Source organism: Mesoplodon bidens, assembly GCF_964165515.1.
Source record: "Mesoplodon bidens genome assembly, chromosome: 5".
NCBI classification, from domain to species: Eukaryota; Metazoa; Chordata; class Mammalia; order Artiodactyla; family Ziphiidae; genus Mesoplodon; species Mesoplodon bidens.
Window position 1 is genome coordinate 62,403,264 of NC_138161.1, and position 144,179 is coordinate 62,547,442.

Genomic DNA, 144,179 nt, shown 5'->3' on the forward strand with positions numbered 1-144,179 from the left:
AGGTGCACCCAAGTCCACAGTGATTTCTCTCCTATTCTGAATTCTTAAAACACACATTTGACATTGAATTCTGTTTTGTTCAAAAGGCACTTGTTTTACTTTTCACATGTGTGTATGTCCTTGAGATGTTTTTGCAACATAGAAAATGTTGGATAAGTGAATGAAGTCAGAAAGTACTAGTAGAGAACACAGGTGTTATGGGCTGAATTGTCTCCTCAAAAGTCACATGTTGAAGCCCTAACCCCCAGTACCTCAGAACGTGACTGTATGTGGAGCCAGGGCCATTTAAGAGGTAAGTAAGGTTAAATAAGTTCATATGGGTAAGCTCTAATCCAATTGGCCTGATGTCCTTTAAAAAGAGGAAATTTGGATACAGAGAGACACCAGGGGTGCAGAGGTGCCCCTGGTGTACAGAGGGACCACCAGGGGAAGAGGCAGCGAGAGGGCAGCCATCTGCAAGCCAAGGACAGGAGGACTGGAACAGACCCTTCCCTTATGGCCCTCAGGGGAAACCAACCCTGCTAGCACTTTGATCTTGGTCTTCCAGCCTCCAGAACTGTGATCAAATAAATTTCTGTTGTTTAAGCCACCTAATCTGTGGTATTTTGTTATGGCAGTCATACCATGCTAATACAGCAGGCGAAAGGCTAAGACTAAAAGTTAAAAAATAAATAAATAAATTTCTGCAAGAGGGAGAGAAAAGATGAACATATTCTCTACCTGATTGGATGACACTCTTTTCTCAAGTACCAGTCATAAAATGGCAGGTTATGTGACAGAACCATTTGTAAAGCCTAGCAACTTATGGGTTTGTTATGAAAAGCAGCATCACTTTAGTATGAAATTCAAAGAGCTCTGAGAATGGAACTGGGACTTGGCCTTCACCTCTCTTCACCTTCTTCTAGAATGATGTTATTACCTAACCTATAGTCAGGAAGTTACCTGATGTTCTCATGAATTAATCATTAATCTAAAATTCTTTAAGGGTGTAAATTTAGGCATTTTCTGGGATTAGTTATAAGGCTATACAGGTTAGTGAATCCATTGAAGAGTTAGCTGGTGGGGATCAGGGCAATACTGGTTATTTAATTTATTTTTATTTTATATATATATTTTTGGCCAAGATCATATCAGTGTGTGCTTTTTTTCTTCCTCATGCTTTTGCCATCCTATAACCTCCAGTGCTCAGAGGAAAAATAATATATTAGAATTTATTCCATGTTATTCAAACTAAATTTGGAATCTTGAGCTCCCTTCTGAGAAGCAGTTTTTAGAGGCTCATTGACAGAATGTAGTATGTCCAGAGGGAAGCATCCAAAATTGTGAGGACTCTAAACACTGAGGCACCTGAGGGTGGTTGAAGTAGCTAATGTTTGGTCAGAAATATATATACAAAGGGCTCACTATTGGATGCAGGTACCAGCGTATTCTTCATGGCTCTTGAGGGCAAGGGCTGGGCCTAATAGGTGGACCTTTCAGAATGCTGATTTCGTTTCAACATGAAAACTTCCACTGCAGAGTCTAAACTCTTAAGGACCGAAGTAATGAGGTGTAAAGCCTGTTGAGTGTCAATGTATTTTAGTAGTTAACAGGGTTTGGAGTTGTGACTTTACCTCTTATTAGCTGTGTGTCCCAGTCTAAGTACTTAATTTACTTAGCTTTTGTATTCCCAAAATGAAATTATTCCCAAAATGAATTATTTTCATTGCATCAAAATGAAAATAATGATTGCACCTATCTCATTTTGAATATTAGGTGAAATAATATATGTAAAGTGCTGAGGAAACTGATGTTAACAGGGGTGGTTTAACATGTTAAGTCACAAAGTTCATCCAGGCCTATGCCTGGTTTTGAGCTCTAGACTCTGATTTAATTATGCCACATTGTTTCCAAGTTTCCTCCCAACAAATAAAGGGGTAAAGAAGATATAAATGGGGGCTGAGGGGAGTGCATTGAAAGGGAAATGAGTTGGCCCCTTTCCATAGCCAGCTATGTTCCTTAAGTTAGGCCACAGAGTTGATGAAGTGACCTTATCTATGAATCTGTTTAAATACCCAAATAAGCAATTTTTTTCTCTCTTGCTCCCAGTTCTCATCCCCTCTGTTTCCTCTCTTGATCCCTCTCCAGCCCCCAGCAGGCTAGGTAGGAGGATCCTAATCCACAGCAGGAATGGCTCTGAGGAAGATATTTCTTACCCATTCTTTGCCCTCTTCTATCGCTTAAGTACATAGACGGCTGTTTTTGAAAGCTTGGCTCGGACTGGGCTCATTACAACATTAAAAAAATATTAAACTCAGAACTTAATTCTTTTTTTTATCATTAAATATGAAAACTAAGAAGCAAGCCGAGAGGAGTAAAAGACAGAGTAAGGCTGGATCTGAAGCAGTTCATGCTTAGGAAGGCCTTGGGGGATAATTTATAACCCATTTCCCCCTGGGTATCTCTCTGAGATAGTCCATTCTGAGGTAAGTGTACCTTGAATTTTGTCAAAATGTATAGAGCACCTATTAAGCTCAGTGACCTTGATAATAAGTATGATAATAAGCAGTCTGGTTGACAGGTATTAAACAGGCTCATATCTGGGATGGACTAGAAAGAATATGTGCTATTTAATTGGGGATGCTTGTCATCACTAATGAACAACAAGACAATGTTTGAAAAGTTCTTTGAGATATTTACTTGAAAATACCAACAAGGGCTTTCCTGGTGGCACAGTGGTTGAGAGTCTGCCTGCCGATGCAGGGGACACGGGTTCGTGTCCCGGTCCAGGAAGATCCCACGTGCTGTGGAGCGGCTGGGCCCGTGAGCCATGGCCGCTGAGCCTGCGCGTCCGGAGCCTGTGCTCTGCAACGGGAGAGTCCACAACAGTGAGAGGCCCACGTAGCACCAAAAAAAAAAAAAAGAGAGAGAGAAAATTCCACCAAAATTTCAGATAAGTACAGTATCTTAGGTAAAGCTACCATGTACTGAGAATGATTTCATTGTGCTTTGAATGCATACATTATATTGTTTGGGCCTCACAACATGTTGGCAAGGTTGACATTATTATCCCTATTTTACAGATTAGAAAACTAGGTGCAGAGAGATTCAGTAACAGTCTCAAGATCACACAGTACTATAAATCTAAAAATTATGTTATGTACACTTTTTTTTTTTTTTTTTTTTTTGCAGTACGGGGGCCTCTCACTGTTGTGGCCTCTCCCATTGCGGAGCACAGGCTCCGGATGCGCAGGCTTAGTGGCCATGGCTCACGGGCCCAGCTGCTCCGTGGCATGTGGGATTTTCCCGGACAGGGGCACGAACCCGTGTCCCCTGCATCGGCAGGCGGACTCTCAACCACTGCACCACCAGGGAAGCCCTATGTACACTTTTTTTAAAGTCACATTTCCCTGTACCCAAATTATGAAGAACCATAGAAGGAATTGAAGAAATAGGATACATGATATATTTTTTCTTCTCATAACAGGTGAATTTACTTTATTCTTCTTGCCCAAGCTGTGAAATATCACGTTGGGCATGCCAACTAAAGAAATGTCACTAGCCATCCAGCTCTGTGAGGATTACATCATTAGCCACTGCAGTCGCTGAACTTTAATACACCCTGAAAGGAGTTCAGGGTGGAAAACAGGAATGAGGCACTCTGTGCTCTGGGAAAACTGGCAGGACAGGCCTTCAGATAGATATTTTCAGGAGAAATTTTTAAAGAACTTGGATTCTTGCATCTTCCCATACCTAGAAAAGCACTAAAACCATTAACCAAGATATTTGCTCCTTGTCACTAGCAGTAATCTTCTACCAAGGGCGTAAGTGCTGGTTGCACTCACCCCCTTCTCCAAAATCACATATGTGCAGACCTCCCCCCTTACCTCTTTGGAGCAGTTCCTCGGAGCTATCTGGGAGGACGTCTCCAGGCTATAGTCCCCAGTAAGTCCCCAAGTAAAACTGAAACTCAGAGCTCTCACACTGTACGTTTTTATTTCAGTCAACTGGCACCAACAATTTATATTACACAGACTTATTGTTCAAATATGCTCAGCTTTTTCAGTAAAATTAGAAGAAACTCCAATTTTCAAACAGGTGTATGTGCATTAAGAAAACAACTACCATGTGATTTTAGATATGGATGCTAATTCCTAAACATTAGTTATTATTTCTGCACCCAAGTGCTTAGAATGTTTAAAATGCAGTATATTCGTGTGGATTTTTCAAGTATTTTGGAGCATATATGAGACATGTTTGTGCATATCTAAGTCTTATACATATGTATTTATTTTAAGTTATATGAGTACTGAGTACATACAGGATATGATATTCACATGATCTTTCATTTTTTGAGAGAACTTAACCCTCACAATGATTAACTGTGCATAAAATCTAAATAGCAGATATAACATATTGTATAGGTCTGACTACTCATTCAGAATAGCTGTCCTTTGCTTTTATGATATTGGGAAGAGAAAAGAGTTAGTAAAGAAATAGAAGCATTCCTCAAGCCCCTCTTCTCTAAAACATATTCCATATACTCTCCTGAACGGTCTGGAATATCCTTCTCTGCAGCTACCCCAAAGCCCTCTCAATGCAGTGGGAAAGTCGGTGGGTAATTGGGTCCAGATTGGAGATGTTTAAATATTCATGAGGCTGGCAGGGGACTGGAAGGGGGTGACTGTCTAGAATGGGGGTGGGGCCGGGGGAAGTGATTAGTCATTGAAAGCTAGTGAACAATTCTGAGAAAGAGATCGAGAGACAGGGACGAAAAAGAGGGATAGGCAGTGAGTGGGTGGAGAGAGAGAAAAGAGGAAGAGAGGGAAGAGGAGAGAGAGAGAGAGAGCATGTGCGGTGAGCAATAGCTGTGGACCTTACAGTTGCTGCTAACTGCCCTGGTGTGTGTGAGGGAGAGAGAGAGAGAGAGAGAGAGAGAGAGGGAGGGAGAGGGAGGGAGAGAGAGTGCGCTAGCGCGAGAGAGCGAGTGAGCAAGCGAGCAGAAAAGAGGTGGAGAGGGGGGGAATAAGAAAGAGAGGAGGAAAGGAGAGAAGGCAGGAAGAAGGCAAGGGACGATACGACCATGCTGTGCTGTATGAGAAGAACCAAACAGGTAGACCTAAAGATTTTTACTTCTTGCTGTTGTGAAATTACCAGAGTGCAATATTTCCCTGGAAAGGTAGAAAAAATATTTGAACCGCTTCTGCTCTGGCCATGGTGCTTGTGTTTCCTTAGCATATGGTAACTGATGCTTGCATCCCAGCTTTTATTCTATTCTTTCACAGTCTGCTTTTGGAATGCTGCTACTAATTAGGATGAGGTTAGAAAAAATACGCCTGTTTGGCTAGAAAAAAAAAGATTTTTTTGGCTATTAGTAAATGTTCAGCGTTTTAGGTTTCTGGTTTTGCGGATGTGGATATGGAAATGGGTGTGGAGGAGAAGACGTGGGCTCTACCTACAAGATGGGGAGGCAATCCTTTATATTATTTGCAAAAAGCAGGGTTGAAAGAATATTCAGCTATGAGTATTGCTTGTTCTATCGTACAATTTTTTTCACATGTGCTGCGGAAGAAGCCTTATTTCCTACATGCATGAGCTTCACATGGGTGCAGGTATTAATGGAAACACATGTGAAGGTTTAATTAATTAATTTATTTTTCAACGAATGAATGAAACTGTAATTTGGGAGATTTTTCTTTTTTTTTAAGAGAATCTAGAGACAACTGGGGCTGGGGGGAGAAACTGGCCGAGTAGAAGGGGAAAACCCCCTTCCCAAGACCAGCAGCCGATTGTGCACCAGCTGGTCCGAGGAGAGGGTGGACCACGCCCCTAGGAGATTCGAGCTCCGATGGGATGGGAAAGACGAGCCGCGTATTACCTGTTGGAAATCAGGTCTCTTCGGCCCTTCCTTTGCATCCTTCCTGGAATTGTAGTGACCAAAGACGGACTAACATTCCGGATAATAAGCATGGTGACTCATTTTCTTCAGGAAGAAGGACACAAACAAGATAAGCAAGAATCAGAGTCCCCTCCCTCTCTCCCCCACTGCTCAGGTTTTTCTTCCATTTCAAATTGCTCACTTATTTCTTGAAAGACATTTTAGAAACTTGATTGGGGTGAGGGTGGGGAAGAACGACCAGTAAGGTATTTTGCAGCAACCGACAGTGCCGCGGCATTCTGCAAAGGGGGCTTTCAAACATTGACCGGAACGCGTTTGAGTGATATTGGCGAAGGTTAAGGAGAAAAATGGGTGTGAGATTTGGGCGAGTGTGTGCTTGTACGTGTGTGTGCGTCTCCCTGCGAGGCGAGGCGCTCTTGGTCAAAAAAGACCTTTGCACGTTGATTGCCTTCGGGGTGGGGTGCAAGAGATAGGATTTGGGCATTATTCCTGTGCAGGTATTGCATAGGGGGCAATTTGTAATACACTCGCTGAATTCGAAGGGGGTGGAGGGAGAAGTGGAGAAGAAACAGGCTGCCAGCTTTGCACATTTAGCCAGCGCCCTGGAAGGGGGGCTGGGGGTGGAGGGCAGGGGGCGGGGTAGTGGGGATGAAGAAGGAAGAGGAAGGGGAAGGGAGACAGAAGCAGAATCTCAGAGCAGTGAGTGGAGAGGGTGGAGAGGCAGGGCAAAAATAAATAGACAGATAGATGATAGATAGATAGGGAGATAGATAGATAGATAGATAAAGTATCAGGCACCTGGGGTTTTGTGAGTGGTTTGTGTAAGGGTGTTTGGGGAAGAGCCTGAGAGTCTTACATGTAGCACTTCCCTAAACTGCTATATGATTCCGGAGATTGATGCTTCCACTGGCTCATTTTTCAAACCAGGACATTTCCTCTCCTTGCTTTCCTTCATTCTAATGCATAAATGCAGTAGATACAGGTGGCTGGGTTAAGCACACTGTCAAGGAAATGTTCTGAGGTTGCCCACCTGGTGAGCTGCAGAAATAAAATTTAGGAAGGTGGAGCCCTAAGGAAGACAATGCTATTCATTAAAAAAGCTTTAATTTGGGGGAAGAAAAAAAATGCTGGTTTACAACTTTTTGCCACCCTATGTATACATATACATGTATACACATGCCCCCTCTGACAAAGGAAACCAAGCATGATTTTTCGAAAGGGAATTGAGGCTAAAGAAATTCCCTTCCCCAAAAGCGGACAGCTGCCTTCATTTGGGTCCTCTTACTGACAGCCCCAAATATTCACTAGGATATGTGCAAAGTGATGAAGCCGAAATTGTGTGTTTAGGGAGTTGGAGAATTTCACATGTAAATGTGTACAGTATCCACATACTTTACGTACAACAGTCATGTGTGTACTCTGTGTGGTTTCCATATGCCGGCATGTGTTTCTGCATAATTCATATTCAAGACAGAAAATTGAAAGGTATAGAAATAATCCGATTTTGCCATAAATTTTATACATGTGTACTTCTGTGTGAAATGGTCATGTCCCCTACTGACCACTGCTGTGTATCATTCACATAAGTCAGTATTTAGGATGCCATTAAGTCAGACTAAAGGAAATGGTGTATTCAGGGCGTGGGCTCACACTACACTGACTGGCATTTCTATAGCCTGAGTACTTAGGTCTCACACAGGTTTTGTGCTTGTGGGTGAAATGATCCTATATCATTCATGGCAGAATCCGATTGCGTTTATCTTTTTTCTGCCATCTATTCATCACCCTAGCCCTTAATAGGGAATAAAACCAGGGCAAAAACCTGCAAAGGTCTAAACTCTGCCACACCCATGAAATCCAGCAGAAACGTGGGAGGGGGCTGGAGGGATTGCACTTCCTTCCTCTTCCACTTGAGCTGCATAAAGAAGCCATCCTGGATTTCCAAGTTGTAATACATTGCTAATGGCTGAGAAGAAAGCATAAATGATCTTTATTAGCCATTAATTACCACTATAGATTATTATAGCAGAAAGAAGAGAATGGGAGTGGGGTGGAGAGGAGAAGATGGTAAAGGAGTGGTCAAAGGAGGAATAAGATAAAAGAATCCCTGACATTTAATTGGCTTCTGATTTTTCAAATGTCTTGGGGCTAACTTTAAATAGCTTAATTACCATGCATTTTACAGATGATGAAAAACTTGAAAGATCTGTGTCCACAAAGCAAGAAAACTGTGAGGTGTTTCTTTTGTTTAAAAATAAAGACTTTAATTTGTAATCGAAGTAAAAAACACCAGCGCAAGCAAGAAGCCCTTCTAGCCCTCATGCCTTCAACCCCCATCAACATCTGCATTTTTCCACATACAACAAACGATTCTCATCTTAGCGGGATCTGTGGTTCAGAATTCCAACCTGGCTGCGCTTTTCCCTTGCAGTGCTGGAAAGGTGTGGAAGGATGCTGGCTTGCTGCTTGGTGCGGATTCCTCCTAGTGATAAATTGGATTCCTCCTAAATTTCACCGAGCCACACCCAGTGTCACCCAGGGACTAAGTGAATTAATTAAATGGAAGCATCGTACTTAATATAATTGAAACTGTTCTCTTTTTTTTTTCTTATTTAAGTGGTGATTTCTACCACACATTTCCAAATTTAAACAGAAGGAGGAATCATTTAAAGGGCATTTTTTTCCTGCCAAATTATCTAGACTCGCAGAGGATCTTAGAGAAGTAATGCTGAATCTAGAAATGCATTAATATCTGGTGACTCTATAATGCCTTCTAACCCATGCCAAGGTGCATACACGATGATCCCTTCTCTCTCATGCTGACAGTCTGTCACTTTGCTCCCCACCTATGCTGAGGCAATTGGGATAAGAAAATATAGGGTTAACTTTCTCTCTTGCTGAGCTGGCAAAACTACAGAAAACCATTCATGCTTTATGCTAAAGGGAGCACTCCTGCTCACTGAGAGGAAGAGTAGCTTAGGGTCTCCTTCGCCTCCATCATAGTGAAACTGGGGCTGATGAATCTACATACTTCAGTTTTACCTGCCTCCATAAGGAAAAGGGGGGGGTGTCTTTGAGGCAATGGTAGGTGTATATATTAACCAAATGTTTCCCTTGCTCATATTGATAAAGTAAGACAAGTCTGAAATCTTCCTCTAATATTAAATGGACATTTCAAAGGATGCACATACTCAGGTCATCAAAAGAGAAGATACAGCATTTACCTAATCATTTCCCTATTAGCGGTCGTAGAGGCATTTAGGCAACCAGTCATGTCTGTTGTCAATCAAAGAAGTGATTGTGGGCAGGAATTCTCCCTTCTGAATTTCTGAAGTGTGGTCTGGTTGCCCCTGCACCATTGTGTTGATCTTCAGAACATTCTCTGTGGTATTGGGAAGAGCACTGTGCTGAGAGTCCTTAGTTTATACCACTTACTGATTCTGTGATCCTTGACTGAATCACATAATCTAGGGCTTCAATTTCCCTATAGTATGGAGACTAAAAAAAAAAAAAGAAAAAAAATGAACAAACAAAAAACCCACTATGCTTACCTTAAAGGTTTTGGTAGGGACCAAACAAAATTGATATGAAAACAAAGGTCAGTACAAATGTAAGAAAATTTTCTCTCTGAGGTTTGCAGTATGAGTCTTGGCTTAGAAATTGCCAGTCTTTCAGGACTGTCAAGTGCCTACTACACTTCCTTTTCCTGTTAGAGAGTAATTCCTTCTGCTCGTCATTGATTCCTCCTCTTCATCACTCCCCATTCACTATACCATTTACTTTAATAAGGCTTCTGTTCCCATAATTCTGTTGAAACATATTCTGGAAAAGACACCATATCCAGTGACTCTCTAGTTCACATCTCATTTGTTATGTCTTTAGTATTTTGTATTGTTGCCCATTCCTCTTCCTGAAACTGTCTCCTCCTTTGGCCCCATCATAGTTCTCTCTTTCTCCTCCCTCTCAGATAAGTCCTTCTCCATTCTTCTTTGCTGGCTTCTTTCACTCTCTCCCTCCCCAAATATCAATTATCTCCTGGTTATTTATCCTGACGCCTTTCTCTTCTTATTCAACGCTCTAATTCTAGGTGATCTCATCCACCTCCAGAGTTTGTAACCACCTGTGTGATTTCCAAATCTGTAGACTGGATCTCTCCCCTGAGTTCTGATCCATAGATATCTCTGTCTAGATATTTCAGAGACACCTATGCTCCTTATAAACAAAGTCAAACTCAGTGTCTCCCATTTTGTACCACTTAGTCTTCCTCCAAATTCCCACCCTTATTGCTGTAACAGCACCTATACAGCTTCCAAACTCTAGGAAAATGGGAGTGATCCTAAAAGTATTCTTTTCTTTCAGTCTCCAAATCTAGTTATGAAATCCTTTGATTCTAGTTTAAAAGATTTTGAATTCATCCTCTGCTTTTTCATCTCCACCACAAATAAGCTGATTCTGACTTTCATTACCTCCCATCTGGACAAAGACAATAGCTTCTTACGTGGACTCCCTACCTCCATCTTGCTCTCCTTCCGTTCTTGCAAATAGCATTGCTCTTATCTTTACCTAACACAAGTCTGATCAGATTATTTCCCTCCTGACAATCTTCTAACGATTCCCTGTTAACAGTAAGCTAAATACAAACTCCTCAGCATGGATTGCATGATCTAGTTTTCCTTTTTTTTTTTTTTTTTTTTCTTTAATTTGGCCGTGCTGCGAGGCATGAGGGATCTTAGTTCCCTGACCAGGGATTGAACCCGTGCCCCCTGCAGTGGAAGCATGGAGTCCTAACAACTGGACGGCCAGGGATTTCTGGCATGATCTAGTCTTGACTATCTTTCCAGTGCCATCTTCAAGGACCTCTTCTCTCAACGACACTACATCAGTATTTCAGGCCTGCCTTGATGTCTTTGCTCTATGCCTAGAAAATATCATTTCCCTCTCAGAATAGAAAATTGCCACTCCCCCAGTAAGAGTTAGCTCTTTTAAGCCATTCTTGTCCTCCCTGATGTTACGTTTTCTTCTGCCTTCTTTGTGACCACACTGTAGTTTGTACAATCACTATTATATCACTTGTTACACTATACAACATTTGTTTTTTTCACATACTGGTGTCCATACTGTGAGCTGCTTAAGGGAAAGGGTGAAATCTTGATTATTTTTCTATCGCCAGTGCCTACCACAATGCTTGGCACATAAAGTAACGGATTTTAACTGTGGATATTCTGTTTGCTAAATGAATACAGAACTAGGTTTACAGTCTTTCCATAAGTTGTGGCATGTCTAAATGGATGGAGCACTACTAGATATTTTTTTAATCTATTGGCATCAAATTGTGAAGTGGAGCTAATCATCATTGATTCTTGTTATTGACCTATAGACATGAAAACCATCAGTTTTGTTTTTAATTGGGGTATAGTTGTTTCACAATGTTGTGTTAGTTTCTACTGTACAGCGAAGTGGAGTTCCCTGTGCTATACAGCAGGAAAACCATCAGTTTTTAATGAAAGCAGACAGAAAATGCAAAATGAGCCCAAGTATACTGTGTTGCTCCAAACTAGTATAACTGGTACTATATGAAAACCTCCCTTTGATGTCCACCAACCAGTGTACCAGCCCCACGCTCTGAGGGTAGGAGAGTCCCAGGTTAGACACACGGTTATCATCGTCTTGGATCTTCTCGTGCCCTTCCTTTCAGGCCCCAAGTGCTTACACCTATTGCTTTGTTGCACAGCTATTCCAAATATTCCCTGACTCAATCCCTCACTACTCTTAGTTATTTCATTGATCACACAAACTTTAAAAAATGTTTGTAGTGTTGGCCTGTGCTCAGGGGCCCACGTCCAAGGATTAATTTCAGTTTCATTTGGGTATCTTTTCTGCCCACTGAACTAGCCACATAATAATATTCCACAAAGAGAAATCTTGCATGAAGGTAAAGGGAGGTTGAATGGTAAGTAGTCCCTCAAATGTCTGTTAAATGAATGAGAATCAGGTCAAGTTTATCTTTCTTAGGTTTGAATTGGCTGAAGGAATTTGGATTCTGAGGTAGGCCTCTTGTGGCCAATATGGGGCACACTGTGGCTACAGCTTTACCTGAAAATACTCGTTGCCAGACCCTAAGTGGTGGATTTTCTCTGACTAAATTGGCATGGCCTTGAGAACAGTAAGACAAAATGATCTATTGGTGAAGTTGAATAGTGTTTCGCAGTCTCCACACCCTTATTTTATATCTTGCTCATGGCTCTCAATCTCTTTCAATCTCTTTCTTTGAGTTGTCCTATTTTTTTTCTCCTCCCCTCAGGTCCAAGTAGAGTTTGTCTAATTAAGTAATGCCAGCTCATTCTAGTGTTTAGTGGGCAAGACCATAACAGGAGACTTTTAAGAAAAAGTGTGTCCCTTCCAACTTTCCAAATAGGTATCTTAGACAAAACAGGTACATTAAGGTATGTCTGACACATAGTGTCCTCTCAACAAAAAATACTTATTGAGGGAATAAATGTAGGAAGGGAGGGATCATCATGATGGGCCATTAGGGGATATGTTTTGGTACAGAAGATCATAGCTATGTACCTGTTGAGAGGTGGCTCTCTGCAAATGCACACTCAGCTCTGTTGGTCCTCCTCTCAAGGTAGTGGTGGTCAAAGTTACAATTCCAGCTCCTGTCTGCTTAGAACAGAGTGATACCCTTGCAGTGAGTTCAGGTTGTAGAATGGGAGTGTGACCCTCCAGATTCCCAATCCTTAATTATTTACAGATCTTATTTTCTTAGATGTTGTTTGTTTAATGTCCTGTTTCATGTCTTTGTAGTGGAATAAACCCTACCCTGGGTTCTAGACCCGGCTCTGCCAATTGCTTGTCGTGTGACCTTGGGTAAGTAACATCATCTTTCTGAGCCTCAGTTTATTCATCTATATAAGTGGGCACATAAAAAGAATATACTCCAGGGCTTCCCTGGTGGTGCAGTGGTTGAGAGTCTGCCTGCCGATGCAGGGGACACGGGTTCATGCCCCAGTACGGGAAGATCCCACATGCCGCAGAGCGGCTAGGCCCGTGAGCCATGGCCGCTGAGCCTGCGTGTCCGGATCCTGTGCTCTGCAACGGGAGAGGCCACAACAGTGAGAGGCCTGCATACCGCAAAAAAAAAAAAAAAAAAAAAAAAAAAAAAAAAAGAATATACTCCAGATCCAGACTTGCCTTTTCTACTAGGTTGGTGTGAGGCTCACATAAAGTGGTAAAAATAAAAGTGTTTTGCAAATGATGTGTTTTTCAAGTGTAAAGTATTATTAGCTGAGGAATTCCACATATTAAAACCTAAAGTACTCACAGTTCTATGCCAAAAAGTACCCTTGCTCTCTGTATAGAATATACATACATTTCCCATTCCTACCCCTCCTCTCCTATTCTCTACAGAGTAAATATTAACCATACTAATGGATGGGAGCATAGCATATGTTTATTTCCTTTGAAAACTTCAGTGACAGAACTTAAATAAGCAAATATTCAAATTGTCATGCGACCCCAACGATCAGGTCAAAGGCATTAGAAATATGCACTATTTTTCTTTTTATATTTTTCTGTTTTAGTCTGTTTTGCACATTTAGATTTCTCTTTCCACTTGCTAAATTGGCTGCTTCTCCCCTATTCCCATCCTCCTCACCACCACCTCACTTCCAAACTGGGTTCTCAGCACTAAGATTACCAGACATGCTGTGCTCACATCAATCACATGAGAACCCAGTCAGGCAGAATAGTAGAGGGGGAATGTGGGGCTGATTGGGAGATTGAAAATGGGGATGGAGCCTGGTTGGGGAAAGCACTGTTCAAAGATGATCACCTGAGCACAATTTTCATACAACCTCAGGGTTTCTCATTGCATCAGGAATTAACCTTGATCAGAAGTGGTATACAGTCCTGAGCCTTTTCCAACTCAACTCTAATACCAGAAATAATCTAAACTTTCAGGATCTCTACAAAGGACATTTCAGTTCTCCTGCCTCCCTGGTTAATTGGGATGTTATCTATTTAATAATACAAAATTTATCCAATTCTCATACAAGCAATAAATTCTTGCAACCCAAAAGATCTGATTTCTTAATGTATGGATAATATTTGAAAATATTTTTAAGCATAACAATGGGATCAAGTTTGTCTAAGAGATTTGCTTTTCCTAGAAGCCAGAAGTTTAACACAGAAAAATTAATATCATGGATATTTTGAAAAATACTTTTATAAAGGGGGCTTATATAGAGTTTGATAGAAAGATACATTAACTAGAAATTTGCAAATATGCAGGTGTCCAGAGACAAGCAATTATTTTTTGGATTATATTTACAGTTGGTTAATGATCACCTTTAATCTTTCACTCTAACCACCTCTCTGTCTCGCTCTGTCTCTGTCTCTGTGTGTGTGTCTGTCTGTCTGTCTCTCTCCACACACACACACACACACACACACACACACACACACACACATGTACTTGTCTTATTTATGTCTCCTTTTGTTGGGTACAAGTAACAGACACCACTTTTAATGGTCTAGAAAAGAGATCTATTGAAAGGAAACTAGATATCACATGAAATTAAGAAGTTGAACAGCCAAGCTTACGGGAACCAGAGTAGATCTGGGAACCTCAACATAAGGAATTCATAGACTTTCTTTCTGGAGCCCTGCATTTCAAAGACTCAGTTACTAATAACCCCAGCTTCTCTGGCTCTCAGTTAGGAATTCTAGCTAAGAAAGAGAAATGTATCTATGTACATACACATATACAGAGAGAGAGAAAAAGAGAGAGGGAATATGAGAGAAAGAATGAGACTGAATGAATCTGACTGGTCCTCCTCAGTTCAGCTAGTTACCAATAGAACAATCATCTCTAACTGGATGAAGGGCCAGATCACGTGATTTAGACAATTTCTGGAAACTCACACCTGTGAATCTAGGGAGAGAGTAAACTGGCTGAGAAAGAGTCTCCTGTATGTCCATAATAAGGAAGCTTACCGGATTAGGAGAGATTTACCTCAAATGTAGTAGATCACTATTTTCCCTTTGGTTGTTTTCATTTAGCCTGTATTATATATTCTTATTGTTGGTAGGGTTATCACCACTGATGACTCTGAAAGGAAGCAGTAACCACACAGATAACTGATCTCATGAGCTTTTATACCTAAAATAGAAAAGTTAGGGCAAACTCCACAGCTAGAGTTGACAAGCATTGTTTTCACTTTTTTCCAGAAGCTGAACTCTGGCAGGTTCCACCTGACTAAGAGGAATATCAGCTACCATATGCTCTTGCTAATTTGGCATGGTATAACTTTGATCTAACTTCACCTTTTTGGTTTGTGGGATTCATTTCTGCAAAAGGATTGGGCAATAATGGGTGTAAAACATCTCCCTAGAATTTATATCAGAGAAATGCTACTCCTTGATATTAGTCATCTCATGTTGAATGCCCTTAAATTAATTCCAGCAGTAATCATATTTATCTATTTTTAGCAAATTGGCACTTTCTAAAACATTGAGCTGTTGTCTCCATATGCACCAGTTTGCTCTAAATGTAGAATTTTGGTAATTAGCTTTACATCCATTATTTGTAATCCCAGTTCCAGTAACTATTCAAAATGTTATTTTTAAATGAAAATTTGAAAGACCCTAATGTCTTCCCATTAATGACTATATAAAAGAGCTAGATGAAGTAAAGAAAAAGTAAATGAAATAATCTCCAAAGGTTAAGCAAACTCAGGAATTGGCTGCTTTTCTAAGTGGCTTCAGAACCTCTTAATCAGCACAACCAGCCTAGGAACTAGCCTAGACTAGGGGCTGTTAAAATGCAAATCCTCTTCCCACTCCTACTTGCTTTTTGGTTCAGAAACCACTTTACCAGTTTGGAGTATAAACGGAGAAGTAAAAGCTCTTCTTAACAGCCAAACTAGATCCTCAACAGCTAGTCTAAAAGATGCATTGCACAGTTCTACTCAAACCCCAGTAGAGGCAATTGTCTCTGATATTTACACACAACACACACACAAATCAAGGCAGGATTTCTTTAAAGAGAAATTATTGGTTTCTAAATACCTAACTTGCAATTAGATTTCTAGATCCATATTGTATTGAGGGCAGCCCCACTCTGGCTATCCAGACTCTTTGTGGGGTTCTAACGGGGGAAGGGAAATAAGCATTGAGTATATTTAGGGTGGACATTGCCTTTCAAAGTCTTTTTCTTTAAATCTTTATTTGAGAGATGTAAAGGAATAATGAGACTTTAAAAGTTATGCACCTTAAACATCCCCCATTTCATCTTCAGCTAGACATTTGGAGAATTTTTCTTCCAAAGTTTTACTGGATTAATATTTCTAAAAATTTCTGAGATTTTCAAAAGGAAAGAGAGAATATTATCTCACTTAAAAAATATTGGCTCTTTCTTTAGGTGGATCTGATCTGGGGGTTTGATTTATTCAGTTTTGGTAATTTACTTAGTTTTTTCTGAAGAGTAAGCACCATTTGTAATCTTCCCTTAACCATTGCATTTCAAGGACTTATTTACTCCAATGAAAAAGAAGGCGATTCTGTTTTCTTTATTGCCTTGGAAAGCTACTCTGGAGAAATCAGGTTGGTATTTAGTATTCATTTGAATAAATCTTTCATGCTAATCTAAATTCAGTGCTCTTCATGTCTTTGATTGCCTTTGACTGAGAATATGGAGTGATAGCTTTAGATAACTCAGCAGATTTGTGTTCCATACTGACGGACAGTTAACTGGAGAGCTGTATAGAAAACATCAACAAGATCTAGTTTCTTGCATACTTTCTTTCATCTTGAACTTCATACCTTACCCCTTTGGAGTGAAACCAGTATAGAAGAGGAAATGAAGAGGACTATTCTTGAAAAGGAAGGAGGAGTTATAAAATAAAATTACTGTTTGGAATTGGGCCATTGCTCTCCAGTGAAAACTGTCATGGGAACGTAAGGCCACAGATGGCTCAGACTTCACTTCTGAACATCATCTGGAAGATACAGTAAGCCCACGAATAAGAGTATTTAGGAAAGAATCCAAGAAGTTTGGGCACTAGTCTACTTAAGTATACTTAAGCATACTTAGGACCCAATTCAGTTTTTATCCTCACTTAAGTGAAAAGAAACTTGATTCTTGGTGAAAAAAAAGACTATGTATCTTTCAGTAATTATGGGTTTTCCTGTAGCCTCTATAATTCTATGTTCTCATTCTAGTGTCACTGGAAATTGATTGGCTCATGTATAAACTGAAGTTTATTTTATTAAGTAATGTCTTATCAAAATTGCTATTTTTACTGAACTTAGGTATATTGTAAAAACCCATCCATAAAGGACCAAACTATGAGAACCACAGGAAAACCAATAGAAAAATTAACTGTCCCATAATCCGAGATTTCCAGATATTAAAAACATTATTATTTTTTCTTTTATTTTTTTGTTACCACCTCAGAAAGTGTCATGTTAAGCTAATTATCTTCTCCTTAAAGTAGACCTCTGACTCCCCTACTCTTGACAATATCTTTTTGGAGACACCAGGCATTCCCAGTTATGCAGCTTATAATATGGAAATAATTACTCTATCTTCCCTCATGAAAGCCATACTATCGGTTACCAAATTCTATTTGCAATGTCTTTTATGTCTTTTTCCTTCTTCTGCCAGCCTTTCCTAACCAGCATTCTAGAATAGAACCAAGCCCTAAGACCCTAAGGCCCTAAAGCCCATAATTGTAGGTAATGAATTAATCTCTTTCCTGTACATCTAGACCAGTACTAGTTACACACCATACTTTGCAGAATGGAGGAAACACTCAAATCACTTTTTAAGTGTTCTGTGGTTCACATGAGAAACCCCAGGTAAGAAAGGCTGGATAGCCACCAAAATTCCCTGCTTTCTTGGCATCATCTTTGCACACTGCCTGCTGGTTAATCTTACTTTTCAATCCCCTTTTTCTCAAAATTTCAATGGTTTTTCTTTGTTTAGAGCATCAATTCTAATTTATTTATTTATAATTGTTTTTCAAGGTTTATCAGAATCTGGTACCAATCTCCTATTCTTGCCTTACCTCCTACTGGCTCTGCCATTGACTAGACTTGTGAATTTAAACAAATTTAATCTCTCTGAGCTATCATTTCCCTCTATATAAAATAAAAGTATTGAACTAAATTGTCTCTAAGGCTTTCCAACTTATAGAATAGCATGTTCTATAGCAAAGCTCCTCCTCCACTGTGGCACTTTGTCTTAGCCACACTTAGCATGAATTTAAGTATTAGTGTCCCTATACTTTCGTTTATTGTCATTTCCACTACTTGGAAAGTCCCCTTGGTGCTGAGTTCAATTTCACCCACACTCTGGGGCCTGAATCATGAGTTATCTCATTTGTGAAGGCTTACCTGATGGCCAGTGACTTCTTCCCCTCTTAGATCTTCAGTATCACATGCTACCGGTCCTGTTTATTCAGCCTTCACTAAACAGAGCCCTACTTGATTATCCATTGGTATTTGTATGTACATGATCTTCCTGAACTAGTTTGCAAACTCTTTGAAGCTAAGGTATCGAGTTCAGAGCCTGGCTCAAGAAACGCGTTTGATTGTCTCTGAGGGAGTGTACAGGACAAATAGATGGATCTGTAAACTCTCAGAAAGACAAGTGGAGCTATCTTGCATGACCTCTCTGGGATATTTGAAACCATGAAACATGCCTTCTCCTTACTTTCTTGGCTCCGTTAACACCTATTTCTACTGTTTTTTCTCTTCTCTATCCTTGGTTTCACATTCTTTTTTTTCTCCCTTGGCTCCTCTTTCTCTCTCTGCCCCTGAAAAGTTGTTGTTATGCAGGCTTTTGTCCTTATTCTTGCATGTTCTTAGTCAACAAAAGTTCCAAGACTAATCTAATCCGTGCCCACAACTCCTACATGACGAATGGGTCTCAAATTCTCCAGGCTCTCTAGCCAAGTCTACTTCCTGGGCTCTAGAGCTTTGTATCTAACTGTCCACTAAAAATCTTGTCCTGATGACCCACAGGAGCCCAATCTCCACATGTCCTAAAAATAAGTCTTCATCTCTTTTTCCCAAATCTCTTCCCCATTCGCATCCAGTCATCTAAATGGAAATGGAACCCTGATTAATTCCCCCAGTCTTCCTTTTATTGTTAGATGCTACTACTTTTTCTAGTTTCTATAAGTAGAAAACAAACAAAATAGCCATTGGTTCTTCCTTTGCCATCACCCTCTACTTCAAAAATACATCATCTCTGTCCCTTTTTCTTCATCTCCACTATCATCTCTAACCCAGTTGTCTCTCATGGAGACTGACACAACAGCCTTCCCATTTAATCTCCTGTCTTTCACCCTCAACCTTTTATAATCATTCTCCCCTCAGTAGAAAGAGCTTTAAAAAAGTTTTTAAAAGTTTCTATCAGATCATGTGTTTCCACTATTTAAAAACCTTTGATAGCTTCCTATTCCACATAGAACCAAAACCAAACTCATTGCTGCTAAGGCCTATAAAAGTCTACATAATCCAGGACTCGCCCCCTCCTCTGAATTTTTCTTATAATCAAACCCTTCTTGCTCCCCAAATCTATTGGTCTCCTTTTAGTTTTTAAAACACACCAAACACATGCCCTCTTCAAAGCCTTTGCGTGTATTACTCTCTCTACCCAGAATGCTCTTTCTCTTACTCTTTACTTGAGAGGCCTTCTGTTACAAATCCATCTGAGTGGGGTCCAGGTTACTTTCTAATACATCACCCCGCTTCTTTTGTTTTCTTTAAGAATTGTTCTCAATCTGATTTTTAAAAAATTTACTTGCTAATTTTCTGATCCCTGCCTATCTCTTCAAACTTCAAAATCCACCCCTCTTCACATCCCACACTCCACTGTAATTGTACAATTTCATGGAACAACCCATGTTACTTCATCCTTTCCCCCTTTCTAAACACTATTCCTTTTGCCTGGAATACCTTCCTTTCCCTTCTTTTCTACATAACACCTTTCTAATGTATTTCCACAATGTGGCTGGAGTTGTTTTTTTCTTTGTGGAGACTCCCTGATCCTCCAAGCAGATATGTTGATCTTTCCTTTGTGCCATCATTGTGTCTAGTACATGCCTATACTACAATATTCCACAGACTTTATTATAAATATTAATTTACATGTCTGTCTCTTTTGCTATTCTAAAATCTCCCTTCGTGTAGGAATCATGTTTCATTTATTGTCTTATGTATATAGCCTTAGTTCAATGCTTTGCACATAATAGGCTCCCATTAAATAGAAGTTGAGTAAATGAAGCCTACACATATGACCAAATATCAGTGTCTAATGAGTTGTATGTGATGGCAAAATTTGGTTAAGTCTAAGGCAAACATTGCCCAATTCCCACCAATTAATCATGGAACCTGCCCACTCTGGCACACTTTATAATTAGGCACCTGATAGATATCTCACACAGAGCTAAGACTGCACAGACTTGGATTTCACCCAAGTGGTGCCAGCTGGTTGCTTCAGCAAATAACAGTCCCCATTTTGTAGAGAGATACTTCAACATGGAAAGATAGCCATACTTGACACTATAAACTTCTTATGATTTGGGCTAAGGATGAATAGCAGTTTAAAGTTATATATTTTTAACCCATTAATATGTCTTCCAAGCTAGGTGCTAAACATTCAAACTTTTCATAATATCTAAAACTGGTGACTTCTGAAACCCCTCCCAGAGGAATCCTGGTGAAGTTTCACACCCTTCCTCTTTGTTAATGATATGACTTGTAGTTGCATGTACACACTCTCTTACTCCTTTTACTCTCTTTAATTTCAAATTAGAAAAAAAATATGCACTATGATAAAAAACTGTTGTTTTTTCTGGTGACTGTCTATGTGCTATGGAAGCATCCACCTGTCTGATGTTGTTTATCCCCAAACTGATAAACAAAAGGAAAGATTTTCCTACAGGGGAATGAAGAAACAAATGGCCAGGTAATCACTGACTTAACAACATCTAGCATATGTCTCTTACAAAAATATGATTCCTTCTGGGGAGTGGAACTGAGGAGGAATGGATTCCCCCTTGAAATTCTGGAGAGGGAGAAATAATCTTCAGTGTAGTCTGTTTCTTTTTAAAGAATATATATGAGAATCAAGAAAACAGAAGAATGTTTCATGGTCATTAGGTAGCTAGGTCCCTTTGAACTAAAGCTATATAACATAGAGATTAAAAGTACTTTTTTTGGTCTGGCTGGAAACTTAAACACTCTTTTAGATTTCTTTCTTCAGGAAATGATATTCTAAGTTTCAAGCTGCTAACTTGCAAAACAAACTTTGGAAACAAATCTCATTTATAAGTTGGGGTAATGCTCACTCCAAAATCAAATTTGTAAAGGACCAAAAGAATATAATTTTCCAGTTTAGGGAATGGATGAGCATAAGGAAGGCAAGCTGAAGCAGACTTCAGCTGAAAAAATGAGTCACTTTTCTCAGTTGTACATTTTTTATTTCAGTAATTACAGGGGAGGTGGAGAAGATGCATGAGTAGTTTGGGCTGCTGAGAAAGTAGATGAGAGAAGCAAGTATTCAATGTTGGAGAAGTTGGATTGGTGGAACCCTTGGAACCATTTCTTCTGTCCTAGTGGAACCCTTGGAACCATTTCTAGAAGACGTAAATTTTAAGTTGCCAATGACCTTATCATACTCCAGGAATAGCCAACAAATCTGGGTTGTTCTGATTAAACAAAATTTCAGCCTAATTCTCTGGAACTAAGAAGGGAGTTTTCCTTGGATTCCAGTGGGTGGTCAACAGGTCAGGCCTAAGTTGGTACAAAAAGATTAGAGAATAGACTTAATAGACTAGAGGATAACAAAATCTACTAGACACTCTCTATACCTATAAGTTTTTAATGCCTCCTAACATTAAGTGGTGCTATCTTCACCACCTGAAATGCTTTCTTTCCTCCATCTGCCAAACTATGTTCTGCCTCCAAAAATTCTGTTGAAAAATCATCTCTTTTATAAAATCATTCCAGACCTTTCCTCATTCTCCGTCTGGATCCATGCTACAATCACTATAATAACCTCCCTAGTAAGTCTTCTCCCCCCATATAGTTTATGTGTGTGTGTATATGTTGCACATATATATATGTATACACACAGAGAGAGAGAGATAGAGAGAGAAAAGAGAGAAGAGAAAGAGCATTTATATGTTTTGTACTTATTGTCCTTTTCTGTTTCCCCTAGACACTGCTTAAGTTTAATTCCTGGGTTCGTCACTGTTCCAGATTTCACAAGGCACTGTTCAAGGCTTCCTACTAACTACCTTTTTATTTAATCTCCCAGGGAAAAGTTGTCATTCTCTTTCACTATATACCTGGTGGAAATAATTATCATTGATTAGTAGAGCTAAAGGGATCTTAGAGATTATCTAGTTGTTTTTTTTTAAACTTCTTTTGAGACACAGAACTTTTGATCCCAGATATTTCTCAGACTCCAAGTACATAAAATAGATAAAAGGCGCCATTTGGCCAGAGCAGAGTTTGGTGGCCCAGACTTCTGTCCTGTCAGTCCCCTCCTCTTTGCTCTGAGGAAGCCTAAGGAGCAGAATTTGGGAAACACTGATCTATGTCCAATCCTTCATGGTGCGGATGTTGGGAAGTTAAGGTATTCGGCTCAGAAAGGGCTGAGCTGGAATTTCTTCCTATGTCAGTGCCACTTCTTTCAGAGGGGTAAAAGAGGATCATGCTTTCAATTTCTGGATGTATATATCCCTAAGTATTATAAATTTGTGAAGTCAACATTTATGTGGTTCATAAATGGACAGGGTTCTTTCACAAATGAAGACTAGAAGTTTTTGTGTTTTCCACATTTTGACTCATTTATCTTATTTTTCAATTAGCCTTTTTTTTTATCAGGACTAACTTTGTGAGACAATATTTTCCTCAAATGTTATATGAAAGTCACTTATTCATTCAATAAACATTTATTAACCATCTACTAAGTCAGAAATTATGCAGAGTACTGGAAATATAGGAATAATTTTCTTAAAAAAAGAAACACTCTCTACGCTCAAGTAGCTCACAGTATAGTGTGGTAGACCTCTCTATGTCTATTTCAAAGTATGTATTCTACAGTGTGCTCATGGATAATTTTATTAATCTCAGGTGTATTTTCCTAATTGTTCAGGGATGTTTTCCACTGCAGGAATGCACTAGTGTTTCTTCTCGTGTAGATGTGAATATCCAATCTGCCTTGGAGAACTGGAGGGTGAGTTTTGTGAATAAGAGAACATTCATAGGTATTAAGACTTAAATACTGCAAAGCCAGAGGATTTTTAAGGATTAAATGTGTTAATATATGTAAAATACTTAGAACTATACTTGGCATATAGTGAGCACTAATGTTAGCTATTGCTTGTTATTGTTGATGTTGTTGATGATGATGATTTGGGGTCTACGTTAAAGGAATCATGTCAAGTATTTTTTGGTAGGAATTTTTCAAGGGCTAGTTTCTGGGTTTTGGGTGTGTGTGTGTGTGTGTGTGTGTGTGTGTGTGTACATGTCTAAGGTTTAAGAAACTTACAATTGGTTAATTGAGAAATGAGATATTAATATCGCTGATTTAAATTTTGCCCAGCCTGGGCTCTCAATAGTTTTTAGGACTAATATATATGGGTTCTTGGAGTCTGGAACTCAGAGATATAATTAGCCTATCTTACAGATGTGGTCAATAAAATAAGAATAGAAGTTTAAGCTTCCTTCACACTTAGAAGGTACAGAGGCTTATCGCTTCCAGGCAACTGGAATGTGAGCATCTCAAGACCTAGACTCAGCCACTCTGAATCTTCAAGGAATGATGTAAAGATGCAATGGCAATGATAAATTATCCTCAGAGATGGTGGCATTTGGGTCTGGTGTCTGTGGTACCCACAAACTGATGTCCTAACCAGCCAGGGGTCTCACCTTGACTCTGTTTCTTGGATCCAGCTTGCTTTCCTTGGTTCCTGCCTATTTTTTGAGCCTTGTTCTCTGGCCTTCCCATCAATAATGTGAGCTCTGATATTATCTGAATCCAGTCTAGTTTCTATGCTTGCACGTAAGAATCTGGCTGGTACAATTCTATACTCAAGAAATCAGACCAAAGCTACTAATATTTTTCACTGTGTTATGGCAGCAACCTCAGGGCTTTTGCTCTTGCTGTTCCTTCTGCCTGAAATGCTTTGTTCACACTTATTCTCGTGATTTGCTCCCTTACTTCCTCAGGGCTCTGCCCAAATCTCACCTGTGTAGATCTCATCAAGGAGGCCTTCTCTCATCATCCTATATAAAGCAGACCCCACCCTACACTTCCTTTCTCTCCTTTTTTATTCTCTTTCATTATACCACTACAAAAATGCTTATTTATCTCTCCTTTTACATTTTAATTGTTTAAGTATTTGGGGAGGATTTTCCTGCTGTGGTAAATTTATACTCATTAAATTGTCAAATATGATGGTATTATTTATTTATTTGATGCAGGCGCCATAAGGGGAAATGCTTGCTTTTGCCACTGGCACCATCTGGCTTTGACTGATTATTGTATTTTACCTGATAGTCTTTGGACAGGACTATCAGCGTGATGAATGGGTGAGAGTGGGAGGAGTTCAAACACTGGTTGAGAAAGGATAACAAACCTGTAGCAATAAGTCAGACACCAGGAGGCATTCTAAACACTGAATAAGATAGAACATCCATCGCATGTCTTATTTGCATTCCAGGTTAAACTTCAAAGAGTCAACGTGGCAAAAACATTCCAAGATAAAACTAGCAAGATGTTCTAGAAAAGATTTAAGTTGCCAGGCAAAAAGAAAAATCCTTTGTGGTTACTGAGGGTGCTGTGATTCCACATGGTTGTAGTTGCAGCTAGAATTCTGCATCTACATTTTCTCAGCATCAGTAAATTATAATCTGATGGATATTTAAATAAAAATGAAAATTTTAAGGCATTCCAACATTCTGAGACAACAATTGATTTGTGGGAATTAAAGAATAGAATGCAGAATAGCAAATGGTGGCACAATGGCCAGGCACTGGGTTCTGAGGTTATAACCTGATCTTGAACCAAAACCTAATCCCCTGTCATTCTCAAAGCCTGATCTTCATCAGAGGCTTCATTCCAGGACAGAAGTGAGGTGGTAACTTTGCTAATGTGGGGCATCCTCAGCATGCCTGGATCCCTCTGACATTCTCGTTGAGGCAGAGAGCCTAAAAAAGCTACCATTCAATCTTTCTTCTTTCCCCAAAGAGACATCTTTAAGGTGCATGTATGGCTGGCCCCTATATTATTTTGGTTTATCAATAGATCACCTATCACTTTCATATTATCTTCAAGTTAGAAGCGATTTTAGAAGTCATCTTGTCTATGAAATCATTGATTTATTCATTAGGAAACATTTATTAAGTGTCTACTATAAATTAAAGGATGTAGACTGAAAAAATGAATCACATATGCTTGTCCCCTCTATAGGATGCATGAATTCTTCTCCATGACATCATGATGAGGTTGGAGTTCAGCCTTCACTGGAATATCTCCAACATTTTGGGTGTTGTTACTATTCATTTATAGCACTCCTCAATAGAGAGAAAGCAGGTTAACCTCACTTAAAAGGGTAGCAGGGCCCAACCAAAACTTTGTTTACCCCCCATCATTCAAAAGGTCAGATGCAGAATCCTTGAAGTCAAAGTCGAATACGTGAAGCTCTGGACAGTTAATTTAGTGAACTCTTTCACCTTTGTCTTCTTTGTCTTGATCCCTGACAAACTTCACTGTGCCTCGCCATTCTTCATGCTCATCCAGAGATGGGAGCTAAATACCAAATTTGGATATTTGTAACCAATGAGTTCTATTCTCTTGTTGCCACAAAAAAATATCTCCAAACCTCTTTTTTTTTGCCACACGGCATGCAGGATCCTAGTTCCCTGACCTGGGATCAAACCCACACCCCCTGCAGTGGCAGTGTGGAGCCCTAGCCACTGGACCACCAGGGAAGTCCCCTGTTGTGTCCCCAGACCTCTTAATGTATTTCAGAGCACTTTTGCTTCTTAATGAATAAAGCTTCATCAGCTCAGTTTAGTTTTGTTTGCACAGAAAAATCAAGCTTTGGAATAAATCTAGAGTGTTAAAATGAAATTCCTACAGTTGTCAAATGCTTTGAAATATCTCAAGAAAAACACTTATTGAAGCTTTTCAGCATTTGGCCTTGGCAAGAATTTAGGTATTAAGAGTTCCCATGAAATGAAAAATAAAATGGCATGCAAATATATACACATATACACAAAACCCAGACTATGGACTTTTAGGAATTTTTGAGATTTCTAGTTTGGGCCTAAGGTAATGATCAACTGTCATTTGTCAGAACCTTTGTTTAATAACAATTTTAAGAAATTGAACAGTGGACTAACTTAAAGTTTTTTAAATGTGTTACTAAAACCAAAATATATTAGATTATGCTTCTTGATACGATTATTCTTAAACCATGACTTAAGATTCTTCTAATATTCCCTCACTGTCAGGGTCCAGAAACTCAGGGCCAAGGGTAAGTCAGCCTTAGATAAACAGATTGTATGGCCTAGGCCACCAATCTGTCCAGCATTTGTGACCTATAAAGATTCTTCCTGCGAGCGTCTCTGCTTATGCCAACTGTTTATATGCACAGAGGCAACTTCCAAAGCTGTCATTCCCAGGTTTGCTTTGCTTATACAACTAGCTGTTACTGTGCTGGGACTTTCTTTCTTTGTTTCTTTCTTTTTTCTTTCTTTCTTTCTCTCTCCCTTTCTTCCTCCCTCCCTCCCTCCCTCCCTTCTTTCCTTCCTTCCTTCTTTTTTCCTTTCTTTGCCAAGAAAGGCTCAATTAACCCATGAGTTTGGTCAAGAATAGAAGTTGAAGGGCAAGACCTGAAAATTACAGCATTTAATTTTGCACAGTGTCTTGATGATGGAGCAAGGACTCAGGGATGGTGACTATAGGTGGAGATTCAGAAAAAGTCTAATGAAAGAGCATGAGGGGGCGATCACACATATGCTTCAAATCATTCTGAAGAAATGGAAGAAAATAGAAATAACCTAAGACAAAAGAGGGGAAGCTCTTCAGCTATTCTGAATTAAGCACATACCCTCAGAAATATTTGCAGTGCCCTAAATTAGTAGATTGCCACTTCTTATAGGGAAGATATAATCAGGAAAGATCTCAACCACAAGAGACCCCTCCACTGAGAACTATTTGCAATTTGGTGCCATATTGTGTGTCAGAAAGCCTTTTCTCATCCTGTTTTATATGTTATGTATCTCTTTCCAGGAAAATAAACAACCAACTCATATGTCCTGAACCCCGACTATGGGCCTAACTCTGTTACTAATATGTACTATGGGACATATTGTGATGGGGTGGGGAATATAAACCCCACCATCAAGAAGGGGAAAGAAGGCTGATGTTTAAGAACTATGTACAAACTAAAGAATAATACTCTTGAAAATAGCAAAACAAGGCAGTCTGCAATTAAAGGAAATGGGTGTTGTGAGAGATCAGTGAGGGGTCGTTGGAGGAGGCAGAGGAACATGAAGGCTTTAAGGGTGGGGAGAGTGTTCAAGATGAGGGAGAAGAGACAGTATTCCAGCTAAGTGGGCTGGCACAGCTGCTTCTTCTGGAGCCTTGAGGAGACGGTTCTGAAGAATGTGAAGACTGTTTGATGGTAAGGGTTAGGAGGTGAAATAGGAGTGGAGATGAGGCTTAGCTAAAAAAGGAAAACAAAAATGGCCTGCTGTGGTAAGAAATTTGTGCCATGAGCAGCTTTTGACTAAGGGAGTGACATGATGAAAGAGATATTTATGGTACATAGGCATGCAGGATTGCATGGGGAGACCGGAAACAGGAAAGCAAGTTACAAGGTTATTTTTAAAGAAAATAAGAATGAGCAAAAGAAGCCTTGAACTAGGGTGTTCACGACTGGAATTGAAATGTAAAACTAATTGCAGACCTTTTGAGAAAAATGGACCGTTTTCAGTTCCTATGGGACATGAAGAAATGTCTCTGTCAATACATGTGGTCTGTGACCCTTCTAATTTTTCTGATCAAGTGGCATGTGGTATAGGCAGTATGACAAGGCACATCGCAGAAGTAGTCCCTGTTTTAGGCAATTACTATGGGCCCTTCTGCAGACCTATTCGCTTTTCACTTTCATTTCCTTAGTTCTTGGATTGCTAACTCTATATCCCACCTTTATTTTCTGCTTCTGACCCCTTCAGGTAGACCCTATCAAATATTCCTTCTGGGCCTCTGAGATTGGGGATCCCCTGGACACTGGACTCTCAATCCTACTCTCTTCTCTAGTCTTGGACACCATCTTTAGCATGGAACTCCATCACCCCATTTCAAACCCACTGAACTCTAGAAGCCAGGCCAATTCCCCCCAATTTGCCCTGTGATAGGTAGAGAAATAAAATATGATTGTAAGATTTCCAGCTTAGATAGTGGAGTGGAAATACTCTGGGCAGAATTCATACACTTGAAAGGAAGAGCTGGTTTGTCAGGAAGATGATGGTTTTAAGTTCCAGCATGATCAGTATAAATGAGGCATCCAGAAATGACCAGCTGAAGATTCAGAAGTGGACGGAGAGATAACAGGTGCAAGTGACTCAAAGGGAGATTGAAAGCTTATTCATCTTCATGGGCTTCAGTCAAGGGAGAGTTAGAAAGAGAAGAGCAGAGGGAAGAGCCTAGTCTCCCTTCAATGGCAGAAGATACTTCATTAAAAGAAAGAAAAATCAGTAAAAGAACTAACATAATCAGAATCAGAGAAGGCAGTAAGGAAAAAGCTTCAAGTAGAAGGGTGAACACTATGAAATCAGAGTGATGCACGAGGATGAGAATGGAGAATAGACCACTGAATGTAGGATGACTATTAATAACCTCTGGGTGGACAATTTAGTAGAGTGGTGAGGATGAAAGTCAGAGAGCAGGGGCTTCGGAGGGATAGAGATGGAAGAAATGCAGACAACTGGCAGAGACCACGCATTTTAAAATTTTGGCACTGAAGAGAGGAAGAGAAATGAGATTGTAGGAAAAGGGTGGTTTTTCAAGCTAGGGAGAGACCTGTGTTAAAAGGAGGAAAGCACAGAGAAGGGTAGACTGAAAGGCTGAAGGAGGAAATAAATGTCACATCAATGAAGGGATGGGTTCAAATTCTTAGATTTCAGGAGAGTTCCCTGTGGAAAAATGATACCCCTTTGAAATAGAAAGGAAACAGAAGTGGATGAGAGGTTTGTTGAATTGGGGTGGTGTAGATGCAGGAGATGCTGCCAAAATTCTGAACCCCCTCCCATTTTTTCCTAGGCGAAGAACTTTGATCAGATGCTCAGAGTAAAAATGGGGACGGAAACACTTTCAGGGGAGTTTACTAAGCAACACTAAGCAGCATGTTCCCAAGTGGTTTATGGATCGCCTGACTGTGTATCACCTAGAGAGCCTTTTAAAAAGAAAGGTTCCTGGAGGAGAGACTTCATTTACAAGCTCCTCTGATGATTCTTTTGCATGTAAATTTGGGAGCCAGTGCCTTGTTGGGAGGTGGAGCTATCGTGAAAACACTGTCTAATTTAGGAAGCTAGCAAGAAGCTCCAACGTCTCTCATCCTGTGGCCATTTTAATCTTCACATCCCTCACAATGCTCCTTTCACTAGGTGTATTTCCATGGGAAAGAGGATAAAACTCACACCAGCATAAACCTGCATGAGTTCTTGGTTAGGTCCACAATAAATGGGAAAGCATTAAGGTATATCTATAACCAAAAAGAAAACCTCAATACTGATCCTGTGCACACATGGAATTTAGATGATATAAACCACTTATTTTTTCCACTGAATTTCCATTCAGTCCATTAAGAGCTTACTTCAGGTAGGCATCTGGGTGTCCCCATCTCTCTCTGGGCTCCCTTTCTTTTCTCTTTCCCCCAACCCACATTTTCTACTTTTATGTCCCCCCTCCTCCCCTACCTCTCTAGACTTCAGATGGGACATTAGATCTTTATGGTTCTGTGCATTGTGCCATGTTCTGTCCTAGAGGGTCAGCATGAGAAGCTTCAGACGTTTGGTCCCTAGAGATTTAAAAGCTGCACGTGGAGAAGATTAACTGACATCTGCTTGCTAAACTTGACTACCTCTTGTACCATAACATTGATATATTGCTATGTATCAAAAAGTCATAGTTTCTTAATCTAGCTTCACTCCTCATAAAGAATAAAGGGGAAATAAAAAGTGTGGAAGAGAGTAAAATCCAATTCTGTTACACTGCGGTACCTTTTATTATTTGGGACTCATATGTCAGGAGGCCCACAACAGGGAAGCATAGGCATAAGTGATGGAGTTCTGTAAATTTAACATTAGGTTTCCTGCTAAGTGAAGTTTCAGTTTCTCTCTCTCTGTCTCACACACACACACACATACACACTCATACACACAAAAGAGCTGCTGTTTCTTTTTATTTTTTTTGAAAAGTTAGGCTTGGTGTTGAAAATTATCTCATTAAATTTTTGTTTGTTTGTTCGTTTGATTGGTTTTTTTGTTTGTTTGGAAAAAAAAAATTACTACGAGTTGCCTAGGGTGAGAAGGGGTGACTATTGAATGCCACAACATTAAATTGGACCCTGTCAACAAGAGTAAGCATACCCTAAGCTCATTTCATATGTAAATTGTATTTTTTCTTTCCTTTCTCTACATTTTATTCACCAAAGCAGAAATGGGAGGTTTTAGTTTCTCTATTTCTTTCTTCTAGTATACTGATATATTCAAAAGAGTATAGTAATTTTCTCCATTTTTACCCCAGCCATGCTTTTCTTAAGCACTTCTCCTTGGTCCTCCCTGCTCCCACACCTCCCCCCCCCCCACCTCCCCCGCCCACTGTTCTAAAATTGCTCCCTCTGAGGTCCCTAGTGGCCTCTTCATTTCCATTTCCAAAGTCCTTTTCTTGGCGTTCACTTAACATTTTCACCCAACTGGACTCTGCTGGACACCACTTCCTGGCATTGATTCTCTCTTCTCTTGGCTTCTATGCTGGCCCTTTTCAATTCTTACTCTCCTTGTCTAGGCTGGCTTTCACTAGATCAACTTTCCATTTTCGTCTTCTAAATGCAGATATTCCCCAGAACAAGACCTTAGTCTTTCTGACCTTTTACCTCTAATTTTCATCAGAAATCCCATCCACCTTTATAGCTTCAACTATCATCTCTCCATAAATATATCTCCCAGGTTTGTATTTCCTATACTCAAATGCTTCTTACATATCTAGTTGGATTCCCCCTTCCAAATGTTTGTAATTGAAACTGAGTCCATCACCTTTCTCCAAAATCCATCTTCCCCTTTGAATTCTCCCCTTTCTGTTAATTCTTCCAGTCTCAGTGATGATTTTCTCATCTTAATTTCTAAAGCACGTATTAGCTGTACCGCTCGTTTAACTCTGAATTTATGCTACTTTGTTATTTATTTAATTCTTTAATTTTATTTCTTGTTACCATACATAAATCATAAATATTTTGAGGGCAAGAGTTGCATTTTTTACATCTCTATATTTCTGCTTGCTACCCAGTATTCAATAAATGATTTTTATTGTTAAGATGTCTCAACTAAGTTGCTAATATTTTGCATATACCTCTCTTATTGTGGTCATTTTTGAAAGAGTTGACAGATTTTGATGAAAATCAGTAGATATGAAGATGTAATTGTGGTTCAGACCACCATCTTGAGACAAAATGGCAGCTAATAAATTTACTGATAAGAGATTTTCTCTAGCATTGTTAACAGTGGGTTCTGTATAATTTTATATATGTTTGCACTGAATGTGTCCTGCTATTCAGAACCTCTGATAGAGCAAGCTACCAGTCAAAAAAATTTTGACTTAAATGGAAGAATCTAGAGTTAGGTTAGGTTATGCAGATACCCAAATGAGAGGTAAGGCTAAGCTAAACATCAAAAACTGGATGTTGACACCTCATTTGGGAGAATACTGACAGCAGGGAATATGCATTTTCTTAATTTTTATTGACCAAAACATAAGGAAGTTTTTTTCAGTGTTAAAGGTTAGAAAAAGACTTGAGGAATAGTTTCTGCTCTCACTTTGTGTTTTAGGCCATTAGTTTACCAAGGGTAACCTCTACTTAAACTTTTGTATCTCCCAGGACTAGGTTTACAGATTCTCAGAATTAACGAGCTGGAAAGAACTAGACCATCTAGTTCAAACCTCTTGTTTAGAGATATGCGACTTGCTTCCTCTGGGCCTTATCCTTGAAGCCCCGAATTTGTACTGGCCCTAGAGTTTGGGTAATTCTATCCAAATGGAAATGTTGCTATTATATTATAAAATAACATTTTTTGCCCTGTCCATATTTAATAAATTTTCCCATGAAAAACGATTTACTTTCCACTTTGTAGATACTTTCCCATGAAAAAATAGATTGATTTCTCACTTTTCAAACATTAAACATTTGAAATTTAAAAATTGGTCCTAAAGAAGAGTTTTCAGAATATATAGAACAATAGTAAGGAGAAAATATCACTCTCCATCTCTCCCTGTCCATTCCTCCCTCTACCCCAAATCCACTGTATATAAGAATGTATGCATTGCTTCTGCAGTGATTCTGCCATTCTTAAGGCTGGAAAACTTGCTTCAGTTGCCTCTCATTAGCTTGAAGTGATTTTCTCTTATGTAAAATAGTCTATATTTCATGTATTCCATGGTTTTAGTTTAATTTATCAGTTGGCCACCATAGGTACAAAACAGAATTGGTGCTCAGAACAAAGTACAAAGTTTTTCAAACACTGACTATTATACTCATTTTTAGTATGGCCCTAAGCAATTCCCCTACTTGTCCACTTATCCACCTACAGAGGATGAAACAGCAAATTACAAGAGTTTATCTGAAAAGTTCTTCTCTGGAGAAAGAGACTTAGGAAATATAAACTCTCCTTACTGAAGAGCCCAGCTCTTCCCAGGACGCTCTGAGAAAATGATGGGCAAACCCAATACTACTTCAGCACACCTCTCTCACAGTCTTTTTTTAAAAGCCCTATTTTATTTGATCACTTCGTTCCTAAGTCAAAAGAGCGCTTCAGCAAAATCTGCCTTCCTGGGGGCAAAAGCAATCTCAACAGTGTCACACTCTCAGAAAGGCAGATACTGCTGAATGTTGACTGGACAAAAGATGGTTTTCTTTTTCCTCCAGCAATAATTGCTCCCATTACTTGAGAAAGAGACACAATATGATGTTGATTCCTGTTTACAGATGTTTAACCAGTGCCCCTTCAGAGGGTCATGTGTCTACAAACAGCAACATGGTAATTATATCCATTGATGTAAAGAACAGATGTGGAAATTGGTGGTTTCTTGGGGGAAAATAATGCCAAGTCCACTTTCCAGAAATGTACACAGTGCAATGCAGCTGTAACATTCTGTGCGGAGGTCTCTTTAGTGTCTGTAACTGCATGTGCTTACATTCAAAAATATGGGATTTCTGTGCGACACCTAGCAGAAAAGTCCAGGGGCACCTAGAAAATGATGCAGATCATTTGATGCATTTAAAAATCCCTAGTGATACTGGACACATCTCCATAGCCCAAGAAGGTCTTTGATTCTAAAGTTTTCTTCCGGGCAAGTGATAGGTATTGAGAAGAGAATCGAATGAGAAAAACTCTGATGCTCCACACACCCTTGAGATCTCTGCATCCTACCTATAACAAGACTTCAGTGAGGCCAGATTGCATCAAGGTATCATACTTTGACCTGTGAACACCAAAATATTCTTAAACTCACCACGGCAGGCTCTGGCAGGGATCAGGGGTCACTGATCCTCTCCTGAAAACTAGAATTCAATGGTTCCTTATTTTAAATGCCAATGTTACCTTGGATGTAACAAGAAAGATTAGATGAAATCTAATCTATGTCATATATTGTGTGCAGAACATTATACAGAGATCCAGTGTATGCCTAAAGGATGAGATTTCTCCTGAACCAAGGCTATCTGTGCCTTCACATGTACCAAAATTTTCAGAAGACAATATGTATCCTATAAATCGGTAATCGTGATGAAACATTGGAAGTTAATTTGCATTTACATTGTTTACAATAATATGCCATGACATTATGCCTAACTTTGGAATTTTGCCTCTGGGGCAAAAAAAGTGTAATCTTCTTTTTCCAGGCTGTGCTTTTCTGCTTTTCATGATACCATACAAACTACCCAGTAGCACCAAACTGGGTGTCTATGATTGAAATGTAACAGAGGAGCAATCTAGTCTGCTAATCTGAATCTTTCAGGCCCAGAATGGACTGATAATAAAGAGACCTGCCAAGTGCCTTAGGCTAAAGTGTGCCTTTTGACACTAATGATCTAATTCAGCTATCTACTTTGTCCCAATTTCAGCCTTCCCTTTCTCTGTGGCCCTAGGGACTCAAAGGAAAACACAGGAGGTGAGGAGGCCTAGCATCAGCTCTATCACTGGTTGTATCACTCTCTCTCTAGGCCTTGGTTTCCATGGTTATGAAAGAACATGGTTTGATGATTTCTCCTAGGTCTCACATGTTGGGCTAAGTGAGTCTATGCATGTTGGAATTTAAGACAGGAATTCTTGGTCATATGTGTGGGATAGCTCCAACTGTCTCTAAAAGCAGGAGGCAATGCGGTAGGAATAGAAAATTCTGACTGATGCTTGATATAAACATTTTCAGTAAAATCAAGGAAACTATTCCCAAACAGGAATGTGGCTCAGCTTATCATCCTCATTGTGGTCTAAGCCCACTAGGGTACTTATTAAAATGCATTTCAGGCCCTCTGTAGTGCTACGCCAGACTTCTTCAGTCAGCGTCATGGAATCTGCTTTACACAAGAACACTGGTGGTAAAATATACAAGCTGAAGTTGGAAATCCTTCGTCTAGGTGAATGAGCACTTTTTCTGCTCATCTGTAATTTGGTTGGGAGACAGTCATTAGTCTACCCTAAACTTCAGTTTTATAATAATGGAAACATTATCCATCTTTCCTGTTTCCCAGTAAGTGTTAGTACGTTAGTAGGACAGCCTCTTAGAAAACAGCTTCTTAGAAGAGCAAGCAATTTCTTAGTTACGAATGGCTTGTTTTTCAAAAATAAATAAACTTGAAACTTAAGACACTTTTGCCACGGAAATAACATAAAATTGTGTTAATGGTGTTAATGTTTCCAGACCTGTCTATAAAATTCAGGTTGATCCCAAATGTAGCTGGAATTCTGTACACTGGCAGTGAAAACATAGGAGAAAACAATAATGTTATCGGGTTTGGGAATGTAATAGAACCAGTTCTTTATATCTAATTTCACACACACACACCCTTAAAACACTTCACTTTTCTGATCTGTAGGTGTTATGCTAGCCTCATTCAACAGTAGCCAGAATGGAAATTACAGCAAAACTATTGTTTATTAGGTAACTTTGTATCGTTTTGGGATTCTCAAGAGGAATGAGAAGAGGCATGAATAAAAAGGAAATTTCCCATGCCCATTGGGCAAACGGAGAAGTACCATTGTGGGGAGGTGAACTCAGGGCAGGGGGTGGACTGAGAAAAAGGACATTAAAGAGGAAATGAGTGGTTTGTGTGAGCAGGTGAAGACCTGAGTGGAAGTGTAGGAGAGGTGAGTTGCTTAGGTCTAAGGAGAAGAACTTGTTGGATGTATGGTCGCCCCTCCCCCATCCCCACCCCTACCCCAGGCAGAAGAAAGGAACAGTGGGTAAGAGATTTTGTCAGTTCGATAGTTACCACCAGATGGCGAAATTGACCCCAGGCCTCTTGCTACTGGTCAGTTGATTGAGAAAAAGGGAGAAGAATATGTGCATCGCTTGGTAATTCATTCATTTATTCCACAAATATTTACCGAGTGCCCACTGTCCCATGAACTACGTCAGGAACTGATGTTGACATGGCCAACCCAACAAAGTCCCTGCCCTCAGTGAACTTACGACTGGGGCGGGGGGGAAGCTAAACTGGCACAAGAATGTCCCTAGAGTATTAGTTAATATTCTTCTTATGTAGTGAAGGACAGGCTTTCTCCTCTGGTGACTTGCCTCAACGTCAGCCCAGACAAAACCAAAGATACACGAAGCCAGTACTTCTTTTTCTCCACGAACCTGCCCACACCTGGAAGACTGCCTCCCAGCTTTCCCTCCAACCCGCCCCTTGGTCTTTCATGATCCAGGCTTCAGCCTTTCCTCAAATAAAATAGTACTAGCCTTTGGCCTCCTGCCTTCAAAATGTTTATCCTGTCTAGATGATGGGTATTAATCGGATTAACCTAGAGAGGAGGTGTTACAGAATTCCTCACCTCTGATATCATCTGCATTTTAGGTAAGCTTGTTGGGTTTTTGGTGTTTGTGTTTTGTTTGTTTGTTTGTTTTGTTTTTTTCCTTTTCCACAGTGCTTCCAAAGCCTAGCAACATCTAACCTTTTTTGGGTATTGGATACCTCTGACATTCTTAGAAAACCTGTGGACATTCAACAGCAAAATAATCATGTAAACAAAGTACAAGGCATATTACTTCAGATTCAGGGACACCTTGAAGCCCATTCTTAGACCATCTCAGACTTAATATCTATCATCTATCTATGCATCATCTATGTATCATCTATCTATGTATCATCTATCTATGTATCATCTATGTATCATCTATCTATCATCCATCTATCATCTATCTATCATCTATGTATCTATGTATCATTTTTCTATCTTATCATCTATCTATCATCTATCTATTATCTATCTATCTATCTATTATCTATCTATCTATCTATCTCATTCACAGAACTGACACAAATCATGGGAGCTTGTGGCACAGCATTCTGGGAAGCAGCGGAAAGGGTTTAAGCAAACTTACTTATTTACCCTAAGCAGCACAGGTTCTGATTCGTGTCTCCCCGTTTTCTGTCAAGCGCGGACAGCTGACGACTGACAGCTAGGTCTCTCCTCCGCAAGCCGCTCAGCCTTTGTCTCCCGGCCCCTCCCCCTGCATTTTGACTCCAGTTTCCGTCCCACAGTCTCTCTTCGCGACTCATTTTCTGCCTCCTTTAGGCGTTCCCTCCGGCCTCTCTTTAGGGTGACCTCATCCCTTTGTTTCACCCGTCAGCCCCTCCCTACGCCCTCATCCCTGGCTGCGGCTGTGGCCCGGCCGCTGGGACCCGGGGGACCGCAAGGCGTGGCTCCGACCCGCCGCCCCGAGAGCCGCCCTGGGAGCCCCTCCTGCGACGATCCAAATCTCAGGGGAGAATTCCTGCGCCCCCGGAACACGGGGAGTTTTGTTTTATCTTAACGAACATTCACAAACTCTCGTTGAGAGATAATTGCTTCTTTCAGCGACTCGGACAACAAAAGCATCAGCCGGCGCCCCGGGCCTGTAGGTGGCAGAGCAGCGGCGGGGGCGGGGGGGCGGGTGATGCGCGGGCTCCCTCCTTCGCCTTCATCCGTCCGCGGGCGTCACCTCCCGCCGGCAGCAGCACAGCCGCAGAGCTTCCAGGGACCGAGCCCCCTGTCACCTCAAGGTTACACAGCGGGTGGGAAGGCAGAGGAGAGAAAGCTGGGTCAATTGCAAGTCGCACGCCTGTCCCTCCCAGTTTTCCCTTGCTTGGGGGCTACAAAAAGCACGTTAGCTTTGCTCTGGCTGTTGGCACCTGTTTCTCTAGGACAGGCGGTGGGGAGACGCGGAGCAGCGGGCAAGAAGATTTCTGTGTATCGTCAGGAAAAGACCTTTGGAAACTAAACAGGAATACCTTGTCTTTAGCGTACAACAAAGGCGAGAAAATCAGCTAAGGTCAGCGCCAGGGACAATGATCCTTCATCACTGAAAAAAAAAAGATAAGCAGGCCTCCTCATTTGAGCTTTCCATTTACCACGATGAAATACAGGCTCCACGGACAATTGCAAATGAGTTACTTTTGGGTGGCGTGGGGCGAAGGAGGGTAAAAGGAGCAGATGGGAAGTGAGATGACCTGTGTAGGTGTGGCCAAATTTACCCCGCAGTGAGCTTTTTTGCTTAGCCTGGAAACATGGCACCAGCATGTATTTTCCGTTCATTCAGTAATATTGTTTAAAAATGGTAAAAGAAGACAGTACAGGTGAGACAAGCAAACTTTATTCAACACTTCATGAAGCCAGCAGTCCCTGGTCTCAAGGGCCCTGACACCTGCAAAACGGGGCTGAAGGCAGGATGCTTTTATAGGATAAAGAATAAGGAACAAAGAAGTAAATATAGAGCCCAGATTGGCTGACTGGTTACACTGTTTCTGGTCAAACGCATCATTTGCAAGGACACGAAAATTTTCTAAATTTCTGTTTGTTGACCTAGCACCCTGGGCAAGATTGGCTCTATCTTGACCTGGGAGAACTTAGGAGATGCAGAGGAAGGAAGATCCACCCCATTTGCAAGCAATAAGGGTAGGGAGTTGATGGGAGTTAGAGCTTTCTCTCCCTGTGTTCTGACCTCTTTTTCTTGTTTAAATAGGTTGAAGCCAACTGTGGCATGGGATGAGTGATTTGCATATTTTATTTATTTATTTTTAGCAGTCTTGGTTGTTTTTTTTTCTCCCCAACTAGGACAGTAGATTTTATTCAGATTTTCCATACAGACGGACAAGTTGGCTTTAAAAATTGTCAAGTAAGGCATTCCTTTAGAAGACTTTCCTCTCTCATACAAAGGCTTTGGGGAAGGTGTGCAGCTTTTTGCTAATGGATAAATGATGTGCTCTTGCATTCTGCGAGGGTTGGAATTAGGTGCTTAAAGGAAGATGGTGTCTGCTTTCCTAATAAGGTGGGTCATTTGCTAGTTCGCAGAGCATACAAGTAAAGGCATTTTGAACTATACAGAATCAAGAGTCTTGGTACATAGGATTCTGGCCAGCAGACAAATTCTGTGCTCACTCACTTTGGTGATTCTCTCTGGGGACTGGCACATTTGAGAAAGATCTTAGTCTCATGATATGTTCAATGCACTATATAACTAATTTTAAAAGGTAAGTGACAGTAGAGGTTAAAGTGTATGGGGGAGACCCTGTCCATACCAGAGTAGGATTAGGTCACAGTCAACTTCTCTGATGCTTTCTTTTTTTAGGGAAATAGAAAAATGGAACATATATACATTTGCACAAAATTAGGACTTTGATACTTTGAATGTCTGCGTCTTGCATGATACTTTGAATGTCTGAGTCTTGAATCTCCTAGTCAACTCCCTCAGTGTACAGACACAGAAACTGAGGCCCAGAGAAGCGAAAAGACTTCCATGAGGTTGCAGTTGGGATAGGACCTGTCGGATTTACAACCTTAGTCTCCTGATTGCAAATTCAGGGCTTTGGCTAGTTTACCTGCCACTTCTTATTTCTCTGAATTTCATAATAGAGGCACCTCTGAAATCATACTTTCTTTTTTTTTTTTTTTTTACATCTTTTTTGGAGTATAACTGCTTTACAATGGTGTGTTAGTTTCTGCTTTATAACAAAGTGAATCAGTTATACATATACATATGTGCCCATATCTCTTCCCTCTTGCATCTCCCTCCCTCTCACCCTCCCTATCCCACCCCTCTAGGTGGTCACAAAGCACCAAGCTGATCTCCCTGTGCTATGCGGCTGCTTCCCACTAGCTATCTGTTTTACGTTTGGTAATGTATATATGTCCATGCCTCTCTCTCGCTTTGTCACAGCTTACCCTTCCCCCTCCCCATATCCTCAAGTCCATTCTCTAGTAGGTCTGTGTCTTTATTCTTATCTTACCCCTAGGTTCTTCATGACATTTTTTTTTCTTAAATTCCATATATATGTGTTAGCATACGGTATTTGTCTTTCTCTTTCTGACTTACTTCACTCTGCATGACAGACTCTAGGTCCATCCACCTCACTACAAATAACTCAATTTCATTTCTTCTTATGGCTGAGTAATATTCCATTGTATAAATGTGCCACATCTTCTTTATCCATTCATCCGATGATGGACACTTAGGTTGTTTCCATCTCTGGGCTATTGTAAATAGAGCTGCAATGAACATTTTGGTACATGACTCTTTTTGAATTATGGTTTTCTCAGGGTATATGCCCAGTAGTGGGATTGCTGGGTCATATGGTAGTTCTATTTGTAGTTTTTTAAGGAACCTCCATACTGTTCTCCATAGTGGCTGTACCAATTCACATTCCCACCAGCAGTGCAAGAGTGTTCCCTTTTCTCCACAGCCTCTCCAGCATTTATTGTTTCTAGATTTTTTGATGATGACCATTCTGACTAGTGTGAGATGATATCTCATTGTAGTTTTGATTTTCATTTCTCTAATGATTAATGATGTTGAGCATTCTTTCATGTGTTTGTTAGCAGTCTGTATATCTTCTTTGGAGAAATGTCTATTTAGGTCTTCTGCCCATTTTTGGATTGGGTTGTTTGTTTTTTTGATACTGAGCTGCATGAGCTATTTGTAAATTTTGGAGATTAATCCTTTGTCAGTTGCTTCATTTGCAAATATTTTCTCCCATTCTGAGGGTTGTCTTTTGGTCTTCTTTATGGTTTCCTTTGCTGTGCAAAAGCTTTTAAGTTTCATTAGGTCCCCTTTGTTTATCTTTGTTTTTATTTCCATTTCTCTAGGAGGTGGGTCAAAAATGATCTTGCTGTGATTTATGTCATAGTGTTCTGCCTATGTTTTCCTCTAAGAGTTTGATAGTTTCTGGCCTTACATTTAGGTCTTTAATCCATTTTGAGCTTATTTTTGTGTATCGTGTTAGGGAGTGATCAAGACAGTATGGTAGTGGCACAAAAACAGAAAGATAGATCAATGGAACAGGATAGAAAGCCCAGAGATAAACCCACGCACATATGGTCACCTTATCTTTGATAAAGGAGGCAGGAATGTACAGTGGAGAAAGGACAGCCTATTCAATAAGTGGTGCTGGGAAAACTGGACCGGGACATGTAAGAGTATGAGATTAGATCATACTTTCTTTTGAAGAGATATTCAAAAGGAACTGTGGACCTTCCAGGACAGGTGTGTTTAGTCTGAGCATCGTAGGACAGCACATTTCACACGGTGACGTGCAAAAGATTTGTGAAAATGCAGATCCTGATGATCAGGGGCAGGGTGAGAGCACATTGCAGTCCAGCTCTTGGAGGTACGGACGCAGCCACTCCATAAGTGTTGAGCGACAAAACTGTGGCCAGCATCTTTCCTCCTTGCCTTTCCTTTCTCACTGATAGAACAGCCCTGGGGATTTCAGGAGCCCTTGTTTTTCGTGTTCCCAGGTCACTGTGCTCCCTCAGCTAATCTGGATGTCTTTCACTGCTTTGTGCTCACCCAGACCTGAGACTGTTAGAAACAGTCCCTAGAGACAGGCATCTTGAGCTGGAGGGTGTGATCCTTTGTCTAGTGACTTAGCACCATTTAACTTGCTTCCAACGAAACCTTTCACACATAAGCCACTTGCTCAAATCTGATGGTTAAAAAAGTCTTTTTTTTTTCTCTCGCACAAGTGGCCTCCCAGCTGCAGCTCATTTCTCTCCTTCTGGGAGTGCAGCTGGCATGCTGCATGCTCACAACCATGGCCCTGCCCCTGGGGCTCAGCAGGTCTCTTTGTGCATTTCCCCACGGGTTGCTTCTGTCCTGCACTTCTTCTCCAGCTACGTGTGATACCGGGATTCAGGTCTGAATGCCTCTCCACACTCTGAGTTGAGCAAACAGCTGAGCAACGACAGGGAAAGACCCTTCGAAGGCAGGCAAGCTTCAGTGGCACCCACTTCTCACTTCTCTTATGCTTGCCTGCCTCCGAGGTGCTCTGTTGTGGCTCTTTAAGTTGCTCTGTGAGCTTTTTTTTCAATCTTTCTTACTATCAGCTTCAGCTGTTCTCAGGAGAGAAACGATTTAATCCAAAATATAACACACATTCACCAGACATTTATTAAGGCCTTACTGTGTGAAACAGGGGAAGGGGGTCTGTAGAGTGGTAGAGAAGGTGAGCTCTGGGGTCTGACTGCCTAAATAATTAAATCATAGCTCTACACTTATTAAATATGGAACCTCCCCAAGTATTTGTTTTATCATCTGTAAAAATAATAATAACACTTATACATTATAACAATCATAATACCTACCTCATGCGTATGTTATGAGATTTTACACACAAAACATTTAGCTCAGTGCCTTAGCAAAGTGATCAATAAATGTTAGCCTCTAAATTTAGGGTCCTGAACCCAATTCCAACATGGCGGGGTGGTGGGGAGGTGTCCCACATCACCAGCCATTCTCCAGACACCAGCTGGGTGTCCTACAATTCAACTCAGTTCCACCACTATCTACACAGAGATAGCAGATTCCACGAGTAAAGTGCTCAGTCTCGCAAGACACTCTCCACTTCAGACACCAGTCACAAGCCCTGGTTGCTCCCTGTGTTTCTAACTGATTGGCTACAAATTGGAGGTTCCAATGACCCCCTCCAATTCAGGATGCTAATTGCAAGTCCATGTTATTACCTGTACCTCTGACAGACTGGCTATAAATCAGAGGCTCCCATGACCCCCTCCTTGGATTTGATTAATTTGCTAGAGCAGCTCACAGGACTCAGGAAGCCCATTTACTCACTAGTTCACTGGTTTATTATAACAGGATATAACTCAAGAACAGCCAGATGGAAGAGAGGCTTAGGGCAAGGTATGGGGAAAGGGTGAGGAGCTTCCACGCTCCCTCTGAGCGTGACTTTCTCCCCAAATCTCCACATGTTCACCAACCTGGAAGCTCTCCAAACCCTGCTTTGGGTTTTGTATGGAGGCTTCATTACACAGGCATGATTGATGAAACCACTGGCCACTGGTTATTGATTCAACCTCCAGCCCTTCTCTTCTCCCAGGAGGTCAGAAGGTGGGACTGAAAGTTCCAACACTCTAATCACATGGTAGGTTTTCCCACCCAGTCACCTCATTAATATAACAAAAGACACCTTTATTGCTCTCATTACAGGAAATTCCAAGGGCTTTAGGGGCTCTGTGTCAAAAATAAGGATGAAGATCAATATATTTTTTTATTATAAATCACAATACCACAGCCTCTATTAAGATGACAATATTCCTGTCCTCAGAGAGTTTACAGAGTAACGGAAAGTTTGAAGAATAAGTACATCAATTACTACAATGCAAAAATAGATGATAGATAGATAGATAGATAGATAGATGACAGATAGACAGATAGATAGATATGCAGAGGGAAATGTTTGAGACAGACAGATGTTTGAGGAGGGCCAAATTGTAAGTGAAGTCACAGAACTCAGGAAGTGAAAAGCAGTTTTTAGTGAGCCGCCTGAGGAGTTTAACATAAAGGTAAACCCTGCCCCAGAAATTGGTAAAGTACACCTTCAGGCTAAGAATGGCTCTTACATTTTTTAATGGTGGACAGAAAATCAAGAGTAATGATATTTCATGATCCCTTACAATTATGTAAAATTTAAATTTCCCTGTCCATAAATAAAGTTTTATTGGAACACAGCCATGTTCATTCATTTAGGTAGCAGCTATAGCTTATTTCTGCCACAGTGACAGAGTTGAGTGGTTGTGACCAAAACCTTATGGCACAGAAAGCCAAAAATATTTACTACCTGGCCGTTTGCAGAAAAAGTTTGCTGACCTCTGGACTGCCCATTTAGGAAGATGCAAGAAAACTCTCCAGCCAACGAGGTAAGGATTGGTGAGACTTTGCTTACCTAGTTTCAAAAACAGAGTGATGAAGGGTGTGTGGCGTTTCAGCAGAAATGCAAGAAGGAAAGATGTCTGTGGAGGGCCGAATTGTAAGTGAGGTCACAGACTTTTGGAGTGAGGAGTGTGTTCAGTGAGCTGCGTGTGGATCTACTTGGCTAAAGTGACGGGTGTGCTCATGAGAGAAGCTGGAAGGGCAGGCTGGGTCCCTTCCATGAATTTCTCAAAGGCTGAAGCAATGTATATCTTCTTAGCTTGCTAAACAATGGGAATATTTAAAGATTTTTTAGGGGGAGGGGGAGACCCCATTATGATGAAACCATAACTCTGTTTTAGCTTAGTCTCATACAATATGTAGCATAGAGTGGAAGACAGACCAATTAAGAGAGCTTCTATGCTGTTAGCTTTCAGTGTCTGTTTTAAACCTTAAAATAAGGGAATAATGTTCCAAGGTGGAATTTCAGGCATTTGGTAAAAGGAGAATCTTTGTCTACGTCTTTCCTGTACACCCACTCTGCTACTGCCACCAGCTATACCGTTCTTACCTTGATTCTCCACAGTGATTTAAACCATCTGTTGTATGTTTCTGGGGTGCACAACCAGGCTGATGTGCACCCACTTACTAGAGGCTGCAGAGGTACCAGGCAAGTACCAGGGTTTGCTATGACTTTTGCTATGACTTCAGCTCTGGGAGAAGCTAGGGGATTATTCTAACCTAGAGCCATCAAGTTGCCCCAACCAAAGGGAGAGATAGCTATTGAATAGCCCTGGGAATCTTTAATCCTAGTCTTGGGTCCAGTCCTGAGCTGACACAGGAGTATCATTGATTTCCGATGAGTAAATCAGAATTGTGGGAAGAGTGGTTGCATCATCCTACCTTCCTGGAACTCTGGAGTTCAGGACAGGGCTTTCCCATGTTACTACATGTCTGTAAAGCGCCCCGTTTTTTGGAGTTTCACAGTGCTGGGCACGAACTTGGTGTTCTGTGTGGCTCTTTGGGTCATATCAGAGGGTTATGGCACATCTCATAGTTGTCTCTGCATCAAGAAGAAAGGAAAGGAATTTTCATTGACTTTAAGACCTAAGAATCAGACTTAATACCTCCTTAATTTTACCCAATTACCCAGCCTAATTGTTCTGGCTCAAAGATCAGGTTATCATAAATCCTTGGAAGGTAAATTCATCTGGATTAATCCAGAAGTTGGAGAATTTGCTTACCTAGTTTCAAAAACAGATAAGAGGGAATTTTCTCTCTTTGATGGCTTCAAAGGGTGCAACGTTTTCCCCCTGCAGAACTACAAAGCTGGTTCTTTGTGCCACGATGAACACTGTCACTAAACTCCTGCAAGGAGCTGTGTGGCATAAATAGTATGATATTTTTTGAGAATATAGTCAGAGCAACAAGTGTGACGTCCATGGAACAGTTCTAGATAGATTTCCCTATCTGCCTCAGTACAATTGTGAGTCAAGTAACAGGGATACTTGGTTTAAGAAAAAGGCAATGTTTAATTCAGGGACTCTGGCTGGATTTAAATCCTCAGCCTCAGGAAGAAATCTTTACCACCTGCTCAGCCCCTTCCCTCTGATAAGCATAAGAGTGACTCCAGTTTATTCATCTGCTTTTCTCATTTAATTAAATAGTCGTGATTCCTGACCTGAGGCCCTCCCCCCACACTTCCCCCAGTATTGCTTTCTCGGCTCTCTTATATTTTCTTGCTCCTGCTTTCAGAATTAATAGCAAACCTGGTCTCTAGGCTGTTCTCAACGTCTCAAGTGTGAATCTTCCCTGTCAAGATCTTCACAAGGAAAATGAGTCACAGCATCGCCTGGGTGATGAGGTCATGATACCACAGTCCCTGCTTTGAAAATGTATTTGTACTTTTCTACTGTAAAGAGATTTTGACAGGGGAAGATGAAATTGGGGTGACAGCTCTGAAGCCTCTTCTTTTAGACACTGGTAACTAGCTCAGCCTTGGCAGGCACTGGCAGTGACAAAGCCATGCTCTGGATTCTCCCAGCCTGCACTCCACTTTTCACCCTGCCTGGGAGCCTGGAGAAAATGCCTGCAGAGAGTAGACCAGCCCTGTCTTCCTAGGGTCATCTTACCTCATGTGCAACCTGAGTTCAAATCCTGGCTCTGCTACTTACTAGCTGTGTGATTTAGTTATTTAATGTCCCTGTGCCTAAGCCCCTTCACCTGTAAAATAATAGTACCCATTGCATAGCTTCGTTAGAATTAAATTTAATAAATCTATTAGTGTGTGTATATATATAAAGCATATAATAAAGTGCTTAGAAGAGTAGTTGGCACATAGTACTATATAATTTTTCAATTTATTATTAGAATTACTTTCTGCAAGGATCTGAGGGTACTTTATAGTACATTTAAAGAGGTTTTTTTTAGGAGAGGGTTTATTATTTTTATGAAATATGCATAGTCCTGAAAAATTCCTCCATAAGCTATCAGAGATAGAAAACCATAAAATATTTATCAAATAATGCACCCAATCCCTAGTGTCCAGAAAGCAGCAATTTTCACTTCACTTGTATGGTCTTCCTCTAGGCAATTATTTGTTGAGTTCTTAAATACCAGGCATTTTACAAATACTATTTTCTTTCATCCTCAAGAAATTCTGCACAGTAAGTATTAGTATCCCAGTATGAGGGATGAAGAAGCCGAATTCTAAAGAAATTAAGTAATTTATGCCAGGTCACACATTTGAGCCATGGCTGAACCAGAATTTGAACTCAAATTGTTTGAGTCAAAAGTTATGCCAAGCCATGTAATCAATGAATGTCAGTGCCTGATGACTTGGAGAGAATTTGATGCCAAAAACAGAGGGAGAGGCAAGAAAAGAAGAATGACAAGAATAACAACATTAGCAAATTTAGACTCAGGTATGATTTACAGATTTTTCTAGGGTTTTGTGTATTTGCCCTTCAACTACCAACAGCTTGGGGATCGAAATCCAATTAAAATGGAAATAAGTCTATTTTTCTTGAAACTGTATGCCATTTACCTGACATCCTCACCTCTTCCCACCAAAAACATTCAATTGTTTTTTCCACGCATGGAAGAATAAAACAACATATCTTCTAGAATCAGAAAGAAAACATAACTGCTCTTTTTTTCTTTAGATTTCTCAGGCACTGTTCTAAATGTGCAATCAGTTACCTGGTGATTGATACAGACCATTAAGGCATCTGCCAACTATTGTTGACAGATAGCAATGTCTCTGCAAAATCATCCCACCTCATAGATATAAGCATATTGTACAAAGAAATATGCTTGCTGTGCCAGTGCAATTTCAAGAAAAATCACCTAGTTCCCCCTTTCAAACATATTCCTGCCCCTAATTCCTCCTATATAGAGATTCTGGAGCCACCTCTGTTATAAGATCAGAAATATAGACCAATTCTGTTCATTAAAAAGTACTTCAACTAGTCTCAGTACTGATATTAGGATTGCTACTTATTCAGTGACACTTGATTTTTCTTTTTCATTTTTCTGTTTCTGGGTGTTTAGTGTTGAATTCTTAGACTGAATTCTCTGTTAGGTTCCTTAAAATGTAGGGAGATTGGAGGCCTAAGTTTAAGACCTGTTCTAGCATTTGTGGGGCCTTCCATCAATCCGGGATTTGGTTTCTTCATTTTACAAAGGGGATAGCACACTTGCTCAGCCTACTTCATTGTAATTCCTCGAGGAACAGTTTTATGAGGTGGAAAGTACTTCATAACCTGGAATATAAAAATTCAAGTTACTGTCATTTCTTTTTAAAACAAATGGCGTCTCAAGTTCTCCATCTCCCATCAGCTAGGCTTCATGATGACATGCGCTCTGATGACATGTTATGTACCCTCCCCACATATTACGTCCACTGACACCCGGAGGGGCTTCACTAACTAGCCAATCGGGGTACACTGGGTAGAGCTGGAAATCCCAAATCTCGATGTCCCTCTTTCCTCAGGGCCACATGCTCCTAAGCTAATTCCCCACAAAGTGTCTGGCATCTGCATCCACAGCTTTTACCAATGATGAGTAAATAGGGGAGCTCTCAGAACCTGCAGGGCAGTTGTTTTCTTGAATGTGAAAGGGATATACACACATGGTGAGATAGAAATATGAAATAGTAGCTATATGAGATTTTTTTGTGTGGGATGAGGGGTGTCAGGTAAAAGGTATATATTTTGAGAATGAACAGACTTCTAGTCTAAGTGAATTTCCATCACCAAGTTGCTGGACCATGTAGAGGTTTAGACATGGCTAAGATTAGAGAGGATTGGTGTGTGTTAGGTGGTAGAAGAGTGGGATTTACCCTTGACAATGTAAACAGATCTGTGCCCTTCCCAAGGATAGCAAAGAACTAGATTGAGTATGTGGCATACTTTAGATGGTTTTTTGCTTATCCCTCTGAGGATAGATAGTACTGTAGAGTTAAGGAACTGGACTCTCCCCTCCCTGGACTCCTCTCCAGCAGTCACGGAGATGAATAAGTTCTCGTGGACTCAGTCGAATGGTAATGTAGAAATTACTCTGAGATGAGAGTGATGATGACAATGATTATGATGAGAAAATTAGCTGTCCCTCTTTGAGCACGTAAAATACGTCAGGGACTGTGCTAAGTACTTTATATACATTAACTCATATAATCCTCACAACAACCCAGTGAGATAGCCCTGTTATTCCCCCATCTTACAGATATGGAAACTGAAGTTATCTTGTCCAAGGTCAAGAGCTGGTAATAAAGTGGCAGAGCTGTGATTTGAACCTATACATATCTAACTCTACAGCCCATGTTCTTACCCACCAGGGAATATTTGCTTCCTACAATCTATTTTAAAAAGCACTAAACAAGGAGTGGGCTTGAGGGCAGGCCTGGTCTTTAGAAGCTGGATCACACTGAGCTCCTTTCTGTCTCCTAATTTACCTCGATTATAAAACAGGCACAGTGATGTGCTCCTCACATGGTTATGATGAGAACTGAACTGAGATACTAACTTATGTGTGGTATACTCATTATAAAAGTAAGAGGAGAGAGGGATATGGCTGCTGGAGAACAGTTTGACGAAGGCCCAGAGCATTAGTTTCCTGGAGAGAAGCACTGATACCCAGCCAGTTGGCTGTGTACTGCCCAATTACATGCTCTCTGATCACTAACATAGCATGGCACGTAGTTACTTAACAACAACTACAAATAAATATTTTTGGAGCATCAACCATGTGCCAGCACTGTTTAGCCACCAAGGCTTTGAGGATTGTACAAATCTGACAAGGTCCTGCTTCCAGAGAGTTTACAGTCCAAGGGAAGAGTCAATTAAAAATGAAATACAAATATATGTCAGGAGAATATAAGCACAAAGAAGGAAAAACAAGATAAACAGACCAACAGTGACAATATTTGGAGAAAGGCATATAGTAGAGTGGATGAGGAATGTCTCTCTCACTCACTTGTTCACTGAACAAAATTTATCAGGTACTGCTGACTTAGAATGTAATAAATTACATTTCATAATGAAAAAAGTTTCAGAAAAAAAATTCAGAAAAAAATAAATCAATAATCACTATTCAGTATAGCAGGAAGAAATAGCAATTTAATTAAATATTTATCTCATCATGTTTTATATTCCTGAACATCCAACCAGAGACATTTTGTGGCATCATACCTGAAAGGAAGGCAGTTTTTGGCAGAGTTACCTGGGCCTTCTCTTCCTGCTGGTTGGCTCTGAGCACCTTCTCCAGCAGCTTGGGGTGTGGTTTTTTCTCGGGAATGCTCAACTAGGTGGAATTCACCTGTGATGGCGGTACAATGGGCTGTCTGCTGGTTAGGCGGCTTTTCTATCTTTTCCCAGATGTACTGGCTGCCTGCTATTCTCTTGTCTTTCCCCAGTTGTTAGCAAAAGCCTCACAGTCCCTCTCATAGTCTGGTGTGTGAGTCCAGCCTCTTCAGCAGCCTGATAGGGAGTCCCTCTATCTTGTTCCCAGCTCAGTGGCCACTGTAGGCACCGAGACCTCTCCCAGAGCAAGGTTTAGTATCCCCTCACCTTGTCCACCTCTCCCTCCTTCCAGTGTGACATTTAAGAGGTAGTGAATGACTTGTTGAGGTAGTGAGCACTAGTAACCGTAGTGAACACTAGCAGAGGTAGTGAACTATAATCAGCAACTCTCATCAGGGGGTCTGCTTTTGCTGCTCAACCGTCGAGCCCCTTCCTTTCAGAGTTGACTCTCAGCAGGTATTTGCTTGGGCATCACTGACTTTGACCCTTTGTTCAGTTAGGTGACTTATATCTCTGTTTGCCATACCTAAAGCTTTTCTGAAAGAGTTTGGTCAAATTATTCTGTCTAGCATGAGTCCTGAGAGGTAGACCAGCATAAGTATGTGCCTCATCTCATAAGTATGTGCATCTTCCCAGCCCCCATCTGAGGAAGAGAGGCTTCCTTCCTTGAATATCTAAGGGACTAGTCATTTCCAGCCTACAACCTTAGGACGTGGGGCTCATTATACAGATCAACTCTAAACAGAGAGAGGGAAGGAGAGAGTCTCCAACAATCCTCTATGAATATTTTCACCTCTTTAACTTATGAAGAAGCAGAGATATATATTTGAAAAACAATTTGATTGCTATGATTCCAGACAATCCATGGAGAAAATGAATATGTCGGTTGTTATATCTTAGATTTATTTCCAAGTGCTTTTTAAATTATTATTATCAATGTCATTTTGTGCCTTCTCTCCTTGTCTGACTCCTGCACCTTTATTTCCATAATTGGCTTCTTTGTTCAACCTCACTGCATGAAGTCAGTTACTCAGGTGTTGGGGAAACATATACCTGTCTTAGACAGATGCTCTTGAAGTCCATCACTGGCAGCTGTGAATGAAATAGACAAAGTGTTTCATTTGCTGACTTTTGTCTGTTAGAAGGTGCCAATGATAATATGCTCTTTGCCTCATCTCCATCTTTGTGGGAGAGCTAGAGTTCTACATATACAAAATAAAATAAAAGACAAGTCTTTTGAATGGAAACTGAGTTCTCCACCAGTAGTACTTTATACTGGGTTGAATATGCCACTTCATATTCTCTAGGAAGTAGCTGGGCTGTACATGTTAAATAAATAATATATGAAAGTGAGCTGAAGACCCATATCTTGATCACCAGCTATTTTCTGAAAAGTTCATATTACTATTCCAGTTTCCAATGTGGGATATTTGGTTTTCTATAATAGTCAGCCAATCAATGAGCATTTCTTGCCCACTTATTAGGACTGTGGAGCTGCAGCGTTATGCTGCACACTTCATCTGAAGGGGAAAAGACAATCCCCTCACTACCACTGTGCCAGGATTTGCAAAGTCACTCTTGATGTCTCACATTCCTCTGGCGGATTACTCAGTTGTCATATGTCAGTGCTCCCACCTGCCCAGGAACTAAAAGAAGACTCTTCACTGGACTGAAAATCAGAGTTAAAAAAAATGGTGGCCATTGTTGGCAAATGCACAACAGTTTCATTATACCTACTTGCATCCTGCCCCCCATCCCCTCACACACATTGAGTGTTAAGGGACCCCTCTATCACAGCTGTGCCTATTCATCTTTTAAATGACACCTTCTTCCCTAGAACTGCCCAAAAACCTGAAGACACTTCCTCTTCAGAACTGGAGAAGGTTTGCCCATCCTCCTTTGGCTCCTCCATAAGGGGCAGTTCTCTGGATTTCTGATCTTTGACTAGATTCAAAGCAGATACAGAAACTCCACTGGGAGCTTCTTTAATACTTGGACATTTCTTCTAAAGTATATGCTATCAGCTGTGCTCAAAGCCAACTAAGCTGAAAAATAGAGTGAAATTTTCTTATGTAAATTTCACCTTACTAAATTATTAATAAAAAATAAAGTGAGTCATAAGTAGATATTTGTTAGATTCATACATATCCATCCACATTTTATTCTGGTTCTGATATCTCTGGCCTTTCAATTTTGCTTCTTGGAAATATCTTTTGCTCAATCAAATTGAAAATATTTTGGTTTACTAAAGATGTTCTTAGAAAGAAGAACTGGTGCACACCAATGATTTTTAAAAGCATTTAAAATTCAATCCTGTTTCAGAGGAAATTTGAATTATTATCATTGTAGTGTTTAGAGCTAGCAGACGTAGATACAGGGCCACATTTTTCTTTGCTTGGAAGGTTGAAGTATTCCTATGATAATTAGAAATAGTTAAATGAATTGAAGTGTCCCAGATGAATGGATGATGTTATTTTAAGTCCTGAAAGTTAGGTATTTATAGACTTTTTTGCCTAAAGCTCCTTTGGAACATAATAAATGCAAATTTTGGACATCTTAGACTGAATCCTAACTTGTTTACTCTCTCCTCCCCCAAGAGGAGAAGGAAACTATTAACCAGAGCCACAATGTTGGGTATGAAATAGTACTTCTTATATTTGGCTTTCTTATCTGTGATTCTTAAATGTTGATGAAAAGTATTGCCCTTTCACCTAATGGACTTTAAAATTTGACCAGATCCCAGCAACTTAGTAGAATGGTACCCTTCATCTTCTTCAAACCAATATTCATCCGAGGTTTTAGCCTTGGTTGAACAGTTAACATTTCCCATACTTGGTTTCCTTTAAGACTTCATAAATTACAGAGTTCCTGAACAAAGTAATCAGTAACAATTCTAAACTATAGCAATGAAGATGCCTGAAAAAAAAGTATGGCAACTAATAATGATCCTCTTCCTACACGTAAGGAACTGCATTGGCATGTCCACATTAGTTAATTCATGAATAGCAACAATTCCATGTAAAAATGAAAGAATTTTATCAGAGCTCAACACAAAGCTTATTTGTGGCAAAGCTGAGTTTAAAAAATAAATCTATTTTTATGAGACTATGAACTAACTCTTTTTAGCCATTAAGTACCAGGATCCCCTTTTTTCTGGACTTCCTCCATCTCTAACTGACATATTTAGACTACTGGCCTTGCTTTATAGACAGGTGTAATGTCAGATGCCTCCTTGAATTCCTGGGAAATTATTGATTGTTAAATACTATGAGCTTCTTTTTTTTTAAAGTGTATTTAAAAAAGAGTCCTGTGTGGATAGATACAGTCTCTATCTGCTCACTAGTGTGTCTGTGGTGCCAGCATAGGCACTCAGTATTGCTAAATAAATAGATGGATCAGGATGTTGACATGATGCTTTATGCACAATCGGCTACAAGAAAGACTAAGTTGCTCTAGGTCATGGATGCAATAAAATTGGACTTGGGGTTGGGTGGGAGGGGAGAAGATCTGAGTTCAAATACAAACGGGGCTGCTGACTGATTCACTCATGCTATCAAGTGAAACAAGTGACAACTTTCAGGGCACAGTTTTTCTTTTTTTTTTCTTTTTTTTTTTTTTGTTAGTTTCTGCTTTATAACAAAATGAATCAGTTATACATATACATATGTTCCCATATCCCCTCCCTCTTGCATCTCCCTCCCACCCTCCCTATCCCACCCCTCTAGGTGGTCACAAAGCACCGAGCTGATCTTCCTGAGGGCACAGTTTTTCCCTTTTAGAAGCTGAGAGGGTTGTCCTGAATGTAGTGAGTAACCTCCAGTTTCTCTGGGCTCACATGCTCTTTGTTTTAGGCAAGCTCTTCTATTTCCAGGTGGGAAAAGGTCTATGTAGCCTGACATCTTGGGGTTCCCCCCCAGCCAGTCTTGGGAAATGTTCTCTTTATTATCGTCACCTCTCTCAGCAAAATACACTCCCAGTGCAATTACCTCTAGCACGGTGAAAGGAATTTTACCAGAAAATAACCTGTAGTTCAAGCCGTATTTATGGAATTAATTACAGGTACAAAAGAAAGACACACACAAACACATCCAGAATTGTCTGGCCTAAGACGCAGTTTTAACTTAAAATATTCTTATTTCTGGATGCCTCTGTTCAATCACCTCATTTTAGGCTGGTTTCCTCCCTCCCTTCCCTTCCTTCCTTCCCACTCCCCTTCTCCCGTTCCTTCTCCTCTCTTCCCTTCTCTTCCCCTTCCCTCTTTGTCTCTGTCTTTTTCCCTCTGACTATCTGTACAATTTGTATTCGTTGTCTATTTCCAACCAATTTCTAAAATCCAATTCCCCTAAATCTCTAATAATATTAAGTGACCCAGCAATTCCTCCTGGAGAAGCTGCATGCCTGTGGGGTACTTTGACCACCTACTTGGGTATCCAGCTCTTGCAGGATTGTCTCACTTCTCTCCTAACTATGGTTTTTCACATTCTCTCCCTTCCTGCCCACACCTTTCTGTCTTGTGTCCCTCATACTCTTGGATTGTTCAAGTGAGCCTGATCCCACAATCTTGGCACCCAAGTCTAGTCTGAGCCTTTCTAAATAGTCATTTCAACACAGAGGCTGTGCACAGAAGCTTAAGTCCTGATCATGTGGAAAGTTACAGTGGCAGATGATCTGAGAAATTGAGAGAGAGCGAGCGAGAGAGAGAGAGATTGGAGATGGAGGTGTAAAGAACTTAGAGGGGCTCTTCCTTTATCCTTGTAAAGTATCTTCTTTATGTCATTCAGACTCTTGGCTTCCTTCTTTTTATGTTTGCTAGCGTTTTAAGTTTCATCTCCTTTTCTCTGTGTTCTTAAAGAGAAAAGGGTGATGTAGTTTTCTTGAGTCACCAGAGGGTTTTTTCTGTCCACTTGCCTACTCTGAAAGAATTGGTTTGTTTACCTTCACAAGGAGAAGTATTTGTATTAAAGACCCACTGCGCATCAAGGCCCAAGTGCAGATGTCCTATCATATAAGATGGTGCCTCATTCAGAAGATGCAAGATAGAGTAAAATAAATTAACAACATCTTGGCTGCATGCTCCATTCACAACTATTAATTTAACAGGGCTATGCTTCCATCTCTGAGCAGAGAGCTCCTGGCAGGGACAGCTGCTCCCGTGCTCCAGATCGTGTTATGTGCATCCCAGTAGGAGTCATCAAGAGCAGTAGGAGAGCGGGAAGGTGGTAGTGCATCCGAGCGCTGAGCAGTGTGGCAGCATGGCACTGGGAAGAGGAAGCAGAATGGGCCCTTCCAAAGTGCTTTCGTGCACTCCTTCATTTTTTGTATGGATACATGCACCATTAACTGAGGAAGAAGAGAAACTTGCCTTGAGTTTTACTGGAAATTTATTAATCCTGCTTTTACTCTCACATGCAGCTTATTTTCAAAAATACCTTTGTATACTCACTAGCATATTGATGGACCTAAGCAATACAGGCCCATATGCTCGTCCAAAGAATGTCAGACAGGTCTACATCATGATGAACAGGATCTGGGTCCCTCGGGCAGAGCTTGTATGACAGGTGGAAAGCATGCCTTGTGTTGGCCTGCTGTGATTTGCATCCTAAATTGGAGCAAAAGCCAAGGTCAGGCCAAGGTCGAGACTGGGGCCAAGCAGAGGACTTGGTACATGATAAGCATTCTTTAATTATTGGTCTTTTGCTGCATTGTTCACTGCTGTATTTCCCCATTGCTAAGACAGTGTTCTCAGAAGTTAACCAGACTTATTGTTGCAATATATACAAATGTTGAATTGCTGTGTTGTATACCTGAAACTAATATAATGGCTATATGGGGACTATAAGTAACCACACTGGGGCACCATAGTGGGCAACGGAGCTATATAGAATTCTGAGTACTTTCCTAGACATTTCTTTTTATGACTATACCTTCTATTCCTACCCTGTGATTTAATTTCCATGTGGAAAAAAGTTATTTGCAGCCTATGTTACGTTGTAACATGATCAAATGGTAAAACATTTGTATTCTAGTCTCTTGCCTTCAGTACTGGGATGGCTCTGTTGCTGATAATATAAAACTAATTTTAAGTTTAAATTGCTTTGGGAATAAGAAATTGTGATTTAGTGAATATATGCCACTCTTTCAAAAGCGGAAGCAGTGTTTTCCACTCTTTTTTTAAAACTCAGGAATAATGGCTATTTTCTGAATTCAAATTTTGAAGGTCTGGTATGTTCATTACTGTTGTTGGACCACACACAGAGGAAAGTAGACGTCATTTTGTGACCAGCATTCTGAGTTGTCACATCCTGAACAAACCCCTCAAAGCCCTGGAACTCATCTGCATTTTGCAGAAGACCCTGATGGAACTTTCTGTTTAAACCTGAGCCATATTCTTTGCCCTGAGCCTACCGGTTTCCTGATGAGACCTGAAATCCTGGGGAAACAAATAGGCTTTTCCACAATATTTTTTTAAATCATAAGTTTTTCACAGAGACCCTCTCAGAAACCCTGAAAAACCAATATCTTTCAGAGGTCACTGATGAAAACCTAGGCTGGGTGGACTTGAGTTGTCAAAGTACATCCACAAAAAGGCTGATTTAAGTTTGGCAAAGGAGAGACATTGAGTTGGGGAAAGAAAGACATATAAAATAATGCCAGTGATTCTGGAAGGCCAGAAGGACATTCATTTTCCCAGAAACGAATGTGTTCTCTCCTAAATTCTTCACCAGAAAGAGAGGGGGCTTGGTTTGAATTTCCAGGGTATTGCTGATTTCTTAACTCCAAGTATGGTGCCTGGCACAGAATAAGTCATTCAATAGGCATTTATTGAATGCTGTGATTTGAAGGAAAAGAACATTGCTCCATCTCTCCTTTTCTCCCCCCACCCCTTTTCTCCATAAAGGTTGAAAAAAATGATGAGGACCAAAAGATTGAACAAGATGGCATCAAACCAGAAGATAAAGCTCATAAGGCCGCGACCAAAATTCAGGCTAGCTTCCGTGGACACATAACGAGGAAAAAGCTCAAAGGAGAGAAGAAGGGTGATGCCCCAGCCGCTGAGGCGGAGGCGAATGAGAAGGATGAAGCCCCCGTCGCCGATGGTGCGGAGAAGAAGGAGGGGGAAGGTTCCACTCCCGCTGACGCGGCCCCAGCCGCCGGCCCCAAGCCCGAAGAGACCGGCAAAGCCGGCGAAACTCCTTCCGAGGAGAAGAAGGGGGAGGGCGCCCCCGAGGCTGCCACAGAGCAGGCAGCGCCCCAGGCTCCTGCCCCCTCGGAGGAGAAGGCCGGCTCTGCTGAGACAGAAAGTGCCACTAAAGCTTCCACTGACAACTCGCCGTCCTCCAAGGCCGAAGACGCGCCAGCCAAGGAGGAGCCTAAACAAGCCGACGTGCCTGCTGCTGTCACTGCTGCTGCTGCCGCCACCACCCCTGCTGCAGAGGATGCTGCTGCCAAGGCAACAGCCCAGCCTCCATCGGAGACTGCGGAGAGCAGCCAAGCGGAGGAGAAGCTAGGTGAGCGACCTCCAGGGTCAGACGCCATGGGGGGCCAGGCCACCTGTACTTGGGGGCCTATGTGGAAGGCCAGGCCCCGTGTGCCTTCAAGGGAGAGGGGACATTTCTAGAAGGTGTATTCAGGAAATCAAGGGAAGCTGCGCTGAATTCCCCCAAAGTGGCAGGGCTGAGAGCTAACTCTGGCCACTACGTTCCCAAATATCTCCAAGCCTGAGAGAGAATTTGGGCAGGTTTGTGTAGCAGCCGGTACTAGACAGGTCTGACAATTACCTTGTTAAATGGATTGGCATAAAGAGTAAAACTAGGTAATCCTGGTTGAAAAAACATATTCTGTGTGCTGGATAGACTTAGTTTAAGAAGTAATTACTGAAGCTACATGTATTTTATGGATGGGAATTAGCTAATGTGATTATTTAGCTCTGGGAAGTGCCTGGTGTAAATGCAGCCAACTCCCTATTGATTCAGATGATGTAGTCTGTGAATTGCCAGCAGCTAAAACATACTCTCAGCCCACCTTTCCCTATCCCACAGTATGTTTCTGGGCATTCTCCCCCATCAATTGGTGAGCAGTGTGCGTATGTGTATGTACGCTCAGAGAATGTTAATTGTAACATTAATCGAGGTCAGACTAATTAGGAAAATAAGTCTGTTGATGTTGCCAAAAACAAAAGAAAAACCCCCAATATAGAGCATGCTGTGAAGTCAAACATAAATTATCATTTTATCATCAAAGACACTACTTTCTACCATACACATACATAATTGAGGGTTGACTGTGATTTTAGAAAGTTACTAGATTCTCTTTGGTTTGGAGCTCTAACCTGGAGTGTTTTCACTATTATTGCCCAAAGAGCCTGTGCAGAATTGGAATAGAGCATTCACAGTACAAGATAAATTTAAGGGAACGTCACCCCTCAGCACTAGATCTGTCCCTCCACCCCAGCCCATCCATAGTGGTGAAGGAGGCCAATGGCCTCCAAGGTCTTTCTCTAGCCTAGTGTGCCCCATGAATACCTTTCAGCCCCAAACATTAAAGATAAAGTTGCTTCTGTGCCAGTTGAAAAGGTTGGGTTTACTCCTTTAGAATTTAGTGATGTAACCCACTATGTGTCCAAGGACCCAAATTCGGACTGGACCACACTGTGCCCTTGGGAAAACACCTACTCCATGAGGGTGCTCTGGGAAATGCCTTGCTATCTGACCATTAGACTGAGAAAGTAATTATTGGAGATTTGCCACGATATCCATCTCTCCGCATTGGATACTGCAGAATGGTGGAAGATTATTCTAGATATTTTCTGGTCTACTTCTTTCATTTTACCCCCCAAATTCTGTGAGTAAACAGCCAGATTATATTAACTATTATTGTTATTAGCATTATCTAGCTTCAGATAAAACACACACCTCTTTCTACCAGTGGCTCATCTTAAATCTTTATTCTAACTATATACCTGCCCCAGGGGCCTGACCCTGAGGTTAAGAAGATGGGAATATTTCCCTGGAAAAGGTAAGGCATGTGATAAGAATGGTTTTGGTTTTAATTTACTCAGCAAAACAAACCTTGTTAACTACTCTTCTTTAGGTTTAAGTTCCAGCCTTAGATACAATGGCTAGAAATCACTTTGCATATGACCGACTACCTATTGGTAATTTTCATAAATCTTAGAAATTAATCATGATTTTAAATATAGAAAATATTTGACATTACTCAGATAATATTTTTAAACTGGGATTTCTGAAATTGTAAGTAGAGACAGAAAGATATAATGTGATTTTAGGTATATGCTCATGATTTGGATTAATAGAAAGGAAGACTGCTTGAATCAATGGAAAGTCTAAAAAATAATATATTTAAAGGAAATTCAGTTTTAGTATTTTTCAAGTTATGATAATTCAAATGAATCAATGAAATATTTTGTGTAGTACATGCTCAATAAATGTCAAGTGATGAATGAATGAAAATTGGACAGATTCAATGTATAGATAATAATTTGTTTACTCATTCGTATGTTCTTTGTGCAGCCTTGCTTACTCCATTCACTTATTTAATTAAAAATGTGTCTGGTCAGTAAAAGCAAATAGGGATCATGCTCTGTCCTAAATCTTACAATTTCTGACTAAAAAATGCCTCAGTTAGTCTGAGTTTAATATGTACATTGAAAGGTAACTGAAACGTATAAATGAAGTTCAACTTAAAGGTAATCACAAAGGGCAATTTATTTTACATTGTTTCTGAGCTTTGGGTAGGTACTATCCTCTTGGTTAGATCTTGAAATGCTGCCTATAGCTTCTTTCTGGACCAATGTATCTATTAGCCTTGCCTGCTGTAGGTGACAAGCACAAATATGATGAGTCTTATGGAATCACAGAAGCTACAGGTGACAAGGAGATCTATCACAGTATATCAAGCCCAAATTCCCATGGGCCCTGTACCACATTTTCGTCTATCTCGTATTGGATTTCATTCTAATCCAGGCTAAAAGAACAATATTCCCAGTTGAGCACTACTGTTTGGGAATGGATGGCTACCCTGGGTGGCTTTAGGATTCTGTGACTGCCTGGAGGGGTGTAGAGAGACAGTCTGATATGGTAGAGTAGGGTTGGGGGTGCAGAACAAGCCAAAAGAGAGATTCAAGACAAAAATTGCTGTCAGTAAGAGGGTCAGAATTTTGGACCACTCTGATCACTACTTTAATACAAACGGGAATTCTTTCTAAATTATAAATGTTTTCTTTATTTTATTTCCTTTACTATTAGTGGGTTTATTACAGGTGGATGCCACTTGCATTAGGACATTTGGAATTTTTTTTTTCATTTTTTTTTTAATCCTCCAACTATATCTTCCTGTCTCTGCTTTGCCACTCTGTTTGCACATCTCTGCATGTGTCTATGGCCAAAAAACGTCCATGCATTTCCGATGATGATTCCTTTATAGGAGGAGAAGTGTTTGTGGTATCTTTAGGGTACTGCCTCCTTTCAGCCATGAGGAGAGGACTTTCAAGCCTCTTTGAACGATAATGTCTTTGGTGTCTCCTGCTAGATAGTATCACTGTGCTCATTGGACTCACGGTGAAAGAATTCTCTGCTATGTCTCTTCTTCTCCATGATAACCCACTGACTTTCCCCAGTAGAGGACTCCAAAATTTCTGCTCTGGCTATATTCAGTGATGTCATATTACCAAGGGAACACATCCAGGAGGTTAGAAATCAGAGATGTTGACTGGGTAGCTGTCACAGGGTACTTGACTGGCACTAGTAGAAAGTGTAACTGGGTTATCCTAGATTTTCTGTATGTTGATTTTGGCTGCATTTTGTTTTCGTGGTCTCTTTACCCTTTTCTAACCGGGGCCATCAATAATGATCCAGGAAAGAGAGGAGTTCTATTCATCATTCCTCTGAATAGAAACTCAGTGTCTTTCTACCTCTCTTCCTTCTTTTTCTTCCTCCTTCTTCTTCCCTCCCTCCCTCTCTTCCTCTCTCCCTTTGTTCTTTCCTTTTTCCCTTTCATTTATATTATCTTTCTACCATGCTAGGCATTAGCGTCACAAAGATGAATTAGTTACGGTGGCTGATCTTAAGGAGTTCTGATTTGATAGTAGGCGTGGGATGAAATTCAGGGAGCGGTCTTGAAAACTATCACAGTAATAATCTCAACTCAGTTAAATTCTACAAAAAGATATGGAGTATCTTTATATGCCAATACACTGTGGGACAAAATATGGATGAGACAGTGCTTCGTGCAGTTTGCTACATGCTAAAAAGGTTTTATGTAATGTGTGCCTCTATAGCCAAATTATTAGCAGAAGAATAATGTAAATTTTATAGTTTCTGGAAAGATAATTTTGTGTTAAAAAATGAAATACCCAACCCACATTTTTGAAGTTGGAGAAATTCTTTACTTTCCCCAGAACAAAATGTTCCAAAGGCCCAAGATAACCATCCATAATATTCTTAGCTCTCCAGAGGATAGACCCACTTCCACCACACTCTGTGTTACATGTGAGATTAACCAAGAATATTTACACTTATTTGACACGGTGCCTCAGAAGCAGTTTTGATTTGATATGTGGTTTCAACCACTTCCCAAATTTATGCACAACTCATAAAGAGTGAAAATTTGGGTTCTGAAAGTCCACAAATGCTATCTATAAAACATGAGCACCCTGTCAGCTACTCAGTGGCATGCTGCTTAAATACTGTTGATTATTAAGCTTTTATAGAGCACTTTTATATTGCTCTAGTAATCATTTTTATTGGCTTTTCTTGAAAACACTCCAGTGGCATTTGATAATATTTTTCTTTCTGCTTTTACATTCTGAGAACAGGGGCAAAGTAAATGGATATTCTGTCCACAGACACAGTGAAAAAGTAGGGGTCAAACTGATAGACCCCCTAAATCCTCACCTTAATCTTGGCCTTGCAGTTCTTTACCTCTCTTTTAAGGTGCTATGTTTTATCTCAATTCCTGCGTTTCCTCTTTATCTTAGCAGTTGTGACAATTTCTGATTATTGTCAGGAAATACTAACCAGGTCCTAGGATATTCTGTGCCCTCCACGCCCAGTAAGATAATACCAAGGAAAGAATGCTGGAGACCAGGGGTATAGCCTCAATCATTTTACTAATGAGATGTGATATGAGGCAAGTCATTGCTTCTCTCTGGGCTTCAGTTGTCTCTTCATTAAGAGAAGGGGATAAGGTAGTTGGTTTTTAAGGTTTAAAATATATAGTTTCTACTGAGCCTGCACTCTAGAGCTCACGTGCCACAACTACTGAAGCCTGCGTGCCTAGAGCCCGTGCTCTGCAACAAGAGAAGCCACCGCACCGCAACGAATAATAGCCCCCACTTGCCGCAACCAGAGAAAGCCCGCGCGCAGCAACAAAGACCCAATGCAGCCAAAAATAAAAAATTTAAGAAATACATTTCAAAACAAAAATCAGCCAAATAAATAAATAAATAATAACATATATAGTTTCTATAATAGGTAGCACTTAATGAGCATTTATGAAGTGTCAGACCCTGTGCTAAGTGCTATGTGGGGATTATCCTATTTAATCATCAGAACCATTCTGTGGTGTAAGTGCTTCAATTTCCCCTTCCACTTTTACAGATGTGGAAACTGAGGTTAAGAGACATTGAGGCACCTCATCAGCATCAACAGCTGGCAAGTAGCTAAACCACGAGCTGAGCCCCAACAGCTTGATTGCCGAGGTCATACATTGAACCCTGACACCCAGGGAGAAATGAAGACAAGAGGAATGTCTAAGAACCCAGGCATCGTGTCCTAATCTAAGACCATCCCCCTCATTTGTATAATTGGATACTCCAGACTCTTGTCTGGGAATCACTAGTGATTGCATTTATAGGCAGGTATCAAGTAACTAACCACACTCCTTGGTCATAACTTTCTCACAGCTCCGTCACCCCAGAGTTATTGGGGATATTAAACTGGTTTTGAGTCTTGAGTTCTTAGTTTGAAAATCCTCCCAGTACTGTTTGATTGGGCCCCAGAGAGCTGTAAGATCAGTTAAAATTGATTGTTCTTAACAGGAGTACTGCTGACTCCATTAAATATGCCAGAGCTGAAATTTAGAAATTGAAATGTTCAGAATTCAATCAGATGAAAGCAATTTCAGGTATTCTAGACAATTTCTATCCTAAATTTATCAGACTTAATATCTTTCAAAATTCTTGTTTATATCTGTTACTCTCTTTTGGCAAGTACATTTCCAAAGGACCCCGATACCTTTATATTTATAACTAAAATAGTATAAAGAACTTAATAGGTAGAACAGATAGGAGAGCAATCACTGTCTCTTCAAACAAAAAATTTAAGCAGACAGAAGACAGGAAGAGATGTACTTTAGAGTCAAGAAACTCATATTGTGAGGCTTTCTATCCATTCTTTTATAGCTCATATTTAATAACCACTATCACCTTATAAAAAAAGCCAATAGACAAAAAAGCATGTAACTCCCCCAATTTTAAAGTGGTAAAACTACATTTGGAAGTGAAACTCAAACAATATTTCTTAAAATGTAGAATAGTTTTCAGACACTAATGCATGTTTATCAACTATTTTCTCCTCTTTTTTCTCTACGTATACACACGCACACATGCACATCTACCCAATTCTAAAAGGATTACAAGGAGGAAGAACCAAGAGTAGCAAGAGTTACATAGTCAGTCCATTTGGCTAAACATAGGGAGAGAGCAGAACACCCGATCTAATGGACTAGAAAGCACTGAGTGGTCGTTATTCTTATTTTGTCCTCACAATCATAGCTTCATTAAGTAAAGAATGGAAAGCTTTCTGTAACCAGGCATAAAAGGAAGGGAAGAAGGAAACCAATAATGCTGCTTAAAGCTGCAAGACTGGAGCCCTTGAAGATCTCCCAAGACTATATGGTTTACCGTATGCATAAAGAGGAGGGAAAGGTTTGAAAGGATGTGTAAGTTTTGCCAGCCCTCTTAGTCATGTTTTAATTTTGTGCCCTAAGAAAACGACTGAATCAGGTGCTGAACCGCAGACCAATTCATATCATCAAGAACATTTGAGTCACTGCTTTCTTCAAAAAGTCTTTAGCCGGTTGTTAATCTCACAACACTAAAGCTTGGCTCTCTAAGCAAATAATTTATTTTGAGACTTATTTAAAAGAATTGCCCATAAATTGTTTTCACAAGGATGATGAATAACATCATGTTTTTAATAGATCCAGTATCTTGTAGGAGGTATATAGAGCAAATGCTCTGTATTTTCAGCATAATAGACTAAAGACTGCCTAAAGTCAAGAGACCTAGATTCTTGTTCAGATTCTGCTGTTGATTTCAGGCCAGCTCTTTTGCCCTCTGAGCCTGGTTTCAACATCTTCAAAGTAAATGGGTTCAACTAAGTTTTCTCTGCTTTCTAGCTTCAAAAGGCAAGTGTGCAGTGGTAGACTAAAGAGGTATCTGGAAGAGTGGGCATATGGCCTCGTACTCAACCATTCTCACTTCCCTGTAGTACCTTATTTTCTAAACTATTAGATAGTGGGTTTAGGGGACAGGGCAGATAGTAGAAGAAGTCTGGATGGATGGGCGAAGATTTCAGGAAAAGACAGCACTAAGAAAGTTTATGGTTACACTGGAAGCCCAGGAGACTGCAAGGAAGTCTCAGTGGAATTTTCTAACCCACCTTACACTTGAGATTGAAAATAAAAAGTTGACAATGATGTTTTCGGATATGGTTAGACTTGCTTTTAACCTCCCTGAGATGGAAAACTACAGCTCAAGTGGCTATAATTTACTGTCAATAGTTTCACTTTCATCTTAGACTTAATTTATTTTTAGTTTATTTTTTAATACCCATCTTATTTCATTAAAGTAATTTTAACAGCTTCAAGGGTATATAAAGCCTTGGATTCTTGTGTAGAGCAATGGATGCATTTGATAGACAATTGTGGTTGAAAAGCTTTTCAAAGATTTTGTCAGTAGACCTTCATTAAAACATAAGAATGATAGGAATAGGCCTAATACGACTTTCCTCCAATTCTTTTATTTACTGTACAGTCATATAATTGGATCTTCAACCATCAGTGAAACTGGCTAACAGGCCCAAGTGTTTGGAATTGGGTTATTGTACATCCCAAGAAAAGATGCAGTAGATGATGCACAAGTTAGATATGCTTACTCAGCAATTCTCACACGTATGTTCACTTTTTGAATCACAAATTAGGAGACTGTGGAAGATAAAATATTTTAGTTCGATCATCTCACACCATTCTATTTGGAATGGAAACTGCAGTATCTTCAGGGGAAAAGAAAGTACCCTAGGAGGGCTATTTGCCTTTCCTTATGAATCATGTTCAATATTAATGTTCTTTCCTGGAGGCAAATATATGGTCAAGTAAGTCCTGAGGCTAATTTTTTGTTTTTATTTTTTTTCAGTATGAGTTGGTAGAATTTTTTGGATTTTAGAATAGAAACCAGAAGCGATTCACCTAAATGGTCCCTTTTGTGTGCCTCTCAGAGTGGAGATGAACAATTTTATAGCTCCACAAGAATATTCTCTTTGCCTTGGGGTATGAAAAAGTGAAGAATATAATTTAGATATGTTTTAGGACCATCTCCATGACTATAGCATAATTGTCTGCCAACTCACAAGCACATATGTACACATACAAACACACACACACACACACACACACACACAGATTCAATATGTAGGGAAAGGCCTCCCCAGGGGTTCAGGCCATTAGAGAAAATCTAGAAGAACAATGAACTACACATTTTTTCACTCTTCAGGCCAACAAGAAGTGGAAAATGGCTCCAGGCACATCTCTCTGTCTCTTAGAGGGAGTGTGGGGAGAGTAAAGCTCTTTTCTCTGCTGGTTGTGTTATTGAGATGTGTTTGTGAATCTACAATGAGATGGGGAGAGCTAAGCATTAGGAAAGGCTACCTATGATGAAATTTATAGTGTATGAAAATTAAAGTCCTGCTTAAGCTAATTAGGGAGAGAGAGTCCAGGAAGGCTTCTTGGTGTAAAGTTACTGCAGCTGAATCTTGAAGGACAAGATGTATGTAATAAAAAGGGATATCTTTTATTTTAAAAAACTTGAGAAAACGCCTTTCATTCAAATTAACACAAAAATACAGATAACTTACTTCATGTCATAATTCAGCAGTAGCTTTCGAAGATTAACCATCAGTGGAAAAAGTAGCTCCATCATATGTTTTGTTCATTGTTGAAACTCTTGCACCTATGACAATGGGAAATAGAAGGCAACCAGTAAGTATTTGCTGAATGAGTTAAGAATGAATGAACAGAGACTTCTCTGGTGGTCCAGTGGTTAAGACTTCGCCTTCCAGTGCAGGGGGTGAGGGTTCAATCCCTGGTCAGGGAGCTAAGATCCTACATGCCTCGCCACCAAAAAACAGAAGCAATATTGTAACAAATTCAATAAAGACTTTAAAAATAGTCCACATCAAAAAAAAATCATTAAAAAAAAAAATGAATGAACAATGTTATCACAGTAGAGAAAGTACTAAAATTGACCTAAAAGACTGGATTCTAACCTTAACTTAATTCTAACTTTAAGCACTCAAATTACTTTGAGTGTGAGTTTATCCTTTCATAAAACAAAAATGTTGCACAAAGGGTTTCCAAATCACTACCATTTCTAAGATAGCTCAACAATGCCCATTATGACACGTTCCCACTTATTTGCAGATTCTAAGTGACAAGGGGACGCAGACACTTGCTCAAACAGAAAGCTGTGCCGCTGTCCCCCTTTCTTGTATTTTGGAAGCTGAATACACAAGCTTCCCAGAAAGTTCTGTTGTTACTCAGGGGCATACATCATCCTCGAGGTAGCCAGAATTCACACCACTTAGGGCTTCAGAGACCAATGTGAGCATTTTGCATTATGTTCAGGAACATATTGAAAACTAGAGGAAACCAAAGCTGCTCCCTTCTGAAAGCAGGTGATTAATTTCATTCCAGCCCCATGAGTGACCTGTGTGACTCTTGCCAGTGTGTGACATGTACACCCAGGGAAGGAATGATCTGCCAGGTTCCTTGGCTCCTTTTCCTCATCTGACATGTTTAAGTAAGCTTTGCAAGGTGTTAAGAGTCTCCTGAACCTGCTGTTCCCCTGCTATAGGGTGAATTGTTAATATGTTCCCAAACTAACAGTGCTGGGACAGAGACCAGAAAATAGGCTTTCCCACTCCTGTTGCTGATTCTCCTTTTCCACAGTAGTGTAAACATAATTTGCATACAGCTTGTGAGCTGTTCAGACTGCAGACCACAGGGGACATTGGACTGGGAGGCTGAATAGATTCCCCCTGCCACATGTAAACAGTAACTTGCAGCAACTCTCATGTATTTGATAAAAAGACAGAAAGGACTCCTCTTTGTGAAACTACTCTAGTTCAATTTAAAGGGCTAAGAAAAGCCAGGTTTAGCAATGTGATTACAACATTCTCCCCAGTGCTATAATCAGATCCTGTGAGAAAGAAAAGCAGTTATGAAAGATGTTGGTCTCCCTCCTTCCTTCTCCTTCAATACAGGTGGCTTAACTCTAGTAGGTGGAGAAGAGAACCTGGCTTCTATTGGAAGATACAAGCTGGTTTCCTTTTTCTAGCTTGTTTTTAAAAAAGGAAAAACAGAGGGTAAAAAAATGAAGCAAAACCTTGTCACTTTCTGATTGGCTATTTATGTATGCTTTTTACCCCAGCAGAAAAGTAGACATTTAAGATGTACCATTGTATTTGTAGTACATGGAGAGTGGTCTGGATACAAGGCTGCTGTAGTTGTCAAATTATGTAACGCCTGGGAGGAGGAACCCTTCTCTGTTTTCCTAACATCCTGATAGAGCAGGGTTTTGTAAGAGTACCATACAATAAGTGAAGAAATTGTTTTGCATGTTCAAGATTAATCTGGAATTCTGGTTACATGTTTATCACATTAGGAGTCTCCACCAAAAGGTTAGTTTGAAATATGAGTTAGAATGAGCATTTATCATACTTTCAGATACTACTGAATAATATTTCTCTTTCCCACTTCTCTCCCTATATTTCTTTTAGTCACTGTCTGGCCATCTGCCCTGAGGTACATGATGATTGTGACTATACATGGGTATATGTTGCAATGTAAAAAAAAAAAAAAAAAAACCCAAAACATAAAAATTATTCATGATTGATGGTTTTATTAGATATCTGCAGTAATGTGTTGGTAAACTGGCTCTCAAAACAAAACAACAAACAAACAAAAAACCCCAAACTCAAAAAGCCCTGATCTGTAGTGTTTGTTGCAAATACTCCCATTGTGGCTGATTTCAGGCTACCCATGTGTTGCCACTGAACACACAGTTGGGAAGCGAGGCTGACAACTTGATCTCAGTAGCCAGTGGGAGCCAGCTCCATCGTATCCCAGATCAATATATTTTAATATTTTAATAAACTTTACTTTTGGTAACTAAAATACTGGAACAATAATTATCAGTTCCCAAACAATGTATTAGTATGGAAACACACAAATATCAATTTATAACATTCACATACTTACATACGTATGTATGTGAGGCCTTGAGAACTAGTTTTAACATTTGCAGTGAATTCTGTTGTGCATTGTACCCTTATTATAAAGGTTAAGAAAAAGGGTAAAGTTTAGAATTGCAATAATTACTACTGAAGGGATGGATGGATATATGTCCTCAAAAATGATCTGAGCTACATATTTTTAATGAACTGAAAGGTCTTTTATCTTTTCAGAGATGAATTCAGCATTTGGATTGAATTGTGACCATGGCTGACTTTTCTAATTTCTAGTGCAGAGGAAGGGTTGCCTCTTTCCTTTCCTCCTAGTAATTTTTAGTGCAGAGGATGCTTTTAATTCTAGGCCGAGCATTGTGAAACAATGAATTCACAGACGGTAGGATCAGATTAGGGGCTAATTTTTGAAGAGTGAAGCTTTCAAAATGTTTGGCCTGGGCATCATTTGTTCAGATAAGTTTCAAATATATATACTAATTCCCCAAACAGAGCTGATCTGGTTGAGAATGGTAGAGGGAAATGGCGATGGCTGGAGAGGCCCAGAGCTCCTTTTACTCTGCTTCTCTCCCTCCCGTCTAAATGGACCTTCTCTGGGCTCTGAAGTATAGTTTGAAAAATATAAATTTAAGGAATTTCTCTGGTACTGACTTTCTGCACATGGCCAGCAAAATGGTGAAGTCAGATCTGAACCTGTCAGTCTCACTGTAGTGGTCTTCAAAATGAGTATGAATAGCTGCAGCCACACTGATTAAGTAGTAGGTTATGTATATTATTTAGAAGGTGAAGAGAACTACCCCCTGCACCCCATATTATAGTGCAACTGTTTAGTCATAGATAGGATTGGTCTGAGTAACCTCCAGGCACGGTGTTAGGTACATTAAACTATGTTCTATTTTATTTTGGGTCCAAATAGTATTAAAGCCATGCAAATTTATTTTATTAATAAGAAGCCCAAGTTTTATTTTCTAAAACCTTGTTTTAAAATTCTAAATCAGTGAATTTTGAATCATTTTCCTTGGAGCCCTGAAGTTCCAGGGAGTAGAACCTCAGAAGTGGTTTCTGGGAATTAAGTTGTTTCACAGAGGCCAGGTTGGTGGGCATCGGGGTCCTCTACCATCCCACAATCCCCTATTCCTCCACTGACTATTTCTGGATCTTAGTAAAACTTTGGCATTTTTACTAATAATAATTGAAAATTACTGTTGTAAACTTAAGGCCATTTCAAAAGTCTTTGAGTTTTGGCATGATTAAAAGTCAACTGAATGTAATTCGGAACCCATAGTTTAATTCAGGCATCACTCTATACTCAGCTTCAATTGTTTGTTTTACAAACAGATGATCTTCCCAGATACAGAACTTGTTCAAATTCTAATTGTTCAAATTCAAATAGGAATTGTTCGGATTGTTCAAATTCTATAAGAATTTGTTTCTTATTCACATTGTTAAAAAATGGAAGTTGGATGACTCACCCAGGGTTACTTACCAAGGCTAAATAAAATGACTACATCCATAGCTTCTGAGTCTTTAACAAAAGGAAACATACTAATAATGCAACAATATTTTTTAGTTCTACTCCAACTTGCAACATAATTTTATAAACAAAACATTCTCTCTGATGAGATACCACTTAAGGAACTCCATCTATGTAATTTTGAAATATCCACAAAAATAAGATTTCTAGAAAGCTAAAGCCCAAAATCTGTCTCAAGGGTTCTAAAAAACCTGTCACCTTTCTTTCTTTTGCTCCTCAAGCCCAATGAATAATAGATGTCTGTGCCTCTGTCTAAAAGGATGCCGAAAATGAAAAACCCACGTGCAGCAGAGTCAGTTCTTATTTAACTCTGCAGATTAGCACCCTAAATGTCACTTGAATGATTAACATCATGTTGTGAAACAGCCCAGCTGGGTAAAAAGGAATAGATCCAATAATGACAAGATAATCTTAGGCTTAGGGTTAGAGGGGTTTTGACTTGTAATTTCTAACAGACAACCTGAAGACCACTCATACAAAGCTACAAACTTACACCTATCCATACAAATACCCTACACAATGCCTTCCACTGTTTACCTTCGGAATGAAATCTAAACTATAACCATGACCTACAAGGCCCCATATGATCTGACTTCTGCTTCTCTCTCTGATCATATGTCCTACTCTGCCCTTCCTCACTCTTCTCCAGCCATCCCACATTTCTTAGTGTCTCTTGAACACACTCAGCTTGTTCCTACTGAGGACCATTGCATTTGCTTTCTCCCTCAATCTTCTCATAGCTACTTCTGAGACCCGAGGTCTCCATTTGGATACCACTTGCTCAGAGAAGACTTCCCTGACCGTTTGACAAGAACAGCACCACACCTGCCAGCCCCATCAATTCTACCCAATTTGTGTTCTCACTATCACTCTCAGTGTCTAAAATGACTGTTTATATCTACCTAAAATGACTTATCTGTCTCTCACTAGACTTTCTGTTCCCTGAAGGCAGGGATGTGGCATCCTTCAGCACAGCATCCCCAGTGCTCAGAATGGACCCCAGAATGTAGATAGCCCTCAATGGACGTCATTGATTGACTAATAATATGAATTTCACCTATGGAGAGATTTTTCTTCATAAGCAACTTGAGAAAGGAAAAACATCATTTTATTTTTCAAATGTGAAGACCTGCAAAAAAAGCTAAGAATATTTTAGGCAAAGGTCCAACTTTATTGCTGACAGCCAAACTCTCATAGACTTTATAAATCAGGATCCTCTTTTCCATGACTTGTCATCCAGGCAGCAGACACTCTGCACCTGGAGGAGGGTGTTTGGCTCAGAAGGGAAATTGGTCTGAGTGTGAAAAGAAGTTGGGACCCCTAGGAAGAACCAGGTGAGGTGTGGTGGGGACGCTGCCCTGAAGAAAGAGGAAAGAGGAAGTAGAAGGGAGCAAGAATGGGGTAGAAAATGGCAGAGAAAAAAGGGAGAAGAAAAGTCCAGCAGTGGAAATATCAGAGGGGACAGAAAGAAGAGAAGATGAAAGGAGAAAGGGGAGAAAGCAGGACTGGAGGGGCAGTGATGGGCAGAGCAGAGGAGAGGCATGAGAGCTGTGGGTGCCCTCTAACTCTGCTGCCAGCACACCCTCTGGAGTGGGCGGGACACATTTACCTTCCCCTCTGGTAAGAGGATATGGTTTGGAAGGTGTCTTTCCTGTCTAGCACTCTCTATTCTCCACTGCACAAATAGCAGGCCCTAAAGGGCTCTCTGGCAAATGGATTTTCTGTCTCGGAGCAGATCTTAGTGGCAGATGGGGCTCGGCTCCCCAAGGACAGACCCGTCCCCACTCCCCACCCCCAAGGCTCACTATTGTTCCAGCCCTTCTGCAGCATCAGTCCGCAGCCAGCGCAGCTTCAGCAGCCAGTGCAGCCTCAGCAAAGCGAGAGACGCTGCCTCTGCCTGCTTCCAGGCAGGAAAAGAAAAGAGGAGGTGAGCTTTACTGCCCCCACAAGTTTAGATGGAGCTCTGTTTTCATCCTAATACATTATGGACTCCAAGGCACGTATCAGAAACATTTTTTACTTAGAATGCCTCACAGGGAAACAGTTTTGGAACTGTATTATCCTGGGTTCTCACTGTGTGGCTTTCATGATTTGTTTAATCCCCAACCACTTTATTTATAAGATGGAGATAATGACACCACCCTCAAACAGATGCTGTGAGGATTTAATAATTTTACATATTTAAAGAACCTGGTACACGGTAGGTCTTCAAAGAACATTGCTTTGCTTTACCTTTTTTTCTGATAATCTGAAATAAGGCATTCTCATACTCCCCTCTCCCCATATGGAAATCCTCTGGACAAACTGGAGAGGGTGAAAGCAAGGATCTTCTATCATCCTTTCATATGTAAATTTATTAGTAGAAGAGATTCTTTTATTCAGTAAATAAATAACCACTTTTTTTTTTTTTTGGTGACCCAAAGTGAAATATCTCAAAGAGTATAAAGTACTACAAAAGAACAATGCATTACTTAATGGATACTGCAACAGTAGACAGAGAATTGCAACAGCCGTGGCTTTAGCCAGCTCTCTTCCTGGAAGACTGCAGTGCAAGGGAAAGCTCACAGGTGCTAGAATTGGACCTACCTATGTTTGAATCAAAACCCTGGTCTCTAATCAGCTTTATGCCACTAGCTCAACATCAGATTTGTCACCTGTGAAATAATATAATATCTTCATTGCTGAACTTGGTAGTTGCTAGTACTAAATAGATCACATGTAAGGTGCCTACTATGGTATTTTATTGAACACATAGTAAGTGTCTGATAGAAAGTCACCATTGCTTCTGTTTTCTTTCAATTGAAGCTACTGGGAAACTTTTTTTTTTTTTTTCCCCTTGGTACTACTTCTAGTTTTATAAAGGAAATTAATGAGCAAATAGGACGTGTTTTATGGCCAAAAGGAGAGACATAATGATTTGCAGCCTCTTCTGGGAGTCAGAGACTATTCTATTTGGCCTACCTTGTAGCTCAGCAAGATTACCAAGTCCTTACATTATCAGTAATGATTGAGCTTGGAAGCCAGCCAAGGCCACCAGGTAGTGATGTTAGGACTAATTTAGGCTCCATGTAATTGGTCCCTGGGAAACTGCGATCTAGGGATTCAACAGAAAATGTTGGGGTCCCTTAAGGGAAATAACTAATAAACTCTTTCTAGGTAGATACCAACTATAAACTGTCACATCTTGGATTTCAATCTTACAGACTTACACCTAAAAGGAAACTTAGAAATCTCCTAGACCTGGGAACTGGGTGGACTTCAGAAGGGTCCTTTAATCCCCTGAAATTATTTGCAAAATGTTATACTGGGTGTGAATATGGGTGATATTCTGGCGTCCTTGTCTTTTGTCAGATATTCAACTGGGACCATGAGACAAAAAGATTAAGATCCACTGTACTCAGACACCCTCCAGGAGATGTTGTATTGTGGTGTGTTTTAATGAAAGATGAAACATGCTCTGGGATCTAGCTTGCATGGTCTGTCCATGGTCACACACTGAGTTCGGATCAGAATAGAAGAGATAAACCCAGAAGTCGCAAAGACTGTATTTATTTATTAATATGCATAATTTCCATACTGCACTAGGCACTATGGGGGATATCGATGCATAAAAGTGAATATCTGTTATCATGGAAGTTACAATCTGGTTGAGAAAGAAAAGTAAGGGTCATAAAAGCAAAAAAAAAAAAAAATCCAGGACCAGTCAAGAGCAATGTAAGGAAGTGCCAGTTTGCAGGCTGCGGTCTGTAATTGCAAAGAAGGAATTCTGAGGTTGGGATGATGGGTAGGGTCCTAAGGAAATAAATGAACATTTCTATGGTGGATTGGTGAAGATTCTGGCCCAGTAGCTCGTGTCAGTGTGGGAGGATGGAATATGCTGAACCTACTTATTAGAAGCCTTAAAGTGGTCAGAGGACTTCACCCTCAGTGTAGTACTTAATAGAGGGTGAATAGAGGGTGGTTGAAGTTTTTACTTTATTGTATTATTTTTGCTCCAAGAATGACTCCGATGTTTCTACAAGTTCTACACATAGCACAATCTGCACGTACTAATAATTTTAGCTTATTCGTTGAAGGAGCTTCAATGAACAGTTTTAGACTGAGCTTTCAATCGTTTTGGAAAGACTGAAAAATAAAAAATAATTTCAGGACAGCTTAAAAATAGAATCCAGTCACAATAGGCGGTTCCAACCCTATTGCATCGCTCTGTCACTTGCCCGCAGCCCTTTCTTCCTGGAGAGTGATTCCGGACTTTGCCTTCCACCCAGGCTCCCAGGCTGGGAACGGAATTACGCTGGTGCCCTCTTCTGGGGGGACATGGGAAGTTCAGCAGGAAACAATGGTGTCCTGGTCTTTGCACTGTAGGGGCTGAGTCGGTGATTCTGGGCCCACAGCAGCCTCCAGGCTGGATTCATTTAGTGCTATTTACAGACTTCCCAGTCAGGTATGCTCTGGCATCATGCCCAAATTCATTAACCAGGAGTAATCAGATTTTTACTTTAAGGAAATTGTCAGCTAGTTTTTTAAAATAGTCCAAGAAAACTGTCCCCTTTTACCCCGGCAGTTTGAGAGCTGGACCCTCCTTTCACTGAACACAATACCATGACTCATGGTGGGTGGTGGCCATCTTGCTACCAAACAATACCTCTTGAGAGGCCAGGGAGAGACTCTGAGGCCATTTTTTTTTATCCTGTTCAATTATTGTTTTCTTTTAATGGCGGGGAAAGCACATTGAAATTCATCGCTGATTTCCTGGCTCAGATCATCAGAATTAATGGCATGGTGTTAAATTAGATTTAGAGTGTCTACTCTGGTGTTCCTGTAGCACCCTGCTCAGCTGATTTTTTGCTAGAGGTGAAAAAAATTCAGTTGTAATTATAATTAGGAAAGGGGTAGGGGAGTGCTGAGAAGGAACCCAAAAGAGAGAAGAGTTGTGAATTCTCACGTGTGCAAATTGGAGGTGAACTTCTAAAATAAAATGATGGGCATGGGGGAGGAGAGGATAGATTGAAACGATCATTTCCGATACTCCACTTTTATTTTATTTTATTTTTTTAGGATCAATAGCCTGGACATGGAGGTCTGCCTCTGGTTTCCATAACAACCTGGCTTATTGAAAGACTGCAGGCTCCGCAAATCCCCAATTATCAGCCTTGCAGGGCTTATTAATGGAGCTGAGGATCCCAGTGAGGCAGGCAGCTTATTGCTGCCACGTGCCTGGCGGGCTGGCGGGAGGGTGGAGGAGATGGGAAGGGGAGAGGTATGATGAGACAGCAGCTATTTGTCCCCCTGTCACTTAGGGGGCTGCAGCCGTACAGCAGGCTGTGTGAGTGGCTCTTGAAGCCTTGAGTGGCAGCGGATGCTGTTGCAGAAATCGGAGTGAAGATTGTTTTCTCCAGCCCCACCCCAAAAGCCATCCATCTGGAATAAATCCATATGAATATATCACATGCCCCGTATGCTTATTGAGCTCCTATAATTAATTGAGGCTTCCTCACAAAGACCGTGGTGACTCTATATTACTAATATTAACTCAAGCCTTAATTAACATGTGAAGCCAACCTAATGCATATTAGATAGCTTTGAATTACTCAGCCTTTGGTTTGGTGTTCGCTTATTAAGTCTTCACTATAGAGTAACTGCAATAGCAACAGTAATACTGACGATGATAACAATATAAATAACACTTACTTGGCTTGTGCCGGGCTCTCTGCTAAATGCTCTACATGGAGTCTCTTGTTTAAGCCCCATAATGACCCTATGATGAGTGGTATCATTGTCCCTTTTACAGAAGTCAGAGAACTTAAAGGACTTAGGTCACATGGCTAGTGAGTGTGAATACATCAGGGTCTCATTTCTGCTCCCTGCATATAATTATTTTTATTCTCCCCTTTTATTTAATTTGGTGTCCTCAAGACAGAAAAGGAGCAGCACGTTTACAGTAAATTCTGTGTTCTCCAGTGTGATTGGGGAATGGGACATTCTGGCTAATCAAATGTTTTGATTAATAATTGCCATCATATCTTTATTGAATTTCCAATTGGGAAAGGTTTGGGATATAATAAAATATATACAACATTAGAAGTATAGTAATCATAGTCATAAAATGCTTCAGGACCATCATACAAATGTCAATTTTTATTGTGATGCAGAAGTGTTAGCTGATAAAGATGTCTGTTTGACAGCATGACAGATGAACTATTTTTGTGACATAGAGATATCAATGCCTTAGCACTTTGAACTTTATATACTTCAAAGTACCGTATGTAAACCACCACTGAAGCTCCATGTGATCAGAAAAAAATCTTTTGGGGTCTTTCAGAGTTAAAGAATATTTGTGCTTGGAAAACCTCAAACTCATTAAACACTGTGGATCCCTAGACTAAGTTTTTATTAAACCAGAACCTTACGCTGTGTGGAAAATGAAATATGACACTCCCTTGAGGTGGTTCAATCCAAATCTGCCATAGAGCATTGTGAGAGTGGATCAAGGCTGGCAGAATTTTCATTATAGTTGTTCAAACAATTTTTTTATGCTTTTAGTCTCCAGAATCAGTAATAGAACTTGTTCACAAGGACCATATCTTATTAAGGATTAAGAGAAGTGATGATAAGGACTGTTCAAGTTAATACTTACTGAACACATTGACTAAGCATTTTATATGTATCATACTTTACAACAATCCTATGAGGTAGGTACTATCCCCATTCAGTAGTTGAAGAAATCAAGGTACAGAGGGGTTATATAACATCCTCAAAGTATCACATTTGGGAAGTGGTGGGTTCTCAATTCAAACTCAGGCTGTCAAGCTCCTGACTCTGTATTCATCAGAGTTGTCTACATTCAGTGGCTCAAATTTGTTTCTTCCCAGCCTTGAATCCATGACAATCTCACCTACCTTCTCACCCTCCAATGAAACTTTTGCCAAAGTCACAGATGACTTCCTCATTGCTAAAATCCAGTGGTCCATTCCATGGCTCGTCTTCTTTGGCCTACCAATAGCATTTCATAGTTGATCACTTTCTACTCTTTGAAGTACTTTAGTTGCTGTTCTTCCAGCATATTACCTATTCCTGATTTTTTTCTGCTAACACATTGGCTATTCCTTTTCAGTTTCTCTTGTCCTTGCTTCTTCATCTCCTGGTTTCTAATTGTTGGAGTCTCTCACAGCTCAGTCTTGGACCTCCTCTTCTCCATCTACTTTTACTCTTTTGGTGATTGCTCCCAGTTCATGGCTTCAAATATTGCCTACAACCTGATAAATCCCAATGATCCCTCAGTAGCCCAGACCTCTCTCCCCTCTCCAGACCACCGCTTACTCAATTGTATTTCGAATAGACACCACAAACTAAACATTTTGAAAACCAAACTCCTATCTTTTCTCCCTGAACCTGCTCCTTCTCGAATCTCCCCACCTCAAGAAATGGCAAGCTCACCTTTTCCTGAACCCCAGGCCACGTATCTTGGAATTAGCCCCAACTCTTTTGTCTTTTCCAATATTAAATCTGTCAGCAAATCTTGTTGGCTCCACGTTCAAAATATATCTAGAATCTGAGCACAATTTCACTTTCTCTTGCATCCATCTCATTTCAATAAAAGCCAAGGTCTTAACATGACCTCAGAGCCCTCCATGATTAACGTCCCACGGAGGTCACCACTTGAAGTCCAGTTTCTCCGCGCCCCTCTCTTGCTCCCTTCCAGCAACATAATGCCTGTGCTACAGCCCCGGCAAACCACATGTGCTCACATCCAGGGCATTTGAACTACTGGTCCCTCTGTCTAGAAACCCCCCCACCCCGCCAACTTTGAGATCCTCATAGATTCCACTCTCTAACCTTCTTCAGCTTCTGTTCACATGTCACCGTCTCAACGAGACTTTCCCTCTGACGGAGATTGTCACACCACCCTCATTCCATCACTCTCTATTCTCCTTCCCCACAGTATGTTTTTTATAGCTCTTACCACCACCTGACATGCTATATATTTTACCTGTTAATCTATAGAATAGTACAAGCTCCACAAACAGGGCATTTTTTGCTTTATTATTATTTTGTACACTGCTATACCCCAGCAACTAGAATAGGAACAGAATGCTCAGTAGAAGTGTGAGGAGGAAGGTGCCTCCTTAGTCAAACAGAGTAGCTGAGTCAGTGCTGACGGTCAGTGCATAGGTGGCAAAGGTGACCCAAAGTCCCTCTCACACTCAGTTGGTTTACTCCTTATCACCACTGAAGGAACTTCTCCTCTGCCTCCTGGACAGACATTCCTCCATCTTCCTCTTTGCTTGCAAGTTCCTTGGAGACTCCTATATTCTTACATGTAATACCATCCCTCCTAGGGACTGGAAGATGTTGGCAGCTGGACAGTGACTATAACCGAGCTGTCAGTGGCACCAGAGGACCAGATCTGTGTCCCAGTCTCACTGCTTTATAGTCACTCCCTACATGGAACACAATCATAGGGAAGAAAGTGGTTTCATCTCCCCATGCAAAGTATCCATCTCTAAAAGAGGACCATTTTAGCAATTCCAGACCACTGGGAGTTCTGCCCTGACTGAAAATAGATGACATAAACACATCTTTGCTTAGGAGGGAGCTGCCTTTCTCTCAGGTTAAGTCATCAAATCAAAGTCATGGAAGCTTTAATGTCTAATAAGGAGTCTCTGCTGGATTAAAATGTTCCACTTATTACAAATGATAGTTAACTCAGTATTTACTTATTAGTAGCCCTTTTTGAGTATGTTGAATTTGCCTACATGTTGCTTATAGCTAAATATGGTTGGAACATTTTTTCATACAGGAGCATTTCTTCAGAGGAGACACTGCATAAAAATGTACAGAATGTATACACACACACACACACACACACACACACACATCTCTTGGTTTTGATCAGTCAGAGTCCAAGGGTTAAGTCTCACACCATCTATTAGCTTTGCACCATTTAGGAAACAGTTTTGTGACCCTGATAACACCAATAAAATTAGCAGGTCTTCTGTTAGACTCTAACTGTGATGGGTAAGATTGCCTGAGTAAAGGCAAAACACTGTGAGACAGACAGTAAATGTAGTCTGTATAGCTGTAGACAAACTTTGGTGAGAAAGGGTTGCTCTGCATCACCAAAGGGTCTGGGGGTCCCTGGGGGGGGTTGTATGTGGTGGTAGTTGGTCAAGGAAGTGGAATGGAGAGATGGGGTTGGGGGGTGGGAATGGGTACAAAATTAGGTGGTGAGAGGGGTGGAGGGGAGGGGTGCCAGTGCTACCTGAAAATCTCCATCCAAAAAGAATGTGTGGTGGGAAGGGACCAGAGTTACAGCAAGCAACTGTAACACTTGAAAATCTATGGATTGGAAGCCTCTGAGGATAGGCATCTGTCTATGAAGAAGAGAACAAAATACATTTATATGACAGAAGATTTGGCCCTAAACTGGTATCTCTTCATTTCCCTCAACAATCCCACCACCAACCTCCTTTATTTAAACAGCATCCTAACCCTTTCCTAAGACAAAGGAAAATGGGAGCAGCAGGAAGGGTGGACACTTCATGTACAGAGCTGTGCGTATTCTTTATCTCTAAGTGCTTGTAAAGGTGACAACCATTCTTGGGGACAGGAACTTCCCCCTTCCAAGGCTGCCTCAGGCAATTGTTGACCATGTCTGTTTACTGTCAAAAGCTTTGGTTTACTGAGGAGGTTGATGGGAATGTAATCATTGCAACTCAGCTCTTCATCTTTAGCAACCTGTGTCCTGACACCTGCTGGGGATGGCACATTTGTATCTTGTCACCACTTGTGGAATGTGCGTGAGGGGTAATGCCCCCATTTCACAGAGAGTTGTGTTTCCTCTTGCTCTCTCCCCTATTACTCTAACACTCTCTCGCCATTATCCCAACCTTCCTTCCTCTCCCCGCTGCCACCAAGCTCCCAACAGGATCTCCTGAGAGTCGTTACTCCTCAGCCCATCAGTCAAAGTTGTGGGTTTCCATGGTTACCAGGCAGCTGGTGTCTAGACACTCTGAGAGATGCCTTGCGATTGATCTGTGGATCTAGCTTCTATCACACACACCCTTCCCCTCCCACCTCCTCTTTCCTCCCATTTCCTCTTTATTTACAGCAGGCGGTAATGCCAACACAGGATGGAATTTCCTTTTGACAGGCCATTAAAGGAAGGAGGGGAAGAGAGAGAGGGTGAAAAACTCAAACTTGCTGTCTCGTCATATCAGGGAAGTGAGAAAACAACTGAAATGACAGACCCGATGCGGCTCGCTCTTTCTTCCTCAGGAAAGATTTTATTTAATTAAAATATGTTAAATTAGCAAAGAGTGCCACTAGTCCATTGGGAGCCATCAGCAGCTTTAAGAGCCAGTAAAACCTTTCAGGATAGGGCTTCGGCTGATGACACTGGACTGAGGTAGAATCTTTTCACTGTCTCTGGGCAATCAATGTAATTTCTCTTTCTATGCTCAGGGGAATCACACATTCGTTAAGTATGACAAGAGGGAGAACTCTGGAGGGGGATACAGGCAATTACAAGGAAAGACCTGAACACTGACACCTCAAATCTGGAAAAGTTATGTTTAATCTCTCCCCTGTTTCTCCCAAGAAAGAGAAAAGCAGCTCCTAACAGCCAGGATCTGGCCTGGCACCCACAGGTGGGCCTTAGTCTTCTCCTATTAACATGCACAATTTCAGAGAACACAACACTGGACTTTGTGTGATGGTTCCAGACAAAGCAAGACTCCTGTAATCACGTCTGAACACGGACTAAGTATGGACATTGTCTAAACCATAAAATGGCCAGATATTTCCCTAGCCTGGCTGTGTGAATGATAATGCTTACCTCATTCTTCCTTCCTTCTAGATAATATTTATTAAGATGACCAATCATAAGGACTTCCCTGGTGGCACAGTGGTTAAGACTCCACCTACCAATGCAAGGGACACGGGTTCGATCCCTGGTCTGGGAAGATCTCACATGCCGCGGAGCAACTAAGCCCGTGTGCCACAACTACTGAAGCCCATATGCCTAGAGCCTGTACTCCGCAACAAGAGAAGCTACCGCAGTGAGGAAGGCCGTGCACCACAATGAAGAGTAGCCCCCACTCTCCACAACTAGAGAAAGCCTGAACACAACAACAAGACCCAACACAGCCAAAAATAAATAAATTAAAAAATAAATTTTAAAAAAGTGATGCCAAAAAAAAAAAGATGCCCAATCATAAAATGACACCTATTTTGTGATAGCATCCAATAAAGAGCAAAGCTCTGCTTCCTTGAATCTACCTCCAAATCCTGTAGCACAAGCTCAGATAAGTCCTTTCTAACCCCCTCTTACTGCCATGTCTCATGGTTCCATGTTGTGTGCTCTCCCTAGCTGTGACGTGTCAATAGACCAAGCTGTGCTCACCTATGGGTATGTTCCTAGTAGTCTTTTGTGAGATTCTGCCACATAAAATTTCTTTCTACAATATAATTTATACTCAAGTTAGCTTCAGTAAAAAAAGTCATTTTCTCCCACATTTTTGGAATATTTTCAATACTTTATCCCCAAATATATTACTAACTCTCCCTGAGTTCACCAATTCTCCTTCTAAGATCTCATAAAAATCTAACCTAGAAAACAAAATTAACTGCTATTTTATTTTTCCTATCCCTAGTATTTTCTTGTGTTTGGTCTCAGCATCGGACAAGAAGGCCCAGGTCCCTGGATGAGTTTAAAAGCCTTTGGGAATTCTATGAATTTAGCAGTGATGGCAAAGACATGAGGGTCAGACAGCAGACATAAAACATGTCCAAGCAAATTATAGTGAGACTACGACCAAAAAATTTTATTTAGTACACTTTCATTTAAATCGCAAGGAAAGTCATGTCTCCTCTTTTAGACTCAGTGATGTACAATAATTTGTTGGGGCAGCAGCTATCTCCTCTTTCTTTTTGCATTATCATCTGTAGGCTTTAAATAACTATTATAGTTACCCCTATCAGCGACAGCAGAGGAGCACGCAAGAGGGCCACCTTGGAGGCAGAAAGATGTGCTAAGAGATGGCTCTATTGGCTCAGATGTTAGTGTTGCCACCACCCCCTGAAGTGCTAGCCTGGTGTACTGTCCTGTGTCCCTTTAGGCCACACCAATGAGGTCACTTGCCATCTGTTTTTCAAGTTGAGTTCTATGTCTGGTTCTGGAATCAATGTCATTCTCATTCCTAGACTAGGAAGGATTAAAGAGCCCTACACACAATTGGCTCAGCCTCAAGTCAACTTGTGCCCAAACACCAATAATTGGTCTCTCACTTGGGAACAGTTCCACTAACTAAACTTCATCTTGGTTTTGCTCTACCTAGGTCCCTGTCTCATTCATTTCATTTGTACTCTGATTTCTCTTGAGACTAAGACCCTGCCTTATTCTCATCCTGTCTCCTAGAGATGGGAATCTTGTTCTTGGTCCCATGATTAGGGGACCCTATTGCTGGCTGACAGCCTTGCCCACATGTCCATGGTCTATCTATACTGGCCTCTTTCTAGCTGCTGTGTTCTATCAGTTTCCAATGCCTGTTGACTACCTTTGCTGTTGACCTTCTATTTGACTATTGCCTTTAACCATGTCTACTTCAGATATTGTGTTATTATTACCCACCTGTCCTTCCTTCCTCTGACTACTACTGGCTCCGTGCCCAAGCTGTAGTAGTATTGCTAGTCTCTTTTCCCTGTGAGTTTGGCACATTTTTCATCAAGTATATCAGTACAGTACTTATATTTAATTGTTTTTTCCATTTCATGGCCTCAATTGGAAATATGTGTTGCTGAGAAAGGAGAATCAATAGACACAGATAGATGCACATAGAGAGGGAGGATTTTAAATTTGGATCTCTGAAAGAATGATAAGGCCAATCTCATTATATTTGTAGTGATAGTGGCTGTGTGATGTCCAGTACAGACTGAGATATAGAATTGGAGCCAGGAGTAGAGTCAAGGATGTAGAGAAGTATTTGGCAGTAGAAATTGGAATTTGATGTATACGAGGCCAGGAGTCATTAAAGCATGTGTTAAAGAAAGTTAATATGCTTACAGTGATGTATAGGGATTAACAATATGACAATGATAATATAAATGTGGTGGTTACCTGGTTATGGGGTCGGGGTCGAAGTCATTAGAGAGAATGAGTTATTAGATGCAGAGCCTGCAAAGAGAATGTAGAATTGAATCTTGGATTGTGTCTTGTTAGGGGATAAGGAACAAACACTAGACCTAGAATGGCCAAGAAAAGTGAGGAAACAGCAAACACAGATCCAGAACATGGTCTTCATTAAAGATAAGAAAAAAGGAATATTTTAAGAAGATGTCAAAAACAAAAATACACCAACAATTAAGGAGTTGGTTTTGTTCAAACTATTGCAATAGGGACCCCAGCTCTCAAGATCACAGTCTCTTGGCAGGGTGGCTTTTCCTTAGACTTTTATAGGCGGAGTAGACAAATTACAGGTGGGGTGATTTACAAATGAGGTTATTTTGCAATCAGGGGAAGTCTAGTCAGTTAGCTGAACAAGATTTATTTATCACTGGTCTACCTTGTTTCAAAGAGACAAAGAATTCTATCCTCATTCATGAAACAAAGAATAGAAAGTTCAAGGCAAAGGAGGAAAGATCGGTGTTTGGCCTTGTTACAGGTAAACAAGGGAGTCACCCATGAGTCTTCTGGAGCCATGAGAGAGAGTGGACAGCAGATCATATGGAGAAGAGTATTTTACAGTAAGCCATTTCCTAGAGCATAAAAGGATGGGGAGACTTCAGAAAACAAAAGGTTGGGAGAATTTCTTAACTGCCCCTATTTTCTGGAGCATAGAGCTCAAGTAACACTGTCAAAAGGAGGAGTCAGAAAAAGATCAAGAGCAATGGTAAATGAGAAAAGGCCTTATGAGGTGGATATAATTTTGAGGTAGGGGGTGAGTTTGAGGAGAGCACCGTTAGAAAAATGATAGAGTTGAAGTCAGCTCCTAGAGAACTAAGAGAGGTGAGATGAAGAAAAGGCGTAATTTGAATTTATTTTTTCATGAAGTTTGTTGATTGAAGAGGAAAAGAACAGGTTGGTAAATTTCTTGAAGAAAGAGGCTGTTATCTTTGCATTTTTGGACTGTCTTGTACAAAAGAAAACATATTGAAGACATATTTTGTTCTGTGTTATTCTAGAGGAAAGAACTCCATAAAAACTTAGGAGAGGTAGGGGTTAGCTGACTTCAGGAAGAATTTACAGTTAAAGCTGGAGTGGCCTGTTGAAGCAGAGTCTGCCTGTCTGCTAGGAGGATTCTGGGAGATTCCTGTATTAGGTGAGCTGTTGCTGGTGGGTCTCCAGAGCCCCTTTCTATTCTAAGGTCTCTGTATGCAGTCTGATTACTTTCAAATAAATAGGGTTTTGAAAGAAAGAAGAGAGTAGGAGGTAGATTCTAGACATAAGGTATGTCTTAGAAAATAGTTTTATTAGAGAAAAAACACTGAGTGGAGAAAAGAGAGAAAGGCTTCAGCAGGATGATTTTTCCAATGGCAGTGATATAGGATGGGCAGGACACATATGGTTCTATGGTTCTATCTAAGGTAAGCTATAGACTCACCATGAATCTTTATTCTTTAACTGCTCATTGTCCCAATGTCTCTAAATAGCCAAGGCTATTACATTCTTTGCCACTAAATATAAGAGCTCTAAGATCTTCACTAAAAAGAGAGAAATCAGTATAAATATGAATATCACTTTTTTGATATAGTTCTGGTTGTGTTCCAGTGAGTACTATTGATTCTTAAAGCAATTTTTCATTCAAAGGCAGTGCCATAATTTGACAGTCCCTAGGAAGCCAAAATACACAATGAGTGCAAAATGAATTGTCCCAGCAAGAGATGGGGATTGCATCTATTTACCTGCACACAAGCATATAACACAAACAACTTTTATAGGGCTTTCTCATTACAATAATGTATTTTTAAATTAATTTCAAAATTGAGTTAACCTTCTCAGTGGGCTTTTGAACACTCTGCTTTCATTGGGAAGTGGAGGGGGTGATAGATGGGAGAATGATATGCACTTTTATTTGCTCTTATCAGGACATAGTACTGATCTCTTACAGATTTCTAGGTATGACAGCATTTGTAGTAATTTCAGCTACTTCTGGACTTTCATTACCCAGCAACTCTTTAGTCACTGAGTTTATGAAACCTGCCATAATCAGTGATTACTATTCAGCCTAAGCCACCAATTTTAGAGGTCCCCTTTTTTTCCCCTCTCTATATAGAATATCCACATCACCTCTCACCAGTTGTGCATAATGTGTTGAAGTTAGATGCAACAGTAATCCTCAGCCCTGGTTCTGCAAGCCTCCAGAGTACCTAAAATTACTTCTGGTAGCTCTTAAAGTAAAATTATATTGAGTTTACCTTTTATTTCACAAAGGAGAGAAGGAATGGAGGGAGTGAGGGGGAAGGAGGGAGGGAGGAACAGACTTACACAGTGCATTTAGGATTACTGGAGAAAGATGCCACTTAAAATCAAGCAGTGGAATTCATCATCTCCAAAGGTTGTGAGAGACATGGTGTTATGGGAGGATCACTGAATTCTCATTAGCTGTGAGACTTTGGGCAAGTCACAGAAATGCTCTACCTTCAGTTTTTCTCAGAGGGAGTGAGGGGCTGAGATCAGATAATCTCTAAGATCTCCTTCAGCTTTCATTATTCTGTAATTTTACAATTAGGAGCTCACTCCATAACAATATATACAGATTTTGTATTTTTGTCCTGAATTATGTGGTTTATCCATTTGCAATGATAAAATTAGCAAGACAACTGCCAAGTCTTTAGTTTTCTTTGTGCTGTGTAGATACAGCCATAAGGGAAAATTAAACAACACAGATAAATAATTGTTTAGCTAATCTCAGTTACTACCCAAACACATCATGGTGAGACATGGCAAGGCATGAGCTGAATATGACTCATAAGTATAGTGCTTCTCTTTCAAAATTTAAATGTTATCCAAGCAATAGATATTCATATGTAGGAAAAATTTTTTGGCAGCTGTAGTCACTACTGGAGAGACCCTTATAGAGTTAGAATTATTTCTAGTTTGGGTTTCTGTATTTTAACTGTGGAGTCAGATAATCAAATCATATAATCAAATATCAGATCATGAGATTTGGCAAATCTAGATCTGCTTTTGCTTTTAAAGACAAATGTTGAAAATATTTGTAATATTTTTTGTAATATGGCATATTAACTCAATATATGTTAAAACATTACAAATCATTGGTTGAATTTTTAAAACAAGTATAATCTAGAAAATAGTTCACTAACTTTCTCAAGGTCTGACAAACACAAATTACTACACTTTTGTAACTGATCACTAGATAAGATCTAGGATGACTCATTGTTGAAAACAGTGAGCATAATAGAAATATCTAAGGAAACAAAATTGTTTGAAATGGCTGGTATAATACCTAAGCAGCTTGTTTCGATAAATGTGAAAAACTTCAAGAAAGAATAGCTAAGAGAGTAGATTCAATGAAAAAATGACCAACAAACACAATTAGCCTGTCCGACATTTCCTCATCTCCTAAGTATGGACCTAAATAATTAACATCAAATACATGCAGTTTGATTTTTAGAAAACTATTAACTTTCTCTGAAGTGCAGGAAGAGGAATTATGAATAAACTTTAGTGGAGAAAAAAAATGCCAACTTCAATCATGTTTGATCAAGATTCCAAAAGAAGTATGGCGTTTCTTTGCCTTTAATTCTTGTAAGAAAGTGGCCACTTCCTACTCCATCTTTATTTAATCTCTTTACTCTTCAAGGTTTGCTGGAATTCCATGCTTGAGAAGTCCCAGAAACGAGACAGTACCGTGCATAGGCAGAAAGAATAACCCCCTCAGAGCAGTCTTCCACACAGCCCTAGGGATTTCTCCCGCCAAACATGCCTTGTCCACAGAGGACTGCAAGCCTTTCCGGAAATGGAAAGTTCTTTCTCATGATAAAGCTGAAAAATTTCACTGTAAATGATCATTTTCCTTAAGGTTAAGAGACAAAAAGTCCTAGGTTTCTTTCAAGTCTTGGGTTCAATAACTATAATGAATCAGGGAATTTTTCTTAAAATTGGATGTACTGTCTCAAGCCTGGATAATTGCCATCCCCTCTGTAACTTGCCTACTGGAACAAGATTTATTACACATCTGAGGGCAAAGGGTTCCTTGGTTCTTGCTCAGTCAGTATAGTAAATGTACTTTTGCTACAAACTGGGGGAAATCCAATGGAGTGAAGCCTGAGGATAAGGTGGTTTCCTTTGAAATCAACTGACTGCTATTTAAGTGTGAAATAGAGAAGATTGTCCTCTTCTGAAGCAGAGGCAATAGCAGAGAAGTTCTTGTCTTTTGAGACATTACTATTTAGCAGCCTTGATTCTTGCACCATAGAATCATGCCTCTCAAGTTTGGCCAACAGTCAGCTTTGCCCTGGTGATCATTTTTGGAATTTAGACCTTGACTTCAAAGCCTTTTTTTCAAAGAATTTTTTTTTTTTTTTTTTTTTACTCTACAAGCAGAAACTTTATAAGGAACAAACTCTGTCTCCCTTTCTCAGGATACTTGAAGAAAGTTTCTCTTTGGCTATAGTCTAAGAGTGGATACGTGTGAATTAGTGGAGAGAGAGAGAAGGTAATTCTCATTTATTAGGCACATAGGTGAGCAAGGTAGTGACACCGTGTTAGGTTGTCTTTTTTTTCCTCTCATTTAATGCTCATCACAAATCTATGAGGTAGATATTATTACTTCCATTTTACTGACAAAGGATTAGGAGAGCATGGATGATATATATTGAATACCAGTATGTGAAAGCCCTTAGCACTGGGTTTGGCACATAGTAAACATTAAACCAGTGTTAGTTCCCTCCCACTCACTTAATAATAATCGCCAATATTTATTGAGCAGTTTACTGAAACATGCCATTCATTATTAAGTATTTTAAATAATTAACACATTTGAGTGTTTTAGTAACCCCATGAGGTGGGTACCAATATTAATACCAATTACAGATAAGGAAAGTGAGGCAATAAGAGGTTAGATAACTCACTCCAAGTCCTGGTGTCAGAGATAGAATTTAAATGAAAATAGCTGGCTCCAGAACCAGCTGTCCTAACCACTACCCTGTGCCATCTAAAAATAGTGATGCTTATAGTAGATATCTATTTTTTACATTTGGGTTTTTTATATCAGAATAATTTGTTATAAAATTAGAAGACATAAAATTAAAATGAGTAAAAAAAAAAAGGAAGATGATGGAATAATTCTTTCCATGCCTAATGCCTATAAAGCAGAATTATATTGTTTCCTTTTCATAATACAATATTTTGAAATTCAGGCATACCTCTGCTATTTGGTCATGATAACAATACAGGTCCACAGTTTTTATGCTTGAGGTAATTAAGGTTTTATCTACATGACACAAAGCATATTTGGAATTGTCCCCTTTTTTCATCACTTTCGTCCCTCCTATATATATTAAACGCCTATCTTGTGATAAGCATGATGCTAGGAGTTGACGTTAATATAGATGCCTTGATTCATTAAAAAAATATATATTTGCCAGCACTTTTCTAAGCATTTGGGATTCATCAGTGAACAAAATAAAAAATCTCTGACTTTGTGGAGTTCAAATTATGGCAAATGTATCAGACTTTTCATTTGAGAAATTATGTCACAGTCAAGAAGACTAGAAAAGATACCACAAACTAGGATATAATGCAACGGATATAATTTCTATACAAATAAAGAGTAGAAAGTGATTAATTCCATGTAGGATAGGTTTGGAGGTATGGAAACAACATTTGAGCTGGGTCACGAGGGCTGACTAAGCCGCAGACCCAAATTATTCAAACCTTGAAGACTTGCTATGTACATTGACTAAGGAAATTGACTGACCTGCCTCCCATCTCCAGTCCTTGATTTTTGGTTAAAGGAATAACAGGTCCCATTCCCCAGAATCAGAGCCTGAGAAGGGACTCTTGTGCGAATACTTTATTGGTGGAAATCCATAAGGGAATGAAGAAAGAAGAGAAGCCAGGGGAAGAAGACAGCAAAGTGGGTTCAGGAAAAGCATGGTCTCAGCCTAATCCCACAATTTGTGCTGAAGCACAAGCTGCATCACAGACAGAAATTGTCTGTGTCTGGAGTCACAGGGGGCAGAAGGGGCATGACCTCTCAGGCACCTCAGGTTGAGGTGATTCAGTTTACATCCCCCGCCCAAGGAGCAGGTGTGGATCATTGGCAGCCAACACCTCCAGCAGCTGGGAGCTGGGGACATGAGCCTGGTAAAAGGGATCTGAGAATGTCACCAACAGCATCTGTAAAAGGAGCCTAGGACATCTGGAAGGTATAGGTAGGGATGTAGAGATGTTGAGAATATTTGAACAGCAAGTGAGGGGAGAGAGAATATTGAGAATTGGATTTTTTGGTATCTCTTTTTGCTTTGGTAGGCCTTTTATAAAATCTGCAGTAGTCCTTATTTATTTTTTACTTCATTCACTAAAAAAAATCTTGAGATGTGAGTAATTTAAATTTAGCAAAATGGAAAAGTTCGCACTGTTAATTAGGACTCCTGATTTGGAGTTAGTTCTTGAAGACAAATACAGTGTGACTATCTTTTATACTGATTAAAGAGAACGGCTTCCATTTTGAAGTCAGAGTCCAGAAATGTATCTTCCTGATATAATTTAAGAGTCATATGCCAGACACTCCTTCCCCTTTTATTTTTCCAGTGATAGTGTTTTAAAAATTTTTAATGCTTTTAGGCAATGCCTGCTCTTACAAGGCCTCCATGGACCCTGCCACTGGATTTTACCTATGGCTAGATTTTCACATTCACATTAGCTGCCTGGCACCTTAGACAGTTGAGTTTGTAATGGCTTAGAGCGATGTAGCTAAGATTTTCTCCTAGCTAGATTCTCCTCACCTGGGATACTGTGAGGTGAAAGGGGAGATGCAGAGTTGAACTCTGGTCAGATGGGATTTTGAATTTTTTTTTTTTTTTTTTTTTGCGGTACACGGGCCTCTCACTGTTGTGGCCTCTCCCGTTGTGGAGCACAGGCTCCGGATGCGCAGGCTCAGCGGCCATGGCTCATGGGCCCAGCCGCTCCATGGCATGTGGGATCTTCCCGGACCGGGGCACGAACCCATGTCCCCTGCATCGGCAGGCGGACTCTCAACCACTGCGCCACCAGGGAAGCCCGGGATTTTGAATTTTTTAATATATTTATAATCTACAGAAGAGGGTAAGACAATTTTTAGGCTGAACTTCTTCGGATAGTCACTACTAGCAACACACTATATCACAACATCACTTCTCTATCCCTGACACAGCCCTTCTCAAAATGTCTCAGTGTCATAGGAGCCTTCAGTGTACTGACTCCCCATTCCTCCACTCCTCCCACATCCTAACCATAAGGAATGCCTCGGAAGATCTACAGATTCAACTGCCAGCTCAGCACAATTTAGCTGAGGGGAGGGATGAAGGAGTGAGTGTACTTGACTTTTATGCTAGAGTGGAAATACCCCCCAAATTTTTATTTTTATTTTCAGCCTTTAAAAGTTGACTTATTCACTGTAATAATGATAAGACATCATGTTAATTCCATTCAGCTTTACATGTTTATCCCATCTTGTTCCAAAAATGACTTAAGGCAACTATGCAGGCCACATAAATTGTAATTTTTGATCTTTCTGCGTGTTTCTAATGGAGGAAGAAGGTAGGACACTCATTTTTGATGGTTTGATAGACATTTTGTAGAGAGAATGTTTAAGATGTTTTCAAGGCCAACTTGTACCGTCTTTGACTTTTGTTTTAATTTTAAAAAATCCCTGGGTCATTTCTGTTTCAGAATGAAACACTAAATTTTGTTCCAAAGGTTAGAAATCCTAGATTCTTTCTCAATTTCTGTAACAGAGTAGACTAATTAATAAATCACTTGTATTCTTATTTAGAGACTTTATAGGAACATTCTAGGGGAGAAGCCCTCTTAGTCATTTATCTGAGAAAGATGATTTTTTTTTTCCTGTGGGAAATTGCTTTTTTTCCTCCTGGGATGAAACTATTAAACTTGATGGATGTTTTTTACCCAAATCCCACAGGCTGGATTAAAATCTCAAAATACTATATGCTGCACTTTAAATTTTGTAAAGTGCTTTTAAATACCTTCTATCAATAAGGTGAGGCAGTCATTACTATCCATACTTCTTATAGATTAGAAAATGGAGGCAAAGGAAAAGTAACTTCTCTGAGGTCAGATGACTAATTGGTAGCAAGGCTACACAGAAATCAGCTTGGTCCTAGGCCAAAACTTTTGAGAGAAGTAGACTTGTATATGTATGTTTCAGATATCACTGGGACCTCGCCTCTGAATTTTCTCCTTGGTTAGGTTTTTGTTTGCTACTCTTTGAAATCCTCAAGTGAGTAGTGTGATAAGCAATAGGATTATTTGCTTTCAAAGTCTCAGAAAGCACTGAGTGGGAGCATAAGTGATACTTGCACCACTCTGCTGACACAAAATGCTGTATACTGGCTCAGTGATTTGAGAGGGACTTGAAATGGAAAACATGGTAAAAATGAAAAACAAAAAATAGCAAAAAGTGACCACCCAAAGCCATGATCCAGGCTCCAGACTGATATCTGGTACACAGCTCAAGAGGAAGACCATGTAAGTAACAAAGGGACGTATGTGAGGTAGCTACAGAATGTTTTTTTTATTACTTTCCTTTGAGCCTTTGAGGTAATGATGCTTAATATTCAAGAAAAGTGAAAATCAAAAGGGAAAGGAAGCAAACAGCCCAGCCCAGTGGTGATTGGTAGAGTAATTGTGGGCATGGCCCCAGGATGATAGCAGCTTCTACTTAATCAATGTTGACAAGGATGGGGAGAGCTGGGCAGGTCCCAAGAGGTAATGTTTTACTGGGAAATCCACTCAACCTAATTTCAGTAATGTAGGGCTATGGAGGGGCCTGGACCGGTGCCAGTAAACAGGGCCATTAGAGCTCAGTGTAGGCGATGGCAGCTGGGAACACCGCCATCTCTCCAGCAGCACTGCAGCCGGGCTGCCTGGCTGAGCACACAAGCAGCCGCTGCTGCATATGCTCCTGGTATTTGCTCACCAACAGAATGTGCAGACGTGCTATTCTCACCCTTTCGAGGAAATGAATGGAATGCATAAAGACAAGAGCTGCTTCCAGAATCTATTTCAGCAAGAATCAGAGAGCCAGTTAGAGGCACATATTTCAAGGACCACTGTGAAATCATCCACCGGGGTCCCCTACCACCACCCGGTTCCAAATGGATATAGAAATGACTTTCATTTTTATTGCTGTCTTAATGTGGTCTTGATCTTTCTTAGGACTGGTAGTTGTGGGTCAAGAATAAGAAAACTACTAGAGTTTTCCATATTTCAAAATTTATGAGATTCATTAGAGACGCTCAACTTTGCAAATCCAAGAGAAGTGGCCTAGGAGAAAATATACCCCTCTGGGCTGAACTCTTCTTGTCTAGATATTACTTTTTCCTTTATCACCCCTTCTCCCACAAACAATAATTACTAGCATATGAATTCCAAGAAGGCAGAGCTTTTTGCTTGATGTTTTCATTGTTGTATCACCACTGCGCTGCATTGCATTTGAAATGCATGGCACATTCCCTGGTGGTGCAGTGGTTGAGAGTCTGCGTGCCAATGCAGGGGACACGGGTTTGAGCCCTGGTCTGGGAAGATCTCACATGCTGCGGAGCAGCTGGGCCCATGGGCCACAACTACTGAGCCTGCGCGTCTGGAGCTTGTGCTCGGCAACAAGAGAGGCCGCGACAGTGAGAGGCCTGCGTCCTGCAATGAAGAGTGGTCCCCGCTCGCCGCAACTAGAGAAAGCCCTAGCACAGAAACGAAGACCCAACACAGCCAAAAATAAATAAATAAAATTTAAAAAAAAAGAAACCATTAGAAATGCATGACACAGTGCGTAGCATGTAGTAAAGGCCCAGGACCTTTTACTGAATAAATAAATGAATTAATGAACACATTTCTTTCTTCCCTTTTGAAGCAAACTTCAACTCTAGAACATGAAGAATACATGGCTTTACTGTCATGATGTTAATTTTCTCTTTTTAAAGTAACATAGAAATGATAAAATTCATGGCAGCTGCTAGTGAACATAGTTATTTCTAAGAGGTCTTTGGGCCCAGAAGAAGTAATGTTTTTGTCCAGGCTAACATGCCAAGGCTGGAGAAGGGTATAGCTGTTTATCAAATTCTAACATTATCTCTTCAAATTGACTGTAATTTTTGAGAATTTATTTAATACAAATAATAATTATTAAAATTGCTCAATTTTATTTTATTAAGAGACAAATTTTTCCCCCTTTTAGACCAAACTGCTAAAACACATCATCAGTTTTTGTTTTATTTATTTATTGGGGGGCATAGTCTATATCATAATAAAATTGGATTTCAGGGTTGATTTCTGGGGTGAAGGCTGATTTTGGGGAAGAAACCCATCCTAGGTAGACTAATAACGATTCCTAGTGAGGATGCTTGCTAGTCACATGATATATACACATAGATAGGAAATATATACAGTCGACCCTTGAACAACACAGGTTTGAACTGCAGGGTCCACTTATATGTGGATTCATTTTAATAGTGAATACTACAGTACTACATGATCCATGTTGGTTGAATCTATGGACGTTGGATGTTGGATACAGAGGAACTGCAGATACAGATGAACCATGTATATGGAGGGCCCACTATAAATTATACATGGATTATTTTCAACTACACAGAGGGTCGGCGCCCCCAACCCAGTTGTTGTTCAAGGGTCAACTGTGATTCACTTTGTGATCTTTCTTTTCCTGTAATGCCTTAACCAAAATAACAGTATTAATGTTAGGTTTTCATATTTAATATGAGTAAAAGTACTATTCAGAGCTAAACTGAAATAGGGAGAACACTTTCTATTCTTTAACTTGATGGATTTCAGCTGTCACATCAGGCTTCCCTCATCTGCCAGCTCCGGGCCCATTTACTTCCCTCGCTTGCTTTATGTCACTTGGTACTGAAAATCCCATTCAGTCTTTAGCTTCCACAGCCTCTTAAGTAACAACTGTCTCAGAGAGAGGTTGAGCCTCTAGATGGGGAATGTGATTACTTATTCTAATTGGATCATGATCACTGGAGTGACCAGCTGGCCTCAGCCATTCATCCATCTTTGAACTCACCATGATGATCAAATATTTTGCATAAAATACTAAAAAGAATACATATTAACTCATCTCTAACATTTACAAATTATGTAATTAGTGCCAGAAAGGGCCAAGACCAGATTTCATATTATTTAAGACTAATCAGAATTCTTCCCTCTATTCTGAACTGCTTTTACAAAGACCAATTTTTAGACTTCATAGTCTCCAGGCCTACATACCTGTGGACCCCCTGCTATAGCTCCTACTCTGAGCCCATCCACCCTTCTTGGGCAAAGGACGAGCTGGGAGAGCAATGTAAAATAGATGCTACCTAGATGGCTCTGTCCTAGGTTGAAATTCACTGTTGCCATTCACAGACAGTGTGTTCCTTTGTCTTATTGTGCATCAGCTTCCCCGCCTATAAAACTGGGATGATAAAGGTAGCTGTGAGAATTAATCAAATGACACAGGTGCACTTAGAACTGTTCTAAACATGTTGGAAAGAATCAAATACGGTAGCTATAGCTAAACACTTTATACAAGGGGTCAGGAAAGTTACAATTTATGATTCTTTCCATAAAGACCTTCTTGACCTTCTCTGGCCGAATTTGACCACCTGATATAATGGGGAAACCTGGACAAGTAGAAGACCTAGATTTTAGTCCTGGCTTGACATGAGCAAACCATATGATTTAGAGAAAAATCTCTTTATTTGAACTTCAGTTTCCTCTTCTATGAAATGAGGATGTCCATTCATTCTCTCATTCAGCAAGTATTTATTGAAGGCCTTTCCTGCACAAGGTTCTGTGCTGGACATGGGGGATTCAAAGTTGTACAAAAGTAGATACTGTCGTTACCCTTGAAGACTTATGGTTTAGTCACTAGGTGACCTTAGAGGTCCCTCTCACTGCCAATATTCTATAATTATGGATTTCATTGCCTATTAAATATTTATTACAAAAGGCTTAAAGAAGAGCGAGGGTATTTACTGGTTTTCTCACTTTTCTACTCAATACCTAGAAGAATGTCTGGCACATTGCAGGTGTTTGATACCAATTTATAGAACAACTAAATGAATAAATCATTATATTTCAAACACTTTGAAGCATTTGAGAGAAAGAAGCATTTGAGAGAAAGAATATGTAGATATTGAAGCTCTTTTAATAAGGAACAGAGAGCAATGACTTCCTGTCACAATTAACAGATGCATGTCAAGTTTCACTGTTTCTCCTGAGCCTAGGCAAAGAATGACAAGAGAAAGTGGGAGAATTTGGAAGGATTTAACCTGATTCCACTCCAGAAGTGGACAGAAACTGTGGCTATTTAAAATTATCTGGATCTTTTTTCCTTCTTTTTCTCCTTTTGAATTGTGTTCCCTTATTTCACAAATATACCTCTGTTCTCACCTTAACTGACCTGATTTCACCTTTTCTCTTGAGTTTCCTAATCTCCTTCAAATCATACATAATAGCTCCCAAGTTTTTATTTTAGTAAGAGAGGTTTGAAGTCTTCTCTTGCTCCCGTAGTTAATCCTTCTGTGTTCTTCTAGACAGTTTAAATCAATATTCTGTTTCTTTTGCAGTTTGAAGAGGGCACTAAATATGTGGTTTCTTGGAACTGGTAAAAATGATAAACCACTGTAGGCATACCTGTAGTCTCCAAAGTTTGGGCATAGCTAGGGAGCTAAATAAATTATCTGAAAGAATTGAAAATTACTACAAAAAGATCTAACAAATATGGAAGCTTTCTTCTGATAGAAAATTAAATGATCCATTAGCACGCCAAAGTTCTATAATACACAAGGAACACTGCTGGTACATAGTGTATTATGAAGATCAGAACTGAGTTAGTTTCACCCAAAAATTTTTGTTGGAAAATGTGATCAGTGTGCTGGTTCTTCAAGAGTTAATAATGATCACCTTGGAGGTATCTAGTCTTAAAAAATTCTTTATGAGTAGTAGTGGGATAACTACATTTTGAAAGTAACTTACAGTCTGTTGCAAATCCCACAAAATAAATCAGACTTAAAAACTTTGGTCAAAAACAAGTCATTGTAAGATAAAATGACCTATCATAGTTACTACTTACCAGACCAGCCTCATTTGATTCTTAAAAAAACACATCTATTTTCAAAACGATAAGCATTTTCTGCTACTGAAGAGACTTAAAAGAATATTATTAGATAGGTGTCCAAAGAAGGAATTCCAAAAATTATATTTAGCAGCAGTGGTCTTGTTTGGATATAAATGTTCAGCTTTATCTGAATATAAATATATAGCTGACTGATTTCAAAGAAACATCCATTTTTATGAGCTCTTCTAATGGTCTCCTAAAAGTTCTCCATTTCTCTAGTCTCAACATCTCTCAAGTCTTAGAAATACTTGTGTGAAAAATTGACCCTTGGCTGGCATCCGGGAACTTGAATTTTGAGAGGGTTCTCACCACTTCCTAACTAAGAGTGTTCACTGTGCCTAAACTCTTTGCACCAACAATGTGGTTTATGCTGGACATCTGTTTTCCTCCTGGGAGTCTGGATTTGGTACATGCTAGGTAGAGGGTGCCAACACAACCAGTCCCCAATAAAAACCCTGGACTTGTAAGCTCAGGTGAGCTTCCCTAGTCTATGATGTCTCACACGTGTCACATTTCATTGCTGGAGGAATTAAGCACATCTTGTATGAGTCCATGAGGAGAGGACTCATGGAATCTTGTGCCTTGTTTCCTCCAAACTTCGCTCCATACAACCTTTCCCTTTGCTTTTTTTGGTTTTATATCCTTTCACTGTAGTAAATGGTAGCCATAAGTAGGACTATATGCTGAGTCTTGTGAGTCCTCCTAGCAAATCGCTGAATCTGGCGGGAGTCTTGGAGACCCTGATACAGGAGTTTAGTTTAATAACAGATGTGATGTCAAGGCAAATTCTCTTTCCATTAGCTGGCATACTAGTAAGCTGTCTGTAGTATGAAATCAGTTGACTGAGTTCTAGCAGGAAACCAGGAAGAAGAGTAATTAGAAAATCACCTCTTTCCTAAGGAAAAAAAATGATCCTTTAAAAAGAAACAAAGTCTTTCTTATTAAGCAAGACACACTTGCCCTATTGATAAGTGTACTCATTTGGAATGTTTTTGACTGCCAGAAACTAAAAACTACTACAGTGGCTTAAAGAAGTTAGTTATTTGTCTCACATTAATAAGGAAAAGTCTGAGGAAAAGTGTCCAGGAGTAGTATGGTCGGTCACAAGTAGGTTTTTTTCTTTCTTTCTGCTTCACCATTCTTATCTTCATGGTCACAAGCTGACTGCTGCACTACCAGGTAGTTTGATGTCACAGTCATCAGGAATAGGAGAAAGTAAAGAGCAAACACCTCCTCTGGAGTCTTCCCAGGGAAGTCTGTCTCTATCGATTTGGCCATCACTGTGTGATATGGACATCCCTAGCTCCAAGGGGAGCTGAAAATGCAAGTATTTCACTTTCCAGCCTTTATAATACTAAAAATAAGGGGTGAGAGAGTTGGAATGGATGTTGAATGACCCACATAAAGTATCTCTCATGGTAAGTCTAACATTAATGCAAAAGAAATACAAGATCATTGTGGACCCCCCATGTGTGGATATCTTAACTGTAAGGCTGAGAGATTAAAGACCATGGTAGTTTCTCTTTAGTGAACTTCTAGCCCACGATATCACAGCTTTGTTCCTGAGCTCTTCCCTATGTGTCACTGAACAATTTCCTGGGGGTAAACTCTTCTGAACCTGGAAATTACATTACTGAGATAGCAATAATCTCTTTTTATCTTAAATCTTTTATGAAGTGGTATGAAAAGAAGAAATGCATTTCACTATCATCTGAACAGATGAGACAAAATACTAACTCTGCTTCCCCTGCCCTAACCCCATCTGTTTTCTTCCTCAGAAGCTGTAGACGAAACCAAACCTAAGGAAAGTGCCCGGCAGGATGAGGGTAAAGGAGAAGAACGTGAGGCGGACCAAGAACATGCCTGAACTTTAAGAAATGGCTTTCCACATCCCCACTCTCCCCTCTCCTGAACCCTGTCCCTCCTCACCCTCTTCTCAACTCCTCTCTGAAGTTTCCTTTCCTGTCCTACTCACGTCTGTGAGTCTGTCCTTTCCCACCCACTAGCCCTCTTTCTCTCTGTGTGGCAAACATTAAAAAAAAAAAAAAAAAGCAGGAAAGATCCCAAGTCAAACAGTGTGGCTTAAACATTTTTTGTTTCTTGGTGTTGTTATGGCGAGTTTTTGGTAATGATGATCCAATCATTTTGGGAAATTCTTGCACTGTATCCAAGTTTTTTGATCTGGTGCGTGTGGCCCTGTGGGAGTCCACTTTCCTCTCTATCTCTCTCTGTTCCAAGTGTGTGTGCAATGTTCCGTTCATCTGAGGAGTCCAAAATATCGAGTGAATTCAAAACCATTTTTCTTTTCCTCCTTTTCAATGTGATGGAATGAACAAAAAGGAAAAAATTCAAAACCCAGTTTGTTTTGAAAATAAAGAAATAAAGCAAATGTGCCAATTAGCGTTAACTTGCGGCTCTAAGGCTCCTTTTTCAATCTGAATATTAATAAACCATGAGAGTAATCAAACTCCCAGTGTCTCTGTGTTTCTGTTCCATCTTCTCATGAGTTGGTTTGACACACTGGGATTCTTACATTTTATCTTTGTTCTGGCCTCCCAGTCTGACACCAACCACCCTGACAAAGAAAAGATGGATGAAACCATAAGGCTTCAGTCAGAACCAATGGCGTAGGTCCTTGATGGGGCTCTTGGGCGCTATTTTATTTTGTAGGGCCGCTGTAACAAAGTACCACAGACTGGGTGGTTTAAACAACAACAGATATTTATTTGCTAACAGTTCTGGAGGCTTGAAGTGCAAAATCAAGGTGTTGGCAGGGTTGATTCCTTCTCAGAATTGTGAGGGAAGCATCTGTTCCAGGCCTCTCTCCTCAGCTTGTAAATGGCCATCTTCTTCCTATGTCTCTTCACATTGTCTCTGGGTATCTCAATAGCCAGATTTCCCCTTTTTGCCGTATTGGATTAGGGCCCACCCTAATGACCTCACCTTAACTTTATTACCTCTGTCAAATCCCTGTCTCCAAATAAGGTCTCATCTGAAGGTATTTGGGGTTAGGATTTCAACATGTGAATTGGGGGAGGAGGGGCACAATTCAACCCATATCAGGCACTAAGACTTGCTTCTACTAAAATCACTTCAGCGTATTTTCATGACTTTCATGAGAAGTATCCAATGGAAAGTTATTCTAGGTTTTGCTAAGTTAAATAATGTAAGACATGCATAACTCTTAGAAAACCCCAGGCTTTTGTTTAGATAATTTATTTTTAACCCAAGTATTGACATGGTCCATTTAATTTTTTTCAGTTTATTAACTTCTGTTAGACTTATCCCCACACAAGGCAGCTGACAGACTCTTGATTAGTCATAATCATTGTTCCTGCCAATGGTGAAAGTATACAAAGAAAAGGTCTATATTTAGCACATCTATCCTTTTCAAATTTCCTTCCAGTTTCTGTTTTCTAATACCCTCTACTAGAAGGTAAACAGTTCCCATGAGAAACAAAACAATGTCCCTAAATCTTGAAGCATCTGATGTTGTTCTTTCTCCTTCTAAATTTCCTAAGTCAATCCTGGTACAAATTCTTAACAAGTCATACTCCGTCCTGACCCTGGTTCTCATAGACAAGCATTGCCAATGGACTCCCTTAAGCTTTCTGCATTCATCTGCACATAGAATTTCCCAACAAGGAAGAGAAAATTGTGTCAAAGCCTTCAAAATAATGAAGATCATGGAAATAAGTGATCTTAGGAGATACAACCTACACCTTGGTAACTCTGCTCAGCTTTGTGTGGAGCTGGTGCCCAGTTAATGCTTTGAAGAAAGCTGATGTCACATGAAAGATGAGTCTTTACTGGATCAAGGGGTTTTTCCTCATCACTGACACTAAGTGGAAGAAGAAATCACAAGGAAAAAGGTTTATAAGGAAGAGCATAAAAAGGTCAAAAGGAAAGCATCAACATATTAAAACAATTAAAGAGTTTTGAGTTTATTCTGAGTTGGTATGATTTCCACAGGAGACTTTGCAAGTATCTGGGACTCAATTTTGTTCAAATTATGGTCTCATCAGATGTGAGAAAATGTGTTAAAAAATGTTATCCATGGGTTGGAGCCGTATTGGCAGGGTATTTCTTTAGGAATTGTTTTACCCCAAAGTTTTTTGGTAGGATAAATGCTTTCATTTCTTTCCCAAATCTACACTTCAAAGCAACATTCCTGTGACCTGACACAATTCAACTCCTTCAAAGTATAATTCTAAACTTCTTCCACTGAATCCATATTCATAGAAAATAATAGCATATGAACTTTTAAGTCTATATTAACATACACTGTTCAGTGGTCTTACTAGTTGTGTCAGAGTTGAAATTTTGTTTTTACTTATGAATATCTATTTTTATTTGATTTTTAAAATCTTGTCTCCTTAACAGAATTATAAAAATGGAGGAAGACACATCAGAGAGGCTTGTAATGATCCTAAAAGACATGCCAAGGATAATTGCAGCCCTCACACTGGTACAAAACAATGTGACTCAAATATATACACAACACACACAAAGTCAGGTGATACTGGGAAATATAGACCATTCAAGATACAAAAACAAATAGATTCTAAATTCTGTTTAGAATTTGATGACTCTAAAACATCTACATTAGGATTACTGTTTAAAAAATAAAAACTAGGTTGAGGACAAGTTAAAAATCCCTCAACAGTGACAAGTGATTCTTTCAGGTGGTAATAAGATCATATTCTGGGCACCAGGCCCAATATTCAATTTATAGCAAAACCATGGCCATGTGTGCATGAAGTAAACTGTTTGGACCAAGCTATGTTATTTAGGTCTAAAATGTTCTGGCATGATGTAATACATTTGATCTCTTTGAAGATGAAGAGGTTTCTAAAATAGAACCTTTTATTCCCATTGCTGTACGCACACTTTGCTCATCCTTCAACCTTTTCCACCATCATCCACCCAGTGGCTTAGTTCAGAAATCTAGAAAGCAGCCTGATTCCTCTTTTTCCCGTATAACATTTAATTCATGAGCAAACCTGCTGTTGTTGATTCCGGAAGAGAATGAGGATAAAACTTGTGCCTGTTGTTCTGACCAAACCTATACTTTCCGTAGTTACTTTGAGGTGATGTAAGGTTTTTTGTTTTTTGTTTTTTTAGCAGTAGTCTCTTCCCATATTCAGCTCATAAGAGAGACTGAGGGGGGATTACCAAACTCTCTATCTCAACTCCCTAGAGAAAGGCACACTGGAGCTCTCAAAAATGCATTATTTCCAACATCAGCCAGTCCCAGGAAAGCTGGTTTTGCAGTTGGCATGGAATCCTGAGCAACAGGAAAATCAGATTAATAATGATTTCCATAGAGCATTATTAAGGTCACCACAAAGCCCATTAACTTTTTTTTTTACCTTCCATACATTGGCTGTTGTCATGGAAACAGCTTCTGCTAAGCTGCCTATAAAAATAATTTAAAGATTGGTGACCCTTCTAGCTAAATGTTAGCTAATGAACATTGAAACTATGGGCTTTTTTTATTTCAAAGAAACTCACTTTTTTCCCCTAGGGGATTAAAATTCATGCCTGCCTATCATGTAGGAAAAGGCTGCACCCACACTCACCACCTCTTTCAGTCACAAATTTACTTGTATATAACTGCAGTTTTGTGCTTCCTTCCTAGAAAGAAATTCACAGTCATAAGGCATGAGGGCAAGATTATAGCTATGAGAATGATGAGTCATTAAATGTTCTTGGAGAATTGTATTAAAGTGGCAAGGACATTTTAAATGTACATTTTCTAGCAGATTGGTTACCTGGTTTGTTTTTTTACAGGTATGCGTCCTTGTTGGTAAATACAGCATAGTTAGTGTCACAGATGGTACCTTACTAAGTACATCTTTGATGAAGTGAGATGCCTCCATACAAAGAAGAATGTTGCCAATTAACATTGCCTTGTATATAATCAGGCTGTGAGAGCACATGGGAGTGTCATTAGAACCTTAAAATAATTTTATTGTTTAATTACCCAAATAATATTCTTTCATTGTAGAAAGGTAGAAAATATAAATTAAAAAAAGAAGTTAAAAATAATCTACAGTTTACCACCCAGAACTGAGCATCTAACCATTTAGAGATACATTTTCATATTGACTGTCTGTGTGCTTATCTGCCTTCCTCCTTTCCCATATATTATCCACGTATCTATTAAGCTATATTCATATGTGTATATAGATACATATTTAAAGCTAAAATAGGCTCATGCTGTACATATTATTTTGTAAACTGCTTTCCACACTGCAGACATTTTCATTCAGACTGCTAAATAAGAGAGGACCTTGTGGTTTCCATGTCGGCTTTCCAGTGCCTTAGTGAAGCCTGAGGTAAAAGGAAAATGTGCAATTCTGTATACACTTATTAAAATATCATTCTGTATTTTGAACCAAATGGAAAGTTTAATAAAAGCTCTACAATAAAAAACATAACTATATAGAAAGTTCCACATTGCCCGATCAGTTGGCATACCATCGTCAGCCCACACAAACCCCCCTGCTGGTGGACACGGGCCGTGTTGCCTGGCCAGGGAGCTGAGGGTTGATGGGGAAGGAATGGTGCCATTGTGCAATAATGCAGGGTCATGAAACAAACAAAGAACAAACAAAAATTTTTATTTGAAATTTTAATATTCTGTTTATCATAGATACTTTTACATTAATTTTGATTTTTAAAATATTGCATTAAATATGATTTATCCTGATCACTCATTTTTTTGATATACCTCACTACCCTCACCCTAACCCTGGCCCTGCTGCTCCCAAAGGGAATGCTAGAATCGTGTTCTCTAGATAAACATTTTCTAATGATGGTTGGGCAGCTGTGATTATGTGAGGTCTTGGTGATACCCAGGGACTGTAAGGCTTGAGAGTGGGTTGGCCCATGAGGACCTGAGAATTAAATGTCTAACATTCCCAAAAGTTTCCTTGCTTTTGACAGATATAGACACCATGGAGTGGTTCCAAGTTGGTCAGGGCTGGGACGAACTGAAGAATTCATGACCTGGGCTTCCCTGGTGGCACAGTGGTTGAGAATCCGCCTGCCAATGCAGGGGACATGGGTTCGATTCCTGGTCCGGGAAGATCCCACATGCCGTGGAGCAACTAAGCCTGTGCGCCACAACTACTGAGCCTGCGCTCCAGAGCCCATGAGCCACAACTACTGAAACCCCTGTGCTTAGAACCCGTGCTCTGAAACAAGAAGCCACCGTAATGAGAAGCCTGCACACCGCCATGAAGTGTAGCCCCAGCTCCCCTCAACTAGAGAAAGCCTGCATGCAGCAACGAAGACCCAACACAGCCAAAAATTAAATAAATAAATAAATAAATAAATAAATAAATAAATAAATGTAAAGAATTCATGACCTACCTTAACATTCTGAAAATAAATTAAAAATAAACAAAAATAATCTAGGGCTGCCAAACCAAACCAACAGTTTGCGATGTCTGGTGGGCTTTCACCACCCGTCCCAGCTGTGTTAATCTCCATGCTGGGGAGAGCACGGTTATAAAGCAAGACTCAGTCACTTCAAAACTCATGTTCATGAAGGGCTCATTGATTGTACACCATTGGTACAAATTTATTTTTAAACTCTAGATAAGTAGACGATGGATATTTCCTTTTATGCAGTGAAGTAAAAAGAAGGCATCTCTCTCCCTTGGAATTTTTTTAAGCCTGGAGGGAAGAATTATGCTTTTTAAAAATTCCCTACCATATTAGGGAAAAAATGATGCAGAGTAGAAACAAAAGGAAGAGTTTTGTGTCTGTCTTTTTTCTTTTTTCTACCCTCATGGTCCTTCCCCCTTCTTCCTTTAGTAAGTAGAATAGGGTAGCGCCTAGAAGCCCAGGAATGTTAATTAAGCAAGGGGGGATAGGCAGTGGCAGGGTGCGGAAAGCAGCACCTGGGTCTCAGCTCTTACAGCAGCAAGAGGCAAGGAAGGCTCTAAGCATCGCTTCCACCCGGGAGGGAAGGCAACCTCTGCCTTAGCAATGGGGTCACCAACAGTGCTCTGCAGTGCTGCCCTTGCCGAATTTCTAAGCTCCTGCCAGCCTGGACCTAGGAATCCTGCCTTCCCCTCCCTGGTGTAGCCCACCCTGTCTGCCTAAACAATTCCTGCCAGACTGCAAACTGCTTAGGTGTGGGATTTTTGTCCTACTTAGTGTTATACTCTGGTTACCCAAGTGTCTGAAAATAGCAGGCAGATACGAAATAAATGCTGCAAGAATGCACGAATGAATGAATGAATAAATGAATGAAAGGGCTTTGATTCTTGCCTGTCACTGTCTACCTCTTTTTCCCTTCCTTCGGTTTTGCAAACTTCCCATGGGAGCTCCAAGTTGCAACTCAGGCCCCTTGTCCGAGAAGAGAGAGAAGCATTTGCCTGAGAACCTAGCACTCTCATGTATCTACCCAATGATGAACTTGGGGTAACAATGGCTATATGACTCTCTCAAGTCTTGATTCAGTCACTCAATGGTGGCTGAGAGATTCCAGCCACAGCAGCCTCCTCATTGTCCCTGCTTGCTCCACTCCTGACATTGCATCTTGGTCCTCCATTGCCACTTCTACCCTTTGTATTCCTTCTGCTTGAATGCTCTTCCCTAGAAATCCACGTGGCTCTTTCAAGTCATTTCTGAAACATCACCTTCTCATCAGAGCCTCCCAAGAGCAGCTTGCTCAATATTTTCTATCACCCTTTCCTCTGAAAGTATTTCAATTAGAGATAAGTCTTATCTCCATTAAAATACTGTATCCTTTACTCAATTGCTTTATTCACCTATCTTCCATCACTAGACTATAAGCTTCATGAAATTAAGAACTTTCTCTCTTTTGTTTCTGTTTCCAGCTCTTAAGACACTGCCTGGCATTTAGTAGGATCTCAGTAAATGGAAATGAATGACTCTCTCTCAAAACTGTAATCACAAATTTTACTTTAAGTGTTTTATTTAAATTTGGCACATGCTTTTTGACCTTATCACTTTTAAAACAATAGAGTTATCCATAGGGCAGTGTCTCATAACATTACTTAGCAGTGGACATCTGTTGTTCTTGCCCACCTGACATCCTTTCCATTCCTCTGGCAATAGACTACCTCTTTCTTATGTTGAATCTATGCTGTTTAGTTTTAATGGAGCTGACTCAGAAGCTTTTCCTCTCCTCCTCAACATAGGATAGATATAAGAACCAAGCCTGGCCAATCAGACCTTACATCTGCTGGACACAGGGATTGGATTAAGCCCGTCCTCCCATGGAATTTTCTGCCAGAGATAGCAGGAAAAAAACTTTTTTCCTGGTAGCATTTCTAGACAAGTGAATGAGTTTCACAGATGACGACTGTTTTCTCATCACATGGAAAGAACCTACCCCCAAAATGGAAAGAGACACAGTCCTGGTAACATTGTTTGGTCACCTAGTTCTAACAATGCCTGAAGCAAGTACTATTCTTGGACTTTTCAGTTATGTGTGTTAATTCCCATTTTTGCTTGAGCTAGTTTGAATGGTGCTTCTGCCACGTACAATGTAAAAGATTCCTGATACATCAGTCCCTCCTTCTTGCCCCAGCTCCAGTAACCTCCCACCTAGTTGGTCCTGGTTCCTTGGCCCCTGGATATTTTCCCAATATCTGTGTCGTAAGCATGGTGATTTGCTGTCCAAAGTATATAGTATATCCTCATTCTTCCCTCACATGTTGATTTGATGTTTTCAAGATTTAACTAACAAACTGAAAATGCTGAGAGACAATACCATTATGGCTACTGAGGAGAAAAACATGGTAGCCAAGGTTGGAAGTGAGTTTCAGGGATGCCAATGACACTTCCCCACCCCCCCAAACTCAGAGTGAAAGTCATAAAGCATGTTCTATATTTAGAAGAATGGGATATTGGATGTGATCTAATTTTGAAACCATAGGTATCACCTTTAAATATCAAACCTTATTTTACAACAGAACAGCATATGGTCTGAAAGTAATTATACATCTTAATGAACATGGATCCTTTCCTATTAGCAAATTATGTTGAACAAATATTTTAAAATATTTACTCTGGGTATGTTACTCTTATGCTGCCATAGAGTAGGTGTTTAATAACATAAAAATTAGTATAATTTTTTTGCCAGATGGGAAAGACACTATATATATATATTTTTTACATGATACACACACATATATGTAAATATGAGTATATATGCATGTATACATATATACATATTTAATATGTGTATGGTATGTGTGTATATATATATAAGTGTATATAATAATTTGATAAGGTGTAGAAAGTGAGATAAGAAATAAAAAATTTAAAACAAAAATAAAAACTAAAACACTGGAGCCTCAGCTTAACAGCTGTAATAAAACCAGTTGTCACTAGTATCTATCCTGGATTTTTTCTAAAGGAATCAGGATATAGGAAGAACTCATCTAACCAGGGTATCACTTAAAATAGGGATGATTACCCAGCACCCCAGGCCTGCTCTGGAAAGGGGCTTTATTGTATTCCTGAACAGGCAAAGTCATGTTGTTTTGCCTCTCCTCTTTGCTGGCCTTTTCTCCAAATAGTCTTTGTGATGCATAAATTGGTGCTATTGTGTCATGTTTTATATTATTAAGTTCAAATCCTTACCTGCTACTTTAAAGCCATTACCAGGGCAACTCAGATGGACTCACTTCTCCTAGTTATACACGCTCAGTCTCTGTTTTCTGACTACTCCACAGGAGCCTAGAAGCTGCTACAGTTTCAGGACATCAATTGATTCCACAGAAATGTATTAAACCCTTGCACTGCCCTAAACACAGGAGATAGCACAAGAAATAAGACATGCTCCATACAGTTAAAGGATGCTGACATGAAACAAGGGCAGGGCAGGGTTGTGAGGGTTGCTGTAGGGGAATAAGCAGTTCTATGAGAACCAGGTAGACATGTACCTAAACTGTGCAGAGAATAATAAAGGCTTCCTGAAGGACAGGAAGAAGTCAGAAATGCTTAGTCTTAAGTGATGAAGAAGACTGTTGGGTGAAGAAGTTGGAGAGAGATATTCCATCCAGAGAGACCACCCTTAGACTTAAAGACACAAAACAACTTGATAGAATTAGACATGGCAAGAGGTCTGTATGTCTGGAGATTAGATTATAAGGGGATATGTGGTTTTGTATACAGATGAGGCTGGAAAAAAGTGCTGGAATTATTTGTAAATTGTTTAGAAAACTAAGGAGTTTTGACTTTACTGTAAAAATAATTGGTATATAGGGACTCAACTACTAGAATCCATCTGGGATAGAATTCAAGGGGTTTGTAAACTTAGATGGAAAATAAAATACATCTTTATTTTTACTGATTATTATGTAAAATAATAATTATTATAGTGTTTCCTTCTGTCTTTGTCTTCTTGGGCTGCTAAAACAAAATACATAAACTGAATGGCTTAAACAACAGACATTTATTTCTCACAGATTTGGAGGCTGGGAAATCCAAGATCAAGGTGATAGCAGATTTGATTCTTGATGTGGACCCTCTTCCTGGCTTACAGATTGCCACCTTCTTGCTGTATCTTCACATGGCAGAGAGAGAAAGAGCTCTGGTGTCTTTCTCATCCTACAAGGGCACTAATCCCATCATGGGGGCTCCACCCTCATGACCTCATCCAAATCTATTTACCTCCCCAAAGCCTCACATTTGATACTGTAATGTTGAGAGTTAGGGCTTTAGTCTACGAATTTTTGGGGGGGAAAGAAACATTGAGTCATAATACCTTCAATTATGAAAGTAGCTAACAAAATATAGTGGTACTGAAATGGAGCAGGACCCTATGGTCTTCCCCCCCAATCCCCATGTCCTCAACCTGCCTTTTGTCTGTGGAAAAAATTTAGCCAAAGAATAAGTTTAATTGGACAAGTGAGAAAATGCAGAAACAAAGGAAAACAGTCAAAGGAGACCAAATAATAATAGGTTAGTCATTAAGCATAGTCAAGGACCTTTAGTTCCTCCTTAAGGGCTATAGATAATATTCTGAGCCATATCCCATGAGCTGTCTTATAGATACTGAAACCTCCCCCCACCCTGCAAATAGAAGAAGTTAACTACATGATGACCAGGCTGTAGCCATGACATAAGCTGCCACAATTCCAAGAATTGGCCTCAAAGAAATGGAAACAAACCTGCCTGGAACTGAAGATTAACTGTACCTAAAACAATCAAGATGATGCAGGTCAGACCACTGATGACCAATTTCAAGATAACTGTCAGAGTTGACTGTATTATTTCTGCATGTAGCCCCCTCCTTCTGTCTATAAAAGCTCTTGCTCCTTGACTGACGAGAGGGGAGTCGGCCTTTGGGCAGGCGTCCGCCCTCCCTCTCATTTGTCGGCATCCAAAATAAAGCAAACTTTCCTTTCCACCAACCTGGCCTCTTTAGTGGCTTTTGAGCCGTGAGCAGCCGGACTCCACTTCTGGTTACAGTACTAGCAATACCTGTGACCCTGTTATCAAAAGAAATTAGGTATTTTTATTTCATATTACAGTTGTTACAGATACCTTAAAATGTTTATGCTAATCTTATCTTCAAAATTTTGGTGATGAGATCTACTGCTACATCGTGTTATTAACAAAGAAGCACATTGATAACTGTATCACAATTTTTTGAAAAAATTCAGTAACTTATTTCACAATAATTTGTGCTGTAATTGTATGAATACTATTTGATTATTTTCAGGCAATATTCTGAGAAGGAGAATAATGAGTGCTGATTCTTGGTCATCTGTCAAAGGATCTATGGAAAAAAAAAGGTTAAGAACTTTATATTAGAGATATTTTAGAGACTAGATTTGTGGTTTAAAAAGAAAACTAAGGGTAATCTGGGACAAAGTGAGAGAGTGGACATATATACACTACCAAATGTAAAATAGGTAGCTAGTGGAAAGTAGCCGCATAGCACAGGGAGATCAGCTAGGTGGTTTGTGACCACCTAGAGGAGTGGGATAGAGAGGGTGGGAGGAAGGGAGATGCAAAAGGGAAGAGATATGGGAACATATGTATATGTATAACTGATTCACGTTGTTGTAAAGCAGAAATTAACACACCATTGTAAAGCAATTATACCCCAATAAAGATGTTAAAAAAAAAAAAAAAGAAAACTGACAATACTGCAGAGTACAAAGAAGTTGCGAAGGTGAAGTCTCTTGCGAGGAGGCTAAAGTTATTCTTTAGGTGAGATATGATGGGGAATGAACAGAAACACTGGAAATGAGAGTGAGAAGAAGGAAGCTGTAGGAAGAAGTGAGGAGGAGAAGATGAGGCAGTGGAAACAGCATGTACAAAGCCCTGAAGTGGGCCAGAGCTGGCTGTGTTCTAGGAAACAAAAGCAGAGCAGTCTGGCTAGAGGTGATGATTAGCGGGGAGAGTGGGATAGTGTGAGACTGCCAGGGTAGAATAGGCCAGGTCACTGGGTCATGGTAGCCTTGATAAGGAGATTGCACCTTACCCTAAGTAGAACAGGAAGCTGCTTAGGAACTCAAGGGAGTCAGTGTGATTTGATTTATCTTAAAAAAAGTAAACCCTGATTATTGTGTAAAGTGAGGATTGCAGGCAAAAAAGAATGGAAGTGGGAGGCTGAAAGATGATGGTGGCTAGGACAGGGGAAATGATGGTAGAGAAGGAGGGGAGAGGTTAAATATGATGTGATGGCTAATTTTATGTGTCCCTTGGCTGGGCCATGGTGTCCAGCTAATTGATCAAACATTATTCTAGGTTTTCCATGAGGGTGTTTTTGGATGAGATTAATATTTAAATTGGAGGACTTCGAGTAAAGCAGATCACCCTTAAATATGTGGTTGGACCTCATCCAATCAGTTGAAGACCTGAATAAAATAAAAAATTAACCCTTCCCCAAGTAAGAGAGAGTTCTCCAGTAGACAGACTGAACTCAAACTGGAACATTAGCCCTTCTGTTTCTCCAGTCTGCCAGTCCACCCTGCAGATTTTGGACTTGTCAGCCTCCATAATTATGTGAGCCAATCCTTATAAAAAAACCTCTTTTCCTCTATGTACATATCCTGTTGGTTCAGTTTCTCTGGAGAACACTAACTAATACATATGGTATGGTTAAGTGTTGCTGATAGACTGTATCTGAAGTATGAGAGAAAGGGAGAAAGGGAGGTATACAGGATGTTTCTCAAACTTTTGTCATGAATAACTAGGTATACAATGGTGCTATTCACTGGGGAAGCAAAGAGTGAGGGAGAAACAGGTTTGAAAGATTAAATGAGTTCAGCTTGGATATGTTCATTTTGAGATGCGTATGATACATTTAATTGGAGATGTCAAGTAGGAAGATGAATTTATGGAACTCTAACATAGAAGGAAGAGCTGAGCTGGAGCTATAAAAGTTGAATACTGTAGATAGTATTTCAATCAAACTGAAGAGAGAAGACTAAGCCCTGGGACACTCATAGAAAGGAACTAATAAAACAAACCAAGAGGCAACACCAAGAAAGTCAGGAGAAAGGCCATGAAAGTGTAAAATTCTTGAAAAAGAGGAGTGTTTCAAGAAGGAAAGAAATATGGGTTCACTGTACTAAATATAAAATTAACTTTATTGCTGTATAATATACATATAATTAGATGCACGTATTTTAACTATACTATTCAATAGGCTTTGACAAATGTATACACCTGTGTAACTCTCATTACAGTCAAGATACAGGATATTTTCATTACCCCTCCAAAGGTTTCTGTTTTGCCCTTTCCCAGTCCATTTCCAACCCTACCCCAACTCCCAGCAAACATTGATCCTCTTTCTATCACTATATATGCGAATTGTCCCTTCCAGATTTTCACGTATAAAGAATCATATGGTATGTACACTTTTGTGTCTGGCTTCTTTCAAGCAGCATCTTTTTGAGATTTATCTGGCTTGTTTAATGTACCAGTAGTTCATGTCTTTGCATTACTGAATATTATTCTATTGTATAAATACAATATAATCTATTTATGCACTCACATATTGTTGTATATTTGGATTGTTTCTAGTTTGAGACTATTATGAATTAGATTGCTTTTAACATTTATGTACAAGTTTTTGTGCTAACACATGTTTTTATTTCTCTTGGGTAAATAATTAAGAGTGAAATTGCTGGATCATACAGTAAGTGAATATTTAATTTTTTAGGAAGCTGACAAACTGTTTTCCCAAGTGGTTATACCATTTTTTATTCTAGTCAGCAATGCTGCATAGTTCCACTTATTCCAAATTGCCCCTCACCAATGTACCTGATAATGTCAGTCATTATAATTTTAGCATTTTAGTGGGTGTGTAGAGGTATGTCACTGTGCTTGTAATTTGTCTTCCACTGATTAGTGATCAAAATCCCAGCAAGCTTTTTTGGGAAAAATTGACAAGCTGATTTTTAAATTTATTTGGAAAGGCAAAAGGCCTAAAATAGGCAACATAATTTGGGGAAAGAATTAGCTTGTACAATTTACTATAAATATAAATGTAAAATTTACTATAAAGCTACAGGAATCAAGACAATATGTACTGCCATATGTCAAAGGAAAAAATACCAAGTTAGGAAGTAGACCCACAGTTAATATGTTCAATTGATTTTTTTTTAAGAATTTTTTTTGATGTGGACCATTTTTTTTAAGTCTTATTGAATTTGTTACAATATTGTTTCTCTTTTATGTTTTGGTTTTCTTGGCCGCAAGGCATGTGGGATCTTAGCTCCCCGACCAGGGATCAACTCACTTCCCCTGCATTGGAAGGCAAAGTCTTAACCACTGGACCACCAGGGAAGGCCTTGTTCAATTGATTTTTGATAAAGAGTCAAGATAATTCAATGGGGAAAAGGATAGTTATTTCCATAAAAGGCACTAGAACAATGAATAACTGTATGGAATAAAATAAACCTCAACCCTTACATCAAATCATATATGAAATTGAACTCATACTCAAATTGAACTCAAACATTGTCTATTACACTTAGAGTCTATTACTCTAAGTGTAATAGACTTAAATGTAAAAGCTAAAATTATAAAACATCTAAAAAATATAAGAGAAAATCTTTGTAATCTTGGGATAGGCAATGATTTCTTATGTAAGACAAAAAAATCATGATTTATAAGAGAAAAAATTGATAAAATGAATCTCATTAAAGTTTGAAACACCTGATCTTTCAAAGATAGTAGAAAGGAAATGAATAGACAAACTACACATTCAGACAAATATTGAAAGAAAATTCTTACAACTCAATAGTAAAAGTACATATAAGATATATAAAATATATATAATATGTAAATGATCCAATGAAACACTTACCAAAAGATTTTAACACAGCTTTCATACAAATAGCCATTAAAATAATTCTAAATAACAGCTTCTTTTCTAACTAACTAACTAGGTAACTAACTAACTAAATAAATAAATAAAGGAACAGTATCACATTAGGTATATACATTTCTTGAAGATGAATCTCATTTTAGAAATATTAACATGTGAAAAATCCACATTTTAGGAATCAGAAAACATAATTTGTCTGTACCCATCTTCAAATTGTCTACCTTCCAGGTTGTGACTGTCCTAGCACTCAGGGACCTCCTGCCTCTCAGTTCCACCCTAAATCTTTTTCAAATATATTAGAGAGGACCTTTTCACTCCATTTTCTATGTAGATTCAGAACTGACACTCTCCTGTTACTCAAGACTCCCCAAGATCTCAATTTCAAACATCTTCAGCCCAGTTTAGAAGCCATCTTCCAGGTTTATTATAACTACTTTATATTCAGTTAAAATGAAATTGCCTAGAAAACTTGAGTAAATATAATGTCATCTGCAAAATGGCACCTCCCCCCTTGGCTTTGGCATCCTGCCGGCTAAATCTTCCTTAACACGGGTAAACCCTTACCTGAGAGCAATCTCAAGTTATATAAAGTAATAGCAAGCCGAATCATGCATCACTGACAAAATTTCCAGATAATTTCTAATTGCTTTGTCTTTGTATTAGACTTCATCATAAGTAAAAGAGAATAGCTGGATTTTCTGCTGATGGTAAAATTTATAATGCTGATGACTGGAAAAAAGAAAAGAACATGTTCTGATTGGTATGACCAAGTTGAATAGTTAAGAGAGTGAGCAGAGCATAAATCCAGAGTCCTCAAAATCTATATTAATACTCTATGCTTATTCTTTTTTCATCTCTCTCATATTAAGTTGGCTTATTTAGCAAATGAAAGGGGAAATTTTTTTAGAAAGACAAAAATCTTCTCTTACTTTTCTGTAAGGAGCTAGCTAAAAGGAGGAAATATCTGCAGGGAAATGCTGAAGCATAATTATTATAAGTAGGATTTCCTTTACCATTATTCCAGCTTCACATTACACCTTCAAAAACAATCATTCTTCTTTCTTTGCCAGCACCAAGCAGAGCTAAAGCGGCAGGTGCTGAAGTGGGGTGAGAGAAACAGTTTTACCCTACTCCCACAATATCCACTCCAGCTCTGCTGACAGGTCTACTTCTGTGACTCAAGCAGATTGGAGGTCCATGATTATGCTGGGCTACATTCCTCTCCTCCAGGAAACCACCCTCTTTGGGATTTGGTCATGTAGTGGACTCCTGAGAAATAACACAGGGAAGAATTTATCAGAAATTGGTGATAGATTGCCAACGGGATGTAAAGGGTGAAAAAGAGAGAAATTGAGGGTGGCTGTTTGGTTGTGAGTCTGAGAATTTAGAAGGATGCTGGTGGCAAGGAAGACATATGGAACTGTGTGATCGCAGGGACATTTGACATTAGATAAACAACTTGGCTGTTTGCCTCTTTAAGCCCCATTTATTACTACTTAGACTGAATTGATTTTTGCATGGCAAATATTGACTCATCCTTCAAAAGCCCCAGCCAAAATGTCACCTCCATGGAGAAACCTTTCAGACACTCCCCAGGCATTTAGCTGCCTCTCCAGGGCCCACAGAGTACACAGTGCATGCACTGGTCATGCTGCTATATTTCCCATTCTGTAATTTGCTGCTTATGTACTTTCTCTCTTTGACCAGTGAGTCAGCATGGCATGGTGAAAAGAGCACTGCTTTGGAATAGACAGACCTAGTTCCAATCCCGCTCTGTCACTATAACATAGAGAACTCAGAGATAACTAGGTTACGTGTAACATGGGAACACTAGAGATTCTGTGGGATTGTGGTGAAGATTAAATCAGAAAGGTATCCCAGAGCTTGGCACAAAGGTGGCACTTAATTAATGCTCTTCTTGTCTCTTTCTTTATCTTGGCAAGATCGTGTGCTCCTTGAAGGCAGGAATTGGGTTCTTGGGATCCCTGGTTCCAGGCACAGTGTAGGCACCCAATAAATGTTTTCTGAATGACTAAATTAGTCCACTGTGTCCCTTAGCTCTGTGAAGTCACCTCTTCTCACCATCACTGTGCAGTCTTTATGTTTCCATCTTCTTCACTACACTGGGAGATACTCAAAAGCAGTGGACCATTAATACCTGTACCACCAGAGTACTCCTGCTATTCGCCAACTCTTCATGGTTCTCTGCCTTCTGGCCACATGCTAGGATTGTACTTCTTGTTCTCCTTGTGGCTGTGTCTGGGTCGTGTGACTAGCTCTAGGCATTGAGTTATAAGTAGTAGTGGTTTCCTGACATAAGCAAATATGTGCCCATGTGAAACTCTCAAATTCTTTCTTTCCATCTCTGCAACTGGTGATAATCAAGATGGCCAATGGCTTGTGTCCCTGAGAGACTACAGAGCAGAGCTCTCACCTCTCAGCCACAATCTAGGAGGGACAAGTTAAATAGTTAAGAATATACCTTAGTTGATTTGGGGGATGTACACTAAGATTTGGGGGATGTTCATTATTGCAGCTTAATCTCACCTGTCCTGACTGACAGAGGCAGTAATGGATAGAATGTCTAGCATTCTATTCAATAAAAGGCAATTATCAGGAGGCATGTTCAGTAAGTCCAATTTACAGTATTTTACTCTTTAAGAAGAATTTTAGAGGTATTCTATCATTAACCTTACATAATCCCATGAAATGGCTGAGGGAGGGATATCTTCCCCATCTTATAGATGGGGCAACTAAAACTGGCAATTGATATCCATGAGAACTTCAGCAAGTTATGCAAAAATTTTCAGAGTTGGGAGTAGAATCCATGGTTTTTGCCTTCCAGATAGCTGACCTTTAACAAAACCACACAGGAAATATTAGAAATATATAATTCACATTGATAAAACTCCTACTCTTGAGAAGCTTACAAATTCAATGGTAGTGAAAAGACTTGAAATAGTTGTAAAGCAGCAATGAAAGCTTTGACTTTTTAAGTTCTATATTATAGGTATAAGGGAATGAGCTACAGAAGATCAAAACCAGGTAAGATTAATTTGCAATAGGAGAGTGAGGCAGGAGTCTTCATAAAAGATGAAATTTGAGATCAGGTATATAGCATTTTGTCTGAAAGAATTTGCTCTGATGAAACTACAAATTATGTATTGTATCAGACAATTGGTTAATTCTTACTCATATTTCAAGACTCAGTTCAGATGCCGCCACTGCTGAGAGGTCTTTCCTGACTGTCCCCATCTGCTTTAAGGTTCCTCTTACCATGGCACTTAACTTCTCTGCTAGCACTCCACTGTATTAAAATTAAAATCACCCATTTATTTGTCTACCCAGTGAGTTGCTGATTAGATGTTAAATTCAGTTGTCTATTAGACTCTCGGTTACTAAGGGCAGGGACCAAGTGTGTTTTGCACACCCAGCATATAATGCTGAGGCTGATGATTCAGTAGTCATGCCATAATGTCTGTGATGTGGACTGAAAGTTTGTGTCTCCCCAAAATTCGTATCTTAAAGCCTAATCCCCAATGTGATGGTATTAGGAAGTGGGGCCTTTGAGAGGTGCTTAGGTCATGAGGGTGGAGCCCTCAATAATGGGATTAGTGCCCTTATAAAAAAGGCCCCACAGAGCTCTCTAGTTCCTTCCACAATGTGAGGACACAGGGAGAAGTCAGCAGTCTGCAACCCAGAAGAGGGTCTTCACCAGAAACCGACCATGCTGGCACCTTGATCTTGGACTTTTAGCCTCCAGAACTGTGAGAGATAAATTGCCATTTTTCATAAGCCATCCAGTCTATGGTATCCTGTTATAGCAGCCTGAACAGACTAGGATAGTTTGCGAGTAGAAACTGCAGTACTTTTCAATGGCCCAGAAAAAAATTCTTTAATCTGGAGAACACTTTACAGATTAATTGATTCCAAAACATCTTGGTCAGTGCCTAGGCCATCTCTACCCTTGAGGAGTTTACACAGAGCTCGTCAGTGGGAAAAACAGTTCCCATTTCTCTTACTCCAGTAATGCCAGAGTTCAAAAGAGACACCCATTTGGGCTCTGAATTGATAATGACAAACATGAATGGTCTGACAACTCAGAATTGATGTTTATATTGTATGGAGGGGGCTAAAGAAAGAGAAAGAGGCATATTTTTCCACCAGACCAGAAAGCAGAAGGTATCCCCTATTATACACCTACTGAATTAACTGGTCCTGACATTAATAAAGGCTTTCTAGCCTGTCGCGTGCATGTGTGGTCTTAAAAGCCCTGTTTCCCTAGGGCCATTAGAAAGAGGACTGGGTCAGCTACGACATATGTGCCTGTCAGGCCAACGTTGACTGCTTGCTGGAGATGCCAGGCCTGGCTGCAGACTTGACCGCTGGGGCTGAGGCGGTGCACAGGTGTGGTTTGGAAAGAAGTTGGGTAAAGAAGAGAGCTTCTACGAATATAAGAAAAAGTGTGGAAGAGGAATACATGATAAAAAGAAGGAACATTTAATAAGTGATTAATCTGTGCTCTGAGATGCATGTAGTTTGCCATGTTTAAATCTCATCACACTATTCTAAAGTGGGTGCCGGGACTTCCCTGACAGTCCAGTGGTTGGGACTTTGCCTTCCAGTGCAGGGGGTGCAGGTTTGACCCCTGATCGGGAAGCTGGGATCCCACATGACTTGCGGCTAAGAAACCAAAACATAAAACAGAAGCAATATTGTCACAAATTCAATAAAGACTTTAAAAAATGGTCCACATCAAAAAAAAAAATCTTTAAAAAAAATAAATAAATAAAATGAGTGCTGTATCACTCTCTCCCTGATCCTGAATTTCTTCATCTTAACATGGAAATAAAATGCCTTTCAAGATAATGCCAGTCAATGTGAGAAACCAGGACTCTTGGAAGAGAAATGTTTATCTTTAGCTACTTGCTATTTGGCTTCTCTGTGCCTTTTCGTGGTGATAGGTACAAGGATGTTGGATGTCTGAAAAGAATTGGCCAAGAGAAACTAGAGGGAGGAAAGCTAGAGAAGAAATGGAGATTTTGTTACTGTGAGAAGCATTTTATTTCGTCTCTGCCTGTTTTGCTCTGAAATCACCTTAGTACCTCTGAGCATTTCATTATTCAGCTCCTTCTCTATTTACAGAAAAGTGTACAAGGTTTAATGGAGTCCCTTGGCTTTTCCCTTTGAAATATTCATGGGCCTTTAGCAGTTTCTTTCATGCTCACCTTCTCCTCCATTAGGGAAGAGACCTTGGAGGAGACAGCTGAGAGGAAGCAGCACAGTAGGAGATGTGTGCATGTGTGGCAGGGGCTTACTTCCAGGTCCAGGAGCAGAAAGAAAGTGCTCATCCCCCCAAGGATCTTGCCAGCCTCTCCCAGATCTGAAAGAAAGGGAGTGAGGAATGGCACATTCTGGGAAATGACGTTTGACTGTCTTTTCTCTGCCTGAGTCTGCCCTCCCCACTAGACAAGAGTCTACCAGGGATCAAATAATGAGAAATTGCCTCCATGAAAGGGCTTGGTGAAGGGTTAGCAAACAAGACTAAAGCATGAATGAACCTCACGCTTCTCAAAAGGGCACCTTCTCACACCACCTTGGGGCCCCTGTTCCACCTTCAGACCTGTTCACCCAGCTCCTTTCCCTGCTATCATCCATCTGTTGTCTCTCAGTCATAGGAGTAACATAGCCTCATACAGTGACATAGCACGGACCCTCGATGATTTTAATCCTGGTTTACTAAAGCGAAAACAGGAAAAATATATATATATATATATATATGTATCTTTCATTTAATACTACTGCCTATCTACCAAACATGAATCCTTTTCTAGAGCAAAGTCTAGCTCTTTTAACAGCTGTCCTTTACAGAGTACCTATTATGTGCCAGGTACCATAACTATCTTGTCAAGTAAATCCTCTTTGAGAGAGAAGGAATCTGAGGCTGAGAGAAATCAAATAATTCCAAGGCTCTCTTGGATGAGCTAAGATTTGAACCCCACTCTTTTTCCAAAGCCCAAACCTTCTTCATTTTTCTGCCTCTCTTGCTAAAAGTAGTTTGAGAGTTCCAACCCTTAATATCATTAAAACAAACAAACAAATGTTTTTAAGAAGAATATAGATACTCTAATTTTGAGCTTGGGGGATACATGTATAACCCCAATTAAATGAATAGGTTAAAAATAAATTAAGAGCATAAATTAAATAAAAACCATAATAATTGCTCATTGTAAGCTTATATAAATATCATGTAATCAGATATAAATCATGTTAAATGGAGAAATCCCTATGGGAAGAAATTATGAAACTGCATTTACGTGCATAAAGGAAAAACTACATAGAACTTAGAGATGCAATAAATAGGCAAGATAGCAAAACAGTGTCTAGAAAAAAAAAGATTATTTATTAATACTGTTTTTTAGGCCCTAAAAATTGTCCTCCCTTTTCTTAGGGAGTCTTCCATTTAACATATTCTATAGTCAAATTACATGATATTAATATAACATCTCTCTCTATTCACTGAATATATATTTATTGAGCTAGGATCACTAATATTTGTTAAGTACTTATGGTTTAAGCAGAGATCTAAGTATTTTATATATATTGCCACATTTAATCCTCACAATGATATGAAGTAGACATTATTTTTATTCCCATTTATAGACGAGCACACAAAGGCACAAAGAGGTTATGAAACCTGCCCAAGGTCACTCAGCACATGGCAGAAACAGAAACCAAACCTAGGAAGTCTGTTTCCATACTACGCAAGATACATCCTCTTACATTTTCCCGCACATTCACAGATGTATCTTTTATAACAGTCTCATAGGAATAAAACCTGGGATCAGGCCTCTCACCCATGACCTCTCACCCAAGGCCCCCAACTATCCAGCGTTCTGTTGATCTTTCAGTGAAGACAGGCACCAAAAGCCCAGAAAAAAAATACATCCACCTCCTAATAAGAAGCTAATGGTGAATTGTTACAGAATTAATTATGTAAGAGATGTCAAATAAGTATAAAAGAACATTAAAGTATTTTACACTTTTCCCCTATAACATACCTCCTGAGGTAGAAAAGTAAAAATTGATATGAGGTCTAAAACTGAGCTCTGATTTTATCTGAGAAATCATTTGCTCGCTTGCCCTGATATGCTGAAAAGGCAGTTCTGCCTGGCCATGTAAAAATAGAGCTTTTCCCCTACTCAGTTCTGTAGGGAGAGGGTAGGACTCCTGTTTTAACTACTGAGACAAGAGAAGCAGAGATGAGAAATGAAACTGCAGGTTAGATGGAGCTGGTGCAGGGCCAGAAGCAGAGTTCCTGTCCCTTATTGCTATGTATTTTCTTCCCTTTACATAAGTTAAATTTTTAAATAAATAAATAATTAAATAATTAATTAATTTTTTGCTGTGTTGGGTCTTCATTGCTGCACATGAGCTTTCTTTAGTTGCGGCGAGCGGGGGCTACTCTGCTTTGTGGTGCGTGGGTTTCTCATTGCGGTGGCTTCTCTTGTTGCGGAGCACAGGCTCTAGGCGTGTGGGCTTCAGTAGTTGTGGCGCACAGGCTTCAGTAGTTGTAGCTCGTGGGCTCTAGAGCTCAGGCTCAGTTGTTGTGGTGCATGGGCTTAGTTGCTCCACGGCATGTAGGATCTTCCCGGACCAGGGCTCAAACCCGTGTCCCCTGCATTGGCAGGATTCTTAACCACTGCGTCACCAGGAAAGTCCCTACAAAAGTTAACTTTTAAAACACAAAATGATACTGTATTACATAATCTTCCTAGCTGGGATAGAGGTTTGATAGTCTTCCTTGCCGCCTCAGTTAAGTAGATCACCAGTCAACTTCTCCACAAGGGTCAAATGAGTAGAATCCTCCAGTTTCCCATCTCTAAGGCCTGACATGGAGCTGAACATAAGCAGCAGGTTTCAACTGCATATGCCCCACTGTGTCAGAATCTGATAAAATACATCAGGATTAGGGTCCAAAAGAGGGCTGTGAGAGTGAAATGAAACTGAATCTTGAATACCAACCTCTTCTTCCATAAAATACCTCCATCTCACAAAATCAGCACATTTATGCTTTAAGGCAATCTCATTGCCAAACTGGTAATGACCTCATCGTCTGCTGCTCATTTAAGTTAAAATATTTATCTGCAAATTGTACCTGCAGCCTGTCCCTACATAACATTAGCAACCATTTTATATCTTCTGGATCCATCTGGTCCCATGTTTTCAGTGAAATGTAGCTAATACTACATACTTCCTCAGATTATTGTGACAATTACATGAAATAATATATGCAAAAATGTTAACAAAATAGATGCCCGGATGTGGTCAGTCTATTGCAAAAATGGTTGCAGTTCTTGAGCCCATTATGTGTCCATGTCCTTTGTAATATGACTTTGGAGTTTCTCCCTTTGAGAGGTCATGCCTATTTCCCAATCTGGGCGTCTGGACTGGCCTCCTACTTGCTTTGGCTAGTAGAATGTGGCAGAAGAGATGGTGCATCTTTTAGACTTTTGCTCTCTCTATTGTCCTGCTGCTTTTACCATGAATAAGGCTGGGCTACCCTGCAGGAGGGATGTCAAAGAAACATGGAGAAGAACCAAGGCTGTCCTAAACCAGGCAACAAAGAGCCAACAGCCAACCCCCATCTGGCGAGGGAATCCATCCAACTTCAGCAGAGCCTTTACCCAGATGACTGGAGATGCATGATTGAAGCCAACTGAGACCAAAAGAAGCACCCATAGACTTCAGATCAATAGTAAATGGTTGCTGTTTTAAGCTATTAGGTTTGGGGATGATTTATTATGAAACAGGAGCTTAGTGATATCCTAAGCCTTACCCTGATCCTCTGGATCAGAAGACATAAGGATGGAGCACAGGCTTCTGCAACTTTATAATATCCCAGCTCCACGCCTGGGATGTTAGCTTAAAAAATGCACTTTTCTACGGTCTATCTCAGGCCTAAATCAGAAATCAGAAGTAAAGGGACATGGGATTTGCATGTTTAACTAGCTCCTCAAATGACTCAATAACTGGTAAGAACCAATGCTTTAAGACAGCCCTTTTCAAACTTGAAAGTACACACCACACTTTGAGTGAACTTATCTCTGTCTAGCTAGAGACATAGAACTATAATTTCTGACTTAAAAATAAAGTCTCCTTCAATTGAATTAGGAAGGAAAAATGTTACAGCTAAAACTATGCAATAGATTACAAACACACATATTTACACATAAAAAACCATGAATCAGATTTTGGCAATAATGAGAGGCAAGGTTCAAAGGCTCTGACTGTAAAGCTTGGCCACACACTGGAATCACCTGGGGAGCCTTAAAAACTGAGCTTGAGTCTCAGCCCCAGAAATTCTAATTTAATTGCTATATTGTATGGACTGGACGCTGGGGTTTTTAAAATGTCCCCAGGTGACTCTAACGTGCAGCCAAGTTTGAGAACCACAACTCTAAATCCTGCTGTGCAGCACCATTTCCAGTTAAATAAGAAAAAACTTTTAATAAATCAAACAAAACAGGTGTGTGTCATGTGGTCATTAACATTCCCTATGATGGTCCAAATTACCTACTCTTCAGGAAGATTTGTAGCTCAATTGACATCATTTATCAGCAGGCTGGAAGGAATCATGGGATGCAGAAATCTGGCCAGATCCTTCTTAAATTGCTAACACAGTAAATTCTCCCATAAGTTTGGATGATTTGACCATTGGGCATTCTACACATATTCTACACGTATTTTTTAGAAATATGTACTTATTTTAGGAGTATTTTTCACAGTGCATTAAGTGCATTGTCAATAACTGTGACTGGAGCACATATTTGATGAGGAATTTTAGTTTGAACAAAGAGCAATCCTGCCATAGCCTTAAGTGGTTTTAGTCCTGGTTGACAATGGCCAACTCTACAAACACACCATGAGTAGATGCCTTGATTAATTAAAGTGTCAGCACTATCACTGATTAATTAAAGTGTCAACACTATCACTAATGCAGTGTGATGTGCAGTCCCATACCACCACCTTCCCTTATTACTTGAAATCTAGATTAATATAATTCCTTAACATAAGCAAGGATAGGAGGAGAAAGAACACAGCACACAGGTTGATGCTTAAAATTTTTGCCAACTCGTCTGATAACTAAACATTTTTAAAGCTGTGATTTTAATTACTCTATCAAGCACAGTCTGAAACAGCTCTTCTTCTACTGGACTGGTTCTTTCCTGCTGAGTCTTGATTGTGAAATAGGAATTTAAAGATATTAACGCTCAAAATTGCCTTATCTGTGATGATTATGACAATATAACCAACAACAAATACAAGACAACTCTTGAACACTTACTATATTGCAGGGACTGTACTAAGGCCTTATAAGCACTGACTTACTTATTTAATTCTTACAGTTGCCTTGTAATGTAGGAGCTATTATTATTATTATCTGCATTTTACACGTGAAGAAACTAAAGCATAGAAAAGTTAAATAATCTCCATAAAGGTCCCTCAACAAATAAGTAAATAAATGCAGTGGAGTCAGGATTGGATCTTTGGCTGATAGATTCAACCCCCAGAGTATATTGCTATATGTAGCATGCCATGTACTGTAATGTCACTTACCAGAATCAGCGTATATGTAGAGTTGGGTAGAAACTTAGAGATATTTCCAAATCCTCTCTTTTATTTTATGGATGAGAAAACAAAATCTCAGAAAGTTAAAGTGATTTGTTCCAGGTCATTGTGCAAGTTTCTGGCAGCAATAAAATTCGGATCCATGATTCCTCAGAAAATGTACTTATAGTTCCACATTTAAAAAATTTCTTAAATTTTGAATTATTATCCATAAAATCCAAGTTCAGGAAATGTTTTCATATTCTAACACATATGCAAAGTGATTAGCTCACGCAGCGGATACTCAAAAATATTAGTACTTCCCTTGGCATTTTTCACTAAGATGCTTTCTCTTTTTATTCATTATTCAGAAGAATTAAAAAAATATACTTGACCTCTATCCAGTACACCCTCTCAAAACTCTCTCTTCTTGGCTTCTTTTGATTACTTTCCACCTCTAAAAAGCTCACGTTCAGTCTTCTTCAAGGCTTCTTTTCCTTCACCTCTTCCTTAATGCTAATGTTTCTAGATGTTGTCTTCCACTCTTATCTCTTCCCAGTCTATACACCCTCCCTGGACAATTTCCTCCTGTCTATTGCTTCATCTACTTCTTGTGTGCCAATGAGTTAAAAAAAAAAAACCAAACTGTATCTTGAGGTAAGACACCTCTCCTGAGCTACAGTCGTACAGTTGAAACTGCCTACTATTTACCTAGATGTCATCCTCTCTGAGGTTTAGGGACAATATGGTTCAATGTAGAACATTTGAGGGGATGGTGGTGTTGGCAGATGTTTGTGTGGGACAGCTGAAGTTTCAACCGAGTTGTCTGAAATGGATCACCTGTCCCCCTGACATTTAACAGCAAAGCAGACTAATTCAAGACTACAGAGATGTCCAGGAGGTTACCCTGCCCTGTTTACAGGTAGGATCCAGAACTCACCATTTCAAAGATTTATTTTAAAGCCTCTATTTTAGGATATAAAAGTCTTTTCTTCTTCTTTTATTTTTTCCTAAGCAAACTATATATTTATATGGATGAGCAAGTGTACGTGTATTTATACATATATCAATACATATACATGCATACCTATATACACACATATACATTTGTATACATAATAAACATTCATATGTGCATACATATACATATATACATTTCCCCCCTTCTCGTAGAATGGTTGAAAGGTAGCAGAGTGGGGTGGGAGTGGAGGCCACGACATTCACATATTTATTTGTAGCATGAAAATATTTATCCGACTGCGTAAGCACTTTGCAAGAGTGAAATGTTTATCAAAGTGTTCACAGATTGTGCCATGCTGCTATGAAATCATCCTAATGTGCCCAGAATCATCCCAACTACCAGGTATTCATATGCCTCCTGCAGATCTTTCTACAGGGGCATGTCATTGAGTGAAGTGTCTTCTTTCTGTCCGCCTGCCTTTCCAGATGCAGAGCCATCCGGAAGCCTCATGGTTGGAGCAGTTGTCTGGAGACAGCGAACAGCAGGAAGGCTGCACTTTCCTGGTGAAGAGCAGAGTAAGCTCCCACTGCTGCCACAGTGCTTTAGTCCACAGGGATGGAAATGTTCCCTTCCAGGTGACGTTTAACACATAGATTTAGTTTTATATTTTATGAGGGTATTAATTCTGAGTCAGATTTTCATTTTTACTCTGTGGCGGTACAAATTCCTAAATTCAGTTTCCTATAGGCACAAGATATATTACCTTGGTTTTACCATACTCTGGATATGGAAAAACATAAAAAGGAGGGAGACAGGTTTTTATTTCTACTTCCCACCTCAATTTATCAATGACCCTTCCCACCCTAAAATAGAATTGTCTTAATATTAGTATTATTTCAAATTCCCCCTGCACGTGGATCATTGCCTATAAAATTGAGGGCTTAATTCGTGCTATTATTTAATAAAATTCAGAAAACTGCATGTATAAGTTCTATAATTAAAGATCTCCATGAATTAGCATTTGTTATCTGTATATAATTAAAACTTATCTCTTCCTCAAGTTTTCAATTTTTACATATAACATTTTACGTTAACTTTAAAAAGCTTGAAATCAGTGTAGTGTAGTAGAAAGGGTATGAGACACACAAAGCTTGGAATTTTAAACTTCTTTTGCATTTAGTAACTGTGTGACCTCAGCCAAGTTACTATTTTTTAGCTTTAGTTTTCATATCTGTAAATTGGTAATAACAATGCCTACATCTTGGGATTAAATTCAACACCTTCTAGAGGTTAGTTCAGAGCCTCTCACCACCTCTAGGACATGTCAGGGAGGGTGACATGAATCTTCATCCTGTTCAGTATGGCTGGACTACAAGGGAGAGAGATGGCTTTTGTGCCAGTGAAGCAGGAGCTCTGCAAGTAGGAGTAAGTCATTGGACTTAGCCTTGGTTCTTCAGGTCTTAGCAGTGCTCAGAATCTCTCCTCTGCTAGTCTCTGAAGCTCTCCCACGCACTGACCCCTCTAGCACTGCAGTTCCCCCCTCCTTGCTGATCCCAATAGATTACTAGTTTTCAGGAATGGTTTTGGATGACGGTGCAGATGCTCCTCTTTACTCTTTCCAGGTGTCCCCCACAGCAAGAGGGAAAGATGATGCAGATAAAACCAATTTGTAAGAAACACGCCAAAGCAGTGTGGTTGTTTTGTTGCAAAGGGATTTTGTTAATGTGGGATGCACTGAAAACAAACACTCTCTAGATTGTTGCCAGAAAAGAGAAGCAGCAGGCTGAGCCCCAGTTGTAAATTAATAACTGAAAAGCTGTCCTGCAGAGAAAGAGGCATCCAGACTCTGCTCTGAGCTTCAACCTCTCTCAGGTTTCCTTTTTGTAGGATAGAGCTGGAGGGCGATTTTCATGGTAGCAAGACAAAAGAAATATAAACAGCTCAGCTATGGCTCAGCTTACCTTCCTCCTTGACCACAGGGCACAAAAATGGTGGATTCTTCAAAGACTTAGAAGGACCAGAGACGGAAAATCTGTAAAGAAAATTCTTCTCTAAAAAAAAAAAAAAAAAAAAAAAAAAGTTACAGGGCCTGATCTACAAAACTGACGGTCTCTGATTTTAAATGTCTCCATAGCACAAGGCTTTTTATTCTGGATGATGTGGGCTATAAAGAAGGTGATAGATGACTCACCCACCCTGACAAATTGGAGCTGATGACTCCGTGTCCTAAATAAAACCAGGAAAGATAAAAAGGTGAGAAAGGTAAGGCCACATTACTTCACTGCAGGAGCTTAGGAAGAGGATGGAGGCACCAACATCTCGGTGAATTCTTTTTCTCATGGTAGCCACTTGTGTTCTCATTGAGCCCCAAGACCAAGGAGCAGACAGATCGGAAAAGCGATTTCTCATCCCACTCTATTCAGCATTAATGGCATAAAATCCCATTAGTGCACTCTAGGGGTTCATTTCAAAACAGACAACGGCCTCTGAATCAGTCTGCCGTGCATAATCATCTGGCAATAGGGAAATCACACAATCAAAAATTTAGCGAAGCACCATGAAAGGCAGCTATGTGAGGTCATACCCATTCTTCTTTTGTGCGGATGAGAGGAATCAGTTTAAGGCCAGCAAGATAGATTTTTGCTTCCGAGCTGAAGTCTCATGATCAAGCCAGGAAAGAGATCCTATATTCTTTTAGAAGAGAAAGTAAGAGGAAGGAGTTTTATAATTATTTTATAAACAGATAAAAATAATTTTACCCTCCTTAGATGCTCCTTTGTTCCCAACCAGCCCTTTTAAAGAAAACCCTCCCACATTCCCTTCTATTACAATCAAGTCCAGGAGGATCATCCTTTGTCCCTGTCTTCCACCTGTACTCTCTCCTCAGCTTGCTAGGCCTGCTTTTCCAGTATTTTGTCAGACTTTATTGCATGAATTTCCTTCAAATGCATGTCTGGTAGCAAAATATCATCATCATGCATTTCAGTCTTTATTTTCAGGTACACTTATTGTTACATTTATACAGCTCCTTTCTGTTCTTAACATGAATTCATATAGTACATTATCTCTATTCCTGCAACTGGGGTGTAACAAATTCTATCAGGATTCTCTCAAATCCTTCTTTCTCTTTCTATTCTCACAGCCATCACCCAGCTTAAAATCTTATTATGCCAAGCGAAGGTTATTGCCATCTTCATTCTGGTCTTTGTATATTCAGTTATTTTTTTCTTCAATTTCCCCTGCTGCTACAGTAATCTTGTAATAGCAATTATTGGTTTAACTCTCTTTTGCTTAAATGGCTTAAATGATTGGCTTAAATAAATGAATTAAATTATTTATCATATAAAAAAAGCCCTTCAGCCTAGCATTTACAGCCCTCGATGTAAAAGGCCCAAGTTACCTTTTCCTAACCCTCCTTTTATCCATCATTTCCCACCTGCCTCTATATTTCCTTCTGCAAAAGCTCTTTGAGCTCACTATGCCAGATCTTCCTGAGTAGCCCTAGGCTCCAGCCATCTGACCACAGATGATTGGACAAGGGATAGACAACTGACCTGGGGAGACAACTGACCCAACTAGACCTATCAGATTCTCTGTCCAAGGAATTTGGATTTAGGATACAACAACTCAGTTGGTTTTGTAATATTACTGGGCTTAGATAGTAACATGGATGCAAGAGTGTGTGGCTGTCACTTTGCCACAGCTACTTGGGGCCCATGGATGCTAAGAACTGGATAAAAGGAGCACTCTGCAGAGAGAAGCACGTAAATGGAGCCAAAATCCAGAAAACAGCAAAACTAAGAGGCCCAGAAACAGAGAGAGAGAGATTAAAAAGTAGATGCCTTGGTTCTTGAAGGCATACCTGCTCTTAGTTCTACACAAATATGAGGCTTGGCCGGTCTTCCTGTTCTTGGGTTCCATGAAGTACTCTAGTACTTAGACTAAATACCCTTTAATTTAAGCTAGCTTGAGTGAATTTCTATTTCTTGTAACTAAACAGCCCCTGACTCATAAATAGTCCCTAGGGACAGCCAGATTAGCCTTCTTGCCAGGCCTGAAATACATCTTGCCGTTTCTCACACCACCATCTGTCAGAAAGGCCCTCAACGTTCATTTTCTCACATTCCTAACCATTTGTTTCAATGTCATTTCTTTTATCTACACTTCCATAATTGCCCTCATCTCAAAGATAGAACAACTTTCAGCAATTCTGCAATCTGAAAGTGCCAAGAGAATTTCAGGAAAGAACTTCTGATCTATTGGATCTTTACATAAATAGTTCAGGGGAGGAAAACTAGGACAGTCCTCTGTTTTGTTTCAGAAGAAGGAAAAAAACCCTCTCTCACTTCTACTTAGGGGCAAACCAATTCAACAAATTAAAAGACTTCTGGGGCATTGAAGTAAGTCTTCCATCTTCAGTCCCCATTTGGCTAGTGCCTTGACCTTACCCCCTGCCTCTCTACCAAGACCCCATTTTTCTCTTACTTTAATGATGTAATTCCATGACCCCGGTTTAGCGGTGGGTGATACAACCTCCCTGGGTGGACTGGAGGGGTCACCTTGTTCCCTCTCCTCTTGTGTCATGTGGCCCAAACTGGCCTCTTCTGACTGCCAACTGACATTGAATTTTCCACCCACAGTCACCTCAGGGTGTCTTTCATTAGCATTAGTGTTCCATGTGCTCCTGTTTATTGAGTATATAGTGCTTTTGGATATTTTCCCCAGATGATTCAAGCTGAAACTCATTTTCCCCCCTATTTTCACGGATCCTGTTTTGTACTATTTGTACTATTTTGTACTGCAGAACAATTTTTTTTTCCTCTTATCTTGTGTATTAGAGGAGCCTGCTGAATTATGGGCTTCAAGTGTTTTGCAATTATAATGTGCACCAGTGTTGAGGCAGGTTGTTGTAGTAATTTCTCCAACATCAGAGATCTCTGTTGAAGAAGTCTCATTTGACAGCAAATATTGTTTGGATTCTAAGAGTCACTATATTTGGAACTTACTTTAAAAAATCACTTATACATTGGTTAATTCAAGTTTTATTTTTATCAGTCTCTTCAAGATGTCTTTAATTCTGTAGAAATCATATTAAAGATTTCTGATATGATTCTACCACTTGTTCTATTTGGGGGCTATTCCCAGCCATTATAGACCCTGACCCTTGCTAATCAGTGTCGAGTTGATACATCATTCCTAAACACTTCTCCTTGACTTCCTGGACTTGGGAACCTGACTTTCTAGTCACATGGCACCTGCTAGACCATGCTTCCTTCTAATCATCCTGTTCCTGAAACTTCCAATGCTCTGTTATAACCAAATTCTTTCCTAAAAAATAGTCATGCAATACATATATTAGTCAAATCTAAGCAGACCTTTCTTCTTAATCCCCTGGAAGCAAGATTTCTATTACAGCAAGATAGAATGTCCACCATAGCTGGACATTCAATCCAAGCTCAGCCATTCATCCTTGTTTCTTTTGGAAATTTGAACAGGATTAGGAACATCATTTTTATATGCCTATAGGAACAAATTAGTGGAGAGCAAACATTTGATGAATTAGGAGAGAGAAAAGGGAACTTGCTGGATCAATGTCTTTGAACAGACAAGAATGAATAGAATCTAATCCACAAATTCAGAAATTAGCTTTGGATAAGAGTATGGGAATCACCTATTGTAACAGGAGGGAAGAGGTGTATGTAGGTACAGATGCTGGTAGATGATAGTGTAGTTGGATATTTTCCACTGACTGTTTCAGCTTCTTCAGGGAGGTGGGAAATAAGTCATCAGGTGAGACAAAGAGATGTTGGAGGCAAGAAAAGAAAAAATCTGAATAGTTGTAGAGGAGCTTGGGAGCAAGAAGTGAATCACACAGTTTGATTGCTTGCTATCGGTGAGAGCCCGCTTCAGATTCAAGATCATAAATGTAAAGTTAGTGTGGCTGTGTATTTTTCTCTAGTTATGTTCAATGGCACAGGTGCAGTTTGGAGCAAACACAGTTAGATTCCAGCATGGAATTTAACTAAGCATGTACAAGGAAACAAAAAAAGTGGAGAGTTAAGAGAGTGATTTTAATGGCTGAAGAACTTAGGTGGGTAAAGAGAAGAGTGTGGGTAACAAGGGGGCAGGAAGCAATAACAGAGTGGTAGGATCCAAAATCTGGAGATTCACCAAAGCAAAGCATTGTTCAGATTGGGATACTAGAGGAAATTCAGCCAGAAATTTAGAAAATGAAGGTCAGAGAATGGGAGGCAAGAAGATAAGGTTCTTGAGGTTCTGCAGTTATTGGTAATGAAAAATAATGGGAGAATAAGTGATTGAGGTTGGGGAAGAACAAGATATCTTGGAGGGAGAGAGTTAAAAAATACTGAGAGGTGAAGGTATTGGAAGGATCATCTCAATGCATAAAGAAGTCATGAAGAGGGACTTCCCTGGTGGTGCAGTGGTTAAGAATCCACCTGCCAATGCAGGGGACATGGGTTTAAGCCCTGGTCTGGGAAGATCCCACATGCTGTGGAGCAATGAAGCCCGTGTGCCACAACTACTGAGCCTGCGCTCTAGAGACTGTGAGCCACAACTGAAGCCTGTGTGCCTAGAACCCGTGCTCTGCAACAAGAGAAGACACCTCAATAAGCCCGCGCACCACAACGAAGAGTAGCCCTCACTCACCACAACTAGAGAAAGCCCACATGCAACAATGAAGGCCCAATGCAGCCAAAAAAAAAAAATTAATAAAAGAAAATAATGTTTTTAATTGCTTATTAAGAAATCATGAAGAATAAAGGCAATCATATTATTAGAGAGAGTTACAATAAGCCAAAAGTACAAACACTCAAGAAAGGAGGAGAAAATGGCTTAGGTGTTGGTAGATGTAAAGGGTAATGGAAGCTATAACCTAATGTCATGGGATTCAAAGTTGGGAGAGTTTCAGAGAGAAGGAAAGGAGAATGGTCTAAAAGTGGCAATGGGGAATAGCTGCTCAAAATGATTAGACAACCAAAGCTTATTGAGCTTATTAATTGCTAGGCATAGTCTTAAAGACACTAATATGTTTTAACTCATTTAATCCTCATAACCATTCAATGAAGCAAACACTATTACTACCCCTGTTTTAAGGATGAGAAAATCAAGAGCCAGAAATATAAGTTGCCCATGGTCATACAGGGAGACAGGTTCTAGGGGATGTGCTTTTTTTCTTAAAAATATTTTAAAAAGCTTTTCATTTATAAATAATTTTAGACTTACACAAAAGATGCTGAAATAGTACAAAGAGTTTCCATATTCCCTTCTCTTGGCTTGCTCTAATGTTAACATCTTGCATAACCATAGCACTCTTATGAAAAACTGGGACATGAATGTTGGTAGAATATTACTAACTAAACTACAGACTTTATTAGGATTTAAGCAATGTTTACCCTAATGTCCTTTTTCTGGTCCAGTATTGGATGCAGGATCACATATTGCCTTTAGTTTTTGTGTCTCCTTAGTGTCCTCCGATCTGTGACAGATTCTCATTCTTTCCTTTTCTTTCATGAACTTGACACTTTTGAAGAGTCCTGCTTGGTTATTTTGTAAAATGTCTCTCAATTTTGGCCTGTCTATTGTTTTCTCACAAGTAAATGGAGGTTATGCCTTTTGGACATGAATATCACAGAAGTGATGGTGTATCCTTCTTAGTACATCATTTCAGGGGGTACACAAAGTCCATATATCTTATGACTAGTGATGTTACTCTGGAACACTTGGCTAAGGTGATGTCTGTTAGACTTCCCTACCATGAAATTACTGTTTTTTCCTTTGTAATTGATAAGTATCTTGGGAGATGTACTTTGAGACTATGCAAATATCTTGTTTCCTCTCAACAAAGGATCTGCTCTTACCTACCATTCTATATTCCCCTAATCAGAATAATTTTAGTGGGGAATCAGGAACATGTTCATAGAAAAGAGGACATTTGATCTAAATCAGATGCTAGATTTTAATAGGCAGAAATAAGAAGGAAGAGTGTTCCTGGCTGAAGGAACAGAATCAGCAAAGTCTCAGAAGTCTGAATGTGCCTGTTGCATTCTGTGAGACTGGTGTGTAGACTGTATGTGTGGAGAAAGTGAGAAATGAGGCATAAAAGACATAGGAGCCTAGATCGTCCATACCTTGAATTTTCTGCAGAAGAAGTTGGACCTTTTCCAACGTGCCTAGTATTCTTCAGTTTCCAACCAATTGTGATTTGGTGGGGGAGGGGAGAAGTCATACTTTTTAGAGCTTATATTTTCATCTGTAAAAGGACATTCGATAGTCTCTAAGGCATCTCTCACTCATGAAATTTTATGATTCTATGAATGGGTAACATATTGATTCTTTCCATGCCATTGTATACATAGCTTAGTGGTTTTCAAAAATCTACCCCCTGAGACCACTTTCTCTTTTCCTCTCATGAAATCATACTCATAATTTGAGCTGCTTCGGCTGAAAAGGATGCAGGAATTTATTAGCCAGATTCTCCTTCCCCATTCTCTACCATTGTCTCCAATCAAAAATAGGAAAAGAAAGGAAAGGATTTATCCGGGAGAATAATGGCCTCAAATTTGGACGTAGCTGCATTGACAGGATAACTGGATTTTTTTTTCTTTAATCAGATACAAAATATAGGATTAGCTGTGAGGATTCCCTCCCTTTACTGTACAGTCCTCCATGGGTAGGTGGCAATAAAATTAGAGGCCAGGAACAGTTCCTTCACCTGGTACCATGAATTTAAATAATTCTAAGATGGTGATAGACAGAAAAGAGGAGAACAATTTACAGAGGATAATTGCAAAAGCAGGGAGGGATGTCAATAAGTTGACAGGAAATATAAAAAGCATTGGTTCTGCCATGAATTTAGAGAGCCTTCAGAAAGGTCACCTTGATCCTTCCCTTAAGCATTAGGAAAGAAAAAGAAAGGGGTACTCAGATTAGCCGTTAACAGGGATTCCTATATCTACTCAATTCTATTAGTGAATGCAGCTTTGTAGCCAGGCTATATTGATAAAAATAATTTTACTTTGCCTCCTTTTTATTACTAAATGCTGTTATGCTTTATGAGAGTCCCAGACTGATGTTAAAATTCCAGATCAATGAGAGACAAATTGTGATGGATTGTCACTAGGTTCTTGATGTTCTCCGTGAGCTTATTCTGTAATGACTCTCTGTGTACTGGGTGGTGCCTTTGATGACTCTCTGCTGTATATTATATACAATTATACAACAATTTTGAAACCTAACCAATTTAGTGGACTTGTTACATTAGACCGCTTGTCTTATATTAAAAATTAGTCAATAGTTTGTGTGAGTTTAACCATTCTAATTTTTCCAAGTGTATTATCATAAATAACATCATAGTTTTTGCTTTCTGGGTTATCAGTATCAGGGATATTTTATTTTACATCTGCATTACTCCAGGAAAGATTTAAGATGGCTTCAAGGATACATGCCATACATCAAGATAAGGTAAATTAGAAGCAAATGAGAGAGAGAGAAGTTAAACAGTGTGTCAGGACATAAATTAGAATCAGAAATGAAACTAATGCAAGAACAGATTCCTATTCTAAGCTTTCTAGCATCCATTTATATAAATTCTAACACTATAAGGGCTTAGGAAACAAGTTTTTCTTAGCGAAGAGTAGGTTTATTTCTTAGACTATAAAAACATTTCTCCTGAGGGTTTTTACAAAAAGGATGCCACATTATCAGAAACAAATTCCTCAACAATATTCTCATGTTTGAGGCACTGCATACTGTAGGGCTGCTTCTTAAAAAGTCCCTCAAAAAAAAACAAAACTCGTGGTATCATAACAGATACAATGTTGAAAAAGCTACTCTAGAGCGCTTGGAAAGGGGTTGGTAATACAAAATCCATCAAGTTAGCAACTCTGTTGGCTTCATTTAATCCAGAGGCAGAGTTTTACAGTGTCTGGAGAAATGGATGTACTACAAACCATCAGGCTTTACCTGCTCTCTCAGCTAAACTTGTGATGGCTATTGGGCAGCAGTCATGCTACAGTCAGGGACACTGTTCATTGAAAGGAACAGAGACCCATATCACTGGTACAAGAAAAGGATGTAGGGATACAGAGAAGACTCCTGCAATTTAAATATGAGAAATAAAGAACAGCTGGGCTTTGTGGGAAATGTATCTGGGAACTGCAAAGAAACAAAGGCAGCTGATGTACCTAGCTCTTTCTCTGGGCTTACCTTGTCATCTCCACCAATTTTATTTCCATTTTGTATCCGCTATTTTCTTCTCTCTGGAGAGGCTTTTCCACCATGGCCCAAAGCAGCTACTCCAGCCCTCAGAGTTAATAACTCAGCATCCACGGATGATAAACATCATTCACTTGAATTGCCCAAACCCAAAATCCCAGGAAAGGAACCTGACCCAGCTCTTCTCTTTGACCCACCACAGGCAGCTGTCCAGTGTTCAAAGGTTAGAAATGACCTTTGAATCAAGTGTTTCTTGGTCCAAAGACTGTGTCTAGAGGCGTGGGGACACTTGGTACAGATCTTAGGTGTGACACTTCAGCATAAGAGTTATAAGTGTGGAGAGGTTCCAAAGGTGACCAGACCATCACTCAAATGCGGCATGCCACCTAGCTAGCCACGCTTCTTAAGAAAATAGCCTATTGCTTGGTCATGTGGGTTGGGATGTCTTCTAGACAGGGCAAGTTGGTCCAAACTTATTCAGAAGAATCTCTTGGGGGGGAAAAAAAAGATTTATTTCCTGGTTCTTTTCCATCTTGTTTCCCCTTAGTCAAAATTAGCCCCAGAGGGTAGTAGTTACCCCACACTTACAATTTATGTTACCCAGGTGCTGCCATGCCCTGCAGCTTCATTTAAGTACAAAAGCAGCAGGAGTAGCCACAGTCCTGACACATATTTTTATCATCATTCAGTCCTTAGCCCATTTTTCCAAACTAGATGCCCTTTTCGTTGTCTGGTTATGTAAAGAGAAAGTGCCTTATGTCCAAAGGGAATTGGTGTACAGTCTTTGCCCATCTTACCTTTTTTGCTGTACCTTCTGCCTGTTTTAGCTGCAGTGTGGGTAATAGAGGTAAGGGTGGGGAAAGAGGTCACAGATTCACTGTCCCTTTCTCATCCCTTCTTGGTCATACCAAAACCCAGGATAACTTACTTGTTTAATGGCACATTTTCCAACGTTTAGGATTAACCTTTCTATCTGTTAAAATATTTTAAAATAAATAGGTCTATTCAGTTAACCAGTGGTCTCTAAAGTAGCACAGTACAAGCTGATTCAACAGAGTGCAAAAAGAAAATATTACAATTTCTATTTGTATATTTTCTTTCACTTTTTAAAAAGATTTATTATTTTAAATTATATTTTAAATTATGTACTACACATTAGTACAGAAATGCAACTACATATAAATATACATGTTTGAGGGTACATGTTCAAGTTATTTTCTAGATTGGGTACATGATCTAAAGTTTAGAGCCCACTGATGTTGAAATCCCAATGAACGGGCATTACAGTATGGTTTTTATATCTAGAGAAAGATGAATAGTTCCCATTTTGGGCCTGTGGCCAATTCTGCCTCTAATGTCTTCATAAAGATCTGGTCCCATAGCACATTACACTATTCAGCACATTATGCTTTCAAACCACTCACCCTTTATTTAAATATTTATTTCATATGAAACACTGGGAGACAGATTGGATTATGGTCATTTATTTATGTGTTTAATTTTGAATCAGAAAGTTTGAAACAACAAGTCCATAATCAACCCAGGGTGAGGACCAACCTCTGAGTATCAGCTTATATCAGCTTACAGTGTTCCTTGGTATCCTTTGAGCAGGGAACCAGAAAGGCAGGCATCTGTTTTTCGTGACCACTCCATTAGATAATATGTACCTCATGCCTTGGAATTATAGCATATAGGCCCTTCATGTGTATTAAAATTCTTAATATATGCAGATGGTCAACGATTGCTGAACTGGGTGAGGCTGAGAGCCAAGTGGACTCAAGGATCACTATTTCAGTGGTGTGTAAGGGACTGGAGATAGAGGGCTATGGGTATGGGAAGAATGGAAGGGCTCTGATATTTAGGTGAATACTTTCCATTTTATTCTTACAAAAATCCTATAAAATCGGCATTAATATCATTAGACAAGTCACTCCTTTCCTAACAGCCTCAGGATTCTCATCCATATAAGGTTACCTTGCAAGTAAGTAGTAGAGTTAAGATTGAACCCATGACTCTGACTCCAAAGCCCATGCATTTTCTGCCATGGCACCTTTCCTCTCAGTAATTTAGGTCTGCTCAGAAACCTCATGTTGACACCCAGGATAGTGCTCATAAATATAGATATTATGAACTTAATACTTAGTAAGATTCATCTTTTTTATTAGCATTTTGGCTACTGTGCAGAGAGTGGATTAGAAAAGGAAAAATGGAAGCAGGAAACCAGTTAGAAAGCTCTAGCAGTGGATCAGGCTTGTGTTTTGCAGGTGACAACAGAGTTGAAAATATTTAAGATGTGTTTTGGTGATAGAATTGACAAAGTGAGTTGACGGGATGAAGGAAAGAGAGAAATCAGGATTGACACCTAGATTTTTGCCTTAAGAAATGGGGTGGATCGAGGGTCAATTCAGAAATGGAGATGTCTGCAGGTAGATCAGCTCGGTGCTTTGTGACTGACTGGAGAGGTGGGATAGGGAGGGTGGGAGGGAGACGCAAGAGGGAAGGGATATGGGAACAGATGTATATGTATAACTGATTCACTTTGTTATAAAGCAGAAACTAATATACCATTGTGAAGCAATTATACTCCAATAAAGTGGTAAAAAAAAAAAAGAAATGGAGACGTCTGGAAGAGGGGCAGACTGTGAAAGTTTAGAGTGAAGGACAAAATTAAAGTACAATTTTCAACATGTTAAGCATCATTCAGCATCACAGTTGGTGGCTGCTGGCCTTTTCTGAATTTGCCACTTATGCCAGACAGATGGCAATAGGCAATATTTCTTATATCTTATTTTTTTGGATGGCTCCTGAAGCTGATATTGTATTTATCTTGTAGGACTTTAGTGAACCATCCTTGTCTTAATTTCCGTTGAAAGGCCTGGACTATGTGACTCCATCCAAGTTGGCCTGTCATCTTCTCTGGAGTCCATGCTCTGAAATCACCTAGAGCACTTTCCTCCTTCCTGATCTCTCTCCCACTGAATCTCCATAGCCCCCAAACTAGGAAAGTAACCTGATAAGTATCTGGAAAGTATATTGTTGGAGCCCATAGATCTGTGATTTATTTTTGAATATTCAAAATGCACTGCTTTCTCCCAAGCAAAAAATACAGTGAACTTTATGCTACAATCATAAAGACTCCTATATATTTCTGGTGGCTTTGTGCTATGTCTGCCTGGCTAAGATGGAACCACATTTCCAAGAATTCCCTCATTTCCAGGTTATGGCTGGCTACAAGAGAAAAGTGTATGATATTTTGAAAGCAGAAGAGAAGCACAGCCATGTTTCTGCTTTGAAGGTGGGTGCAGGACCAGGTGTGGTTACAACTCACACAGGTTGGTGCCGGTCTGCTGGCTCACCTTGCTGGCCTGGGGTGCCTTCAGCTCCTGTCAGCTTCTTTGAATCCTGGGCTAAGTGTGTGTACAGCTCTGTGAGGAAGAGCGTCGATTTATCCTGAAAGTCACTCTGATGGGGACCATGGAAAACAGGCAAGGGTCCCAGTTTGTCCCTGCTCTACCCATTTCACATACATCTACCCTTCCTGACCTGCTGAGTCCCAAGAGCAGATGCAGAGACAGTGGACTGCTTAACTCCTTCCCATGATTACATATATATGGGGATAATATTCATACTAATCACCTGTATAATAAATTCCTGATTCTGTGTCATTGACGGTGGTTCTGCTTCTCCAATAGAACCGTAACTTATAAATACATAGCGCAGTGCTGCATAGCTAGGGTTTCTATGCAGTATAAAAGATTACTAATTTTTTTACACTACCATTTTGATTTATGTATCAGATCACAATGTTTTTACCTCTATGTTTAAGCCTAAAATTTTCTATGGATTGAAATAATTATAAAAGAGTACTTAAATTCCTTTTTAGTATTTCTCAGGTTATTACTATGTCAAACCATCAAGAAACAAAAATGTTTATTTTCATAATTAACGTACATTAATTTTGTGCATTTTATTTGCTTTCAACATCAAATTTTACTTATGCCTGCATAAAGCAGAGATGGTTTGCCCTGTATAAATGCTTTCTTAGTCCTTAAAAAATACTAGAGGCCACATTTATGGTAGTCTGACACTTTAAATAATGTCCCATTGCCCATTTCATTCAATAAATTTCCATTCAACAGCATTTGTTGAATACTTACAATATGTCCAGATCTATGAATTTCTATGAGATTCAAAAGAAATATGACATAGTTCTTGGTCTCATGAAATTTATAATCTAATAGTTTCCTTTTTATGCTTAATATGCAGTTTTAATTTTTCAACACTTTTCAGTTTCCAGAAAACTTTGAGTTTAGTACAAAGTTATTTTTTCCTCTGAGTCATTAGAGAATGTTACCAGCACAGTGCTTCATAATCCCTGAGTCCGTTATTGTATATTTAAAAAAAGTCTTCTGCAGAACCACACTATAATCATCAAGTCAGGAATTAACATTTTTACTTTACTCCTATCCTATTTTCAGATCCCACTCAAGTTTTACCAATTATCCTAACATTGGTTTTTATAGAAAAATATTTAGTTCAGAACATGTGTTGCATTTAGTGATGATGTCTCTTCAAGATTCCTTCAATCTGGAATAGTTCCTCAGTCTTTCCTGGTTCATGACCTTGATCATTTTGAAGACTGTAGGCCAACTATTTTGTAGAATGCCCCTCAATTTGGGCTTATCTCTGTTTCCTTATGATTATGCTTATCACAGAAGTGATGCTGTGCCCCTTCTCTGCATCCTATCAGGAGTCCATGATTTTTTTTTTTTTTTTTTTTTTTGCGGTACGCGGGCCTCTCACTGTTGTGGCCTCTCCCGTTGCGGAGCACAGGCTCTGGACGCGCAGGCTTAGCGGCCATGGCTCACGGGCCCAGCCGCTCCGCGGCACGTGAGATCTTCCCGGACCGGGGTACGAACCCGTGTCCTCTGCATCGGCAGGCAGACTCTCAACCACTGAGCCACCAGGGAAGCCCAGGAGCCCATGATTTTGATTCACCCCATTACTGATGATGTCCACTTTGATCCCTTAATGAAAGTAGTGTCTTCCAGACTTCTCCACTGCACAGTTCCTCTTTTCCCTTTATGATTAGTGAGTATTCATGGTGTTTGTGGGTGTCACAGAGGTGGGATAGGGGTTACCCTGAAACTATGTAAACTATGTAAATATCTCCCTCCTCGTTAAAATTTCAATTTATTCATTGATTTATTTATATCAGTGTGAACTCACCTATTTTACTCAGCCATTTGTAATCTGTTGCTATCATACTTAATTTTAATGTTCACATTATCTCATATTTTGCCAGTGATAGTGCTTTCAAGCTGGCTTCTGACCTTTTCCTATATCTCTCCCGTTCTTTGAGCTTTTTTTAAAAAAAATTTTGGACACAGTAAAATGCTCCAGGTTTATTTTATACTTTCTCTGCCCCAACTCTGGAATCAGCTATCTCTCCAAGGACCCTGGTTCCTTTTACTGGAGAATGGTATTTAGAAAACAAGTTCCGGGAACTAAGTGAGCTCATTACTTTGTGGTGTTGCTGCTCTTAGCGGACAGTGTTAGGATCATGGCTGTGTGCACACACATACCTGTGCATACATTTACATCTACATTTATCTACTCCCATCTATCTATCTATCTAGTTATCTATCATCTCTATTTGTATCTGCCTGTATCGAAAATTGAGTTCACACCAGTACCTCTGATTCCATCCTGTCACAGTAGAGTTCATTCTGTTTTCAATATCCCCCCCTTCCTTCTCTGACAATGAGAAACTTAGCTCCCATTACCCTCAATATGTTTATTTATTTGATCAATTCCCCTCTGTGTTACTACTTTCCCACTGCTGCCGCCACACTGTGACACTAAGCTTCAGGGCCTCTGACATGCACGGACACCTATGAATGCTGCGAGTTGCTGGGGGTTCTAGCACCTTCTGATGGGAAGGGAAAGCCAGGTCATAATTAGGACAATTTTGCATGTAAACATTTTTGGTAAATTGCTGGAAGAAATCTCAGAAGAAAACAGCTTGAATGTCAGAGACTTCTATTATTTGCTGGGATTTTTTTCTCATTCTAAATAAACATTGACTTTCAGCAGCAAGTTTTTTAATAAAAAGTGTATATTTTTGTCCTGAGATAGGGTCCTCTAAACAGAATAAGATTAGCCACCCCAAATTCTAAACGTTTACTGTCAGTGGCTACTTCTTTAATAAAAATTTTATATTCTTTTTCTTAGATAAGGTCCTCTAAATTGAATAAAGTTTAGGCACCCCAAATTCTGGATTTTCCTGTCTATACTATGTATTTCAGGTGCCTTTTCTGATTTAGACATGGCCCATAGTTAATCTTTGAGGCAAGCATTGCGATTGTCAAATAAAGACATTGAACCTCTGACAACTTAGGTCATTTGCTCAAAATCACACAGCTTGGAATTTGAAGCCAGCTTTTCTGACGTCAAATCCACTGCTCTTTCTAATATATCATACTCCCTCATGGATTATAAGCTTGATATAATGATGGGTTGGAGTTGAAGAGCTACTCCTTTAGGGAGCAGACAGTTTTTTATGCTTGTTGAAACGTGAGTAGGGAAAATATCTTTGTTTTTTCTCCACTAGGCAGGAAGTGCCTGCAAAGTGTACAGATTAGTGTAGACCCTAGGGAGGAGTTGACAAACTACAGCCCACAAGCCAAATCTAGTCTGTTGTTGTTGTTTTTTTTTCCCCTGACTGTTTTTGTACAGCCTGAGAGCTAAGCTAAGAATGGCTTTTACATTTTTTAATTGTTGAAAAAAAATTTTAAGAGTAATATTTTGTGACAAGTAGAAATGACAAGAAATTCACATTTCAGTGTTCATAAATAAAGTTTAATTAGGACACAGATATGCTCATTCATTTATGCATTGTTTCATGCAATAATACAGAGTTGAGTAGCTGCAACAGAGACTATATGGCCACAGAGTCTAAAATAGATCTACTATCTGGCCCGTTCTGGAAAGTTTGCTGACTCCTGAACTAGAGTCACACACTCATCTGCATTTAAGACTGGGCACCACAATTTACTAGTTGTATGGCTGTGAGCATTTTATCTAGGTCTCCACGTCTTATTTTCCTCAGATAGAAAGTGGGGATAACAATGGTGTCCACTTCAATGGGTTATTATAAGAATCAAATTTAGGGCTTCCCTGGTGGCGCAGTGGTTGAGAGTACGCCTGCTGATGCAGGGGACACGGGTTCGTGCCCCGGTCTGGGAAGATCCCACATGCCGCGGAGCGGCTGGGCCTGTGAGTCATGGCCGCTGAGCCTGCGCGTCCGGAGCCCGTGCTCCGCAGCGGGAGAGGCCACAACAGTGAGAGGCCCGCATACCGCAAAAGAGAAAAAAAAAAAAGAATCAGATTTAGCATAACAAGCCCTCTGTAAATGTTAGTGTTACAAATATATGGATGCTGGAAAAAAATTACATTTCTTTATTTGTCTAAGACAAATTAAATGAGTTCAGCTCCCACATATCAAAATTGGCAGGTAAACTTACCTCCATCATTCTTTGGGGGGGGGGGGGGCTTTCCACCTCCCTTGGGATCATACAAGAATCCCAGGGGACCAGGGGCCTCCCTAAAGAGGTTTCTTGTAGGTGATTCCTGTTCATCTCCTTGATCCAGCTCACATGGCCTAGCCGCAGGCAAGGAGCTCTGCTAGTGATTCCCCCTCCATTGCTAGCACGAGCCCATGGGACCTTCAACACAGCTTCCACACCTGGGGCCCCAGGTATCACAACACTCTTCTCTCCCAAGCTTTGGCCACCCCTGGGCAATGTGTGGAAGCAGAGTGCTGATCTATTTGTGATACCCTGTATCAGGCTGTACTTCAACTCAGTCCTCAGATCAGCCATTCCCTTTCTCTTCATGAGAAAGGAGTCTCCTCATCGAGGCTCCTTCTTCTCTGATAGCTCAGTTCTCAACTTCTATGAGCCCTGAGTACACCAGGAGTCTCATGTTCAGATGCCTCACAAGGCCATGCAGGTGAAAAAGCTGAGTGTAAGACAATAGGGCGAGGCAGGTACTGTGGCAAACTTGACCCTGCTCCTCGGTTCCCACCGATGGTTGCCTTTTAGGACCAGTGTCTCCAGATGTTCTACTTGTTCAAGGGAAGCTGTAAATCTGGCTAGTTTCGTGAAAATTTCCATTACAAAAATACTTTCTGGAGGAAACACTCTGGAGGCTGAATTTCGCCTAAAGTAGCCAAATAACCCTAGCTTCTCTAAAAGTAAATAAGTAAGGCTTCTAGCTCCTCCGGAGGTAGGAAGACCCCAGACCTAACTACCTTCTTGGCAGGGAAAAAATACCTCTCATACTCTCAACCTGAAACCACGGAAATAAGATAGAATTAATTTCTCAATCAACGTTTTGTTGGCATATTGCTATTAGTTATTAACGTAAAAGCAGTACATGCCTGGCACATAGTTAGCTCTCAATAAATGTTTATTATTACTATTTTATTAATGGTATTACCCCTCTCCACCCTATTTTGGAATATTTTAGAAGGAGTGGAATCCCAACAGGGCACCAGGAGTGCGTGTGTGTTTGTGTGTGAGTGTGTGTGTGTCGGGGGCTGACCTATGACGCTTTCACAGAGCTCCAATTCCAGCTACGAGGAGCCTGTAGGTTGACAGGTGGCGTTACCGCCACCTGCCGTCCAGTTCGCCAAACTGTCACTGCTCACAGCCGCACTCGCAGGGCAGGGCTGCTCGCCGGGCTGGCCCCTGTGGGCTGCAAATCAATCTTCCCCTGCAACACACACACACACACACACACACACACACACACACACACACACACACACACACACACACACACACTGTAGGCCGCTCCATCACTGCCTGGCCCCTGGTGGCCAAACACACAACGCCGCCTTTTAGATTCCTCCTGACCTGGCGACAGGGGTGAAAGGTCCAGCTACCAGGGGAGGAGGACTAGAGGAAGCGCGAATGGGCGCGGGGGCCACAGGGGCCCAGACTGAGGGCAGCAAACAATTACGTCGGGGATACGCACGGCTGCGGGGGCGCCCAGCGGGCTCGCCCAGCTCTGCCTCTTTTCCTTCCCTTATCAGAGGCAGCGTGACTCACGCCTTTGTTCCTGGAAATGATATATCTGTACTAGCCCGAGGCGGAATTCACCCCGCCCGCACTCATCAGGAATTGCTTGCTTATTCGCAGCGCCCAGCTGTGCTCGCCGGAGAGGCGACCTTCCGAGCCCGCCTCCCCAGGCACTCTGGGGTGTGCTCGGCGGGGGCGCTCGCCCGTGGGCGCGCACCTCTGCCCCCTCGTGGCGGGTGCGAGCATCGCGGCAGCGCCTACCTACCGCCCACCTGCAGCCCCTGTCACCTCTGGGTGATTCTCAAAGGGAGCATTTTTACAGCTCCATTCAGCTGCTGGGCATAGGAGATGTGGTTCTTAGGTTAATTACTAATGAATGAGAAGGGTGTGTGTGTGTGTGTGTGTGTGTGTGTGTGTGTGTGTGTGTGTGTGTGTGTGTGTGTGAAGGAGGGAGAGAGAGAGAGAGTGATAGAAACTATAAGAGCATGTTTGTGACAGGATAATGGAGAGGAGAGAAAGGAATAGGAAGAATGAAGGAAATTATGAAGCGAGAGAGGCAAAGTGACAGTGATGTGGGAATAGAATGACAGCAAAGGATGCAGGAAGAACGCGGGGAGCAACAGTTTGATGGGAAATGGGAGGGGACTTATGCATGAAAAAGAGGGGAGGATTTGACATCTGTGAGAGGTAAAGTTTCATTCTGGTGAAGTGAACCTCATGAACATTTCAATATACTTCTCTCCTATTTTACATCCCATTTTGTTTGGCAGCTGCTAGAAATGAGTTTCCATTTTTCTGTCTTGTTTTAGTATTCTCATGTCTCCCACATCACTAGATCATTAGAGGCAGAAACAATTATGTCATCCATTCCTGTCTGACAGAACCCCAGGTGCATGCGGGCTTATTAACGCCCGCCTTGCCCAGTGCCATCAGCCACATCTGCTTTTGTTATCTGATCCAGGTTTCATGCTCACTCTCTCTCCACTGACCTCTATGGGCTAGCTTGTCCTTTGGGAAATAGACCAGTAGCTGCTCAGAATCCAAATGTACATGACAAGCACTCTTGAAGAGGCTTCTGCCACCTACTCATCAACAAACAAAGCAAAGCCCAACA

The 144,179-nt window shown here is 40.0% G+C and overlaps 1 protein-coding gene and 1 long non-coding RNA gene across 3 annotated transcripts; one reads left to right on the plus strand and one right to left on the minus strand.

The window, feature by feature from the left end:
* Positions 1–4,956: 4,956 nt before the first annotated feature.
* On the plus strand, positions 4,957–98,281 carry GAP43 (growth associated protein 43). 2 transcript variants are annotated; one of them, XM_081234281.1, is made up of 6 exons: positions 12,704–12,748; positions 15,110–15,182; positions 16,408–16,483; positions 43,533–43,597; positions 56,289–56,898; positions 97,608–98,281. In XM_081234281.1, the coding sequence occupies exons 4-6, from the start codon at positions 43,571–43,573 to the stop codon at positions 97,694–97,696; spliced, it is 726 nt and encodes a 241-aa protein (XP_081090407.1). In that variant the 5' UTR covers positions 12,704–12,748; positions 15,110–15,182; positions 16,408–16,483; positions 43,533–43,570; the 3' UTR covers positions 97,697–98,281. The 2 variants fall into 2 exon arrangements, with proteins under 2 accessions (XP_081090406.1, XP_081090407.1); XM_081234280.1 differs by lacking the exons at positions 12,704–12,748; positions 15,110–15,182; positions 16,408–16,483; positions 43,533–43,597 and adding an exon at positions 4,957–5,092.
* On the minus strand, positions 21,280–36,909 carry LOC308617313. The gene is made up of 3 exons (XR_014015855.1): positions 36,789–36,909; positions 25,546–25,712; positions 21,280–21,685 (listed from the first exon to the last, which is right to left on the minus strand). It is a non-coding gene; the product is annotated as an uncharacterized lncRNA (long non-coding RNA).
* Positions 98,282–144,179: the final 45,898 nt, after the last annotated feature.

Excerpts from the sequence above, each read along its gene's own strand:
- GAP43 (XM_081234280.1), top strand. The coding sequence starts at position 5,063 with ATGCTGTGCTGTATGAGAAGAACCAAACAG. Across the intron at positions 5,093-56,288 it reads GTATGAGAAGAACCAAACAG|GTTGAAAAAAATGATGAGGA; the intron begins GTAGACCTAAAG and ends TTCTCCATAAAG. Across the intron at positions 56,899-97,607 it reads CCAAGCGGAGGAGAAGCTAG|AAGCTGTAGACGAAACCAAA; the intron begins GTGAGCGACCTC and ends TTTCTTCCTCAG.